Consider the following 121,896-nt stretch of genomic DNA (forward strand, 5'->3'; position numbering starts at 1 on the left):
ATGCAGGAAAGAGGAAGTTGAAAATAATATGTAGGTGGATTAAAGCACCGACAAACTAAACAAACATGCACTTGCACAGGCAAAAATAAAAGAAATATCACTATTTCCCCCCGGTGTGATATTTGGATGTATCAAAATAATTTACAGCTGTCAAAATGACATTTATTACAGCCAGACACTGCTGCAGAGGGCAGCCCTGATCGAGTGAAGTAGAGACACCGACCTGCTGTCTGCGCCGGGTTGATTCCGATGCCATCTACACAAATCATAATCACAAAGAACATCAGCAATGTGAATACATACACAAAACAATCATTCTTAAAAACAATCAATGAATCAGACAGCACCGAAATGCTGAACAATCCCAATTCAAACCATCTCATTTACAATAGCTGCCTTGCGTTGTGAGAGGTGAGTAATGGCTTCCTTCTATTTAGCATTTGTTCAATAATTACACATGACACCGCATTAAGGAGTCTTCAACTACAGCTATACAAGTACACACAATGGTTCATTTTGAATCTGCTCTGAGTTTTAGTGAAGAATTCACCAGCCTTTTTGTCTGATTCATTAAAGACATGACGTGAAGGCCAAGTATGGTAACCTATACTCAGAATTTGTCCTCTGCATTTAACCTATCCAAGTTAGTGCACACACATTAGGAGTAATGAACACACACACACACACACACACACTGTAAACCACGGGGACACACAACCAGAGCAGTGAACAGCCATTCAGTTGCTCAAGGGCACCCGAGTCATTTCCTGCTGGTATTGAGAATCAAAACCGTGATCTGCAGGTTACCAGTCTGACTCTCTAACCATTAGGCCATAACTGCCTAAAGTAAATAATTTTGAACCTAAAATGATTTTGGTTCTTATGAACCTAAAAATAACTAGTTCATAAGAGTCAGTTGTTTGTAAATTAGGCTACTGTAGTCGTGTAGCCTTGGTGTCAAAAAGGTTGAGAAGGTTTGATAAAATATGAGCATTATGATAGTGACAATAATAATATCAACAACTTACCGTTTGTAATGATGGCACTGGTGGCTGCTGGCACTTTAAACTTTAAATCAAAGAGAAAAAAAAATAGTTTTATGTTCATGCATCAACAACTTGCTGATGCAGATTGCTGATAGTCTGACACAACAGTACAGTACAGTCCCACTGCCAGACAGGGACAACAAAAAATTCAACTCGAGTGTGTGTTTGCAATGCATCAGGTGATTTAAAGAGTCTGCTAGAAAACAGAAGCCTTCAAAACTTGTGTGGAAAGAGCTCTCTGGGCTGATCTTTGAAGAAACTGTCACTGTCACAAAGAACCACGAAAGTTTAAGTTCAAATCATTCTGAAGGAGCTATGAACAATTTTCTGGGTGTCCTCAAATTATTTCTACAATAATTGCAATGTGCCGGGCTGTAATGCATATTCAATTATTTGAATACAGATTTTTGTGGGGGTTTATTCAGTTTCTCCTTTGCCTTCTTTTTGTCTGTTGGTTTTGTCAGGAGGAAAAGAGACAATAAAAACAATGATCCCATAACCATCACTTTACCATCACCTGAGGCAGGAGTACAAAAATAATTAGTGAGAGGGTGAAAAAAACCCCTGAAAATAAGCCTGTGCGTTTTTTAGAAGGCACTTTATCATTCTTTCTGGCTTCCACTTGATGCATTACATCTTCCTATTATGAGGTTGTCAGATTTGGTATTTCATTATGTCAAAAAAGGAGAAACGACCTAAGCTAATCTGCAGCGTTGTTCTGTCATGCCGTAGGTTTGCGTGCTCTGAATGCAGTCGTGAAACAGACCACACATCCAACAGGATTCCCACAAATTTGTACCGAATTTCAAAGGATTTATGGCTAATCATGAAGGATGCATATCAGAGAACATATTGGTATCAGCCATACTTTGTGTATTTATCTGGAAATTTCTGTTGTCAAACTAACATTGGTAATCAACTGGATTATCTAATTCTGCAATGATCGTGTTCAGATTTTAACGAAGCTGTGACAGAGAAAAGCAGTGTGTCTCAAAAAAGATAAATCAGACTAAAAAAAGACAGTATTAAAGCTATAGGATATAATTGAGCTAAAGTTCACATGATCCATGCTATGGGATAGAGACCATTTTAGTCAACGATTTCCCAGAATTGAGCAGAAAGACAGTCGAAATACAACCATTGTTGGAGATCAATATCAATATCAATATCATGCAGACTATTTTACATCATGTTTTAAATAAAATATGAAACTAATGTCAGCACCTAAGCGTTATGGCAAAGACATAGTTCTACACCTCAGAAGATCTGTCAAAAATATGGTTTTAAATGAGGTTGCAATAGAACTGTGAACAACTGCACACCAAAAAAAAAAGAAAAAAGAATTGTTGTATTTTTATTTTAACATGTGTATACAATGAATAAACTCACCTCTTCTGCAGCAAATTTCAAAACTGCAGTGAACGGTGTGCTCTCGGGTACACTTAATCTGAAATACAATTATGTAGATGAATCTTTGTGTAACAATGAAGAAAAAAAACTACCCTGTAAAGAAAGTGTTAAATAAAGAATGTGTTGTCCAGAAATGATGCACAACAGTAGCATACAGTGCTGGTCAGTATTATTTGCCCCATTGGTAAATATGATCAAAGATGGCTGTAAAAAAGAAATCTGCCTTGTTAATCCTTTTGATATTTCATTAAAAAAAAAGGAGCAAAAATCTAACCTTTTATTGAAGTTAAATAATTGAAAGTGTGTGTGGGGGGGGGGGGGGGGGGGGTTCACATTATGAAATAAATGTTTTTTCTCCAAAATACAAAATACAAGCCTACAATTATTTGCCCCCTTTTATTAAATAATTTTTGCGACCTCCTTTTTTGTTTTCATTTTGTTGTTTGTTTTTCGATCACTGTCCTGTTGGAAGATCCAAACACGGCCCATTATAAGATTTCTAGCACAGGCTGTCAGGTTTTGGTTTTTTATCTGTTGGCATTTGATCAAATCCATGATGCCATGTATCTGAACAAGATGTCCAGGACCTCTGGCAGAAAAGTAGGCCCACAGCATTAAAGATACAGCAGAGTATTTCATTTTACACATGGGGTACTTTATTATCCCTGTATGAACCAAACCCATATTAAGTGTTTGCTGCCAAAAAGCTCTTTTTTTTGTTTTGGCAACATGGATCTAGGAATCTGAAGGATCTGGAGAGATTCTGTATGGAGGAATGGTCTCTGATCTCTTGTCAGGTGTTCTCCAAACTCATCAGGCATTATAAGAGAAGACTCAGAGCTGTTATCTTGGAAAAAGGAGGTTGCAAAAAGTATTTAATAGAAGGGGGCAAATAATTGTTCCCAATGTGTTTTGGAGAAAAACATTTATTTCATAATTTCAAAACATTACATGTAAAAAATCATCCAAACTGGCCGGTGCATCAGCATCGCAGCTGGTAAATCAGTCTGTCTGAAATTGAATGGCACTAAACAGACCACTCTCACAAGTGTCAGTGTGTCTGCCAACCAATCAGACATAGTGTGCGACATTTATAGATTACCACCAAAGCACTATTACATTGACTGCAATCAATATGGCAAAAAGAACTAAGAACAGCTTGTCATAAGGCAAGACACTGATCAATTTTGGAGGATTTGGGCTACTTTGCTTCCATAACATGTCTTCTTACAGACTAGCGGAAAGAAAATCCAAAACACACATTTAAGACTTTATTTTAGACTTGAATTACAATAAAAGTAATTCAAGATATCTACACTTTATTACCATTTACAGTCACCCAATATATTTCTATCTAGGCTATATTCTGGCATTTTTACAAAGGGGTTTATATACATATATTCTTCACTTGATTTTTTTTTTTTAATCCTAAAAATATGGTCATATTGTTCTGATTTACAGAGTGGGAATACTATCTAAATTCCCTTCTGAAAACCCTTTAAATTTAATATATCAACAAAATGAAATACTTTTGAACCTGGTTGTATACAATGTTTTGATTTATGTTCTGAAAAAGCATGCAAATCAGTGTCTCATATGCGCATTTAATTATAACATTTCAGAAAACTTGTAATACATAACAACTTAATGTACTGATGAATCAGAAAAAAACTATGATTAATTAACGGGTTATACCTATTATATTTTGCCTTAAAGGAATGTCTGACATTCCTCAGTTGACAGTTGTGCTAAAACTAAATAGTAATTTAATAATATAACAATTTTCTCAAATATATAAAGAGTCCAGCTAGGCCATTATTTTATGAATTTCTTATTTAACGAAGAAATTAATGAATGAATAAATTAATATTTTGTAGAATTAAGCAATCAAGACAATAAAAACCTCAAACAGCAGAGCTGCGTGACAAAATAATATACGCTCCCATTAGAATCAATAAAATCAAGCAAATCAGGGCTAATGAAACAATTAAAAAAAGGAATATTAATGTGGATGGTGCGTGTCATGTGTTGAATGATGTGTAACTCACACTTTATATGGTAACCGAGGGTCCGACGTCAGCGTGATTTTAAACGTTACTTTCGACCTAATGCAGACACAGACACATATTCACGGAGTTGATTTAAAGATGAAATAATCAGTATAAATAAAACAAAGTGTTGTTATTTGATATTATGGCTTTACTACTTACATTTTACTGATTTGTATGAGAACACCGCACACTGTTTACACCGACCCGGAAGATGCAAGGACCCGCTGTAACACGTCATCTGTTCGATGGCCCTCTCCTTTCCGTCTCTCTCAATCTGCCCTTTTTCAATCGACTAGAGTTACATTTAATCGAATTGGATTATATTCAGGTAATTTAGAGAAATGGAAAAGAAAAAAGAGAGAGAAAAAACAAGAGCAGATAAAACGGTTGCAGCTTGTGTATTTCAGTCAGGCAAGTTTCAAGCTGACTCGAAGTGGGTTTTACCGTAAAGTGTGTTGTTGATGCACCTACACATTTAATACGTATATAAAGGGCAATAGTGATGAATTGCATATGTAGCGTCCCCGAAAAGTATTAAATCATACGTAAAATGTGTAAATATTTATTTAATTCCATTGAAACAGGAGTGGAATCTGCACACAAGATTTGCTGAACAATTTTATCGATAGTAACTTTTCTCAAAAATACCTTCAACCAGCTGGTGTAAATATTAAGTAGCTTAATGGATATGAAACCGTTTTATAATTTTAAACCTAACAACATATTTTTGAGAAATGTTTTGTGTTAAAAATTGTGCCTGTGTTATAGGTTATTTAGCTATAGAGATGATATTGCAAGATCATGGCATGTTTACATTTAATTTTTCAATTGTCTAGATTTAGTTCAGGGTTTTTAAAATAATATTTTGCAGCATGTTTTGTTAAAATCTCAATTCTGAATATTGATGTGTTTAAAACTGCTCCTCATTCTAATTTATTTTGAGTAGACATGGGTCTCATGGCAAAACCCCTGGAAGTTAAACCTCTAACTTACGCTTTAAAGTTGTTGAATATTTTTTGGAGCCAAAATTAAAATGAATTAGCTATATAAGGCCTATATATCATTATTATTGTGCCTTGCCGTTTAAAGACTTTGACTTAACAACATGTATAAAAAGAGTTACTGTAAAAAAAAGTGTTACTGTAAATAACTAGGAAGTCTTGTATTTACTTTTTTTTAAATACAAAAAACGTCTCGGTTACGTATGTAACCCTCGTTCCCTGAGTAGGGAACGGAGACGTTACGTCGGATGACGACGAATGGGGGTTTCGCTTAGAACACCTATCGACTTCGAGTATTACAAAACGAGCCAATGGCGATGAAATGCCATGGGTCTGCGGAATTTGCATAGCGTATCTCCGCTCCACCGCGTGGGTATAAAGGAGGACGCCGGCAACATGCAGGTATGTCTTCGCTGAGGAGCCGAGACTGAGACGAACTCAGGCGTCTGCCCAGCAGTACAGCAGAAGTGGCAGGGAGACGTAACGTCTCCGTTCCCTACTCAGGGAACGAGGGTTACATACGTAACCGAGACGTTCCCTTTCGTAGTCACTCCGAGTTACGTCGGATGACGACGAATGGGGGTCCCCGTGAAATCACGCCACCTTCACAGCTGTCTTCCAGTGCCCTGCGAAAGTCTGATCCCCCTGTCGTGATACTGGCACGGACGAAGGAGTCCTACTTAACGCAGGAATACCAAAGTACACTGGGAAGCATATCTCAGAGGAGATATGCCGCAGCATGCCTACCCGTAGGGAGGACTTAAGAAACACATATGGCCGGAGGGCTTCATATGGAGGAACGTTGGAGTGACCAGCCCGAGGGGTGGCAACTTTCAACTCCAGGAGTGGCAAGGTGGCTTGCCAAGGGAAAGACACATGCTCAAGGAGGCTTACAGTGGAAATACACATGTGGGGGTTACTCAGGGAGGAACCATGCACACGGAGGCACCTAGCAGACGCACAGGCAATAGACACTGGCGCCAGCGTCAACAGTGCTGGAGGAACTCAGGGCTTCAGAGAGGAAGGCTCACCTGTGGAATAACCGCACGTATCCAGTCCGTGGAGTGGAATGGCGAGCAAGCGAAGACACCTGAGCGGGTCCAGTACTAGCTGACTGAAGCGAGTACACGAGAGGACACAGGCTCCACTCGGAGATTATAAAGTCTGGCGAATGTATTGGGTGTCGCCCAGCCTGCAGCTCTACAGATGTCTGCCAGCGAGGCGCCATGCGCTAGAGCCCAAGAGGAAGCCACAGTCCGGGTGGAGTGGGCTGTCACACCAAGGGGGCACGGTCGGCCTTGCTGTTGGTAAGCCAAAGCAATGGCGTCCACTATCCAGTGGGACAACCTCTGCTTTGAGAGAGCCTTTCCCTTCAGTTTCCCACCATAACAGACAAAGAGCTGGTCTGAGGTCCTGAAACACTGCGTCCAGTCTACGTAGGCACGGAGAGCGCGTACTGGACAGAGCAGTGCCAAGACTGGGTCTGCCTCCTCCCGGGGCAGCGCTTGCAGGTTCACCACCTGGTCCCGGAAGGGAGTGGTGGGAACCTTGGGTACATATCCAGGCCGGGGTCTCAGGATCACGTGAGAGTGACCGGGCCCGAATTCCAGGCACGCTTCGTCAACGGAGAATGCGTGCAGGTCCCCTACCCTCTTGATGGAGGCCAATGCAACCAGGAGCGCTGTCTAGACAGGAATTTAAGCTCAACTGATTGCAGAGGCTCAAAGGGAGGCCTCTGTAAGGCATTTAACACCACAGAGAGGTCCCAAGAGGGAAAGAGAGGAGGGCGAGGAGGATTCAGTCTCCTAACTCCTCTCAGGAACCTGACGATCAGGTCGTGCTTCCCCCAGAGACTTACCTTCAACTGCTTCGTGATAAGCGGCGATAGCGGCCACATACACGTTCAGGGTGGAAGGAGACAGCCTTCGCTCCAGCCCATCTTGCAGGAAGGAAAGCACGACACTGATCGAGCATCTCCTGGGGTCTTCTCGGCGAGAAGAGCACCAGTTGACGAAGAGGTACTACTTCAACGCATAGACATGTCTCGTGGACGATGCTCTAGCGGAAGTGAAGGTAGCCACGCTGGTGGCAGGGTACTCAAACCTGCCTCGTCCCGTCCAAGAGCCACACGTGGAGCCTCCAAAGATCGGGACGAGGGTGCCAAGGGGTGCCCCGTCTCTGAGAAAGGAGATCCTTCCTCAGAGGGATTGGCCAAGGAGGTGCTGTCGCGAGGAGTATCAGTTCGGAGAACCAGGTCCGGGTGGGCCAGTACGGCGCAGCCAGAATGACCTGCTCCTCGTCCTCCTTGATCTTGCACAAGGTCCGTGCGAGAAGGCTCACTGGGGGAAACGCATATTTGCGAAGGCCCCGCGGCCAGCTGTGCGCCAGTGCATCCGTGCCAAGGGTGCCCTCGGACAGAGAGTAATACAGGGCGCAATGGGATGAGTCGTGGGAGGCAAACAGATCTATCAGTGCGTCCCCGAACTGGTCCCAACCAGCTGAACCGCTGGGGATGGAGTCGCCAATCTCCAGGGAGGGCTGGAACCGTGAAAGCTCGTCGGCTGCACAGTTCAAGACTCCGGGAATAAAATGGCTCGAAGCGACCTCAGATGCTTCTGACTCCATAAGAGGAGGTGGCGGGCGAGTTGCGACATACGGCACGAGCGTAGACCACCTTAACGGTTGATGTACGCTACTGGCGGTATTGTCAGATCGGACTAGTACGTGTTGACCCCTGAGCAACGCTCGGAGCGGTGCAGGGCAAGGCGTACTGCCAGCAACTCGAAGCAATAGACATGGCAAACTGCTCAACACTACATGCGAGAATCACTGAGCTTCAGGAGCAACCTTGCTCAACACCTAAGTGTGAAGAAATTCACTGAACTTCAGGAGCATTTCGCTCAACATGAGAGTTTGACAGCATGTCCATTGCGGATGGCGCCCCAGCCCGTGAAGGCATCTGTTTAGACAACAACATGCCGGGAGGCTCGTTCCAGGGGCACTCAGGCCCGTAGAAAACTGAGGTTCGACCACGGGGTGAGTACTGACGGCAGGTCGGAGTAACTGGTACTCGGAGGGTGCCGGTTGCCATGCCCACCTCGGGACTCGGTCGCGAAGCCAAAGCTGAAGCGGTGCCATATGAAGCAATCTAAGCGGCGATACTAGCCCGAATGGGAGAACAGCGTACTGATATGCGCGCGCCCTGACAGCAGAACGTAGGTACGATCTGAGTCGAAGGAGAACGGAGACATAAGAGTAGGCGTCCTTCAGGTCGATCGCTGCAAACCAATCCTGTGGCCGCACACATCCAGAAATGCGTTTGGCCAGGAGCATCTTGAACGGCAGCCTGTGAAGGGAGCGGTTCAGATGCGTAGGTCCAGGATTGGCCGTAACCCACCAGACTTCTCCGGGACAATGAGGTAGGGGCTGTAAACCCGGACCTCATCTCGGCTGGAGGGACAGTCTCAATCGCACCCTTCGCCAGTAGGGAGCAACCTCCGCTCTCATGATAGGGGCATAGCCACCGACCCAAGTGGAGCGGACTCCCGTGAAGCAGGGAGGAGACCGTGCGAACTGAATCGCATAGCCGAGCCGATGGTTCGCACTCCCAGCGGAACAGAGGGAAGCTCTAGTGCAGGCTCCCAACTGTGCCAGCGGAGTGAAGAACCACAGACGTCCCCCCGGTGGTGCAGCGAAGCGAAATGACCAGCCCAGACAAGGACGGCATAGCGGCCCGGTGTGGGGGCAAGGTCATAACCGCACCCTGACAGGGGAGGCCAGGGAAGGACCAGCGTTCCAAGGGGGCCTGCTCTGTCAGGGGTCTGGCGACAGAGGGGGACAGGGGCGAAACGGTCCGTGGACGGCACGCCGTGTCAACCACCTCTGGGGCAGAGGGGGACGAGGAGAGCACGGCTTGTGGGCGGCGCTCTGTGTCGTCCGAGAACTCTGTATGCTCAGAGAGGAGAGAGTCAGTTCTTTCTGAATAAGGATTCTTCCCCAGCCCTCCACCGGGGAAAGGAGTGGCCCTGCTACCAACTCCTGGAAAGAACTGAGTCTCATCTCTGAGCAGCCCATCTCAAAGGTGCCGCTTAACCCGGCGTTTAGCGGGGTGCGGGGCTGGAGAGGGCTGTGGCATCCCCCTACGGTCTTCTATAGCCAGGCCCGGGTGAACGGGCGTGGTTGGAACCGTGGGAGGGAGCCTTCGGCGGTGGGCAGACTGAGGGATCTGAGCGGACGGCGGGGCCGTCGGGCAGAATAACCTCAATCTGCTCACGGGCGGTTGAGAACTGTTGGGCAGAAGCACTCAACCGCACCGCCGAAGAGGCCGACCTGGGAGATGGGGGTGTCGAGCAGACGGGTCCGCCCGACATCGTGCACATCAGACCGGTCAGCCCCAAACTGGTGAACATCACCTGACTCCGAGAGCGTACGGCCACTTTCGTCGCTCGGAGAGCAAGGTCAGTGGTGGCACGCAGCTCACTGAAGAGCCTTGGGTCAGTCCCGCCCTCCTGCATGTCCATGTGCGTCTGGGTCAGGTAGACCAGCAGAACGGTCATGGGATGCAGTGAGGCAGCTGCCTGTCCTGTGGCACTATAGGATTTCGCCACAGATTACTGTGACGAAAAGAACTACAGGCTTTGGACGGGTGCTTAGGATTGCGCCGGGAAGCACTCTGAGGACACAGTAGCATGGCAACAGAGCGTTCAACCGGCGGAACCCCAGTGTACCCATGGGCAGCGGCCCCTGAGGGGAGGAAAGGCGGATGAGACCAACGAGAGGACCCGTGATCTCATCATGCACGTCCGGGAGGAAAGATATTGGGGTGTGGACGCGTCGGCGGCCTCACCCAAAAAACAATCGTACCGGGAAAGCATGGCCGTCATCTCCGGATCAGACTCAGGCACAGCCGTATGCACACCAGAGGGTGGCAGCTGTGAAGAGTCGTCATTTCCAGAAGAATCAAGCCCACCTAGTGATGCTGCTACAGACACAGCATCATCCTCTGTAGCTTCAAATGAAAACACACGGGCCACCCGGGGGTAGACTCGTGGAATCATCAGTTCGCTAGCGGGCACCGTCATTAAAGAGGGGGGGCTGGGGCGTGGACACAGAGTCGGCGCCTTGTTCCAGACCAACACCCTCAGGTCACCCTGTCCACCAGCCGAAGATCGGGTAGTGGATGAGGGGACTCTCACTCTTGCGAGTTCACCGAGTCTCGACCTATATATTACGCGATGATCACGTTCCCAGAGAGAACATGAGTCATCCACGAGCGCTGTTCAAGCATGATCAAAGCCCAAACACACTCAAAGTCCGATACCAGTCCGCTGCAACCAGAAATGCACGGGCGAGCCGTCTTTAAAAAGACGTGCCGCGTGCGAGCTCTTTTATGAGAGGAGAAAAAAACTCCGCGATGTTGAAGCGCACAGGGAGACACACACACACTGGCAGATCACTGCACAGATCAGCAGGCACTGTGAGCTCGCTGCAGATCGCCGTCACACCAACAACGGAGAGAGAAGCTCGTCTCGTAGAGCGAAGTCAGAGATGATTGTGGAGTGAAGAAATATTCTTGGCTCCGAAGCGAAAACATACCTGCATGTTGCCGGCGTCCTCCTTTATACCCACGCGGTGGGGCGGAGATACGCTATGCAAATTCCGCAGACCCATGGCATTTCATCGCCATTGGCTCGTTTTGTAATACTCGAAGTCGATAGGTGTTCTAAGCGAAACCCCCATTCGTCGTCATCTGACGTAACTCGGAGTGACTACGAAAGGGAACCTGTATTTTTAAAGAAGTTCAGTAAGTAAATTTAGTAACACTTTATTTTACAGTGTCCTTGTTAAATATGTTACATGCAGTTTCTATAGGATATAAATGACTATACATTATGCATAATTACATGCAACTAACCCTAAACCAAACCTAATCCTAACCCTAATCCTATAAAGTAAATACATGTAGTTTATTTAATATTAAATGTAGTAATATTACTCAGTAATGTAAAGCCTAATTACACCGTAACAAGGACACCTTAAAATAAAGTCTAACCATAAATTTTTATGTTTCACCAATTGCAGATAACAACCCAGTTAACGAGGAACGTTGTCAGAACTTCCCTATTATTCTGGGAAGTTCTCTCAAACTCATATTATGCACAAGCGTTCTTTTCCAGTAATGTTAATAGAATGTTCGTTCCTTATCTGGCCTTTGATAATGCTCTCAAAGCGTTAGCATGAAAATATTTATACATTAAAGTGCCCCTATTATGGATTTTTGAAAATGACCTTTCCTGTAGTGCGTAACATAGCTCTAAGTGAATGAAAACATCCTACAAAGTTTTACTGTAAATCTGAAGGTGCACCGTATATAAAGTTACTGTCTTTCAAAAATAAGAGTCGACTCTGAGTCAATTAAATGAATCACGAGTCATAAGCCGCTTCGTTGTGACGTCAAGACGTAACATTAGCAAATTGCCCGCCCACTCATTGCGCGCGCAGACACCAGGGAAAACTTGAACGCCCTCAAACCGGCAGCTGATTCATGTGGATACTGGATAGCATCATATCGAGAAGACGCTGTGCTGTACCTACAATGTGAAGGTAAAGCCAGTTTTTCTCCACTGCCCAAGGACGAGCATGTGAAGAATCAGCGGTTAAAGTTCATATTTACCGCGATACCAAAGCAGTTTAATCCTAAACTTTTGCTGTGTTCCCTTTATTTTACTGACGACTTCTCAAATCTCGGAGTTCAATGCAGGATTCGCAAACCGCTTGCTCTTGAAAGATGGTGTTTAAAATACGTAGTTTTGAGTTCACTTTCGAAAACGGTTCATTTATATTGCGTACATATACGCTATGAGAAAAGTCCTTTTCTCGAGAATATTGAACCCTTTATTTTAAAACGCAGTGCAGCTGCACAGCAAGCACAGGCTGTCTAAGCTTGCTGATTGGCTGGGCTGCGGCAACTGCACACACTATGGCAAAGCAGCAAGGACGCGCAAACCTATCAGGGTGCTTCCCGCCTCGTGCATCAGAATGGGTGTGGCTGCTGACTATATAAGTGGCCAATTTTGCCATAGGAATCAGATTTAATCTCCTTCAGCGAACCATGCATCTCTTCGCTGACTTCTCCAGACAAGAGGTCTCTCTCGTCGTTGAACAGACCAGCAGCGGAATGCAGCGACCAACCTACAGCAGCAGCTCAGTGACCGGCAGCCTCCTGCTCACTTTCCTGAACTCGACGCCATCAACACTGTTCGCCGTTTCCCTGTGGGCATCCAGCAGAGTATCCTTTACAAAAAGCCTTTTCGCAAAAAGAGCACGGAGTGGTTTCAAATGCCGCACACGGTCTGTGTTTAATGCCCCCTGCATATCACTGCTTCCTGCCTCGGCGCTGAACACGCTGAAGCTGCACTCACTCAGGACGACTGTTCTCATTGTCCGCCCTCCCGAAGAAACGGCGGGGTCAGAGGATGAATGAGCGCTCGGGTCTTTCCCCGCGTGCCTCACTCACTCCAGAGAGCGAGTCACAGGTTCTCTTCACAAAGACGGACGAGCGCCCCTCCCTCAAAGTGGCCGCCCTTGTCTCGTTCGGCGGATTGGTGGAGGACATTGACGACAGTCAGTAAGTGGCGGCGTCTGAGGGCAAAGATTGGTCAGGCTCAACTGTCCAACCCCCGTCTCAGTCAGACAAAGGCAGCGCCAGGGCGAGCGCCAACACCGAGCTTCTCCGCCTCCTCACCCGGGCCGTCGAAGAGCCTGCTAGAAGCCGCCTCGTTGAGTGGCTCCTGCCGGGGCGCCAACAGGCCCCTCGCCAGTGGCCAGCTCCTTTTTTCCCCTAGGAAAAAAGTCGTGGTGCTTGCCCTACTCGGCACGCCTGTGTACTTCAACCTCAGTGACGCTCTCAACACTTGACGGTGCAGAGGAAAAGGGGTATGAGAAACTGCCCCCCCTGTAGGAAGCGGTGGCTGCACATCTTTGCCCTCCCACCGCTGTTGGATGGAGGTCTAAGATGGCACATCCTTCTAAGCCGTGCATTACGACTTCAGCTCTTGCCATCCAAGCCTATGCTTCCGCTGGTCAAGCTGCTTCAGCCCTGCACACTATGGTGGTCCTTCAAGTTTTCCAGGCTCCTCCGCTCCTTGGACGAGTCTGGACCGGAAAACGAGACCTTCAAGGATCTGCGCAGTGCCACCGACCTGGCACTGCATGGCACCAAGACAACCGCCCAGGCCATTGGACGGAGCATGGCCAGCCTGGTGGTGTTAGAGCGCCACCTGTGCCTTAACCTCACAGAGATTAAGGCCTGGGAAGCCATCCCCGACGTGTCAAAATGGTTATTGAGCACAATAAAATGAGGTTACTCGCTCCAATTTCGACGCGCGCTGTACACAGTAGACCAATCACAAATGACTGAGCTGTCTGGCCAATCAGAGCAGAGTAGCTTGTGGAAAGGAGGAATTTGGAGAGATTGATTAATCTGACAAATTGTTTAAGAATCATTGAAAATGTGTATATTATGAGAAAACTAAACAGTTTTTTGACCTTTGATGCATGTAAATCTGTTGTAGGAGACTACAAAACAACATTAGGAAACTTTAAAATAGCAAAATAGGGGCACTTTAAATGTTCATCTAACAATTTTGACTAGTTTCAGAACATTCAGAGAACATTCAAGAGTAACGTTCCCATAATTTTTGCCAAATGGAATGTTCCCTTAACGTTTACCAAAAAAAAAAAAAAAAAAAACATAAAAAACTGGACATTTGAATATTCAGAGAACATTCAGAAATAACTTTTTCATAACCTAATGGGGACATTAACACAATGGTCTTAGAGCATACTAGCTGGGAATGAGCTGGTTCAATTTAGGCTAGAATAACCAGGATCAGTCTAGCAGCATTGATGGAAATAGGCCTGCCTGTTAAAATCCCACATTGTTTTCATATGCAAAATCCCACTTAGGCACAATTAGGAATCGGGGTGGACTGGTGTTGGAACACTTGATTAATCATATTTTAAATACACATTTGCCATAATCCGTTTGGCCCAAAGGTCTATTGTTTGGCTGGAGTGAAGCTTATACAGCGCTGGCGGCTGCTGGATTTACAGAAGGCTGTAAGCTTACTTGAGTCTCATGAGTCATCCTAATAAAGCAAACCCTGGTTGCTGCCACCACAGGGCACACTGCCAGCAGCTTCTCAAGAGGGACATGTGGGTGTTGAAGAAAACAGACTTCTCAGTTTGACTCGAAACACAAATTCACTAGACGCTGACAGTTTTGCAGGAGTCCATTACGCTTTTGTCACAGGCTTATTGAAACCACATAGATTGGAAAAGTTGATCTGCTGAATATCAACCAGAGAATAACGTTTTGCGTCGTTATTGATACTGGATAAAGTTTTGTATCAAATGTGAGCTATTGAGACCACTACGAATTTATCATTATCTTGGCAAATCGCACCCAGAGACGGGAGCCATGACACCTTTAAAATGACAAATAGCTACAGTAGATAGCTTACTAAGCCTTGAGTAATTCATATTACAGACATGTATACAGAAAGACCTTTAAACAAAAGTCGGTTCCTTTCTTTGACAAACATCTCCTGAAGGAATTTCCTGACTCTGTCTTCTAAATTTATCCTAATCATGTTGTGTGTTGAAGCCTGTAGTGAGTCATTTGTGGCGACAAGCAGCTGTGTGGTTCCTGAGGTGATGATGGGAATGAGATACCGAAAACATCGCTCTGCTGTCAGATGAGCTTTTGTGTAGACAACCTAACTAATAATTCAGCTGTGACAAATGAAGGCGGAAGGCAGGAGTGCTGAACACTTTAAATAATGTAAATTTAGCCTATATCAGGATCATTTGCATGTCAAGAGCTGGAGACGTTCAGATCTGGTAAATGAAATGCAAACGCATACTTGTTTATTTTTATTTTTTTTGAAGAAGAAAAATGTAACATCTAAATTTGGTTTATGAGGATAATAGACCAATATTATTATTAGCCCAACTTCATCTTTAAAAACATTATCTGACATTATGACAACATTGACTGTGCAACTGTCAGACTTCAAACTCATAGTATAGGGATGTCAATCAAAACCATAACCATAATGACATATTACTTAATGAATTAATAGTCATGTGCCTCAACAAGTAAAATCTTAATTATACACTGTAAGAAACGGACTGTGAATTTCACAGTAATTAACTGGCAGCAATTGTCAAGTAACTCAAGTAACAAGAAGAAATAACTATATTTTCTCTGTTTTCATTTACAGTAGCAACCATGCTACTGTAAAGTAAGACTCACTCATTTGCAAGCACAGCTTTATTTTTTTCCTTTTTTTGCAGAACAGTGTAGCAATTGACAGGAAAGTGTGGGGTGGAGAGAGAGGAAAGGGATCAGAAAAAGACTTTGACTTTTTTAGTTTTTTAGTATTTATAATGAGTTACTGTGATTTTCAACAGGACATGCATGGTTACTGTGACTCTCACAGTACTTTCCATTACTGCACTTTATGACTAAATCTACAGCATTCTACTCTGAACTTGTATACAGTAACTTCCTGTGCTCAAACACAGTAAATGACTGTAGATTGCACTTGTTTTTTACAGTGTAATGTTATCTTTGCCGATCATTTGCTAATGATTATAAACCAGACAACTGGAAGTTGAAATACATATCGCCAGTCCATTGAGGTAACTAACACATTAATTTACACTATTAGTTAATAACTGTTGTTAAGGAATTAATACATGATGACACATTTGATTGATACATTAATTATTCATCAGATATAATCTTCATTAGTTGCTGATGCAGTAATCATTAATGAATAGTTTATTCATGAGTCATACATTAACTTGTCACGTAATACAGACTCAGGAGAACGGGGAGTACAATGACAAAACAACTTATTAACCAACAGGGTGAAATGAGGTGGCAAATGTAGCAAATCACAACAACCAGAGTGGATGAGGAAAGAAACGGTCCAAACAGGTAAGTGATTTAACTTAATGATCGCTGAAGATGATGATAATAATGTCTCTTATCTTTGTAGGAGCTGAACAGATGATAAGATGGTAGAGGAAGGTAAAATAAATGAGGTCAGTGTTGATTGTTTAAGAATTCCTGTCTTATACATTCAGGCTCCAAAGGAAATCCATGTCTTTTGTGTGTAAATTTTTTTTTTTGCTTTAATGTGTGAAATGGTAACACCTTCCCCTGAAGCTTGACAGAGGATCAGAACTAGCTTATTTATAATGAGAGGATGTATTTTGGAGAATTGAAACAGTCACGGTTTCAAAGGCTCACTGTGTCTCTGTCCATGGTCCTGAAACCTGACCTGTACAAAAAGCTGTCTAAAGTAGAAGACCTGAAGCAACCTATATCGATATTACAAGAGCAATGCAACCTCACAGTACAAATATAGAGAAGTCACTGTGACCGTTCAGGTTTTTTGTATCTTTAAACAAATGTAAAGCTTTTTTTGCTAGTGATTCGATTGATTTATACAAGTGAACAAAATGTGATCGATCCAAACAGTGAAATTTGCAATTTCTGATTTAAAAAAATGAGTCATATTTTTGGAGGATGATGAATCTTTGTTTGCTTCGTTTCTAAAAATAAAACCTTTCACACCTACATGTTAGGTCCTTCTGTACTGTGATTTCATATAGATATTGTCTTTGCATTCACTGTAAGATTTTCATAGGCAACCATGAGACTTTATAAAAGCCACTTCCCCTTTCATTGTCTTCTTGAGTGAGACACCTCACCTGTGCTATAAATTACACACAGAGTCAGTTTGTGGTTTCTTGGGGCTTGACAGCAGAATCTGGAGGTTATTTTAGGCAGAATTGTGCTGTTTTTCTGGGGGAGGAGAGGATTTGGACAGGTTTAGAACATCTGCCAGCTCTTGATAAGGGCAGAGGAGTGTGGCATCCTCAGTGCAGTGGAACAGACGAGCATTAAGGAAGCCCAGCACTGCCTTCAGGGATATGAGCTCCTAAATATCTCTACTTGCTCTTGTGCACAAAGTTTCTTGTCTGTCCAACGAAATACAGTGCATGTCTGCAGTGTTATTGCATTCAATTTCAATTGTAAAGCTTAAATAACAGTACATTAAAACTGAAAATTGAATGATAGAAAATGGTGACCAGGTCAAAACCAACATTTTGTCTTTTCCTGACTGTGCAATTCTTAGTTCATTCAGGTTCTGTCGAGAAGTCAGATGTATTTTGGCTGTGTTTGAGGTGAATTAGTTATTTCAAAAGGTTACATTTTTCAGTTGATTCCAAAGGAGAGGTAATTAATTGCAAATTACGTACTTTTGTACAGAAAAAAAGGATCCATTTGAACATTTTAGAAAAGTTCATACTTTTTCAGTGTCTCTTTCTGCAGGTTACATATTATGCAGTAGGTGTAAGTGATTATTTTACGTGAATGAGTCATCGACTGATTCAGCCAACCGATTAGTTCAGAAACTAAACAAATTAACATAAATGAATCAGTGAATCATTCACTTAGTCAATTAGGGAATAACCCGTGTTTATGGATCAGCTTGATTAAATCATCTTTGACTGAACAAAAATAAACAAATAAGCAATCTTGTGTCTAATAGTGTCACAGTTATGTTCAGTTTTGAGTTTTCTGTCATTTCTGTTTTCCTTTCTGCCTGAGTTCGTTATTATTCACTATGGTTACTCATTTGAGGAGGCATTCTGTTCAGCTTTTGCCTTATTAGTTCCCTTTGATTGTTCCCTGAGTATAAGTTCCCTTATTTCATTAGTGAGTTGTCCGGTCTCGTCAATCTATGTTCTTGTCATTTCCTGCCTTCATCTTTGTTTACCTTGTGTATTATATATTAAAGACTTTATTGGTGATTCATATTCTTCATCATGTGCGTATATACAACCTGATTGTGACAAATATGTGTCTTTTTGAAGTAAACGTCACGTGTTGGCATCTCGAAAATATGGTAATTACGACATGGCATGAACGCAGTATTTGACAAGTAATAAGGCCGCTGAGTCTGTTTGTTCTTTAATAGAATTGTGTTCTACTCTAAGCTGTTCAAATCCTCGGAATGGGAATTATGCGTTTCTAAGGCAACACTAATGACAGTTGCACGCTTTTTACAAGTTGGCATCTCGTAATTACAGTAGCCTAATTACTATTTTCGAAGTTCAATGAAAAATGCACCACAATGTTTCTGGTAAAAACTATTAGGTGCGTTCACACCATGTTGTAATTACCGTAATTCTGTTATGGCAGTCTATCTCTCGGACTGTTGGTAATGGATATGACAATGTTGATATGTTGGTCTTGGTTGAATAGATCTGCTATATACTGCTGATGTTATTGCTGCTGCTGCTGAGAAAGTACGGTACTTGCTACTGCCAATACATATATGGCATGTTAGCAAGACGACATGCTGCTGCTGTACAATATAGCATACATGAATTATCCGTGGCAGATCTATACAGGTGGAGCTGGGGAAGGTGGAGGGTTTCTGAAAGCGCGCTGCAACTGCTACAGTACATGCTGACTAAGTATTTGAAGGTTGAGCAGCGAGCTCATTGGCTACTGATCAGCCGTGCCTTATAGAGAATGATGTGATTGCAAGCAAATTGAGTTTAGGACCTATCAGCCTGTGTCATCTAGAGTTTCATGACAGAAACTTTGTTTTTCCAAGATTTCAACTTGTAGAAAGTGTTCACATCCTCGTAGAGTCCGTAGTTACAGCTTGTAAGATGAGAATTTTTAGAGAGCTCCTACTTGTGTCACCTGACCGCTGTAGAATAATTTAGGTATTGATAGTGTTGCCATAGAAATGCATAATTCCCATTCTGTGGACTTGAACAGCTCCGAATATAATGTCATGTGTTGTCATCTCAAGACTATGGTAATTACGAGATTGTATGAATGTAGCAATAGTGCCAGTCATGTGGAAAAATGGGTCTCTTTTGTGGACTGAAAATTCTCTCCATGTACGGTGTTTAGAAGTTTAAATAACTGCCACATCCCCGTTGAAAAGAATAGAACTGTGTGTCATTAGCCGTAAACACCTGTCAGGCCTCAATTGAAGTGCACACATCAAAAGAAATAAATAATAAAATGCAGAAAAGGTCAGCATTATGCTTCAATTCCATATATTCTAAAACAAAGAGCATATGCAATCATTTCACAAGGTTTAATGGCCTGCTATTATTAGTCTTCTATTGTATTTGTTCTGCCACATATTTTAAGTGCCATTTAAAGTACGTTCTCTGCTTTAGACCCCAGTCAAAATTAATTACAACTGTTGAAAATTAGCCTATACTTAAAGGGATAGTTCACCCAAAAATGAATATTCTCCCATAATTTAATCATCTTCAAGTTGTTACAAACCTGTATGAGTAGAAGAAGATATTCATACAGGTTTGGAACAACTTGAGGTTAAGTAAATGGTCAGACTTTTCATTTTTGGGGAACTATTCCATTAAATCAGTCAATTTAAAAATGATTTAATTGGAAGTTCAGTGTAACTGTTCCTTATTAAGGTATTCATGTGTTGTACTTTTGCTCCAATTAATTTGGCATTGTGCTGAACACCTACACGCTCTTCACTAAAGGTGCATGTAAGTTACCCATGTGTTCACAGAACAGCACATTTTGGTACCATTATGAAAGGCTGAGCTACAAAAGGGACCCAATGCTAATCAAATTTACTTGGTCATTGTGACATTTTGCTTTGCTGCAGATGTCGTCAAGGGTCATAGACTGGGTTACCTGATAAAGCTCTGAAAAAAAAGTTGTGTAACAAGTGAGAGTGGGGTAAGAAGTGTTTGATGCTACTTTAATCTAGTAAACTGTGCTAAGTTTTTGCTATGTGACAACATGTTTAATATTTCATATTTAATAAATATGTACATAATCTGTTTTTATGCTAAAACATTTTTAAATATATCAAAGTAAATTAATTTTATATTAAAGTAAACATGCATGTATTTGTTTCATTTAAATTTGTAATTTTATTACATATTTTTTAATGTAATGTAATAATTTTTGATTGATTGATTGAGTGTGAGTGTGAGTGTGAGTGTGAGTGTGTGTGTGCGCGCACAAGTGCCTGACATATATACATTATATAACTAACGGGGGTAATCAAAGATGGGGATCCAAGTTTATGGGAGTTTAATGAAAGACACAAACAAACAATTAAGCTGGTACAAAATAACACCAGGAAACAAGGACCATGATGAAAAGTAAACATCTACATCTAACAACTGACAGAGAACAAGTGAAACACAAAGGCTATTTATACACAGGGGCAAACAAGCTTAACAAGTTGGCAAGCAGCCATATCACCCTGTAGCCAAAGACTAGTTTCCCACCGAAGCTAAGCCAGGTTGAGTCTGGTCAGTATCTGGATGGGAGACATCCTGGGAAAACCAGGTTGCTGCTGGAAGAGGTGTATAGTGAGGCCAGCAGGGGGTGCTCACCCTGTGGTCTGTGTGGGAAATAAACGCCCCAGTATAGTGATGGGGACACTATACTGTCAAAAAAGCACCATCCTTTGGATGAGATGTTAAACCAATGTCCTGACTCTCTGTGGTTATATAAAAAAAATTATATATAACTATTGCAGGATGTCCTAAAAAGAGTAGGGCCTTAACCCTGGCATCCTGGTCAAATTTGCTCCTTGGCCTCTGTCCATCATGGCCTCATAATCATCCCCATACACTGATTGGATTCATCACTCTGTCTCCTCTCCACTGATAAGCTGGTGTGTGGTGGGCGTTCTGGCGCAATATGGCTGCCGTCGCATCATCCAGGTGGATGCTGCACATTGGTGGTGGTTGACAGGCCAGATGACAGTCTTGCCTGGGCCCGGGACAAGATAATCAAGATGCCTACCATACAGTATAGTCTACTTTTACCTAAACTGAATAATAAAACCATGTTTAAATGGGTACATTTTCTATAAATGTCTTCATTTTCTTTTCTTACATAGCCTACTGCAGTTCTTGTTAAAACACACTAGACATGCAAAATCTGTGCATTTTGGGCACTTTTTGTGTGAAATCATATTTATTTTTTGTCCATCAAAAGTGTGCTCTCACTTTTAATAAGCATGAGCAGCGCAGCAAAAATAGACTCGGATCTAGCCCATTATCTGTTCACCGATGCCGACAGTGATTTCCGCCGGCTTTTTATTTCTCATCTCCATAAATATATCTAGTAGTAAAGCTAATGCAAGGGCTAGAAATCAATTAATTATTTGCTAATACTTCCTCATCATCATGGAGAGTGCAGTTCGCACCGCTTTCTCCTTTCCACAAGCGCGTGCTCTCCCGTGGCGTCTGTCGTTGCTATGCAACAATGAACTTGCGCGCCTGTAAAAACGAGTGCGCCGCGTCGCTATTATGAGCTAATATCCAAAATATTTCCATGTGTGGCTCTTTCCTCCTTTCTTATCAACAAGTGGATTTACAGCCACCACATCAGCAGCACCACCGGTCGCAATGTCTCAGCACTTTTATAAAGAAGACGCAACTGCACGCCCAATACCGGGTTTGAGAAAACCTGGTACCGTGGCGTGTCGTTTAAAAAAAAAAATAGTACCGACTTGGTACCGATGTACCAAGCACCGGGTCTTTGACAACACTCATAAACGTTGGCTGCGCTGTTTCTTACCTTGCTCTACGTTGACTTAAAGTTACTAATGTTAGTTCCAGCTTCACCCTCACCACCTTTTTAAAAATATTTGTTTAGGACATCTTGACTCAAAGGCCTTCTTCTCTTTTTGGAGGGGGGGGGGGGGGGGGGGGGGTTATTGACCACTATTAAAGGACAATTAGGAAGGAAACAAACAAAAAGCTTTTATGTAACTCAAATATTAGATATTTTTTCCACAAATATTCCTATTTTATTTATTTTTTAACAATTAATCCATAATTTAATGAGGGCCCAGTTCCCCGTTGTGGCTCGTTTTTTAAAAACATCGATATATGCATGGTTAATTAGTGTCACAAACTACTCCGAGACACGAAGGTTGAGGATCCAAATGCAGTTTTATTGAAAAGGTAATCCACATTCGTAGTCGAAAATAGTGATGGCAATTTCAAAACACTGCTTCATGAAGCTTCGAAGCCTTTACGAATCTTTTGTTCCGAATCAATGGTTCGGAGCGTGTATCAAACTGCCAGAGTCACGTGATTTCAGTAAACAAAGCTTCATTACGTCATAACTGTTTCGAAACACTTCGAAATGTCAATGGTTCACCACTGGGCCTGGAGGTGATGATCTCTGTCAACCCATGAATCAATGAGTCACTGAGAACCAATAAACAAGCGTCTGTGGGTTTTACCTGATCTCAGATCAGTTTTATAAATTTGTAGACATTTTAATTAGACATTAGTTTAATTAAAATGAGGTAGTTAATAGTCTTACTGGCCTGTTTAGCTGAGCCATTCATAGGACAAACAAAACAAACCCTAACAATTGATAAAAGAACACGTTTACACATGATAATCTTATTAGATGATTTGATAGGCTAATTGCATTTGAAAGATTTTACTTTCAGTAAAAAAAAATTGCAATATATTGTAAAATGTGTTTTTACCATGTTTGGCCTGGGTTTTTGTTGCATTCACACTGTTCTGACCACTAGGGTAGTGATGTGTCCTCCCGTATCAAGGCTTCGAAGTGTGTGTCGAGTAATCCGGGTTGATTTCTGTGAAGCGCGTACCGAGGCTTGTGTCGGTGACGTATGTGGTGACGTTTGAAGCCTCGCGAGCCGCCTGTACCACGTGACTGCTTCAGGAAGTGGTTCGCGGTTTGGCAGTCTATTTGAAATATAAGGGCCAGCAAAATGCAATGGATTCCCCCTCACATTTTGTGGACTTCCGACTTTGCGAGTTTGTTAGCGATCTATTCAAGCTTCTTTTTTTTACGATGGAACCATGCGATGTCATTATAATCACACTGCGCGTTTCACATTTATTGTCCACTTGAAGCACCATGAAGCTTCGGTACATGAGTGAACCAATTGGATGGAACGCTTCAATGCTTTATGAAGCTTCATCTCGCCATCTCTATAGGGGTCACCCTGGAGACAGGTGTCGGGTTGTTTCGAAGCCTCGGCAGAATATGACACATTTGATTCAACTGTTTCAGTGAAACCTCACCACTAGTCGAAAACAGGCAAAGGTCATGAACACCAGGTAATCCGTCCAAACAATAACAAACAAGAAGGCAGGGAACACAGACAAAAATAATAATCCACGGAACAGACAAGAAATCCAAAAACCAGGAACACAGGAACAACCGAGAGAATGCTCGGAATTACAATGTAACATTAAACAAAACTTTGCCAATACTGAATGAGAAAACATCGTCTAAATAGGCTGAAACTAACAAGGTAATGAGACACAGGTGGATGCAATCAGTGATGATGAGTCCGGGTAGTGAGTTATGGGAAATGTAGTTTGTAAGGGAATAACAATAGTCTGATGTGGAGTGCCCTCTGGTGGCTCTCAAGGACACTCCAGCTGATGACCGTTACAATTAGATTAAACAATCATACTGTTTGTTCTTTCTAATAATAATTACACAGCTACAGCAAAAATACAAATAAAAGTGACAATGGCGTTTTCTACGCATTTTATTTCACATCTGCATGTCTGTTGGTGGCAGTCAAGGTTGTTTCAAGTCATGCAGTAGTGCACAAGAGAGGAAAGGTGTACAGGTGAACAAACACCATTTTATCTGATTTACTCTGTTCAGGTCCACCAATTCCGTTCAATAACATGGGACACAATTCAACCTTATCTGGACAAACAGAGGCTGTAGGATTGTATTTTGGACTGGATTACACAATCATTTGTGTCTACTTGATTGGTTCTATGGGCTGCACTGACCTGAAACAAGATGGAACAAATAAGCCATTTGGCTCAGCAAATACAACAATGGTCAAAACCAATTATCTGTCTTTCCTAGACTTTAACTGTGTAGAGCTACAACTGATTTCTTAACTGTGCTAATTTAGGAGTGAGACACACAGTTGCTCATCTGGGCTTCCACCCAAAGCTACAGCCTATTTGTCTTTGAGAGAAATCCACACACATTCGTTTGACGTATCATGACATTTTCCGTGTTTGCAGATAAAAAGGGACAGTTTGCTGAAAATGAAAATTCTGTCATCATTTACTCACCCTCATGCACTTAAAAATGTGTGCATTCATGTTGAACGATGGCTCAGAGCAAATCAGCTGCGCCAAATAGCTTGATCAATACGCCAAGCTGCTAAATTATTATAAAGAGGAGCTTCTCCGGTGCCAAAATGTAAAATACAGAGTCTTGCTGGTGATCAAATTGTGTCAGTGTAGTCCGGTTTAATTGATTTCAGTATGTTATATCAACTAGTGCTTTAAGTGGGCCGGTACGTGCCGGTACTCAATACTCCAAATATAGCTCATGAGCGTACTCTCCGTGCGCCCAGAACGTGCTTTTAGCGTACCGGTACGCTCATTTGCACATTTGTTTTAATCATTTGGCTGCGCTGCCGCTTTTCAGAGCGCCCTTCACTATGCACGCTTCCTAATTCGTCCCACCGAGAGCAGAGACTACATTAGGCTACCCATACACCCAGGGGCGTCATGCAAGCCAAAATTCTGGGGGGGGCACAATCCGAGGCAATTCTTTTCTGACGGTTAGACTAGGCTAGCTATCGATAACGTTACACTGACACAACTTAAGTTAATGCTCTGAATTCGCAGCTAATATCAAATCCATAACTATTTGATCAAGTTAAAATTTCCAGGTCAACCACAAATAATCCCACTACCTTTTAATATCATCCGATAACTAATTCAATGCCGATTTGTTGCTTTGCCCACTTACCACTTCAAGACCATCTGTAAAACATTGCCAGCTCAACGTGCGAGACGAGTGAGTTGCTTGAACATACACAGCAAAGATTCTAGAGCGCTGATTTGATATACACAGACACCATATTAGGAAAAAGGGGCGGGCTGATGCTGACCGATTTATTACACATCCAGAAGAATCAGGCATGTGATTGGCTAAGGACAAAAAAGCAGGAAAATATACAGATTTCTTGTTTTATTAACATTAAATAGATAGTTCTCCCAAAAAAATGTAATTGTCATCATTTACTCTCTCAAGTTGTTTTAAACCTGAATAAGTTTTTTTCTTCTGTTGAAGTTATTTGGAAGAATGTGGGTAACCAAACAGTTGATGTACCCCAGTGATTTCCATGGTATATTTTTCACAATGGAAGTCAATGGGGACCAGCAACTGTCTGGTTACCCACATTCTTCAAAATATCTTCTTTTGTGTTCAGCACAATAAATAAATTAATATCGGTTTGGAACAGCATTACAGTGAATAAATAATGACAGAATTTTTATTTTTGGGTGAACTATCCCTTTAAGGACAAGCGGCTGCATGTTTATTATTAGGGCTACTGTCTCTTTAAGACCAGTACGCAACTCGTCTAATTTGACAAGCAGATTTCTCTCAATTTTCTCGGTTTGCTTTCAGTTTAGACATAACAGACTTTCCTTATGTATTTGTGTGTAACCTTGTGTGTATTTGAGAGTATTAGCGAAATAAGACTCGAAAGATAACTTAGTCCAGTAACCAGGCGCTGTAGACAGGCTTTTAGTGCATGTGCGCGTCGGGTGTTCGCGCTCAGTAAAGCGCATGTTAGAACAGCGCATCTGCAGTGAATGACATGTTTAACCGGCAAGGCTTTAAAGCACATGCAAATAATTAACTTTTGTGAACTCACTGAACTGATGTGTCCCGTTCCTCTGCGCTAACATTTGATATGAGTATTTGTCGCATTGTAGCCTACACTAATGCTGTTGAGAAGGAGGCGCCAGAACTGCAACTGATAGAATGCACGATATGTATTTCTACAAAAGCAGTCAGCAGCTTGTTTGGAGCAAGGATCATAGCGCAAATTTGAACTATATCGATATGGTCTAATTCCATATCACATTTAAAAATATATAGATATATTTTTTATATCGATATCGGCCAGTCCTACTGGTGGCCTAACGGCGATGTTTTTGTCAACTGACAACGATACCACTGTAGCGCGAGAGCGACTGAGGTACGAGATTGAGCAGTTGAACAAGCTGAACGCAAATACGTCCTTGTTGATACTTGGAAAGGAAGGAAAAATCTGTACTCACGTCAGCCTGTTATGTCCTCATATCTCCTCTCCTTTTCACTCCGGCAAATCGGAAAATCCGGAAAAATCACATTCCTGAGAATAGGCTACATTTGAGTCGTTATAGGCACTGGTAATTATGGAGCATAATAGGAATCAAAAAAATTATCAGGGAGGAAAAGTATGAGGGGGCACGTGCCCCCTCACTTTGAATGGGCATGACGCCACTGCATACACCCTTGAGTTTTACAAGTGAAAAGAGCATGCGTCGCTTTTGCCGCTGTCAGTAGCTACGTTTACATGGACACAATCGGAATGAAATCAATACGATTGATGAATCTGAACAAGGTGTTTACATGAATGATAAAGTAATCAGGTTGATGTGCGCGTTTATATGTCACAAGTTTCAAATCGGATCTGATTTTTTGACATGCACAAACTGCACGAATATACAGAGTTTCCCGCTGTTCGCGCATAAATATTCTCCTCTATTGGTTCTTTATTTGTTTTAAACAGCAGACGTAATATTAATTCGTCTCTGGTCATAATGTAGACTAGAGCATATTAACCGTTTTGCCGTGCTGATCACGCAGTAAAAATGCCCCTCCCCACAAAACCAGGCGTCTGTGGATGAAAAATCCACAACAAGGACTGGTGGGACGTTGTCCTGCTTCACTTCACATACGCGCGAGTAAAATGAGAATTTTAGAATGACGGGAAAACTTATTAATATGACACTTTATTCAACAGGAAAAACAGCTCGTTCCGCGCGTTATACTCATTACGTTTATTTAACGTCCTTGCACATGTGCAGTCCTTTCAGTTTCGGTTTCCAATCAAGTGTTTACATGTTCTCTCGATCGGATTACATAAGGGATAAACCACCCCTTTCAATCCGATCGATATGTCATTCGGATCGAGCTCAATCGGATCGATTAAGGTGTTTACATGAGGGGTTTTTAGTCCGATCGAGCCTCAATCCGATTATAAGTGTCCATGTGTCAATCATGGTGTCAACTCAACGTGGTCCGGAGAGGGTGTGTGAAACGGGTCAAGAAAGGAATGAACCATAGCAAGACTCATGTTTATGTTCTACTGTTCTATGGTTATTATGTTATTATGTTTTATAATTTATTTTATGTACATTTTGTTCAAAAATTTTTCAATACCCTTGTGCACATTTTATTTATGTTCAGTAGCTCTTTAGCTCAAGCAAATCCACAATTAAATTATTTTGTATAAGGTCGTCTGTTGACCGCTGTATATAAAAGCCCTTCAAGACTAAAAAATAATTTAATAATAGACTACCGGCACCTCTTTTGGGCCACTTAAAGCACTGATATCAACCATCTGCACATCTTCTTGCTTCTGACAGGTCCCTGCTATCTGTAATCTCCATGCCAAACACAATCAGAGATCTCATGATGCCATGGCAGCAAAACCTTCTCTATACAGGAAAATTAAATCTCTATTAGGCTATTACTTGATTGATGTTTCCTCAAGAAATTTATATTAGAAACTGATTTTGGAAAGCATAATGTTGATTGGTTCCATTGTGTTAAGATATGCAAATTCTGGAGAGACATTTCTCATTTTACTCTTATTTTTATTTATTTTTATTTTTTTCGATATGTATGCAAATCAGTATTCATAATCAGCCAAGGATGGCAAATAAATGTCTGTTCACCTGAAAGCTGACATGCAGTGAGTCATTATGATTAAAATGCAATTCAGTGATCACAAGATCAAAACAAAACCACATACGCCCCATTTTAGTGATTATAAGAAATGACAGTTGATAAACATTATTAGCAATGAGAAGCATTTCCATCCTGTATTGTGTGGCTGAGAAGAGTTTGCTTTGGATTCATGTTAAACCTCACTAAAAGAGCTTTTTATAAGGGAAGGTGGGATTTCTATCTCTCTAATAATAATATAAATCAGCTTATAATATATAACAACGTAACCTTTTAAGCTGATCAGGCTGTTTAAGCGTCTGAATAAACATCTGCGGGTCAAAGATCAGAAAGCACCACCTCGGGTGTTACAGTTTATATTCATACGTGCAGTTTGATTTTCAGGCTTGCCTTTAAGGCCTTTTCATTTTATAAGCAGAGAGTCATGGTGTGATTTTCTTTTTCCAGTTCTCCCTTTATACCGCTATATTTTTAGCTTTCATGATCAGGCTCTGATGACAAGGAGTCAGAGGCTTGAACCGCAATCACAGATTTGCTAATTAGCGCCTTGAGCTTCATTTAGTGCGTGGGCAGCTGAGACTCGCTCTGAAATAACATACAGCTACATTTAAATGATCAATACTCTCACAGTTATTATGGCACCATAATTGACTGTCCAGCTGTTTCTGTACTCGTTATAAAGTTCAGTGTGCAACTTAAGTAATGTTCCATTACAAAATATTAAGTGATATGGACACACGCAGATTAATCAAACTTTTTCAGTATTCCAAAGATAATTAATTTTTTTTTACAAATATATGTAAACAATCATTTGTATTTTGTTTAATATGATATATTATTATATGAAATGTATAATATTATTATATTAGTATATGTGTATTATATTTTATTATAGGAAATGTTATATATTATAAGTATATTATTATTTATTGAAAATAATATTTTTAAATATATTATAAAACAGCAATAATTTGTATGAATAAAAAAAATCTGCATTTTTCTCCCCAAAATCTGTTTAAACAGCTATAAAAAAATGTGAATATATTTTTTTTAATATTTATATGACATATAATCAAAACTTTTGATTATGATATTTAAGCATTTGTTCTTACAAAAAGTATATTGCTCCATCGATATTCAGTAAAAAGAAATATATTTATTGATTGTCTGAGTGATCTTGAGGTCAGAAAAAAACTTTCCATGTGTGATTTTTCCTGTTTCTGCAAAACATTACAAATACACCCACTCCCTTCCTCACATTTTCAGGCATCACCCAGTATCCCCTTTAATGAAACATGTGCAGCTGGAGTCATGCACCAAGCTTTGCGTCATCTAATATTGTTGCCATCTTCTCTGATCCTCCTCTCTTCACTCCTCGTTTATTGTTACCGTTCACAATGTGTGTGACATTGGCGCCTGCCCAATTAACAGATGTCATAGACAAAGACATATCACACACTGCAAGCTTAACCTTTATAGAACTTTCCTCCCCCCCCATCCCCGTTGCTTCCACCAGAACACAGATTGAAATACATTTATCATGTCTTGCAGTGATAATGAAGGTACCCGTGCAATTTATGTCAAGAGCAGAAAGCCTCATTACAGCTGCACATCTCCCCACTTTTACTTGAATTTGTACTTCATCCTGACACAGACATGGACATATTCAGAATATATACAAGATATTTTATGCAAGACTTTGAATGACTCCTGTTTATAGTTTTATGAAGGTAGATCAGTGGTTGTCTACTCGTTTTGCTTTACATGCAGGATGGACTTGATAATGGCAATCAAGTGGCAGCCCATTGTAATTCCAAAATTTAAAAATATTATATTAACTGATATATCAAATGATTGTCAGCTATTTTACAATGTTAAAATGTTACAGTGAATAAAACTGTTTACTGTTTGCCAGGATTTGCCAGGTTTCATTTATTTATTTATTTTTTATTAATTTTTAATAGAACTTCATAATGATGTTTCTTTTAATGATTATAAAAATTCAGTTTTTTTCTTGCTCCAAAAATATATTTTTATATATTAGGCTGCATCTTATTCATACTTCTCTATAGGCGAAAAACAGTATGTGACTAAAAAAAGCTGCAAGATAAAGACAGAAAGAGTTGTCTGGTATTGGGGCAATTGTCAAGTTGCAAGTGTGGGGCGCTCCCCCTACAGGAGGGATTGCATTATAATATAATATAATATAATATAATATAATATAATATAATATAATATAATATAATATAATATAATATAATATAATATAATATAATATAATATAATATAATATAATATAATATAATATAATATAATATAATAATAATCTGACATAATAAACAAGGAGGACTGTGTGCAGTTTCTTTTCTGTTGTGTCTCCTTACTAGTGTAACAAACATGGGTTGTATCCGTAATCACATACTTCCTTACTATATATAGTAGGCGAAAAACATTATGTGACAAGAGTAGTATGTCCGAATGCACACTTTAGAATCTTGCTGAAAGAAATAGGTCATTCGAGAACTTTTTGCCTACACATTTTAAATGTCTTAAATGTGTCTCGAATGACCTATTTCTTTCAGCAAGATTCTAAAGTGTGCATACTATCCAATGAAGCAACAAGAGAGTCCTTTGTATTTGTGAATAGCAGAGTAAATTTTTTAGCAAAGTATTTAAAAATACTGTTATTATAATCTTTAGAGAGTTCCTTGCACCACATAATATATTCAAATAGATTAAAATAAGGAGGGTCAGGGTTTTGAGTGAATAACCACTTAAATTTCAGTCAGTTTTTCCATGCATACAAAGTAATTGACTGCGTGTTTACATAGAAAAACTAAAGTAGAGTAATACATGACTGTTGGTTTAACGGTTATGAAAAATGGTTTGAAGTCGGCATGAATAAATGGAAGGTGAGATATTTTTTTCTTCACTATTGTTAAGTATCTGAGTGGCTTTTCCAACAAGAAAAAATGTTGTGTGAGACTTGATTTTGTCCATGGGAAATTGATTGGATGGTTGTGGTTTGCTATTGCTGTGAAGTCAGGAAGTGAATTGTTGTCGCCCCCTCATGCCAGTAATTGTGCCATCAGAGAAGAAAAGAGATGTCGCCCCAAGAGGGAGGGGAAGTTATTGGTCAAAGATAACAAGGGCACATTAAATAAAAAAAAATAAAAAAATGATGATGTGTGAATACAGTTATATCCCATAAAAATTAAGAATTGTCTGCAAAAAGTGTTCAGTTCAGTTCAATTACTTAATTGTTTTTAGTAAACCTCTTGCCTTAAAATTATTAAGCAAATAAACTTAATGCTTAATTGAAAAATTAAGTTACGGGAACTTGACAATTCCCAATTACTTATTCTTTTGCGATTAAGCATGACTTTTATTTACTTAATAATTTTAAGTCAATGGGTTTCCTCAATTTTTTTAATGTTAAGTCAACTGATCACTTTTTGCAGTGTACTTTCATCATGTTTTCATGATGCATGCATAATCAGAATATGACCAAATTACATGTAACACCAAAATATTCTTGTGTGTGCATGTAAATGTGGACATTTCTGCTACCATGTCAGAACAGTTGAGAACCACTGAATGATATACTGGAGAAAGGAAAAGTGTCTTATGCAGGAAACCACCAGCCCTCAAGGAGGAGAGATATGAGAAAGATATAAGGGAGAAATCACGGTGGTATTGGGCATTAAGCTTTCAAGCTGCATTGATGTGCACAAAACCTTGTCTTTTCCCTCACTTCTTGAGCTCAATGTTGGCTAGAAACAGGACCTGTTCCAAATCATTGATCTCTTCGTTGGCAACACCTGTAGACTCCATTGACGTAGGTTGAGAACAGTGATAACACACTGCTTTCTTGATGATTTTGGACCTGTTCCAACTAGGAATTTTAACAGTTTATATCAATGTGATTAATGGTGTATTATATAATAATAATAATGATTAAAGCTGCAAGATTGCATGTGTATCTGTCTCCGTGTGACATACAGAATGTCAAATTCAGAAGAGAAAAGATGGAGACAGAGAGAGAGAGAGCAAAGGTAGTGAGACAGAGAGGTGCTAAAATTAGAACACCCCCATGTTGAGTGGCAGTTGAATTTCCACTTCACAGAAGGAAAAGTGAATCATCTGGATATTTTTGTACCACTGCAGAGGGAAATCATTTCACAGCATTTATTGATTGACAATCAAGCACACCTGGAAACCCTGGATTCTGAATCCACATTGAGCTGGTATTGCTCTGCATTGGTCTGAAGGTGGTCAGTTGCTACACATTGCTAGATTTAACTGATTTTCTCCCTTGAGCTGAAGTGTGTCTTTTTTTGTTCTTGTTTTCTGCTTTGCTTAGAATTCTTTTTCAATTGTTTATTTTTTTGTGGCTGCATTCATTTTACGACAGGAACTTGTTAATGGCCACTGTAGTATGCTAAGAGATGCATTTTTCCACTTAACACACACACACACACACACACACACACACACACACACACACACACACACACACACACACACACACACACACACACACACACACACACACACACACACACACACACACACACACACACACACACACACACACACACACACACACATATATATATATTATAATTTATAGGAGCTGTTTTTACACAGGCACTTTTTGTGAAATTATGTTTTCTGTGACTTGAATTCCATGTGAAACAGATTTTGCATTTCTTGCGTTTGACTAACATTTTATGTAAGTATTTCTGTTTTTGATCCATTTACCAATTAATGAGGCCCATTTGCAGTCACTTTATATATATTTGATTATACTGTTGCCAGCAGAAACATTTGCCACCTGCTTCTATGTACATTACTGCTAATCAAAAAATCAATTATCCACGTGATTCATGATTTGTGTCTATTCTCAAGGACTTAGAGAATCTCAACATTTGAGTTTACATCCTAAATTATGCTTGTGTTGCAGCAGCTGCTGTTCCAAAGTGGGAACTGTATTACTTTATGCCTGTCGACAGACAATGGATCTAGGAACAACAACAATAACATGCTAACAACCAAACCATAACGGTTCAATGTGGGAAAAATTGCAGGCTTACCAAAGGTTCAGTCATACACCAGTAACAGGGTCGTTTATGTAATTATTACGCATGGTACAGCTGCAAACCAATCCCTTAAAATTACAGTGCGAGTCTCACAAAACCTGCTCTGTGATCTTAATCATTAGTTCCGTAATTCATGCATTTTTTCAAGGAATCATGTAGGCGTATTGGACGTAAGTGTCACTAATAATGAATTTTAGTTCAAAGAAAGAATGTCTGTGGATAGTTTTAACTGGGTTTAGACACTCTTCACACAACCTTATAGAAATCTGAGAAATGTCAGTATGTTGGATAGTAATTTAAAGGGCCGATGATGACCACCTGGGGAATATAATCAAGCCTACACTATACTTTGATCGTCTGTTCCATAAGTGGCTCCAGTAGCAAAGCTTGTATGGCATTCCCTGAGGCTTTCTGAGATCATAAATACTATATCATTAAGAGAGACTTGCAGATGCTGCTATCATGGTCGTATTATGATTTTATGTTCAGATCAGTTTTTATATCAGATATTTAACATACACTTTTAGTTTTATATACTGTAGTATGTGTAGTACGTGCCTGCAGAGTCATATACATGAAATAATATCAGTTAAGTGAGCTAAATGCACCTCCCACCATTAAAAGGACACAAAACCCCCATTACTGGTAGTTTTCGTCATGCCCTGATGTGTATTGATTACGGGAAACCACATGTTGTTGTACAGCATGTAGATCATATTGCTCAGAGATGACTTTCAAACATATCTGTGCTTAATTGTTCATGAGGAAAATGGAACATTTTGTCTTTGTGGTTTGGGATGGCCTAATGTCTAAATAGCTTTGTTTGCATTTGCATCCAACCAAAAAAAAAAGTATGCGTGTCTCTCTTTTCCCCCGGCACAATCAACATGGTAAACAGGAAACCAACAGCAATAAAAAAAACAGCTAAAGTGGGTCTAATGTGTTCAGGGAGAAGAACGGGAAGCAATTTCCTTGCCATTTGATGTTTCTAGTCAAAAAGTCCAAACATATGACTACTATAAAACTATCACAAAGAGAGAGAGAAATTATGAATTGTAATTTAAAATGGGCATTTCCTTAGTTTACTCTGCACTTTACTTTTTATTTTACTTTATTTTATTAATTTTTTATTTGGCACTACTGATGTTTAATTAATTTTAGTAGGTGGTGGCACTGACAGAGTCATTGAATCATTCATTCAGCTGGTTTGTTCGAAACACGTATTTGTAATCGAAACATTATTTTTCTTAAAGGCAATATTGTCTAAAGTACAAGATACTTAATATTAAGTAATGATTCGATGTATTAAAACAATATTACACAGTCACACAGTCATGCAGCCAGCCTTGATCTAGCATTAAAATTGCTTATTTCACAGTACACAATTTGTCATTGTACCCATCCAAGTTGCAAATGTACATATTTTGTCAGGACAATTCAAATGATCTAAAATCAAAATAGAGACAACACATTTAGCATGCTATTTATTTATTTAGTGGACAGCATTTTCCTTGTCTCACATATTTGTATTTTCTTTCTGTTTCTTGCATCTTCAATACTTATCTGATATTCTAGTTTTGAGACAGCCTAACTGTATATCTAATAAATGTAGTGATCATTTCTTGAAAATTATGCACTCTACATTTTTTTAATCAAGCAGCTCTTATTCACATTTATACTGAAAAGCTCAGAGTGGCTTGGTTGATTAAATCTCAGAGCGATGTCTTATCTTAATTGCTGTACCTCTCGAAAACATCCCTCAACACTCTGATTTAAGTCCTTGCTAGTCAATTACACAGTAGGGCTGTTTTGACTAGGTTGCAGAAGAACAGACTCCAGTGCAATTTAAAAAACTATGAGTCGACAGAATGAACAGCTGAAAGCACCTGCTATTTTCAGGTAATTCCTTTAGGTGAAATCTCATTCTGTGGCATCATGTCACACTATTCTGGTGCAGCCTTTGAGAAGATCTTTGATCCATGCAGAGACACAACTCATTTTCTTAGATTTAAATGTACTTTTTCTTTTTAGCACCAGTTCTGTGATTCATTAGACTAAATCAGACCCAGCAGCTGATTATTTTCTTAGTGAGCATAACTTCACTAGTTCCTCAAATCATTAGATTGCATTCAAAAACAAAGAAACCCCATTTAAAATGTAATTTTCGAAGATCATTAACACATTTCTATTTCCTGTAGCTTATGAAGCTTATGTTTGTTCAATTATACTGATCAGTCATTTTTTGGTTCTTTGTGCTTCCCCTTTATTTCACACACACACACACACCTAAAGCATTTGATAACCCTTGCTTGTCCCGCTGTCAGCAGTCCAATATAACCTGGTAGGTTCTCCTTCATTTGGTTTTGAGTGGTTTTTCAGCCTGAGCGGGCAGATGGGGCGGCAGCAGAGGCTACAGTCATTACCTCACTCTCAGAAAAACACTCACCCGCCCTCTGGGCTCCATTAGGTTTTCCTTTCCTCACTTACCAGCACAACACACACTTCATTGTTAGGCTGTTTGACAAGAGTGAATTATTGGCTTTCATTGGAGCCACTTCCCCCAGCGCTACTCGATTATGATTCTATTCACCGTAAAGAAGTCAGAGATGGTCTACCTTCCTCTTTCATTTGTTACCACATAATCGCATAATAAATTTATACTCTGGGTCATTCTTTTATTCGGAGGAATACGTTCTAATGGGTTAATTTTCAATCTGACCAATGTGAAACATTTGCTATTGATTTAGTTTATATGAAATATGACATTTTTTCCAAAAAATGTTTTTATATAAATGTGCTGTTATTTACTCACCCTCATGTCATTCCAAACCCATTTACTGTATTTTTTCTTTGAAAAACAAAACTAGACATCATTACACTGGTCTTGCCATATAATGACAGTTCACAATGACCAAGGTCTGACAAAAAGCACCATAAAGTCAGGAAAAAATATCATAAAAGTCATGTGCTGTATTCCAGGTCTTCTGAAGTTGTATTTATGTTGCCAAAGTGATGAGAGAACTTAAATAATAAATACAATTAAAACAATTCTCTTCAACTGTACATAAATGCAACCCAGTAATTGGTGTTATTTTATATTAAATTAAAAAGTAAACAAACAAAAAATGTTGAAACACATTTCATTCTTTTTTATAATAATGACAAAAATATTTAAATATACGTTGTCAAATGAACAACAAGTCAGCGAACTGGAACGTGAAACGAACCAAACGTCATTGGATTCCACTATTTTTTTTTAACTAACCAAATTAATAAGAAATGTGTGATTAACAGCCCTAATCAATAAATATGTAAATTGCTGTATATACATCACACAAAACTATCAAAAGGCTTCAGTAACAGACTATGGCATTTTTATCTGTTGGTGAACTGCTGTTTATGGAAAGACCAAATCTACTTTTTTGTGTTCTAGAAAGATTTAACAGCATACAGGTTTTGAATTACATGAGTGTGAGTGAATAATGACAAAATCCTCGTTGGGGGAACTATTCCCTTAACAACAAATCAACAACGCTTAATAACCAGAGTACTTTCTGTTTTAAATGTTCACACTGTTAGGTTTCCTCAGCTCGATTGTGTTCTGTAATAACAGGCTTTTCCTTGTATTTTGAGTGCACATTCACTTGCCAAGAACTGAGAGACAACCTTGAGCTCTAAAAAGTCACTACTATTTTACCCTGTTTCTTCGACTGAAATAACACAAGAGGAAATGAGGTTGATACATTTAAATAGTGATAACATTCTGCCTTTCAGCCCTATTCCAATTCCATCTGCTCATGGTGCGGAGTAATTATCTGGACCTTTGTAATGGAACAAATCCAACTGTTTTGTTGACTTAACCTTCGACTTTCCCACTTGTCAATCAAGTGAATTGAATCCCAGAAATAGATGAACCATTCGGAAACCTACAGGATTCTCCTCTCTTATCTGTCACCAGCAAATTGACCCCTTATTTGTTAAAACGTAAGTAAATCCATTATTTTCTGTTTTCTCCCTCATTATTTTTTTTAAATGTGTCGCAAAATGGCTATCTCCTCTTAAGCTGTTGTGACTTTAAATTATGAATTTTAAAATACCATCAAGCTTTTGTGTGTTTGGAGTGAACATTCTGGAGATGCATTTAATTCAGAATTGTCTCAGTAGCTGGTCGCTCTCCTGGCTGTGCTTGAAATAAATGTTATTAGCTGCTCACTCGTGTCTCATATTGTGCTCCAGACAGTGGGAAATATGTTTCATCTTCTGTCTCCACCCACTCGCTCCCGAGAATCCAAACATTGGAAATAAAACCACCTCCAGAATACAGATAACTCATATGACCCTGGCTCATGACAAAAGCTTATCTTGCCATCACACCTGAATTTGCCATCCATTTAATGGGGAAGAGTATCAAAGGATTCATTCCGGGAATGGGGTTTCTTTTATACTTCAAATTAAGTGCTTGCAGATAGTAGTATTTAAAAACCCTTCTGTGCCGTTCACAGAAATGTTAGCATTATTTTGTGTGATCTTTAACTTATTTGATGCACCTTCCTCTGATCATCAGACTAACATGTCTCTGCTAATTTCAGGAACCATTTAACCCTTTTAAGCCATCTTTGATCACATCTCTTAAATTACTTAATGTCTTACTCTTATTCTTTCTCTGTAAACTATGGATTTACATTTCCAGTTGGGCATGTCATTAGAAATGAATTTGAAGCCACTCTTCAGACTTTGTCAGTGATGGATCAATCTTTAATTAAGTAAAATCCCCTCAGAGACTCCTGCTGAGACGGGGTGTTCATACTTGTAAAGTGAGTGAGTGACACTAATAGCATTAATGTTTTTGTCTTGAGGCATCTGATTAACTTTATCTGAAATTAGAGCCTAAAACATCTGTAGTTTGCTATTATTTAGAAGGGTATCTGAGTCAGTCACCTGGTTCTCCACTTAGCACTGCAGAGACCCACTGTAGCAAAATTGTAGCAGCTGTTTTGAACATTTTGTTCTTTACTAAATGTTAAAAGCACTTCCCATAATTCCATATATTTTAGTAGTAACAATTGGTTACAATTCGAATCTGCAATATCCAATTTGTATCATATCTGAATATTTTTGAAAGAAGTCTCACTAAGGCTGCTTTATTTGGTCAAAAAATAAAGTTAAAACAGTAATTGCCATAGATATTTTAAGTTTTATTGTGTTTTAGTTTAGTTCTGTTCTGTTCCTATTTGCCGGTGTTCCCTTTGCTTGTTTGTTAATTTGCATGGTATCTGATTATTTACACACACTTCTGTTCAAACGTATATATATATATATTCAGCACGCTGAAGCAGCTTTTGTGGATACTTCATCCACAGAAAATGAATATTGCGTTGTTGAGATCGAGACTCGTCTTCCACATTATTGGAGTGGAGTCCCCATTACCACGCCCCGCTACGGCGCTGTGTGGGATGCGTGATCAGAGGATCGTAATGAGGCTTCCCCGCCTGGTAACCAATCCCTGTGGGCCCCTCACTCCTCTATCACACCGCAGCCGATAGAGCCCCCGTTGAGCACGCTGGTCCCTCTGTAATGGACAGACCAGCCGTTTTATTCGGGATTACCCCATGGACAGGATGCCGATTGCAGCATTGGAGGGTGAGCTGACCTCTGGAAATGATGACTCGGCTGCGTTATCTCTCCCTGGGAGTGTAACGTTGCCCGAGCCAGATCCAGAAATGTCAGCAATGCCAAAACGGGCCGCTGAGGCTGTCGGGCTTGAGTGGAATCCTCCACCGTGTACCGAACAGTCTCGGTTGGATGATTGGTATCTTGAAGCGGGCCGCGCTGGTTCTCAGCTCGCCGCCCCAGTGGCTTTCTTTCCCAAAGTGCATGGAGAACTTACGTGGACGCCACTTTTTCCTGCCAGAAATGGCCTGAGTAGCTCCTCCCCACCTCACTAACCTTGACGGAGGAGCGGTGGTGGTTTTACGAGGCTATCCCTCCACTGGAGCAGTCTGTCGTGACACAGGTGCACCTGTGTCTGGCGGTCGCTGCCTTTTGGACGGAGGATCCTCTTCTCCCCCCTATGGCCTGTGAGTTCTCTCCCGTTCCGCCGGGCAGAGCTTACAAAGCATGTGGGTAAACTGCCTCCTCTTTGCATGCCATGGCGTTGCTACAGGTCTATCAGGCCAGGGCCCTCATGGACATGCACAAGGGTAGCCCAGACCGTGTGCTCGTAGGTGAGCTCTGCACTGCAGCCGACCTCACCCTCCGGGGCACGAGTGTTGAGGTCATGAGGTCTCATGCGTGATCTGTCTGGCGATGTCCACTTTAGTGGTCCAGGAGTGCCATCGTTGGCTCAGCCTGGTTGATTTGAAGGATGCGGACAAGGTTCTGTTCCTGGACTCCCCAATTTCCCAGGTTGGGCTATTCGGAGACACAGTGGAGAACTGTGCCCAACAGTTCTCTGCCGCCCAAGCACAGACGGAGGCCATCTGGCACATCCTTCCCCGGCGACCCGCTGCTGCCTCCACCCCACCGCTGGTGGCAGATCCTACGCCTGCTCATCGCCGAGGGAGTCCCCCTGCCGCTGCTCCTGCTGGGCCTCCACAGCAACCTCCATCCAGGCCTAAGCGCGGAGCCAGCCGCAGGCAGGCCGTCCAGCCTGTGTCAGGGCCTTATGCTTGGCACCTGGATTGGCAGCGCCTGACACAGGCTGGACGGCCTGTCTGCGGCTGGCTCCACGCTTAGGCCTGGATGGAGGCTGCTGTGGAGGCCCAGCAGGGCACCCAGGGATGCGCTGCACACTCAGACCCTGCTTCGGGCCGCCCTCGGGCCTCTCGTGTTGGGTCCGTGTCCTCCACCTCGCTGCCCCATCTCAGGTACGTCTGTGGTTCCCTGGCCCGCTTCGTGGAAGCCTAAAATGTTTCCCAACCGGTCCAGCTGGCCCCAAATTGTACAAACAGACTCAGCTTGCTATTCATTTTCGCTCGGCATCCGTCCAAGCTCAGTGATTTTCATCATACCTAGGTGTTGAACAGTGCTGCTGTCTTGGGTGCACACATCACAGTCCTACTGGTGTAGAACGTGACGTAGCTGACCCCTCCAGTCGTTATGAAGACCGGCTTCTATTAGCCCATACTTCATTGTACCATAGAGAGGTGGGTCACAACCATCTTTGTCCTGTGTTAATTGAGACGGGCCCTTTTTTCCATTCAATTTGTTACACAAAGATGCATTTCCAAATGATCCCGTCCCCAAGATCGGTCTGCAGCGTTCAACCTGAGAGACATGTACTTCAGATCTATGTCCTTCCGCACCACAGCATCCTGTGTTCGTGTGTTCGAAAGGTGTGAAGTATCAGTACAAAGTCCTACCCTTCAAGTGCTCATAGCCAGTTTGGTCCTCAGGTTAACTGGGAAAGAGTAAACTCGTCTACGAGCAGAGGATCTCTTTTCTAGTTTGGAGATGGATTCGGTCCTAGCCATCTCTGAAAAGAGTATTTGGATGGTTAGTGCTGTATAGAAGTGAGAAAGGGTCCCACTGAAACTCTTCAGAGGCTACTGGGGCATATGGTAGATGCAGCCGCTTGGGTTCCTCCATTTGAAGACCGCTTCAGACCAGCATATGAAGACCAGCAGAAGGGAAGGCTGTTTCCAAGCAGAGGTTGGCCCACTACATGTGGTTGCCTTCATCTTGGTGATTTCCCAAGATCCACGTGCCCACCTGGGTGGTGAGTTCCTCCTAAGTGAGAGTATTGCTCCCTCCCCTAAGAAGGCTTTTGTCTAGGCACTGGAAGGTGGCAGCACTAGTGGTGTTTTAATTGGGATCCCAATCAGTCGACACATCGACTACGCTGAATGTGAGCTACTGAAAGGGAACGTATTGGTTACGTATGTAAACCTCGTTCCCTGTAGGAGGGAACAGACATGTAGGGCCTGTCCCAATACCTCCCCTTACCCTAGATTTCTGCCCTAACCCTTGTTTTTGCGCGTTCTCGTGTATTGGTGTCCCAATTTACATTTATTAATTGAGCTGACGATACTCCCAATACTCCAAAGAGCAAGGGGGAGTGTTATTCTCACCTTAAAATCAACCCTCAAAACATATTGCGGTCCGATGCAGGCTTAAAACGAAGTGGAAGATGAAATTACCCAGGATACCTTGCGGACTAAGCAAGCCAAATGTTTTTAAACAAGATGGCGGACACCACTGGAAAGGAACAATTGAAGTATATTTTCGCAAATAAGCATGTTAAAATTTCTAAATACGTTGGAATATGTTAGTTTGATGCACATCCCATGGACTGTTAAGTTTTGAACACTAATGTTAGAAAATATTTCACAAAGCTATATCAGGGCTCTCAAGTCTCACGCATTGGGCGTGAGACACACGCATTTCAACCCGCTCACACGCCACACCTTGTATTTCTCACGCTGAGGAGTAAGGGAACTTGTCCCGCTATACAATTAATGGACGAGGCGCAGGCAAACGGAGGGAAGTTCTCTGCCGAGTTCATAGCATCTGTCTCGAGTTATACAGAGTTAAATGCTAGCTACCAGCCAATCAGAAATTAGAATTAGTTGTTTCCGGGTAAATTATGTGTTCCCGCTGCAAGCTCGTTCGTTACTAGGAAACACGCGCACACACGGAGTGGAAGTTGAAAGAGCACGATCTGATGAATGCGGTTTGCGGACATCTTCATTTTTTTTTTTTAGCATTTTGATTTTACGATTCCTGGACGATATCTCTTGCCTGTGATCAAAGACAGTGAGAGCTGATGTTGAGGAGTATAGCCAAATTCGTGCTAAATTATTTTTGATGCATTCAAAAACTCTCCAACTGCTTTTAAAGGGGTCATCGGATGCAAAATACACTTTTATATGGTATTTGCAAATAAATGTGTCTTTGCAGTGTGTGGACACAATCACCATGCAATGAAAAAAATCCATTCACTTTTTTTTAATCCTCAAAAAGCCAAAAAGTTGTTGCTCATTATCATTTAAAGAGACATGCACCGAAACGGGTCACTGTGAACAGAGCTGTTTTTGAAGAGGTAAAAAGGGTGTTGTTTTACACAACCATTGAGAAATTTTAACCAAAGTATGTTACAAACTTTACATGAAGACCCAAAAGAATCATACCAACTTGTGGAAAATGGGCATCCGATGACCCCTGTAAAGGTGACCGGTTTGGGTCTTGACATACATGCTCAGGGCAAGTTGTTATGACACAATGTTATGTACATTGAGCACTGATGTTCAGTTGGCTTGTTTGGGGTCAAATTTATTTTTATTTTTCAATAAATTTGTATTTTTTAAATATAACTATTTATTTTATTTGGATGAATTTGTCTTTTTATCAGATTTAACAATTGTTATAATTTCCATTTGTGCTGGTCAATTATGAACAATAGGCAAAATTAAACTGCTAGCAAAAATTTAAGCGAATTTGGTTGGGTCGAGGGACCGCTGCTGCAAATATTTGGGTGGCTCCTCCCCTAAATCTCACTCTAAACTTTTGATAAAACTTGAGAGCCCTGGCTATATGACCATGTTCATGATATCTGCCGAGTGCTTCGAGAGAGTCTGCCCATCAAATCAGATCTGGGGCCTCATTTATAACCGTTGCGTACGCACAAAACAGGCCCTGAAAGAGGCATACGCCACTTGCACAAATTGTGATTTATAACAACAAACTTGACGGGAAAATTTGCGCACCTGCACGCAAACTCTGACCCATGTGTACGAACATTTTGGAGATGGAGCAGTTTGGCGACAACGATAGTGAGCTGGAGTTACATGTCTTTTTGGTCACTTTTAGACAGAAAATCTAAAAAAAAAGTATACATTTACAGAAAGATAATACAAGTATAATTTCACTCAAGGGGCCTATGAAGCAAACATCCATCCCTTCTTAAATGTCCATGCCAGCGAGCGCGTTGGGCCGTTTAGTGAAACTGACGCATATCTAACGCATCTAAAACCGTAAATCTTCATTATAAGCCCTAATCATAAATACAGTTCATGTTTACAATAACAGTTTAAATAAATAAAATAATGATTTAAACTTTGTTTTACTTCTGTTGTAAAGATTTAGATTAAATATGACATTCTGATGAATGGAGTTAAACACTTAAATTACATGAAATCATTACTGAGAAGTTACAACATTTTTTATATTCAATAAATAGAAATATTTGTTGTGGATGCAATGCTTTTGAACACTTTACTACAGAGATAATTGCTTATCATGATAATAGCAGATTGTCTGAGAAAATAGTTTTGTGCTAATAATTCAAAACAAGGTCTATCTGTTTCCATTAAAAACATAAATCAATTAAAAATACTCTTTGGCCAGTGGAAAAGATTGAGAAAAATTTTCTCCGAAATGTATTTACACTATTTGATTTATTTATTCAAAAACAAGGCAAGGATAGGGTACTAAATGCTTTTTATTAATGTAAATAATGTGACAGCACATCCGCATTTAATATTTTCCTTGTACCTAAACATGTAATCACGTGGATGAATAATCATATGCAAATGATAGGCAGATGAGTATATGCATAGTAAAACTAGGCGTTGTAAGCTCCATATATGGATGTTTCGGGGAGGAGACGCATGTGCGCATTTATAAAGTGAATTCTGTGCAGGTTCTGGCGTACGCACGGTTTTATAAATCTGAATATTTTTTTGTGCACGCCATTTTTGTCTTTCTGCCGCACGTACACTTTTAGTAAGGATCCTACGCACAGTTTTATAAATGAGGCCCCTGATCTGGTTCATTTAATTTTATTTTCGATTTTGGCTTCCAAGGATTATAAAAAGAAGATGTCAGGTAAAACTATTAAAATCTAGCCGTGTTCGTCTAACGTTAGTGCTTCATCTTTTTCTTCACAGCGCACTGTCACTTCTCCCTAAGGGTAAACCCAAACTGCACTGAGCAAAATCAGTGATTGTTGTAATTGCGGGAGGTGTTTGATTGTAAAAAGTGCTATTATAAACACAATGATTTGCGCAAGACACGTTGACCCTGTTCCCATGGCAGCGCACGCTCGGAAACGGACCTCAACTAGACAAGAAAACTATATTTTGGGTTTCATGTGAGCGTCTAAACGATTAAATACAGACAAAAATATGGCGAATGCGTCTTCTCTATTCCACATGTCTTCTCTGTTGATTTATCAGACGTAGATAAACGAACACAGGCCACACAACAGGCAACACAAGAGCTGGAACCGGCATTTTCTGAATGAAAATAGTAGTAGTAGTAGTAGAAGACACGTTGACGCTGCGCGTGACGTAGTGAGGTTTGCTGCGCGTGACGTAGTGAGGTTTGCTGCGCTAATTTGCATATAGTGGTGTCCCATTTCATAGGGAAAGATCTTCAACTCCATTTCCCTCGTTGAGGGGACTTTACTTTCGAGGGCACTCAAAACCAAGTGGAAGTTTTAAGGGGGGAGAAATGGGCCAGGGCCGTAGTCCTGTCGCCACTATTGCTGGACCACCGCTGACTCCGAGTTACTCTCGGCTCCTCAGCGAAAAACAACTAGTGCGTGCATCCACTTCCGTATTTATACCCGTGCCGCGGGGGCGGAGTGTGTGATGCATTTCACGCACGCCAATGTGCATTGGCTCGTTTTCACAGTACTCGAAGATGACAGGCTCCCCATACGATATCCCAATCAGTCAACACGTCGACTACGTCTCCGTTCCCTCCTTCAGGGAACGAGGGTTACATAAGTAACCCTGTTTTCTTACAGCCACTTTCTATTTTGTAATGCTCAACAATCTTTTGATGCACATCAGAACTATATTCTTTGGGTTTACTCATTGTGATGGATGATTAAGGGTTATTTGGCCTTTGTGTTTCCTCATATTTAAACTCCTATGAAACAAGTCATAGTTAGACAATTTCATGATCCTAATCTCCCTGTGTGAGGGATGGCAGATAACAGTAGATGTTTGGCCCAAGTTCATGACAGAGAACTCTGGGGCCATAGTGGGTTCAGAAGAAACAGAAATGACTTTTGCAGGAGCCTCAAGGGCGACTATATCAGGGCAATGTACTATGAAACTAGTGCAACATAAAGATACATTTATTATACTTTTAAATATTTTGTTTTTTTTTACAATTTTAATATACATTTTCTTACACAATGTCTTAAAAAATTCTCATATATATATATATATATATATATATATATATATCATGGGGTTGAAGGCGAGAACCCAGACGCAGAGGGCCCTGGGACAGCGCTTGCAGTGGAGGGCCCTGGGACAGCGCTTGCAGCGGAGGGCCCTGGGACAGCGCTTGCAGCGGAGGGCCCTGGGACAGCGCTTGCAGCGGAGGGCCCTGGGACAGCGCTTGCAGCGGAGGGCCCTGGGACAGCGCTTGCAGCGGAGGGCCCTGGGACAGCACTTGCAGCGGAGGGCCCTGGGACAGCGCTAGCCCTGGGACAGCGCTTGCAGCGGAGGGCCCTGGGACAGCGCTTGCAGCGGAGGGCCCTGGGACAGCGCTTGCAGCGGAGGGCCCTGGGACAGCGCTTGCAGTGGAGGGCCCTGGGACAGCGCCTGCAGTGGCGGGCTCTGGGACAGGCAGAGACGAAGAATGAGAAGATCTCCTCCTTCTCTTTCTCCTAGATCGTAGGGAAGAAGTCATAGCTGGACTAGTGTCCGGTTGGAGAAACTTCGCGGGAACTGCAACTGGTGCTGGAAGGGTAGTCTCAGGCAGCGTTGACTCCGTCGAGGATGATTCCGATGGAGAACCCCATGAAATCTGTCTCCCTCATTTGCCACGGAGATCAGCAGGTAAGGAAGAAACCTCAGGAGAAGGAACGGAGGAAGCCTGATCCCCTTGAGTGACAACAACTAGGATTCGACCCTCAGGGACCACTGGAAGTGAAGGAGATGAAAACCTTGTGGGACCCATTGGCTCTCTCCGAGATAAGCAGTCCACCATAGCTCGAAATGGGCGAAGAGTAAGCTCCTCCCGTTCAGACAGTGGAGGTGGAGAGTTGAGACCAGCGATGAAGTAACGAGAAACCAGGACCTCGGGCAGGAATAATCTCTCTTCTACGACTTGTGCATACCTCTTCAGGGACAACTCACCCTGGTGAGGGAATGGAAGTCTTGCAGCTTTACTATCGGCGATGGCCGACTGCCACCATAGTTCTTGGTCAGTCGGTTGTGGTTTAGCGGGGGAAGACATACAGTCTGCTGGGTTCTTCTTTGGTCGGTACATTCTGTCATGAGGCTGAAGGCGAGAACCCAAACGCAGACGATATGCAGCAACAGGGATTTATTGAGGCACAAAATAGTAAACCAATAACCCACGAGGGGGCAAAACAGAACTGAAGGGCAGTACACCAAGACTAAGACAAGAGAATAAACTAGGACAAGACACTGGCTTGAAGACTAGAACTAAAGAAACAAACAGCTACACAAACTCACAATACTTATCATGAGATTCAGACAAAGTACTCACATAGAGTAACACACATTAGTTGACAACGTACCGACACTGGACAACAAACACAAGGGTGATTAAATAGGGCGAAACTAATGAGGGGAACGGGTGACACAGACTAGGTAATGACAAGACGAGGATAACAAGGGGGCGGTGTATCTAACGAGACAACACAAGCACATGGCCCAAACAACAGGCCATGCGCTTGTACACAAAACATATTAAGATATATATTATGTCATTTAATAATGTCACATATACATATATACAGTACATATATATACTATACAAATAACTATAATTTACAGATCCCAAAACAAGCAATGCTTACAGATGCAAAGACATCTGAATATTAGCTTATACTTTTTTTACATCTGCTGTCTTTGGTGACAGACCAGGACTGGTCCAGATATTTTGCATAGATCATGAACAGGTTGTCGGTTGTAGGATAACCTCTGCACACCATTATGAACAGGAGGATCCCTAGTGATCATTCTGTCATCGATTTTGCGTGGTACCTGCTATTGTATTCGGCCTCTGGTCAATAGTAACCTTCTTTGCCTGGAGGAAAGAGATGTTGACTGTGTTTAATAGTCCTTCTTTGGACTATTAAGTGTAATCAGCAAGGGAAAATCTCAGAGTAAAACTGGGAGTTGTGAAAAATATGATACACCGCTGTTTTGCCAGATGAGAAGTTTATGTATCATCTTTTTACTCTTTTAATTTCTTTTTAAGTGTTTTAATTTCCTTGCTTTTATTTTGTGATTATTTTAATTCATTTCTGTAAAGCACCTTGAATTGCCATAGTGTATAAAAAGTGCTATATAAATAAACTTGCCTTGTCTTGCCTTGCCTAATACATTTCAATAGCATGTTGACTGTATATAGGTTGAGTTTCTAGAGAGCTAATTAACAAAGCAGTTCACATACCACTGAAGACTTTGAAGGCTGATTTCTTCATGAGCGCACCACAGCCGAAGTCGATCAAATTAAGCTTAATAGTGTCCTGCATGGTTGACCAGCAGGTTCTCCAGTTTGATGTCCCAATGGAAGACACGACACTCACAGCAAACTTTAGCGCCGTGAATGACCTGCCACATAACATGTTGTGCTGTCCTCTCATTGAGGTTTCCTCTGTGGAGCTCCATGAAACTAAACATGTCCATGACCACGATGCATTGGTCTGTGTCGTCCAGCCAGTCCAGAATTGTAATTATTTGAGGAACGCTGGAGTGAATGTCCAATTACAAACAAACACAACACACCGATCTGTGATTGACAGCGTATCTAAATGTTTCTCCAAGTTGTGCCGCTTCATTTGACTTCCTGTGGCAGTGAGGTAACAATCTGAGCACATATGTGGAATGATAACCATTGCTAATGGGAACGCTGAATTCTGATCCGTTTATAGACGAATTTCTATGTCTATTTAAGCCTAAAACAATCATTTGAGTCCAAAATGTGAGGTCATTGATGGGAAACAACTGAAATGCCCAACCAATCCACATGCTAATGACATATTTATTCACAGGGCTGCAATGTGACGGGCGCTTATCACACCATCTCCTGAGACCCGTAGCCTAGGTAACAGGAGGTGTTTTCCCCCTCCCCCATCCACCTATTTTCTTAATTTATTTTGTCCTGGACATTTCGGATTTAAGTCCCCTTTGTTGAAGTGGCAGTCTGCCTTCAACCTCTCTCACATTTGTTCATTCAAAATAAGCAAGCCGGTGCCCTGAGCAATGACAGTTCAGATCTCCAAGAGAGTTTTTCCACTGTTGTGGCTTCTGTGTGACAGATCAAGCTCGGCAGTGTGAAGTCAGCACGGAGAAAAGCCAGGCTTACAATCCATTCAAACTGAAAGCCAGACAGATTCATGCTACCACAAAGAGGAACATATTCTGCTGCCATACAGGGACATGTTGCATGTATTAACCATACGCTAATGAAAAAAGGCTGCAAATGGCAGGCAACTTTATGAATTAAGGTTGGTGAGATTCTGCCAAAATGAAATGCCACTCTTTGGATAATGAAATCACAGGGAAACTAGCATTTGTTTGTTTGGTAAGCACATTTTGTGCAAGCAAGAATAGAGAAATGAGGAATTATGCAAGACCATCTATCATTTGTTCGTAAACTGGACTGCACTTGTTGAGGTATGGTTTTGTTTCCAGTTTTTTTAGTTTCTCAGTCGCTTTGGTGCATTTCTCAGATCACAACTGAAATTCTCAAAATTAACCTCCACATAATCTCACTTATGCACATCATACAATCAGTTTATCATTCTTTCATACAAATTGCAAACTGTTACACACATTCATGCAATTGACAATATATTTACAATTGTCTGCTGCTTCCTACGTTATCAATTGCGTCACGTTGATCAAAATATAGTTTTGTTCCTTGCATGAGTCATTAAATGCAAAATGGTTAAACTAGTTGTCACAAACTGTCAAGCATATTTTCTATACATTTCTATTACAGTTTTTTATAAATGTGCCCAGAATTGATAAATTGCAGAGTTGAATTTTGATTTTTACTAATGAATGGGAATGTAGAGCATTAGATCAACCAATGATCAACCAGTTCTCTAAAATAGCTTGTGCATCTCATGAAGCTTCATTTGGCAAGCATATATAGACAGAGCACAACACAGTCTTACACACTCTGACAATGAAAGAACAACAAGGAAAAAAACAGGGTCAACAGCCGGTAAGAAGAGGAGTAAGGATGAGTGGTGGAAAGGTAAGGAGGCAAAACAGAGGAAGAGGTAGAAGAGGCCAAGATTGTAGAGTTTCTGATGAAATAAGAACCACTATTGAGGACCATGTTCTCAAACATGATCGTATGGCCGAGGCGGGTCGAAAGGTACCTCTACATTCCCATTCATTAGTGAAAATCAAAATTCAAATTCAATATGACTAAGCATTTTGAATGTTGGGAAAACAACCGTGTCCTCAGTCATTCAAACGTTTGTAGAAAGAAGAGGTATGTAATTAGTCAATGTTCACTATACTGTAATACTAAATACTTACTGTAATGCTATATTACAGTAGTCCACTTGCATTTTACATTATACAGTAAATATACTTTATAGAGACATAATGTAACACGCACACATACATACATAGAGTATGTGTGTGTGTGAGAGTGTGTGTGTGTGTGTGTGTGTATATATATATATATATATATATATCTTTTTCTTTATATCGCAGTGACATTGTACTGTAAAAGTGTAACTGTGAATCCTGTCCAGTCTCTTGCAATCAATATCACATATAGTCTAGAGTAATGTGTAAATTTGTACTGTTCAAAGTAATGTACTGTTACAGATACAGTAAAGTCTTGTGCATTTTTAATCATTGTCATCAAAATTGTATCCATACATCTGAAAATGCTGACATAGCACACTATTATATTGACAATATGACTAAGCATTTTGACTATCTTGTATGTGAACAATGACACAAGTACTTGAAATTTTGATGGCACTGATATGATCATTGAAATAAATACTTACTTTTGAGAGATGAACTAAGGATTTTGAGCAAGTTACAGGGTTTTGCAGGTAATCCACTGTGTGGTGCTGTTTGTATGAATTGTTTTGAAAAATGCGCTCACTAATTTGCAAATCTTAAACAGATAGTTCACCCAAAAATTGAAATGTTGTCATAATGTGCTCACCCTCAAGTTGCTCCAAACCGGTATGAGTTTCTTTCTTCTGCTGAACACAAAGGAAGATATTTTGAAGAATGTTGGTAACCAGATAGTTGACGAAAGAACAAAGAAACGCATACAGGTTTGTAACAACTTGAGGGTGAGTAAATGGGGATAGAAATGACATTTTTGGGTGAACTGTCCCTTTAAGGATGATTCGAGAAATGTATCAAAGCGACTGAAAGAAGGTCACTAGTCGTTTGTGCGTGAACTCAACTATGCTGGTTGTGCAATGTTTTTGATTCACTAAAAGCAATTGTTTGTGAATTGGATAACAATTAGTCATGCTGTATTTGTTTGTGTTTGCATGCAGCCTGCAACGACAAATTAATAGAAATACCATTTTCTTCACATTATTTTGCATGCATGTATCTCTTAACATTAAATTTTGATCGCAAGCACACAACTTGCAATTAAGTGATTTATTGTAACGTAATTATGATTTTTTTTTTGCCATGGCCCCTAGTTTCAAGCAGTACAAAAAAGAAAACAGTAAATACCAATGCATATGCACAATAAACATAATCTATCTTTCTAACTGCATTATTAGTGGCAGTTTTATCTCATGTCCCTATACAAATACTAGGGTCCAAGAATGCTAATCACTACAACATGCAAGGTCTGTCCATGGCCTCATTAAGAGCAAAATCCAATCAATTTTAATTATCTGGGTGGCTAACAGAAATACGGTTTAAAAACAGCGGCCATGAATGCAGAGGCCTGATAAATCATTTCCTTTGTACAAGTAGGCAATAGACAAACTCTCATATATGCATTAATGAAGAACAGGATACATTTCATTTATTGTGTCTGGCCCAGCAAATCAATACTGCTATACTGTAAGATTATCTAATTTTGTAATAATTTGGAGTATCTGCTCTCATGCTTTAATGATCCAAATCAAGAACTTAAGGTGAGAATACACTAAAGATCTTGGTATTTGTTTGAAAAGATTAAAACCAAGAAGTTGGTATTAGATTTGGTCACTGTTCTCATTTTGATTTCCCTCCTCTTGTTCTCATTTTTTACATCTCTAGGTATAAGCTCATGAGAATTTTTATTGAGATGTGTGAATACCAAGATATTTATGTTGCCTGGAGGTAGCAGTATACCCAGCATCCACAAAGTGGCTCATATAGAAACATCAAAAAGCTAATTCAACTGTTTGTTTCCCCATCACCCATACCTCGCACTGCTGTATTTTTCCAGAGCAAGGCATCTACATAGCACAGTACAGACATTATATGATGTATTCACCCTGTCTTATTCTAAACAATTATAGCCAGAGGACATTTTGAAATAGGATAGAGAGTTTCCAGCAGCACTGGAAGGAAAACAATTAACTATTTCTGAACTGAGAAAACATAGGTTTGTTCTTTGGCTTGGCTCCATTGGCTGTAATGTAATAAATACTAAAAACATTTGATTTGTTTCACTTATTTGGTGCACGTTTTTAATGTAATAAATTATTTAGGATTTGTTTGCTGCTGTTTTCGCTTATATGTGCCCCTGTAATGGAGGCCAGCTAAAGAGCTGTGCTCACCCTCCAAGCCTCAAGAGGCGCACTTGCAACTGACTGTGGCCTATAGCTTCCTTGCAGTGTTGCCTAACTATTTTTGATAGAAAGTAATAACAATAAAGCTGTTCTAATTTACATATTTTCTGTCAGATGACGAGAAGAATATGATATAGTGACTGACTACATGTTAACTAGTAGTTCAAAAAGTGACTAGTTAATTTCACTAGCTAATCGCTAGTCAATTAAAAAAAAAAAAAAAGTTGTATGAAAACGTGAAAAGTCGCTTATCTAGCGACAAAGTCGTTTCATTAGCAACACTGCATCCTTGTTAGCACACCCACCTCCCATGCCGGTGACGCTGGTTCGAAGGGAGCGGTGCAAGTTAGACCAGTTAGAGCCCACAGAAACTGACTTAATTGAACCGATTGATTTAAATAGTTTGTTGCTAGTATGTTGCTAAGCTAGTTTTGACAGTCTAACAAGTAAAGAAAAATATTAGGCCTATTTAAAACAATTCTATTTTTTAATTTTATTTTTTAATTATTTATCTGTGAAACAGAAATATTAAAAAGGAAAAAGGACAAACAGAAACAGATTTTCAGTTTGGGCTGAAGAGAAGACCTGCATTTTTTTTTTTTCAGAGGAGTTTAAACATAACAGGTGGTGAACATTTTGCATAGCTGTTGAGAAATTATGTGAAATTTGCTTTATGGCTCCAGATCTTTGATTTGTATTTCCTTCAGATCCCCGATATGACATAAAATGCTCACAGAGAGATGTCTTTGGCTGCTACTAGTCTTGCTCTGTGATGTTTGAATCTGTTAATCTGACAAATTGTGGGAAGGATTTTAGAATTGTCTTCTTCACATCTAATGCTTCAAACCCAGATCAACGACTCAGCTTCACTGGTTGATCAAGAGCAGTATGGCTCAGAAGAGACAAAAATCATCTCAGTGTCTGGACACATTTCATTTGTACTATTTTGATGGTAAAGTGTACGTATGAATAAATGGCACAAATGTACCGTTTACAGACTTCACTGTCCAAAATGGTCATCTGTTCTAACAGACAACTTGGCATTGTGATAAATCACTGATGATAGATCTCAGAATGTCTGGTTGCTGTTGAGCCAAAACAAATTTTATTCAGAAGGACAGTGTCTCGACTTATTCTTAAATATTTTCATCTCAATGTAAAATTATATTTTTATAGGCTATTTCAAACATTGCCTGAAATAAATAACGATTAATTTTGAGCTAATTTTTGAAAATGTTATGATAAAACCATCACAGGCATTGGAATATTTCATTAATATTCATTAAATAATTTAATTAGACGTATATGTAATTATACAAAATAAGAGTAATGGTTAACGATCTGAATAATTTCAAGCTGGCTTATTTGCCCCAAATTGTTTTGGATTACACTGACAGATACTGATATGGATGCATGAAGTTTGCTTACAATCTGAATGAATCAAAATGATTGAAAAATGATCAAAATGATTTACATTTAAAATTCTGTAAATTGTAATGTTGTACAGCTTAAATTTACTGGTAGCTTTTAAATGATTGATTTTGTTGCTTTGACTCAGGATTTGTTGTTATTTTTTGGGGTATATTGTGTCATTACACAAAGGTGACACAGCAGCTGCATCATGACATTTATGTTTACTTGTAGACTGTTTAATGCTGTTCAAAGGTGGCATACATGTATCTACACAACAACTGCTTAATGTAGATAGTCTACATTAATTATATTTAATTATCAAATAAAAAACAGGAACTCATTAAAGGGTAGGGATGCAGTGTAATGACAAAAAAAACATTGTTGTCGATTATTGCTCTTGATATTGTAATAATGATTAACATATTTTATTATTATTTTTTTTTTTAGGCGGGGGGGGACTTATTATTATTTAATAATAATAATAATTTGAATACACTTTATTTTGATAGTCCACTTTATACATTCTAAGTAACTTTTCAACTACATGTCAACTAACTAACATGTCAACACAAACACACATAGATTGTAATGATAATCAATTAAATAAAATACTCAGTGCACCTTGAAAGACTGTGACTGACTAGACGTCGAGTGGTGAACCGTAACACATGTACAAGCATTCTCACAGGGGGGAGAGAGAGAGAGAGAGAGAGAGAGAGAGAGAGAGGGGACATCTGGGAGCTCTTTGCGCTCCAAGTCTTTTCAATCAGCAAAATAACTCTTACCGATAGATGAGAACGCGTCACAGCAAAGTGCGATGAAACGTATGGGAAAGAGAATATGCAAGATGACAATGATCAGAGATCTCACACATGCACTTTCTGGAGATAACAAAAATGTTTTGCTTTGGGAAACTCTGCAGATTATCTCCATCTTGAATGCGAAATGAGAGGATCATTGAGCCTTGCTGCATGTACAAATGGATATTATTTTACCGCTTTCTGTTTCTACCGATGCGCATTTTCGCGCTTTTCCTCAATGGAGGCGGTTGCAGTGTGACGGGTTTTCTTCACGCTGGGCACCTGTTGTATGTTAGTTAGACGAATCAGTCACGAGTCAGTGCAACATCCAAAAACCAACAGGTGAGGTGATATTCTGTTATTTAATAAAAGGGTAGTTCACTTAAAAATGCAAATTCTGTTCTTTGCTTACACTCATGTTGTTCGAAACCTGAATTTCTTTCTTTAAAAACAAAAGGGGGGTGTTTTTTCCCCCCATACAATGATAGTGAACATCTGATTTTGTGTAACACAGAAAAATAACTCACACATGTTTAGAACAACACGAGGGTGTGTAGATGACAACATAATTCACATTTTAGGTGTACGATTCCTAAAGTTATTTTATAAACGCGCTCCACGCAGTTAATAGATTATTGTGGTATTTAAAAATACATAACGCATTAAATCTCAAGTAATTTAATGTTAACATAAACTACAGCACCGCTGAAATGTAGCCCGTTTTCACAATAATAGCTACCATCTACCTGTTTGGGGCATCATATGCGCGTGCATCACATTTGGGCATTAGGTGCGCGTGTAGTATTTTTTGGACATTTTGTTAACTCGAAACGTGGCAAAAACAAGCATCTATGGCCAGAAATGCTGCTGAGGTAGGCAGCTCACTATATTTTGAGACAACAATAATGAGTGGCGACTAAAGAGCGCACTGCGCACTGATCTGTCTGTGTTCATCAACCACTTCTGCGCACAGTCTGAAAATGCCCTCATAATATAGTAAAGTCTCTTCACTAGGTAAAAAGGTTCATAAATGGATAAAAAATTGGACTTACTGTGATTGTAACAATTGAAGCCTATGGAAGATCCTCATATATTGTACAAGTGTGTACAAGACATACTGAGAAGCCGAGAAGTGTGTTGGGGACCATAATGTTTTATCAGTATTACTATTTTTCAAACCACACTTACAGGTTATGGTTATTTATATCTTGTCAATCAGCCACATTCAGCTTTTATCCAGATGACACATATGCAGATTATCAGATACAAATAATGACTTGGATGACCCATGTTTTCTCTTCATTAATCCAAATGACAGTTTACAAGAGAGCATATTTATACTTTTACTGTGGTAAAAGAGATTAATTGTATTTGGCCCTAATCACACACTCAGAACTGAAAACACATTATAAACATTAAACATATATGTTGTTAATTATCTAAAAAAATAGACGTCTCTAGGAGATAGTCACAAGTATAAGTGTTTATTTAACTTAATGTACTGAATATTTGGACAATTAAAACACCATGAGGTCATTGAATAGTAACTGTTAAGTCTGTCGAGAACCAAATGTTTTGACAGCATGTTCCTGTAAAGCGCACAAGAGAAAGCACTTGCCATAAAACATCAGCATCATCTGCAGACCCCTGATGCCATACCTATTATGACAAATATCCAGCTCATATCCAAAGAACACGTATATGCAGATTTCAGCGGCTACAAATATTTGACTCATGTTGTCTATAGAGTACTGCAGCGACGACATATCTAGGCCAACTCGGAAGTGAGCATCATCTTGGTTCCCTCAACACAAATCCAACATGATTTTTTTATTGGATTTTGGATTATTTGCATTAGTAAGCTCTGTGACCAACAACAGTTTGATTGTTTTATGCTTTGTTCATCAGGATAATCTTCACAAATGAACACCACTTTCGTATGACTTCAACATCATTATCACTAAACTTCTGACAACTATTTCAGTCTTCATTTAAGAAAAGTTTTTTTGCAGAATAGTTAGAATAGTTTGCAAGAGCATGATTATAAACTCAGTGAGGCTGTTAAAGTAAGTAGATAAGTTTAGACTGCCTTTATCAAGACAAGTGAAGCTAAAAAAATCACAAGGGGGTATTACTGATGTATTGTATTTTATGTTGTAGAATAAAACATGAGAATATACTGAGCTTGAGTTAACCACCCTCTATTGTGATCCGCTTACAAGAGGGCATTTCCAGAGATCATTTGTGTGTTGAGGGAAAGCGAAACTGATTCCAACATTTAAATATTAGATGCCTGATATACAGTTTGGATAATGTTAATGGGTTGAATTCCCAGCAGATATTTTATTGATAACATTAATGATGCATTTTGAAGGTACTTATAATGTTTATAAGGAGTTGCTTATAAACATCAGTCCATGGTATTCATTTATGGCATAATTTATAGCAAGTGTTCTCTTAACTCCATTAAGAGCTTGTACCATTAGAAGTATCTGAGGTTTTCACTGTGGCCTTCAACAAAACACCTAAATCTAATAACCTCAGAGTCAACAGAAAACCAAGCAAATGAGGGCTGAGTGTCATGCTAATGTGATGTTGGGTGTGGAGATGATGGTTTACAATGCTTAAAGCCATTTCCTGTGTAATGCATGATTTCTACCCTCATTTACCAGCATCTCTTCATTGTCTGCACTGGCTCTCTCTGTTTTCATCTCTCTCCATGCCCAGTCATCTCACATGAAGGCATTGCAGCAATGTCACAGCTCTACTTACGCAGAACGGACAACTCCGGGTACAGAGACCGGATCCCGCTGCAGATAGTTCGAGCCGAGTCGGAGCTGTCACCGCTGGAGAAGGCCTACCTGTGTGCTGTGGAAAAAGGTGACTACGCCAGCGTTAAACAATCGCTGATAGAAGCTGAGATCTACTTCAAAATCAACATCAACTGCATCGACCCTCTGGGGCGGACGGCTCTGTTAATTGCCATTGAGAATGAGAATCTGGAAATCGTCGAGTTGCTGCTCAGCTTTGGCGTGTACGTGGGGGATGCGCTCTTACACGCCATACGAAAGGAGGTGGTGGGGGCTGTGGAGTTGCTTTTGAATCATAAAAAGTCTAGCGGGGGCATGCAGGTAAGACGGCAATCACTGACAAATTTACTTTAGAGTTTCCAAACTGAAACGATTTGATGTCTGTTCTATTGCAGCATCTCTTGGGTCGTCCTTTCAATCCAATTTAAAAATGCAGGAATTCCCGGTTGCCTAGGTATTACTTTCTTTTGTGAAGGGACTGTAAATGTACAGAATCAGATTACGTCCAAACTGTTTCAGACGTTTCAAACAGTTTTCCAGACCATGTCGCTGTGATACCTAGAACCTGATGATGCACTAATCCTCTATGAAAGGGACATTTTTTCCCTGTAGACATGGCCGTTTAATTAAAAGCTTTGAAAGTAGTGTTCTTTTTAATAATATTAGTAGTTCTTTTCTTGTTTTTGCATGAAGATGGCTTGCATTATCTTTCTCAATGTCTTGCAGCTGAAGAATTTTCACTTTGTTTGAAGCGCTATGACCCTTGCTAATGACTTTATCGCCACACCGTGCGGCAAATTGATCATCATGCGCCATGTCACTGAAAGATAAGTTGAATTTGTCATTTTAGCTGGTTAGGTTTTTTGTGGGATAGCACAGAATAATTGAATCATGGAACATTTTCGGCGACACGAGGGACAGTGACAGTTGGCAACTGGATGGGTCACTGACGAGTCCAGCAACGCGACAAAGTTGAGATATGTTCAATTTTATGCAAATCAAGAGTGACTTTTAGGAGCGACAACCAATAGGAGTGAAGGCAGTGGACGCACGTGATCTGTCGCTCTTCAGTGCCTAGTCCGACCAAGGCAAGATGAATGAGAAGTTCATTTTAGCAGTCAGTAGCTGTCCTATTAATTTATGATATGTTTCCGTGTTCATACGGTGGTACTCGATCTGCTGACTCCGAGCCCGAATGCTTTCGTGAACTCAGATAGACCGGCATTTGCCTGTTTTTGCTGCAGTTAAATAGCCGCGATGGCAAAGAGCACTCGCTGTTTCTCGTTCATCTTTAATATTGGTAACTTTTCCTTCCAAAATATTTGTTTGTAATGACAAGAAAACTGATTGGTTCTACAACATGGAGTAACATTCGCCACTGGCACTGACAAAGTCGCTTGTAGAGTGAACGCACCTTTAGTCTGCGCAACAATTTCACACGGACAGGTATTTGTTATTATGGTGTCGTGGGTATAAAGTTCCCACAACGTCTCGACGCAGCTCGAGTTCCCTTGAAAGGGAATGTCTCAGGTTACGTATGTAACCCTGGTTTAGAAACTTGCGCAGTTTGATTTTGGGTATGCTTTATAGTTTCCTGGTCTTCAGGGAACCAGGGTTACCAGACGTTCCCACTCAAATTTCTTGTAGTCTAAACTGAAAAACTAACCTGATCCGGATCACATTTGTAGGAGGTTTGGAACCCATTTAAAATTGGATTTGGATTGGATTGGACTGATAATTTATTTCAGTCTAAACAGCTTGTATTTAAAATCTTAGCATTTTTCATGGCACAAAGTAATGTCATACGCAATAGTGTCCAAATTCACAAATTTTCCCTCAATTTTACCCTAAATGTGGCTAACTGTGTTGTACGAAAGTCATCTTGTGAGTATGAGTAAACAGTAATATAATTATAGAACTAGAAATGGAATTCATTAATGATAACAGGTATTTTTCCACAAATTTCATGTGTTATCATATACGTAGAGCTACACTGCCATTCAAATGTTTGGGGGTTCAGTACGGCATTTTGAAATTGATCAAAAGTGACATTAAATTCATTTTAAAATGTTACAAAAGACTTAAATTTCAAATAAATACTTTTCTTTTGAACTTTCGATTAATTTCTATTCAAATGCATCATGGTTTTCATAAAAATATTTAGCAGCACAAATGTTTTCAACATTTATAATAATAAGAAATGTTTTTTGAGCATCAAATCAGCATTTTAAAATGATTTCTAAAGGATCATGTGACACTTAAGACTTGGAGTAATGATGCTGAAAATTCAGCATTGCCATCACATGATTAAATTACATTTCAAAATAGAATACAGTTATTTTACATTGTAATAATATTTCAAAATATTTCAGATTAAACAAATGCAGCCCAATTGGTGACCATTAGAGACTTCAAAAACATAAAAATGTTTACTGACCCCAAACGTCTGAATGCTAGTGTATACATATAGCACTTTCATTAATAGCAAATTAAATCACAGACATTATAAGGGAGAGGAACACGAACACTTGTAGAGACAAATCATAACATTCAATATGGCAGCAAAGCTATTTGATTGAGGGCCTGCTTCCTCATTATTTATTTTTTTGCAGTAGACTTTCTGTTTACCAGCCCTGGTTTCTTCTTTTTTTCTAGGTGCCCCCTATCCTGTTGGATAAACAGTTCTCCGATTTTACCCCTGACATAACGCCCATTATTTTGGCCGCACACACCAACAACTATGAGATCATCAAGATGCTGGTTCAGAAGGGGGTGTCCGTGCCCCAGCCCCACCAGGTGCGTTGCAACTGCATGGAATGTGTGTCCGGCTCAGACGTGGACAGCCTGCGACATTCCAGATCCCGTCTCAACATCTACCGGGCCCTGGCCAGTCCTTCGCTCGTTGCCCTATCCAGCGAGGACCCCTTCCTGACGGCCTTTCAGCTTAGCTGGGAGCTCCAGGAGCTCAGCAAGGTGGAGAATGAATTCAAGTCAGAGTACGAAGAGCTTTCCCAGCAATGCAAGCAGTTTGCCAAAGATATGCTCGACCAGACGCGCAGCTCCAGAGAGCTCGAGTTGATCCTGAACTACAAGGATGATATGAATTTCCTGGAGGAGGAAGGGAGTAATGATCTCGCAAGGCTGAAACTGGCTATCAAGTACCATCAGAAAGAGGTGAGAAATTTGCTCTCCAAATGTCAGCAATGGTTCTGTGACAACAAGAACTTTGAAAGCAATCCTCTAATGGTGCTAGATCATTAGCAGAAGCGCAAAACAATCACTCCAGATAGGAACAGCACTCAATATGCGTTAGCATATTGCAAAGGTTCACAGGTGTTCAGATGTTTGTTTCAGTAGTCTGGGATTATATTTGGATGGCTGCCCTGTTGATTTAGCAATGTGGTGTATTGTACACATTGTGGATAATTTCAGGTGGTGGTGTGCTGAAATCTAATTGGCAAATTTGGGTCTTTAAAGCTGAGCAGGAAATGTTCACCTCAAGATAATAGGCTGAGTTTTTATGAGCAACTCTGGCTCTCAAGATCTACTTCCCTGTAGAATTTGTTTGCAACCCTGATCAAACAGACTCACCTGCTTGTAGCTTTCTAGTTATCCTGAAGTTGCACAGTGATAACGAGTGTACAGCCGATGTACACTCAACAGCTGTCTGATTTCGCTCACTCATTTTCATTCACTTCTACAAGTGAACTGTGTTGGTGGACTAACGTAGAGAATAGTGACTGAGGGTTTAGGGGGCGATTTCTGATTCAGGCTCTGCTGGAAAGTGGATCTCAAGGGCCAGAGAGCTGCCCACCCCAGAGGGATTTTGCAGGGTAGCTGCAACATTATGTGGATCTATGTTGCCCTCCTCTGTCCAGATGAAACATCACAAGCAATTACAAGTTTAAAAGGTTGAAGGACATTTTTTTTCTTATGCAGGAAAGGTTTCTATGTGATGATATATATCATCTTGCAAGCTACTTTGTCATGCATATGTACAGTACTGTATGTGTGTGCTTGCTTAAACATGACTGAAAATGGAGAAGTGATGCTTACAAGCTGTGGAAGATGTTGCCCTTTATTCACATGTAGCATCTGTATGTAATTTAATAGAGGCACAGTAGAATATTACTTTTCTACTGCTGTATCGTTGAAATACCTCAGAAAGATCTTCTACATCACAAACAGTTGACAACAAGCTAGGCTTAACCATTCTGTTTCATTATTTGTCTTTCATGAATTATAGTCAGAACCAAAAAAAGAGATATTAGATATATACTACACTGTTTATTTATTTAACTATTGACAACATATAAATAAAGTTATAAAAAATCAGCTTTTTTGTATATTAAAAAAATAATAAAAATATTAAAATATAAATAATCATGTTTTTAATGTAATTATTAAATACATAACTAATATTTACATTTTTTTTTACCACATATTCTGCAACTTTGGGAAAAAGTAAGAGTTCAGTATCATTGACATCACAAAATGAAAATCACATATATCTATGTTTAATTCACACATGAGTCAGTGTTTGGCTTGTGGCTTTTCATGTGTGGCCCAGATGGTTTTCAGAAAAGGTGCAGAAAAGATATAGGGATTTAAACCAGATATGATGAGAACCAGAGAGAGCAGCCTGAGAAAGAAAAAAACCCAGTGTGTTACTGTAAGCCTTTTTGTGCCTTTTGTGTTTGCTCTTTTTCAAATGCACTTGTTTCTCATTAGGACATGGCTCCATTATTTGTGTTCTCCCGCAGAGAGCTTTTCTTTTGCAACTGTAAAAAAATAAAATGATGACAGTCTCCATGCATGAGAGAAGTCAGAAAATGATTTTTGTTTCACTGCACATTATAGAAAATGCAAGCAAATCGTTAAATTACAGTTCAGGAAAAATCTCAGCAACTCAATACATTACTGTATGTACTGTACTCCTTCATTTATTTGTGATTAACAGTGAATTTACTCCTTTAAGAAAGTTTATTTATTTAATTAGTCAATTTCAATTTCTCTTTTCATTACTCTGTGGTTAGTTTGTAGCACAGCCAAACTGTCAGCAGCTGCTCGCATCTCGCTGGTACGATGAGTTCCCAGGCTGGAGACGCCGCCACTGGGCCCGCAAGTCTGTCACCTGTATGTTCATCGGATTCCTCTTCCCCTTCTTTTCGCTGTTCTACTTGATCGCCCCCAAGAGCCACTACGGCCTCTTCATCCGAAAACCCTTCATCAAGTTTATATGCCACACTGCTTCTTATCTGACCTTCCTCTTTCTCCTGCTATTGGCCTCCCAACATGTGGATCACAACAGGAATACCACTATGAGTGACACTACGAATCCTGCTAACCAGGCCTCAAAGCCCACCGTTACCTCTGTGGAATGGATGATTTTACCCTGGGTTTTAGGTAATGTGTTTTTAGGGCTTTTTTTCTGATTCGACCAGTCGGATTTTGATCAGTTGTAGATTCATTTTCTTTCATATCTTTTCTTTACAGGCTTTGTATGGGCTGAGATCAAACAAATGTGGGACGGTGGCTTTCAGGATTACATTCATGACTGGTGGAACCTCATGGACTTTGTCATGAATTCTCTGTATCTGGCCACTATCTCATTGAAGATTGTCGCTCATGTTAGGGTAACAAATTTCAATTATGTTCAAATGTTCGAAAATTGTATTCCTATATAAAATAAGCCCTATTGGGGGAGGTTTCCTGGACAGAGATTAAGCTTAGTCCTATAGACTAAATGGCCTTTTAAAACAGATTAACAGAAATCTGCTTTCTCTGTCATGGTTTTAAATAGCCCTAGAAGAGTAGAGCTACTCCAGGACTAAATTGAGGCCTAAATAGAACCTTCCAGGAGGCAGGTTTAACACACACACACAGAGTTTCTCGGGGGAATGCAAAACATTTGCGAGAGAACGCAAAAGTATTGACAACTAATTTTTTCTGCCATCTCATATTTTTTTTCAATCATGCTACTGGAGGGCCACTGTCCTGCAGAGTTTACCTCCAACCCTAATCAAACACACATGAAGCAGTTAATCAAGCTCTTCAGGATTGCCTGATAATCACAAGCTGAGACAGGTTGGATATAAACTGTGCAGGGCACTGGCCCTCCAGGAGCAGGGTTGACCTATGCTTTAGGCGCTTAGGCAGATTCCACTGCTGATGTGTTTGCATTTGTTCTTTGCTATTTGCTTTTAAAGAGTTATCTTTAGTTCAGTAAAGTTTTTTGATTGCAGTCTTTTTTTCTGCTGTTTTCTTTGCTTCTCAGTTCCATGCAATTTTAAGCATTTCTTGATTCATTCCATGTTTTATGGGCAACCTCTGTCATGCTATTTCAGATTAGCACTGTTTGTTTTAAATTAATCTGGTTTATTTTAGTTCATGACTCCATAGTCCAGGTGTTAGTAATCTGTACTTAATCTGTGTTTCAGAAAAAAAAAATTTAATCCACGATTAACTATTCTAGATTCCTGTCTTAATTTAAACCCTGTCCAGGAAACTGCCCTATTAAGTATATTTGCTGAATAAATAATAGAAATACAAAAATTCAATATCAGAGAAAATCAAAATCATGGTCCACATAACTGTATATTAAACCTAAATTTGTTTTTGATTTGCATTCAAAGCATTTCGCCTTTCATTGTGGATTACTTAAAACACAAGTAAACATTAAAACATTTTGGGTTATGCATGGTTAGGAAAATATGTTAGTCTATTCTTATTTGGAAGGAAGAACAGAATATGACGAGAGGTTAAATACGACGACATACTGTAATTTACAACATTTATCTTTCTGCAGGACTCTGGCAACCAGCCCCGGCAAGATTGGGTGATGTGGCACCCTACCTTGGTGGGCGAGGCCTTGTTCGCCATTGCTAATATATTTAGCTCCCTACGACTGATTTCACTCTTCACAGCCAACTCCCACCTGGGCCCTCTTCAGATCTCCCTTGGCCGAATGCTTCTGGACATCCTCAAATTTCTCTTCATTTACTGCCTGGTGCTGCTCGCCTTTGCAAATGGACTCAATCAACTGTATTTCTATTATGATTATATTCCAGAAAACGGCACATGCAAGGGTATCCGCTGTGAAATTCAGAACAATGCATTCACCACGTGAGGAACTGTAGTTTTCTCAGATCTATAGATTTAACCTTCATTTTACTTGCTTTGCAATGAATAGTGATATCATGTTTTTTTATTTTTTTACAGTATGTTTGAGACACTGCAGTCATTGTTCTGGTCCATATTTGGTCTTGTTCAACTGCATGTGACCAATGTTCCCCCCGAACACAAGTTCACAGAGTTTGTTGGAGCCACAATGTTTGGGACCTACAACATAATCTCTTTGGTGGTGCTTCTTAATATGCTTATTGCTATGATGAATAATTCCTACCAACATATTGCTGTAAGTATTATAAATGATTAGTTGCTTTTGGGTAAATGAAAATGTATATATTTAACGTTTATTTATAGTATATTTTGTTATCACTTTTTTGCTTTCATTCATTTTATGACCCTTTTGGTGTGAAAATACATTTTTTAAAGTACAAATATTCTTCTATACCTTTCAGTTTACTGTTTGATTGTCTTTGGTTGGTCCACAGGACCATGCTGATATTGAGTGGAAGTTTGCCAGAACTAAACTTTGGATGAGCTACTTCGAAGAGGGCGGAACGCTGCCTCCTCCCTTCAACATCATCCCAAGTCCAAAATCAACGTGGTACCTCATCAGATGGATCAAGAGCAACTGCTTCAAAGTTAATCACAAAAAAAGAACAGAGACGCTTGGATCACTTGGGGTAATGAGCTATTTGCTCTCTTTTTCTATTATTAATTAATATGAAACATGGGTTAGTCAAGATGTCTCTGATGTTGTGGTCCAAAAATGTTTTTTCCTCCATTGAACAAATTAGAAGGTTCAAGCTGCTCTATACCAGACAAAAAGTAGTTGGTGATTTAAATTGACCAAAAAGCACCATTAAACTAGTCTATAGAACTAGCACAAGTAGTCTTAAGTCATACGATAGCAATGTATTAGGAATAAACAAATAATCAATATTACGAATCTAATATATTGAAGAAACAAAATGATTCTGTGAACAAAATGATTGGAGCTACTGAGATTTTCACCAACTTGTAGTATAGCAAAGAATATGTGTCATGAAAAATCAATAGAATTGATTTATTCTCCTTTTTTTTCCAGATTCGAGCTGCTGAAAATGTTCGCACAAACCGCCAGTACCAGGTAATGGTGTCTCTTTCAAAGCAACGGATCATTAAATGCACTAGATGAAAGGTTACAGCCTGCCACCATTTCATTTTATTTCACCCGATGTCAATCAACTTCTGAATTGAGAGATTAATCTCCCTTTCAAATACACTTTGACTCCTCTGAAAGACTTTAAGGGCTGCTTGTATGGCCTAATCTTTTCTATAGGTTCATAACTGAAATAATCTCATTTTTTAGGAGGTACTTAGAAACCTGGTTAAGCGGTATGTGGCAGCAATGATCAGGGATGCCAAAAAAGAAGAGGGACTAACAGAGGAGAACTTTAAGGTAAATTGTGTATGTTTTTTTTTAATGTTGTAATAAGTAAAGAACAATGATCAGCCAACCAATATCACAAAACAAACCTTGATCAGGTTGTGCAACTGTACAATATTCCACTTCTTACCTGTATTGTTTTAGTAGTACTATTATAGTACTTGATAATATTTTTTTAATTCAATTTTATTTTTACATTTTATTTTTCGTTTAAGTTTTACTAATTTTCTTTTGTGCTTTTGTCATTTTTATTATTATTTTTAATTAAAATATTTCTATTAAACTAATTAATTGGGTTTTAATTTTAGTCATTTTAGTTTTTTAACTGAAACTTCTTTTATTTCAATTGTTACCATGTCTAATTGTTTAATTAAAATAATTTTTTAAGCTGAAGTTTTTCATCTAATATTTTTAATTTTATCAGTTTATTATTTCAGCTTTTAATAGTTTAGTTGATCAATAACAACACTGTTTATTACACAGCTACTGAGTAAATAAAAAGTAAATACATAAGTAAAATTTATTTATACGGATATTTACTTATATTAAATATAATTGATAAAAAAAAATATAAAAAATAATTTCATTATATGAGATCAAAAAAGAGACTATAGAGTGCTTTAATATGAGACTCGTAAATCTTGGCAGTGTAGGAACTATTCCAAAATTATACTACAAAAGTATTTGACCACAGAATGCCATAACTGGCCAATCTCAATCACAATTTCAAACAATTTAGCGTTTAAAAAACAGGTCAGATTAATTCAGTCATATTAAATAATATATACTTTTTTTTGCATTTATTAGATCTTATTAAATGTGATATAACTGTACACCATGTTTTACTGAGCAATGTGTGAATAATATCATTAATAGGAACTTAAACAGGACATCTCAAGCTTCCGCTATGAGGTGATGGGAATGATGAAGGGCACTAAGATTGGCACGTCGACCTCAAAAGGGAGCGAAGAAGCCTCAAACCTAGTGCATCCTGAAAACCCTTTGAAGTGCAATTCTGCTTCAGCTGGAAGTCAACTGAAGGGCAAAATGAGATTGAAGAGTGTCACCACCTCTATGATCCAGGAGGGCGCACCCAAAGCCAATGCCTGGAAGCCTGGCGGCTTTAGTGGTCTAACGGATGGTTCTGTCCCAAACAAGACTGGTAGCCATCAAATGAAATGCAAAGGGCCAAACAACGTGGGAGACATTTACTCCGTGTCAGAGGAAGCTGGTGAATCCGAAGAACAGGACGATGGCGAAGAGGGAGGAAACCTCAATTTCAAGGCAGCAAAGAAGCAAAACAAAAAAACAGAGAGAGACCGAGTAAATGAGACTGAGGAAGAGGAAATGGAATACATGCGTAAAATGTGTGAGGAAATGAATTAGGAAAGCGGATATAAAGGAAGCAAATTATAACGGCATTCAAAAGTGACGATCACATGCCGAATGCTGGAAATCAAAGAGAAAGATGCTGTTCTCCTCTCAGGAGCAGCTGTGGTGACGGTCCAGTGCAGGGCGTTGCATATGTAAGATCTGAACATCAAGTGTCATTCTGGGTCTCAGGGATGATTGTCTCTTTTAGGAGAATACGGGCTCCTACGTTGTCAGTGATTTACACTCTGTCAAGTGTGTAAATGCTCCTGTAGTTTATCGCTGCTCTGCTCTCCTCTCTGCTGAGGAGGGGAATCATATATGAAGGAGCAATTACTGACCCTTTGCTATTCAGACCTTTCATTCTGCCTTACTCCGTTAGATTTAGCATTTTATGCTATCTGTGGTTCCACCGTAAGAGATGTCATTACCGTCATGCAACCTAATATCTTTAATAAAGTTTACTATGCAAATATTTACATCTTTTAAAACTTTTTAGTCACGTTTTGCATTGCGCATGTATGAGAGAAGGAACAGGTTGAGCGGTGTCTTTTAATAAAAGTGGATGAATTTGGTCATACCAACACTTGACAAGTCCAAAGTAAACACTGCATATCATAAATGTACTGTAAAGTCTTGTCACAGTAATTATGTATGTTTCATCCTAATCTCAGTTGTATTCATAATGAAGAATGAAAAGGAGAACAAGGTAGTATTACAGTTTGCACAGCATCATTCTTTTTTAAGCATCTGAACATCTTATTCCATCTATCCTCACTGTTTACTTAACAGGTTACTGCCTCGTATTACAGACCATGAATTAATGCAAAAGTATAAATAAATAAACATATGCTGTACTATGACTTTTGAATTATTGTGATCTTGGTTCCCATCCAAGTTTATTTCAGAAATAAGAGATTGATTACGTAATTTGACCATTGCAAAGCTGCATGACTAACATGTGTAAAGGTGAGTGTTTAGAAATTGGGAAATTAGTATAGTGTAATGTTTAATGTGGGCACAGATTGAGCACTAATACATTTGTGGACAAAATCTGTTGGGTGAAACTGTACTAAGTGTATATACAGTATGTGAGTGTAATATGTCGAGCCATAGGTTACCATACCAACTTAAAACAAGGGCTTATATGCAGTTTGGAGACTGCAGACCATTTGATATTCTGCACTTAACAATTTATTCATTGTAAGTATTTGCATAAATTTTGGCATGGAAGAATATTTTTCCACATGTCTCAGGTGATCGCAACAAAGATAACCATTTAAATATGTAAACTAAAGATTTGGCGATCCGCTGTCAACTGCAAATCTATGCAGAACAAGCTGAATAAAAAACTGAGATGAGTTGTTTAACAGAAAGCATATTAGTGTTGACATCATTATTCTATGGAAAATATTAGCAATTGGTCATTCTCCTTGTTCTATTTCTGGTAACACTTTACAATACGGGTGCACTAAAAAGCATTAATTCATGTTTAACTAATACACAGATAATCATGAGTTAATGTATGACTCATGAAGAACTAAACCATTAATTAATTATTACTGCATCAGCAACTAATAAAGAGTCTATATGATTAATAAATTAAGTAATAAATGATTTGCTATTAATTAAACGTGTCATCATGTATTAATTCCTCAATAACATATTTTATTAACTAATAGTGTAAATGAACGTGTTAATTACCACAATTAGTCAACGATATGCACTTCAACTTCCAGTTGTCTGCTTTAATTAATCATTAGCTAATGATTTGCAAATCTATCATTATGTTATGACTTTACTTGTTGAGGCACATGACTATTAACTAATTGTTAAGTAATATGTCATTATGGTTATGGGTTTTGACAATTGCACATGCAGTGAGTGTAATGTCAGAGAGTGTTTGAAGGATGGGTAAGTTGGGCCGCACACAAATATCAGCACACCAGAATCTGAAATACAGACGCTGTTACACCGTGTTTCAACTGGACGAGACCATTACAGCTGTCTACACTGGACATGACAGACCATTGCAAGTCCATTTGTTCTTCATGACAGAAGTAGCGTAAGAGCGCGGAGTACGTCAGAAATAGAGTGGCATGAGTTTACAGTCGGGGTTTTGTTGTGTCATGTAGCATTGTGTCGCATCCAGTGTTGTATCACTGATTATAATGGGTTCTAGTTTCTTTGTCCGGTCTAGACACAGTGCTATGAAATAGCAGAGCCCGGCAACATATTCTCAGTGTTCTGCCTTTAAATCCTCGAGCTCAAGCTTAACCTGACACTCTCCTGTGCCATGAACTGTTGGATACGGCAGTTCATCTGGCACAGTGAATCCCGGTTGTAAAAGGCAGGAAATTGAAGTCTGGATGTCAAAACAAAAATTACATATTACTTAACAATTAGTTAATAGTAATGTGCCTCAACAAGTAAAGTCATAACATAATGATAGATTTGCAAATCATTAGCTAATGATTAATTAAAGCAGACAACTGGAAGTTGAAGTGCATATCGTTGACTAATTGTGGTAATTAACACATTAATTTACACTATTAGTTAATAAAATATGTTATTAAGGAATTAATACATGATGACATGTTTAATTAATAGCAATTCATGTATTACTAGATATATTAATCATATAGACTCTTTATTAGTTGCTGATGCAGTAATAATTAATTAATGGTTTAGTTCTTCATGAGTCATACATTAACTCATGATTATCTGTGGATTAGTTAAGTATGAATTAATGCTTATTAGTGCACCCATATTGTAAAGTTGTTCTTTCTAAATCAAGAAAATGTATCTTAAATAAAGAAGACCATGGATTGCATATTGCAATTTATGTGTATAATAAACTATTTCCAGCACCTGAAGAAGAAAAATCTCACACTACATTGCAGTTATATTAGATTTACTATAAAGAAATTAATTTAATTTTGACCCAGTATGCCATATTTAAACCAGTAACAGGTTATCTACTGTCCTGATATAAATGGAGGATCTGTAATGGTTTTAAATAGACTCCGTCACCGTGAGATTGGGTGTGGCATTAAACACTGGGCAGGTTTTACTATCTAATTCATTTCACGTCCTCCATCCATCCTCACCAGGGTACAAAGGCCTATCTATAATTTATTTGAATTAGCACCCTTAGAGAGTCCAGTGTGCAGCCCAAGGGCACTTGAATGAAGTTTAAAAGAGCAGCGAGTCCTTTGCACCTCAGCAAGGGGAAATGCTGTGACATGCTCTGCTTTCTGCATGCTAAAATCCAGAACTGTGGAGTGGACCTCACAGGGATGGAAGAGGTATAGCAAAATGCTTAGAATTTGACATTTGCACGTTCCAGACAGGCTGTCAGTCTGTGCATTAGTAGTGAGGATTATTTTCAGTAACACTTTCTGAAAGTTACACTCGTAGATGGCAATGTGACTTATGAGTGATTCATTGAATCATTCATTCAACCGATTCATTCAAAGACATTGACTGCATATAAAATTGCATACTGTCAGGGTAGTTACTTCTTTTGAATAAGTAATTACATTGCGACCGTTAAAAAAGTATGTTCTATATAGTATGAATGTGTGTAGTATGAATATAATCCTGACGCACTACATCTGTCAATACATCCGTAATTTTCACCCACTGTTTTATGAATTCAGACGTACTAGCCTACTCTTTTCACATAGGCCTACTTTTTTCAGCTACTATATATAAGGTGTATTTCAGATGCAGACATCGAGTTATTTAGAACCTAAACAACCTTCTGTGAGTCACAGAATCATTCACTCAGTTGATTCATTCAAAAACACGGATTCATTCAGGAACCATGACACGTAACATCTGATACTATTTGACGTCCTTCGGAACTATTTTCGTTGGCGGAACAAAAATAGATGTTATTTAAATATATCCAATCTGGGCCTGAGTGCTCTGTACATATAGGGGAGACCGGGGCTAGTTGCCACACGGGTTATATTTCAGTAAAAGTACTATTAAACAAATATGAATTTTCTCTAAGTTGGTTGCAAACAACCGACAGTAATTATTAATCAGAAATGTTATACCATGTAGTCATTGCCATTGAATAGAACATTGTGATGGGAAAAAAGTATGAGATGAGAGGAAAAATTATATTTCAATGCATTTGCAAGAACTCGCAATACCTTTGCATTCTCTTGGAAAAGTTTCACACTCTTCATGCGAAAGTAAAACTGATTATGGAAATATTATGAGATGGGAAGAAAAAATAAAGTTTATTGATTTTTGCGATTGAAAGCAAAGTTTGCAAAAGTTTTACGAGTGAACAAAAAATCATTTAAATATTATTTTATCCTCCCATCTCATATTTTTGAGATTATCCTCTATGTCCCTTAGAGGCAGAAAAATTGAATGTTTTGCATGTCATATATCATGTTATCTGATGCATGTTTTAACATTATCTGACCCAAATTTGGCAATGATCCAAAGAATCTTCTTTATTAAATTCCAATAGCCCTATGTGCTGCAACTCATCAAACACTCAAAAAAATGATTCAAGCCCTTCTTAGAGGTGACACATTTAAATCTAATTAGCTTTACTTAAATATATCTATTTAAGATCATATGTGTATCTTTAAATGGTTTAACTAAAAATGTATTAATAGCTCCACTCAAAAAAATTATTCATTGGATGAACTCAATTAAGTTGTGGGCAGGATTTCCATCCAATAAATATATGTAGCCCCAACTCAAACTGAGTACATCCATTCAACAGAATGTAAATCAGTTAGCCCAACTCATTTGTATCAAATAGATGCAAAAGAATATAAACGAGTGAGGCTAGCTTATTTTAATCAAATACTTATTACTAACCAGACTGACTTTATTTCTGTCAGACGTCTACAAAAGTTTTATTGAGAATTAACAGGGGTTCAACTCTATGTTTTCCATTTGAAGTCACAGTGATCAATGTGTCCATTAGATGGGCTCTTAAATCTTATTATATCTATTGTCTTTTTTGGCTGCTGTGACAGTGTTAAACACATTTGGAGCAGCAAAGAAAGCTAAAGTGAAATGAGATCAGCTGATGATGGTTGATGGTTTTATAATCATCATGAAACAGACTGATTCACTGAGGTATTTTAATCTAACAATTATGTTTTTTTTCACAACAAACCTTGTTTTACTGCAGCATGAGATCAAGCATTATTATTAGGGGTGGGAGAAAAAATCGATCCATCGATGCATCGCGATTCTCTCTCCAACGATTCTGGATCGATTCTGAGAATTCCAGAATCGATTCTGAGCTTAGTTTTTAACCAGATGTGCGATGACGTTGAGTTTGCTTTAGAAACACCCGTATTCTGCTTGCTTCCAATTCCTCACACACATACACCACTCGAACCTTCCGTAAAATAATCTTTCATAAATTTCGGAAAGGTTGAAGCGAATTACAAGGACATTCACAGGCTTCATTGCACAGGATACGCTGTGAGAGACGCGCGCTTTCTTTGATGTTACACTTGAAGTGTGCTGTCTCGCCCGTCGGTATTTTCCTTACAAATGCTCTACGAAGTCATCATTTATGTGGTTTGGAATGCAGTGGACTTATATATTTAAAATATGAACCTCACTAACTGAAGGCTGCTTTCAATTTCAAATGCTGACGCGCGCTTTGTTTGTGAGACTGCTCGCGCATGCGGCTGTGCGACTCCGTGTAGTGGTTTAATGTAGCCTACTTGTGCAAAATTAACGTAAACACAGCCAGTTATGTCTTAAGGGATTAAACGGACAGGACTCACCGCATTACTTCTTTTATTTCAAAAGAGATACGTGCGTGAATGCAGCTTAATTGATCTCCCGCAGTCTGATGTCATAGTAAAAAACAACAGTAAAGATGAAGAAAAATCACTCACAGTTCTTGAATTGAAAACGTTCAGATAATCTATAGGCTACTGAAAGCACTTTTTGTTTGTTGTTATATTTTTCTATGCTCCTCTTTATTATTTTTTATATTAGTTTAAAAATCTTAACATACAACTGTTTTAATAAAAAATAATAATTTGTAATTATTTTTTAAAAAGTACTTAATTACTTATGTAAACTAACAATAGTATCCAGCTGCAGACCCACAGCACCACCAGTTTCAGAACCCCAGCGCCAGAACCGGAAGTAAGGGGCGGAGCTTACGTTCTAACACCAGCGCCAGGACCGGAAGTGATGGGTGGAGCTTACGTTCTAAACCGAGTAACGCCACCTGACGTTTTGGAGCGTAATTTGCTTAGACACGAAACGTCATTATTACACACGAAATGTCATACTTTATACTTATTATAATGATACATTAAGGTATAGTACAATAAGCATTTAAAACATTGATTTTGTGTAATATAATTCTATATAGTTATCCGTTTTATTGTATTATGAGAGTTACTTCCTAATCGTGAAAATAATGCTTGAAACTTATGGTCATTTTATATAAAATATACTTTATTTCACAAGAACATGTGCAGCATGCATTTTTCTTTATGTAAAATAATGTCAAAAATCTAAAAAGAGAGAGAAAATCCGGCATTGTTTTAAAATAAACCATAAAAATGTACCGTACTTCAAATAATTGCCGAGTCCCAAATAGACGATTGTCTCTTTACACGCCTGGTGTGGCTGCAGGTCTGGGTAAATATAAGTCCGGTCTCAAATAGAGGTCGGGTCTGTTTTTTAGTTTCAGGTTGTATTAAATCTTCTAAAACCCGTCAGATCGTCCGCTTTTTGGCGGAATAGAATGACTGCTGCGCATGACAGGGCGCTTAACGAGCAGAGAGAGAGCCCCGGCCGCGCGCGCGCACTCTCACGTCTTCAAACAACACGAGCACTGTCTTGCTCTTTATTTGTCACATACCAGTTATAGTTCATACAACGAGCAGTGACTCACTGTGTAATAAAAACATACCCTAAATATTATTTAAAAGGTGCAACAATTTTTAATATTTTTAAATACTTGCAAAAATAACCATGCTTGTGTCATTGTAAATAATTCCGCCCCTCCCTCACTTCCGGTTCTGGCGCTGGGGTTCTGGCACTGGGGTTCTGAAACTGGTGGTGCTGCGGGTCTGCAGCTGGATATATCTCTAAACTAATGAATTAATAACGGGGAGAAAGGTAGATAAAGAATCGTTCTGGAATCGGATCGTGACTCCCAGAATCGGAATCGGACCGGATCGTGAGGTGACCAAAGATTCCCACCCCTAATTATTATAACAATAAAATTGAAAACTTTAACGAACATGAGCACAAAAAAGTCAGTTTATGATGACACACACAGACATCAACAATCAGCGTATGAATCTCAACAATGGTGACAATCACAAATATTTAGATAAACAGATTGATTCAGAACATCACTGAAAAGCTACTAATTCACAACAAATACAACAGCAAAATATAAAAGCAAATATTTAGAATCAAACTAAATTATAGGACAGTTCAGCTGCATAATTTATTCATGTTGCAATGCATGCCGGGAGTTTTGTACTATGGTAGTACCCAGCATGCATTGCAGCAAAGTACTTTTGATTGTCATCATTGTTGAGATTTATACGCTGATTGTTGGTGTCTGTGTGTGTCATCATAAACAGACTTTTTGTGCTCATGTTCGTTAAAGTCTTCTAACTTATTGTTATAATATTGCTTGATCTCATGCTGCAGTAACACAAGGTATGTGTTGTGAAAAAACGTGACAACATAATGGTTAGATTTTAAAAACCTCAGTAAATCATTCCGTTTCATAATGATTATAAAACCATCAACATGTAACCATCATCAGCTGATCTCATGTCATTTCACTTTAGCTTACTTTGCTGCTCCAAATGTGTTTAACAAACACTGTCAAAAAAGACAAGTCATGATGCATTCTGTTTGTTTGTTTGTTTGTTTGTGTGGGTGTTGCACATTTTAAATTGCTATTCTGGTAAAGCAATTTTAACATAGACTAATTGTGACTGTAATAAATTTAAAACATAATCTAAATTACTCTATATAAAGCAAGACCTTTGTCCTTTGCCAGCCAACTATCTGGCAAAATTATCTTTATTATCAGTGCATTTCTCAGAAATGTCGAACAATTGAAAGTTGGCAAACCACTAGTGACCCCAGTGGACTTTTTATGGGACTTTGTTAATGTGCAGCAAAATACAGGCACTCACGTATTATAAACACACCGGTTTGGCACATCTCTTAAACACTAAACCAGGAAACTAGTGTGGTAAGTGTTGTTGAACTGTCTTTCTCCGTCTAAATGTACTGAAATGGCAGAAGCTAATATTTCTGTGAGCCGGGAACAGTTCGTCTGTCCAGTCTGTCTAGATCTACTGAACGATCCGGTGACCATCCCCTGTGGACACAGTTATTGTATGAACTGTATTGGACGCTATTGGGATGAAAATGCTCATTTGAGAGTTTACAACTGTCCTCAGTGCAGACAGACCTTCACTCCGAGACCAGTTTTAGCGAAGAATGTGGTGGTTGCTGAAATGGTGGAGAAACTGAGGAGGACAGGACCCCAGGCTGCTCCCCAGACTGCTCCCCAGACTGCTCATGTTCCTCACTGTGACGCTAGACCTGGAGATGTGGAGTGCAATGTTTGTACTGGCAGAAAACACAAAGCCATCAAATCCTGTTTGGTGTGTCTGAACTCTTTCTGTCCAATTCACTTTCAAAAACATGAGAATCTCTTCAAAGGTGAGAGACACTGTTTGATAGATGCTACTGAACAACTCCAGGAGATGATCTGTCCAATACACAATGAGCTTTTGGAGATTTTTTGTCATACTGACCAGACGAGTATTTGTATGCGGTGTACAATGGATTTCCACAAAAACCATGACGTGTCACCAGGAGCAGAGAGAATGAATCAGGTATGAATTAGACCAGAAACATATTTCATAATGCAAGTCTGACAGCTTGGCCAGCGCAACACCTAAGAATCATTTTTGGTTCCCCAAAGAACCCTTCAGTGAACAGTTCTTAAAAGAACCATTTTTTTCTGAGTGTGAAAGACATTTTAAGGCTTTATATCTTTTTACACTATAAAGACACCCTTTGTGATGTTATAGGTTTCTCATGAAATTATAGATGCCAATAAAGACCATTTATTTTTAAGAATGTAGTTCCTAATAACTGAATGCAAACCCTCAGGCCAGGCAAGTATATTTATGGATTGCAGACAGTAGGCTATTTTACACATTTTTGAGTAACACTTTACAATAAGGTATTTTTTGTTAACATTAGTAGTTAATGAATTACAGTTATAACACAAACTAACATATACGCTGCCCGGCCACCAAAAAACTCGCTGTTTGTATTTAAATGGGCAAAAGTCTACAATTGGATAATTATTGCAGTGATTATTATGTTTCTAGCATATGTTTGGCAACAATTCTTCTAACCATAATTGATGGAGCATGTATACCTTCTCATTTCTTAAACAACCATTAGGAAGACACATCATGGGCATATTCCAGGATCTTGACCAAAAAATATGCACCAATTGATGGAAATAAGTGTTCTGAGGTTATCATGTTAAATTGTTACATTAAATGTTATCCATTTTTGGTCAATATTTTGTATTGACAATGCAAGAGTCAAGCACTCTGTAAAGTCTACTCCAGCACACCCCAAAGACTTTTAATGAATTTAAGGTCTGGACTCAGAGGTGTAAAAATGATTCTTCCCAACCATTCTTTCATAATTTGAGCCTGATGAATCATGGCATTGTCACCCTCTATTATGTCCATGATGTGTCTTCCTACATGGTTGTTTAAGAAATTAAAACATTCCATCAATTATGGTAAGAAAAACTGTTGCCAAACATACAGTATAACATTCTAGAAACATAATAATCACTGCAATAATGATCCAACCATTGACTCTTGAGCATTTGCCCATTTACAGTTTTTTACAGTCGCTAGGACACATTTCTCAATACTTAGGTCACTTTTTCAAAACTCTTCACACAGTTCTCCAAACCAACTTTCAGCTCGGCACAGCAGTTCATTTCACTTTCAATGTGCACTAAAACTACCAAATCACTACATACATGTCTCAAATCAACATATTCTTCCATCACACTAGCAAAGGTTGACAGACAACAAACACACTTTGTCACCCACAAAACAATGACCTAAAAAACACTAACAACAGGTAGCATTATACAATGTTTTCTTCTGTAAAACAAGCACACCTCTCTACTGTTTAGAATTCACTGCAATATATTTTACTGGAATGAATCAGACATGATGCAGTATGCTTCAGTATATTTTATGTCTTTTTTTTATGTCTTTTTTTGTAATGTTTTTTGCACAGACTAATTACAAAATACAATAATTTGTACACACCATTCACCGATACAGATAAAATAGGAATCAGCTGTGGTTGGTCCAAATGTCCAATTGTTTTTATAGCATTTCATTTTTAGATTCAAAATATATTTAATTACAATATTACTGTGGAAATGTAGCAAATTGCTGTCATATTCAGTTTTGTATTATGTTATTGTTTTGAACATAAGTTTAACAGTTTTGAAAACAGTATGTAAGCATGTGCAAATTGGCCTGTAAGTAGGCTACACAGAGTTTTGGTGGTTGTTGTGTCGAAGTGAGAAAATAATTAATGTAATTTGAAAGATGTACTCATTGAGTGCATTTTGTGCCAAACCAATGATGAATGATCCACAGTTTAGCCCACATATACTTCTGTTGTGTTCACTGTGTGAAGAGTTTTGAAAAAGTGACCTAACTGTACGTTCACACCGCCGCCGGCGAGAGCGGCAAAATTCGCTTTCGACGCCCTGCCAGCGACGCCGTGGAAAGATTCGTGGACGCTCTGATGCTCTGACGTAGATCGAACGCGTGGTCTTTTTTACAACTGTATTTAAAGGGGCCACAAAGCAAACAAGCATGTCGATCGTTATTTTTGCAGAAATTTGATCGATGGAAAAAACTTAACAATTATAGTGACATGTTTGCTAATGAAATAAACAAATTAAGAGCCATTTGTGTGGTGTGGCTTTTGTGTTCATGGTTAAGTGCTATTATAATTTGCATTCCCGCTGAAAAACAAGCGTTCTAGCGCGAAAATAGTGCCTATAAATACTAGTGTTGCGCGCCTTATCAAATTCAAATGATCAACCTCCTCAATTTTGCATGGGAACTAATGTGGTCGGAACCAAAGTTTACAGGACTGCGTTCTCTGGACTCCTCTCAAACGGAGCACCTCTATATTCCGATTGGTTGCCGCCGAACAACTGTGCGTTCACACCGCCGCCGGCGAGAGCGTCAAAGTGGCCGGAAGTTATTCATTGTCAATGAGAGCCGGCGGCGAGCTCCGGCGAGAGCGGCGCGGCGCGTCTTGGACGGTGAGAGCGGCGAGGAGAGTTGAAGTCAGGTCAACTTTATGGTAATAAGCAATGACGCGTTTTGGCGGCAACCAATCGGAATATAGAGGTGCTCCGTTTGAGAGGAGTCCAGCGAACGCAGTCCTGTAAACTTTGGTTCCGACCACATTAGTTACCAAGCAAAATTGAGGAGGTTGATCATTTGAATTTGATAAGGCGCGCAACACTAGTATTTATAGGCAATATTTTTGCGCTAGAACGCTTGTTTTTCAGCGGGAATGCAAATTATAATAGCACTTAACCATGAACACAAAAGCCACACCACACAAATGGCTTTTAATTTGTATATTTCATTAGCAAACATGTCACTATAATTGTGTAACCTTTACATTTGCTAGTTCGTTATTTTATTTTATTTCACTAGTGGATTATTTAATTTGGGGAAAAAGAAACAGATGTCAAACAATAATAATTTAAGAAAATGTTTTATACATTTTTATTTGTCTTATACAAAGTTTTATATATATTGGTGTAGAGGTTATTTTGTGCTCCTGCCTCTTTAAGGCAGAGCGCGCTGGGGAAAAAAAAAAAAAAAGGAGAGAGGGGAAGTGAGTTGTATGCGAGACGAGTTAGGCAGCTGTTCATGCTGTTATGCCGATGCTTCTGAGTAAAGAAGAAACGTGAATTATCACCATTGTAACCCGTGTTTTATTTATGTTACCCACGATGAAGAGACTGGAGTAATCGCCGATGCGGAATCAAGAAATAAGGGTTACAGACTGGTGGCAGCGGTTTCAAGTTCAAGAGTTTCTGGAAGTTTCACGGCAGTAGCATTTAACTACGACGGCGCATTTGTAATGCACCGCGAAGCGTAGTGGTGAGTGAACCTTGAAGTGACATTTGGTCTGTTTAAGGGACTATTTGATCACTCGCTCCGTTCGAAGTTAACAGTACCTAATCGACGGAAAAATGTCTATTGATTCTCGCGCGCTTCCCGCACGCGCCTCGTCTCTCAACGGGAGCGATGATGACGAATTGGACAGTACGACTCACCGTCCGTCTAATCATACAACAAAGGTGCTGCACTTCAAAGTCGATCTTCCACCATGTTTCCATGGGGACGGTAAGGATAAAGACAGTTTTTCCTTATGGAAAGCCCGATTAGAGCTTGCTGTCAAGGCTTGTGCTGATGCACAGACACAGGATTTGGCCGCCATTTTGCCTACGCGGTTGAGTGGAGATGCTTTAGCTTACTGGCTCTCCCTGTCTCCTGAGATACAACAAGACTATGAACAGTGTGTTGCTGCATTAAATGACGTTTTTGGACGGAAGTAATTTTTGCTGCATTTTCAGACTTTTGTGAATGCCAGACCACGTATGCCCAAAGAGCCTTTGGAAGTATTTGCAGCTGAGATTACAAGACTGGTTTTGGAAGCATTTCCAAATTATGGTGAGTCCGCCATTACTATGGAAAGATTTAGACGGTTCATAGCCGGTCTTGACCCTCTTCTCCAGGCAAAATGTCATGAGCATGGCGCTACTAGCCTAGAAGAAGCGTTAGCTATTGCTTGTAAGTGGGAACGAGCACAGGAAGTTCTCAGGCTAGCACCCCTTTCCCATCTCAGTCAAATGACCAGCCTGACGCTAAATTCATCATCAACTTCACCTAGTGGTGAATCGCTTTCTGCTATGGTATCCACAAAGACAGCATAATCTGACATTTCATCAGAAATCATGACTGCCGTAAAGCAACTAACTGCTGATGTTAAGACTCTCAGGATGGAAGTCGGTCAATTAAAAAGACAGCAGGAGCCCAGTTTTCAACATGCTTCCTCCAGACAGAGAGGCTACTCACCTGAACGTGGTAGAGATAAACATCGTTACTCTCCGCTCTTATCTCCAAGAAGATACCAATCGTCACCTGCATCATCTCCATATCGTCAAGAGGAGCCTTATTCCTCCATCCACCGAGACGGTGACAGACATCGAGGCTATAGAGACCGTCACGTCAGTCCATCTCCACATTATCGAGAACATCACATTAGCCCGTCGCCACATTATAGAGAACGCCACGTCAGTCCGTCGCCACATCACCATGATCGTTATGTCAGCCCATCGCCACATCATCGGGAACGCCATGTCAGTCCGTCTCCACATCACCGTGATCGTTACGTCAGCTCATCGCCACATCATCGGGAACGCCACGTCAGCCCATCGCCACATCATCGAGATCGTCACGCCAGCCTGCCTCCACATTATGGTGCTCAACATGCCAGCCCTAATTCTCATCGTCATAGCCAACATGTCGGCCCGACTCTACATCATCGTGATTATTTCAGCCCGACATCTGATGATCGCTTGCATCACGCCTCTCATCATCAGGATCGTCATGTGACAGAATTGCCCTCCAACAAGTTGTCTGGTGAGAGATATGGCCCACGATCTTCTGGTGACCATCTACCCTCGTCTGGTGATCATCATGTCAGTTTCGGCGATGAGGATGTTGAACAGCAGGGAAACGTCTGGTAGCAGGTACTATGGGCCAAATATCTGCTGAGTCTATGAGTGGGCCCAAACAAACTGAACTGGTAACTTCTGTCACTCCCACACCTTATGTTTTTGCTATCATTGAGAATATTGCTGTACAAGCATTTGTAGACACAGGCTTCAAAAATATCTTTGATCAGTGAAACACTGAGAATGTCGATACCCTCTCTCATGAAAAAGCCTATTCAGAAATCCTTTCTGCTGGCAAAATCAGTGACGGGTGACTATCTTGACACTCTTGGTATGTTGCCTATTACTATTAGGCTGGGTGAGGAAGTATTCTCCCATAATGTCCAGGTGGTTAGAAATGCTACACAGCCTGTTATCCTTGGTTGGGATTTTCTTAGCAAACATCACGCTGAAATTGACCTCAGGGAGAATCATTTAAAATTGTGGAACTGGACTGCTCCTTTCTTGTGTTCACAGCATATAGTCCCTCTTAGGAGTAGTGCTGTGACTTTAGAGCCCATTTTGATCTCAGCCAGGTCACAGATGAACGTTTTGGCAAAAATTCAGCCCAATATTGGGGAAAAAGAGTTCACATGCAATTATGTTGGAATTTTAGACCCCGAAATTCAGACAGTACCTGTCTTTTTGTAGCACGTACCGTAACCTCTGTAAGAGCAGGCGTGACTTGTGTTCGAGCTATGAATCCGACTAGTGAGGATTTTCATGTTCCCTGTGGCACGAGGCTAGGTGATTTCCATTCTTTAGTCTCTCAACCAGGTGAAGAATACACAATGTTGGATCCCACAGTAGCTCAAATACAGACTCAAATTGAGCCGTGCCCAAAACCCAAGGTAGACCTCGGTCAATCTGCATTGGACAGAGAACAACAGACTCAGCTAGAGACCATGATTTTCAAATATGCAGATATCTTCAGTGCGAATGATTATGACTATGGTCGTACAGATTTGGTCAAGCATACCATCCGTACTGGGGATGCGCGGCCCGTCAAGCAGAGGGCTTATAGAACATCGCCACACATGCGAGCTGAGATAGATAGGCAAGTTCAGCAGCTCCTTTCTCATGATGTAATCGAAGAAAGTTGTAGTCCTTGGGCTTCCCCTGTCGTCTTAGTAAAAAAGAAAGATGGCAGTTACAGGTTCTGCATTGATTTCAGGAAGCTTAATTCAGTCACTGTAAAAGACTCGTACCCCTTACCCCGACCATCAGACGCTCTAGACAGCTTGTCAGGTGCATGTTGGTTTAGTACGATGGATCTGTCAAGTGGATACTGGCAAGTTGAGCTAGACTCTGTTGATAGGGAGAAAACCGCGTTCAATACAGGCAGTGCTTTATATCAATTCAAGGTTATGCCGATGGGTCTTACGAATGCCCCTCCGACTTTCCAACGACTGATGGAGCTGGTGCTTCGTGGACTTAATTGGAAAGTTTGTCTTGTGTACCTTGATGATGTATTGGTGTTCAGTCGGACTTTCAGTGAACATCTTAACAGTCTTGAGGAGGTTTTCAGTCGATTTCGTTCGGCAGGTCTAAAATTGAAGGGTAGTAAATGTCATTTTGCTCGCAGTGAAGTGTCTTACTTAGGTCATGTTGTATCTAGTCGAGGTCTCCAGCCAGATGAAAAGAACCTGGACAAGGTCCGGTCATGGCCTACCCCCAGGACTGTCACGGAGGTGAGAGCGTTTGTTGGCCTGTGCTCATATTATAGGAGGTTTGTCAGGAATTTTTCTATAATAGCTACACCCCTTCATGCTCTAACTCAAAAAGGTGCTGTCTTTAAGTGGTCGAGTGAATGTGAGGATGCTTTTAGATCACTGAAACATACCCTCACTAATCCTCCCATTGTAGCTCACCCTATATTCACACAGCCTTTTCTCCTATACACTGATGCTTCTAATGATTGTGTAGGTTCGGTGCTCGCTCAGATGCAGGATGGGAAGGAACGAGTAATTGCGTATGCCAGTCACACTCTGACTCCTTCTGAAAAGAAATGGTCAACTTATGACCGTGAGCTTTGGGCTGTGGTGTGGTCTGTCCGACATTTCAGACATTTCTTGTCAGGGGCCCCATTCAAAATTATTACCGACCACAAACCCTTGTTGTATCTGAAAAAGGCAGCAGTTGATAATGATCCGACAGGTAGAAGAGCACGTTGGATACTTGAAATGGACGTGTATGACTTTACCATTCTACACAGAGAAGGAAAGCAGCATAGTAACGCTGATTCCTTGTCGCGGCGTCCTAGCTCGCCTGTGACAGAAACAAAAGCAGTGCAGTGTGTCATTCTAGGCCATACCACTGCTGAAAGAGTCTCCTCTTCTGCTGAAGAGCCAAATGTTTGTGGAGTTCTTCCTGACATGAGTCAGACATTGTCAGTTGATTTGGCTGAATTACGAGCTCAGCAAAAAGCTGACATTTGTCTTAGTGCTGTCATCGACTGGAAAGAGAATGATAATCAAAGGCCCCCATTAGGCAGACTCAAACGATCCCCTGCCACACTGAGGAAACTCTGGCATGAATTCCCCAAATTATCAGTCCAGGAGAGTATATTGTGTCGCAGAGTAAAATCATCTCCTCATAGCCCTCCTGCTTACCAAGTAGTCTTGCCTGAGGTACTCATTCAAACAGCTCTTAAGTGTTTTCATGGAGAGAAGTTTAGCGGACATTTGAGTGCTGAGCGTACTTTGTTGAGAGCCAGGAAAATATGCTATTGGCCGTACATATCTCGTGATATCCATAAATTCTGTGCTGAATGTTTATCTTGTCAGTCCTGTGCTTCTACCACCCCTCATGAAAGGGCCCCGTTACAGTCGATCAATGCGGAAAGACCATTCCAAAGAATTGCTGCTGACATCACTGAGCTACCTGTTACTTCACTTGGGAATAGGTATGTTTTAGTTGTAATGGACTATTTTACCCGCTTTGTCAATCTGTACCCCCTAAAAGACCAGCGTGCTACAACTGTAGCACAGTGCATCTTTGAGGATTACATTAAACAGCATGGGGTACCTGAGATATTCCATACAGACCAAGGTAGACAGTTTGAGTCCGATTTGGTTAAACATTTGTGCAGTCAACTTGGCATTGAGAAAACCCGTACCTCTCCCTACCACGCCCAATGCGATGGCATGGTCGAAAGACTGAATCGAACATTGAAAGACCAACTCGCAAAATACATTTGTGAAAGTGGGGGTGAGTGGGATGTGTATTTGCCGCAAGTGGAACTGGCTTATAACTATGATAAGCCATAACTGGTATAACACAATGAACCAGTGTTCATTCCAGCACCGGGTTCTCTCCTTTCTTTCTTGCACATGGCAGAGAACCACGACTACCTGCCGATATCCTTTTGAACTGTAGTCCTACTGTCACTTCCTGTACACCAGGTACCCCTGCGGACTATGCCCGAGATGTGACCACACGTTTGTCCTATGCTTTCCGAGATGCTACTGCGCAGTCCACTGCAGCTAAGCTTAATCAGAAATGGCAGTATGACAAAAAGAAATTTTTCCACCCACATAAGCCAGGGGACTTCGTGTTTTTGGATGACCCAGCTCAGAAGCAGAATAAGCTGGCTCCAAAATGGAAGGGGCCGTATAAAATTCTGAGGAGAATGGACAAGGATGACAGCCCTGGGGTAACTTATGAGATTACAGATCCAAGAAATCCCCAGTCAAGACGGTGGGTGGTACATCACAATCGCCTAAAGCCTTACAGAGGTTCCATAGGGAATTTGCCTGCCAGTTCCTTTCCAGTATCTGTGCCTCATGTGGTGGATAGTGCTGTGGCCCCTCACTCAGTTCCACTCACTGCATTGTCAGGAGCTTTGCCTTTCCGACCCCCTACCCCACCTTATGTGCCTCATCCACCTTAAAAGCAGATTGCACTTGGAGCAAGGACTGAATGTTCAGCTCAAACTGTTTCTTTGTCTCAGCCAGAATCTGTGCCACAGCCTAGTGTTTGCCCTACAGCCTCTCAGGCCTCGGGGAGGGTCCTATTGCCATCAGTGGACCCACCTCAACTGACTCGAAGTGGCCGCATGGTTAAGAAACCTGAGAAATTTAAAGATTTTGTTTGTTGATGTGTTATGCACAAATTAGTTGTATGTGCACTGTACTGTTACTTTACTGTATAACACATAATTTGTATAACACACCTGTATTTTTCATACAGGATAAGAAATTTGTATTATTCTAGGTGTGTTGGTAATATACATTTTGATGCACTATTGCATATGCACTGTTGGTGTTGTCATGTTAATAAGCTGTTGCGATGTTGTAGAGAGAAACGAGGACGTTTCTTTGATAAGTAGGGGAAGCCTGTAACCTTTACATTTGCTAGTTCGTTATTTTATTTTATTTCACTAGTGGATTATTTAATTTGGGGAAAAAGAAACAGATGTCAAACAATAATAATTTAAGAAAATGTTTTATACATTTTTATTTGTCTTATACAAAGTTTTATATATATTGGTGTAGAGGTTATTTTGTGCTCCTGCCTCTTTAAGGCAGAGCGCGCTGGGGGAAAAAAAAAAGGAGAGAGGGGAAGTGAGTTGTATGCGAGACGAGTTAGGCAGCTGTTCATGCTGTTATGCCGATGCTTCTGAGTAAAGAAGAAACGTGAATTATCACCATTGTAACCCGTGTTTTATTTATGTTACCCACGATGAAGAGACTGGAGTAATCGCCGATGCGGAATCAAGAAATAAGGGTTACAATTGTTAAGTTTTTTCCATCGATCAAATTTCTGCAAAAATAACGATCGACATGCTTGTTTGCTTTGTGGCCCTTTTAAATACAGTTGTAAAAAAGACCACGCGTTCGATCTACGTCAGAGCATCAGAGCGTCCACGAATCTTTCCACGGCGTCGCTGCCAGGGCGTCGAGAGCGAATTTTGCCGCTCTCGCCGGCGGCGGTGTGAACGTACAGTAAGTATTTAGAAATGTGTCCTAGCGACTGTAAAAAACTGTAAATACAAACAGCGATTTCTTTTCTTCTTTTTTTCTGGGCAGTTTTAACAGCATTTTTTAAACCTTTGTTAATGTTAGTTAATAAAATGTACATATTCATGTTAGTTTACAGTAGATTAACTAATACATATTTTAAAAATGTATTAGTAAATGTTAACAAACTTTTAAGATGAATAAATACTTAAGTATTGTTAATTTACATGTTAACTCATGTAGTTTATGTTATCAAATAAAACCTTGTTGTAAAGTGTTACCATGTTTACCTTGTTAATTAATTTAAAAATGCATATTAATACACAATTTACACAGGTAAGGCACAATTAATGTGCTTTTTCCCTACAAGGATAAACTGTTTTTGATTTAATTTTGTTGTCAATTTAAAGAAACTAACAAACATGATTTTTTAGGCAAATTCTGTGCATCATACCAAGTTCAGTGATTGAAATACCGCACAACACCGTCAATGTGCTATTAGGTGGCTAAAGACAATATATTGTCATATGTTTAGTAAACAATCACAGTAAAATCGAATTATTGTTCAGCTAAGTGTGGAAGTGATGAGGATGTTCATTATTATTTATATTTTTTTCTTATAGAGTTCTTCGTCTCTCTCTGTTTCTCATGAACCTACTGACCTTTTCAGCTTTGATGTCAGTTCACATCCTTCTAATTATCTGAGAAAATCTTTCTCTAAAAAACTAAAGAAAAAAGTGGAAAATTTCCTAAATTCAGAGGTAGCGGTTGTGTCTGGTTTGGGTAAGTATCATTAATTCAGGAACGAATCATTTAAATAAAAACAGTGTGAATATCAAAACAAAGGTGTGACCTTACGTGCATAAATATATGTTGTTGTTTTTTTTTTTCTTAGTAGTGCACTACAAAAGTCCAACAGATGCACCCAGGAACAGAAATGAGATCCTACAATGTATGTCTCACACACACACACACGCACGCACGCACGCACGCGCACACACACACACACACGCACACACACACACCTTTTCATTGACTTCTACTGTTTTTATAGTGATCTTAAACTGCTTTATTTCCATCAGATTCACAAAAGCTCTCAATGGATTCAAACACAATGAATGAAATACTCCTACTGTCTGGGGGGAACAGAGTGGCTACTAACACTGGCAAAGTCCAGCGATATCCCAATCATCCAGAGAGATTTGATTGTTGGCCTCAGGTGTTGTGTAGAGAGAGTGTGTGTGGACGTGCCTACTGGGAAGTTGAGTGGAGTGGGAATGCTGGCATGGGTATTTCGTTGTCGTATAGGAGCATCTGCAGGAAGGGAAGGGGTGATGAGTGTAAATTTGGAAGCAATGATCAGTCTACGAATTTATACTGCTCTCCTTCCAAATACACATTCTGGGACAGTAACAAAAAGACTAAACTCCATATAAACACTTCTAAATTAAAGTCTTCTAGATTAGGAGTGTATGTGGATTACAGTGCTGGAATTGTGAACTACTTCAGCATCTCTGACACAATGAAACTAATCTACATAGTCCAGGGCAAATTCACGCAGCCAATCTATCCTGGGTTTACGGTTTATTTTGGATCAGCAGTGAAACTGTGTGATCCATTAATGAACTGTAGATGATTTAGAGATGTGAGATTCAATGAGATGTTATTTCTTATTTTTATGTCAATAAATGCATACTCACTTCAGTACCATTAAAAAAAGCAAGAAAGCAAGGTTATATGCATTACGTCGCTGTGACATATCCCGATCTTCAAGAACAAGGAGTTGGCTGGAAATTGTTGAATGATATCAATCTACAATCTGACTTGTGAGTCCTAAATAACACCATGCTCCTTCATTTGGCCAGAGGAGAAATATCCCCCTGACTGAGCCTGGTCTCTCCATAAAAATAAAAAAAACTCAATTTCTGTCACCTGATGGAGTTTGGGTTCCTTGTCATTGTCGCCTTTGGCTAGTTGGGCTTTAAAAGACACTTAATAGTTAGTAATATTATTGATTTAACTGCACTTACACTATTGGATAAGAACTAAAGAACTGAATTGAGGTGGACTCTCAAAAGCATTGTGAGCTAAGTTGATCGTAGTCACTATATTGGTGGCAATGTTTCTACGATCTACTTAGGCTTACAATGCTTTTGGGAAACGCAGCCCTGGACAATGACACCAGCGTTTTCTGCAGAGCTGCTTTAGCTGATTGGACTTCATTTTATATTTGACGAATTTTGCAACATAAACACTTTACTGAATGAAATCAACATTTGAACTGACTCGAGCTGAATAACCACACTAATTGTCTTCTGTATAGCTGCTGTAAGCTGATTTGAACTCATTTCATAATTGATGAACTTTACAATTATTGAACTGACTTGAGCACTCATTTCATAATTAATGAACTTTACAGTTATTGAACTGACTTGAGCCGTATAATCTGAATTGGTCTCATAGGCCTATGTGATGTTTGCATTATTCATTGTTATTTTCCTGTTTATTACTGTGAAGCTGCTTTGAAACAATCTGTGTTGTATAAAGCACTACGTAAATAAAGGCCACATGTATGATTGGCAGCTATAGTATTTTCCAAATCAGTAATAATGTTCCATTTCATTATTATGCTAATTACAGCCTATCTGAACACCCAGGGCTGGACTGGGGCAAAATATGATAAAGTTTAATGTATCTCAAAAAAGGAATAATTTGCATTACATTAAAGAGTAATAAAACAAGTTCTGGTCATACCATTGTTCCTTTTGTTTGTGTGTCTTTCTCATTTTAAATCTATCTGACCTAGAATAGCATGTAGCCTATAGAAAATACTGTGGTACAAAATAGGTGTAAACAGTTAAGATAATACTATCATACTACCATAATACTATGTATAGGTTGTATAGTATTCACAGTCATTAAGTTCCTGTGTATATTGCGTGGATGACGGGTGGTTGGGCAGATATTGTGTTTTGTGGTAGGTGGTATGCCATACGGAACCGTTGCCACTGAAACTGCATATTAACGCACCAGTGGGGCTCGACAGCCTTAGTCAAACGGGTTGGCGCGTATGGTTGGGTTGCGGAGAGATTGTGAGATTGTGGTTAGGTCTCAGCAGCAAGAGGGAAGTAGAGGTCAGTAAGGTGGGCTGAGTTGAGTGGGGGACGGAGGGGGGTGACTCTGGGACGCCAGAGTCACTGTCGAGCCCTCTTGAGGTGTCGTGGGCTAGTCGACGAAACACTGAGGACGGAAGGTGCCCACTTGAAGACCCTAGAGATGTTCCCTACTCCGCTCAATCCAGAGGGTTGTTATGGGGGGACCGCACTGTGGTTGCAGCCGTTGTGTGTGCTGACGCGCAATACACTGTATTAACACCAGACAGAAAATTCACGTCACCAGATGGAAAGAATGGATGGAGAAGCATAGGTTACTGTAAAGCTACGTCTTAGTTGGTGATTATCTTGGCGAAAGCCGAGTACAAATCAGCATGAAGTTTTAACATCTACTCTCGTGTAATGGAAATCAGTGTGCAAATAACCAAAGATACTCACCCCGAAATTCTTTTTTTGTTTTCGAAGTGACTAAGCTGGTCCTTATGAGTCACTGAATCATGAACCGATTATTTTAGAAAAGATGATCCAGTAACGAAATATTAGGCTACTGTATGTGTTGCAACAGTTAATCCTGCTGTGGCGTCGTCGTTTGGTCATTTCCTTGGCCTAGATAGTTTCATGCTACGTGCAAAAATAAAATCCTTAAAGTAACACTAGTTTTTCAACCTTCATTATTTCCAAGACCCTTGTGATGGTACATCGACTTACAATAGGTTGAATGACACGTCTGCCATAGCCTGACAGTGTCTGTATCGCTTTTACTGGCACTATGTAACTTCGGGTTTCGGGTAGGAACCCGAGCACAAGAAAAACTACAAAATTCGACTGCTTTACGGTATACGTCACTTCCCCCACTTCCTCAGATTCTGACGTGAGAGCCCAACTAGCGTTTGATACCCGTCTGTACGTTGTTGTCATGACCGAAGCAACAACTAAGAGGAAGAATGCAAAGGTTTTGTCTGAGGTGACTAAAAGAAAAAAAAGGGAGAATGACAAATTAAAAGACCGGACGAGAGGATCCCTATTTGGAGGGAGAGCAAGACAGTTTGAAGACGGTGAGAGTGTGCGCGCGCGCGACCGGCTCTCTCTCTCTCTCTGCTCGTTCTTTCAGTAACATGCACCCTGTCGCAGCAGTCAGTCATCTGTAAAGTGTTTATACATTTATAAATAAATCGGGAGTCAGGGAGCTGACTATCGCGCGAATGTAAAAGGCTGAATAACATGGCCTGGCCATGTTACGGAATCTATCTGGTCCTCCATTTATCTTCATGAATCAAGTAGGCTAATGCTATAGAGTAGCGAATTATCAATCTGGTAGCTACACTAACATGCTAGTTTACGATGGTTATAATAAATAATCTTTCAGGATAACTATCCTAATGTCTATGGAAGCTTATGTGTAGCAATATTCAATTTGAAATGTAATATGCAAAATGATAATGCAATATGTAAAATGACAATGCAATATGTAAAATGGCAATGCATTTCTGTATTTAAATTTACATTTTCCCATTACATTTGTGCAACGTTTGGTGCAAAATTAAAATAATTCAATTATATAATTTACATTTGCCATTTCATACATATGTTTTAATTTGTAAATTTTACACATATTTTAACGCTTTATAAGTTGCAAAATTAAAATGAAAATGTATTAAAGAAATTATTAGATCTGTTTAAAATGTTCAAGCAAAAACTGTAGCAAAATGATAATTTAAATGTTATTTTTCTTAATTGCATTTACACTCACAGTTAAGACACTTGCGATTGCATTTTCATTAAATGTCCCGCAAGACTGAAAATTTGTTTCTGGTTGTATTTGGCCATTATATAATTAGAAATTTCAAAATACTACTGTTATTGTGTCACGAAATGTAGTTTTAATAGTTTTTCAGTCGACAATGTAGTTGTCTAAAGCTCAAATCTATGGTTTATTCGTAAAGATAGAGCCTATCTAAAATTTTTATCTGACGTTTTCGGAGTGAGAGATCCGGGCGCTCAGCGCTCATGTACCCCACCTGGAACAGCCTTACCTCGGCTAGTGCTTCTGACGTTTGCCGCTGGCTCTGATGTCTAGTGGTTAAACATGATATATAATTCGACTTGTGTATATCTAACAGGTGATCTTTGGTCTCATTAATCTATAATTTGTTCCTTGGCAAATCGTTTTGGCTGATGGCAAAGTAAAGTTTCATAACTTATTTAGGCTATTTTAACGTTGTATCCTGCTGTCGATGTCTATGGTTTTTATGATGTTGTGTTTCCAAGCAATACCATGGATCAAATGTGTGAAATCAGAACGGTATATTTATTAAAGATTACAACGAAATGACAGGACATCGTATGACAAAAGATGGTTACATAAAATAAAAACAGTGAGAATGCATAACGTTACCTCTACATTCACATTTTGTGTCAAACTGAATATGTAGCATAAGTGGGCAAAATAAGTTAACAAGTTCAATCTTTCCTGGGCTAAAATCACATCTCGAAAAGATGTGCACAGAGTCAGACAGCAACTTCATATCAGCGCGCCCGTGTGTTGACAAACGCGTCACCAACACCGACACTTTCCCACGCACGCTATTGGATGAAGGCAACAAAATACGCCACGCATGTCGGATCCCACACGTAGCCGCCTGCTCTATTCACCGGGAATAACCTGGAGAAAGTTACCGATATTATTATAATGTGCAAAGTATGTTAGTGGCAACACATTTTATTTGCTTTGTTGAAAAGTGTAGTGGTTATATATAAAAAACTTGGTTATCCATCCCCAGAGATCGTCTGAAAACACGAAATCCCCCCTCGGCCCACCGTCTACAATGAATGTTTCGGTATGAATTTGACCCGTCAGATTCCGTGACACTGTAGCTAGTATATTTATCGATATATCTAATCAATATGCTTAAAAAAATATAAATGGGAGATGGTCATACATCACATGAGTCACTTTATTGAACATTACAGTCAGTGAAGAAATGAAGAGCGGTCAAATTTTTTGGTAGCTAATTTGACACATCATATTCTGTGATCTCAGAGTATTAAGCCAATGCATTTGTAAAGAAAACCTGTAGGATCTCCAACATTATTGGGTAATTATAGTTAATAGTAATAAGAATAAAGTTAAGCATATGTGTATCAGAAAATGAGAATATTTAATACAAAACGAAACTATCATTAAAGTTGCAGTAGGGAGTTTTGAGAAAATGTTGACTTAGCCTGAAAATTTGAACAAGCACAACTTACAGGTCCAACCCGCTTGCTCTCTGCTGCGCTACAGCCCTCCCTCCACAGCTCCTCCCCCACAGCGGAGCCTGCCGTGAACGCGCAGGCTAGTAAGCAGGACCACCGATGACGGCGGATTATAAACAGTTATGGAACATTCACTAATAGGGACGAAACATCAACAATATGCTTTACATTGACTGTGGCCTGCCCATACTTTGACTACAAACTTGGTCCTCAAATCATTATGTATTTTGCAATACATGTAACTTTATAACGTTGCACTCTTTCTATAAGTTATAAATAGCTAGTAAGATAACGTTAAAGGATTAGTTCACTTTAAAAAAAACTTTTGTTGATAATTTACTCACCTCCATGTCAATCCAAGATGTCCATGTCTTTCTTTCTTCAGTCGAAAAGAAATGAAGGTTTTTGATGAAAACATTCCAGGCTTTTTCTCCATATAATGGACTTCAATAGGACACAAACGTTTCAAGGACCAAATGACAGTTTCAGTGCAGCTTCAAAGTGCTTTAAACGATACTAGACGATGAATAAGGGTGTTATCTAGCGAAACGATCGGTCACTTCAAAAATAAATACAAAACTTTAAGTTTTATAAGCACAAATGCTCGCCTTGCTCTGTTCTGTGATGCACGTTCGTAATCCTGTTCGAACTCGTTCATCAAAATGAACAAATCTTTTTTCGAGTCATTTCGTTCGTTGAATGAACGAAATGACTCCGAAAAAGAGTCGTTCAAAATGAACAAATCTTTTTTCGAGTCATTTCGTTCATTCAACGAACGAAATGACTCGAAAAAAGATTTGTTCATTTGGATGAACGAGTTTGAACAGGAGAGTCACGAACGACGGTACGTGCTCGCGCTGTGCAAGAGAGGGGTGATCCGCGCGTACACGAGCGTGATTGACACTGCTAAGACATTCCTCCTGGCTCTGATTGGTTGTTTCTGACCGGGAGCGGTGTATTTCTGCAAATGGCAGTAGGACCACAGGGAGGAGCCAGAGGAGCTTGATTTTTTCACAGATTATCTGTCTCATATTCTACTGTCAGGACATAATGACAGTTTTAACAAATATTTGTTTACAAAAGTGACCTACTGGAGCTTTAACAGAGTCCTAACATTACATCAGACAATAACAGTGCAGCATGTTGACATCAAACGGGAGATAAGGCAGAACAATCTCCCAGACGGTCCAACAACGCACTGGTTCTATCACCTGCAGACGCGTAATAATCTTCGGAAACACTGCAATTTCTCTGTTAACAATCCCCTTCATCTGCCAGTAAATTTACGCTCGTATCAGCTCTGCCGCCGCCATGTTTCCTTCCAACACCTCAAAATGTTGCCGAGCCCCGGCTTTATGCAGTGATTGACAAGAGGGAGGGGGCAGGGCAGGGGCGTGATCGGCTCGGAATGTATTTTCAATTTGCACATTGAATTTTTCTACATTCATTGCGGGACATTTAATGAAAATGCAATCGCACGTGTCTTAACTGTGAATGTAAATGCAATTAAGAAAAATAACATTTAAATGATCATTTTGCTGCAGTTTTTGCTTGAACATTTTAAACAGATCTAATAATTTCTTTAATACATTTTAATTTTAATTTTGCAACTTATAAAGCATTAAAATATGTATTCAATTTACATATTAAAACATATGTATGAAATGGCAAATGTATAAAATATAATTGAGTTATCATTTTCATTTTGCACCAAACGTTGCACAAATGTAATGGGAAAATGCCAATTTAAATACAGAAATGCATTGCCATTTTACATATTGCATTGTCATTTTACATATTGCATTATCATTTTGCATATTACATTTCAAATTGAATATTGCTACACATAAGCTTCCATAATAGTCTGCAGGCTGATATGTTTGTGTATTTATTTTTCTGGTGAAAGTGTCTTGCCTCTGGCTATAATGCAAATCGATTTTCAAATTTGCAGATTCATCTATGGTAGCTTGATATTATAATATTGACGATATATGGCTATTACCACACAAACATTGAATTGAATTGGCATTTCCGTTATGTAAAACAGTAGACAATAGGCTACTATAATGACACTGTCTTGTAAACGTGAGCTACGCGATCTTTTGACGTTAGAAAAAAATAAAACCCATGAAATTATATTCATATGACATGCTGAAATATATGCCAATGTACCTGGGATGAAGACATTTCGCACGCAACGCTGGCAGTCTGCCCGCGAGAACTCAAGACACAAAGACAATATCGGCTTGTCAACAAATGAACATGTGTATCGCCTGGTGTAACCATGACAGATTTTACGACAGTAGTAGAAGACAATACTGTTTCCCAACTGTAGGGGGACCCCGAGAGCAAAAACCGCAAAAATGACATAGTGTTGCTTTAACAGTGCGCCTGTGTGTTGAATTTCAATAGTTGACACTTACATACAATTAGAGGGAGTAAGTTTAATGCATATTTGGCGTGCTGTCCGGGGGGAGGGCTTCGAGCTCGGAATTTGGCCCGAACCCTGAGTACTCCCCCACTGTATGTAAATGGTTAGGATAGGAAGTGTGGAGAAGGGGTGGTGGAGGGATGCTGCTAAACTGTCAATGAATTGAGGTGAGACTGCTGAGTATAGGCTATATACCTCTTATCGTTGATTGCTGAGTGCTCTCCACTCGTGTTAATTATCTGCGCGTGCTCCTCTCGAACTTTGTTAATAAAACATAATTTAACCATTAAGCTGTGGCATTTAATGCCAGTATGAATATCAATAAAGTAATAGAAGAATAATGTACACTTATATGAATTGCATATAGCAAATATTTTATTTTCCTGAAATAATTTGTATTCTTCATATTACTTGTATGACTGGGTATTTAAAAATGTCATTGAATAAGTCTGAATGAATACTTAAGCTGTGTCCGAAATCGAATACTTCCCTACTATAGTATACGCAACGCAGCTTTATCTTGGAGTTCGAACATTCCATCGCGCACGTGATAGGACAGAAAGTGAGGCTTCTTTTGTCATTGGTCACATGATTTCTACGTTAACAACACAAGCCTGGCCACGCCCATTTATACTCGACACGAGCTCCAACGCCTCGGTTCAAATGTCACATCACTATCAACAAGCAATATACATTTCTATAAATGTAATACGCAACATTAAACTTCTTGTTTGTTAAACTGTCCGGTAAAAGCCTGTGGATGTGTGGCTACGGTCAAATCACAGCCGTGTTGATAATATGAACAACACCGTCTTGATTGTGTGATATTACATAGGCCTACATTTAGCTCGTGACAGCGGTATAATTCTGGCCAGTTGATAATAGCTAGAATATCTAAATCGACTGCTGGCGGTAGATCCTTTTCCTCTTTAGTTCCAAAACTTTGGAATAATCTTCCTAACATTGTCCGGGAAGCAGACACAGTCTGTCAGTTCAAATCTAGACTAAAAACACATCTCTTTGGCTTAGCATACACATAACACATTATAGACTTCTACAATTCAATGTTAGGCTGCATAGATCAGCTGGAACCGGGAACACTTCCTATAAATCCTGATGTACTTTGTACATCATAAGAAGGATGGCGTCCACGCTAATATTAGTCTCTCTGTTTATCCCGAGGTTTACCGCAAACCGCCGGATCCAGGCCATATCCAGATATAATGAAGGACCATCGCATGGACACGACGACAACGTATCCCTGTAGTGCCAGCCTCATCAACACTGTGAAGGCCTCATCGACACCTCAACAAACTCATCTCCATACCGGCGTGATGACTCCGACCCCTAACAAGATGAACTGGATAAATATTGTGAAAGATCTGATCCCATATGACTTCTGACCTATAATACTGCCTGAATCTTAAATTTTACAACATGGAAATGTGTAGCCGCCACGCTGGACTCCGGCTTCTTGAGCTGCAGAACTGTAGGAGGCTGGTATGCACAGCCTTTTTCAGCATGTTCCCGATAACAACGTCTGACGTTTACATTTTATGTGCCGTGAGAAAGGCCCATACCACGCGAAATCTGACCAGAGCATTTAGATTGAAGCGGATTTCCTATGCAATTTGAATAGGATTTGAAACCACATATGGATGTAGCTTGAAACGGATTTCATGTGCTTTTTTGGACTGACAATCTGAACGTAGCCTATGTCGGGATAAGAAATAGAAGGAAGAATAGCAGTAAGGGCTAGAGAAGCTAGCTCGTTCAGATCTTTACCACATATTAACTTTAGTTCGTCAATATTCTGCGCTCTTTCCTGCTTACTAAGTCCTTCTCTATATGATTTCGCAGCTTCCATGTGTTTTTTCCCGGGGTTTAGACATCATAAATTAGTGTAACAATGTGTTCAGTAGTACATAAACAGTGCAATCCATGCTGTTGTTTACATCCGAGTATCTACAATATGGCCGCGCATCCGGGTAACTGACCAAATCGTGACGTAGGTGCAAACCCTCTATAGAAATCTGTTCTTGGCTATCTACGTTTCTCAGCCTATCCTTCATAGGCAAGGCAAGTTTATTTATATAACTACCTTAGCACATTTTATACACTATAGCCATTCAAAGTGCTTTACAGAAATTGTGTAAAATAATCACAAAATAAAAGCAAGGAAAATTAAAACAGTTATAAAAGAAATGAAAAGAGATATTGTACAGTTATAAAATGAATTAAAAGAGTAAAAAGATGATACAGTTATAAAATGAATTAAAAGAGTAAAAAGATGATACATAGATAAACTTCTCATCTGGCAAAACACTGGTGTATCATAAATTTCACAACTCCCAGTTTTACTCTGATATTTTCCCATGGTGATTACACTGTGTCTGTGGTGTTTATTACAGTACGCTGATCTGTAGCAAAATGGCAATTTATTATTGTAATTCGTGTACTGCTATGACTCCACCACTAGAGGTAGATGCACACACAGGGTTAAAACATAATAGGACATAAATTAATGACCATAGCTCTTAAACCTGCGTTTTCTGATACTTGTTCAAACCCCTTCCCACTATTATTCCCACACTCGGTTCACTTTCCCCCCCCCCATTCACCTTTCCATGCCAGACAGCATGAGATAAATGCAGATGAGATTCTTGGGAGCTTTAAAAAAAGTTCCCATCTGGCTTTGACTTGTCCAAAGGGCCGCCTGAGGCCTGAACCAATGGACAAATTCCAGATATGGACTGTATCCCGATGATGAAGAAACTGGCAGGAGATTGAACAGTTACATATGATTAGACATTATCCTTTCATCTGATTCCCTCAGTAGCATTCTGCAGTAATGAACATCCTGTTTATAAGGACAAACCTGCAGAGCACCTGAGTAAGTGATGGTGTAAATGAATGATACAGCTTTTTCTGTCTCTTATAAGATTAATATTAAGCTGTAGTGATAAAAAAGGTGTAATGCTTGCAGCATTTGTGTTTTTAAAAGGAACAAAGCATGTCTAAAACATTTAGAATATAATGTAGATGTTTTATATGTAATGCACCTAAACATTTCCAGATGGTCATACCATTGTAAGACTCTCTTCTTTCTGTCTCTGTAAATATGGAAGGTCCTTCTTAGGCGTGCAGGGTTCTCATGGAGGGGGCCGATCCATAGGAAGCAGGTTGATTCTCTCTGTGTTAATCTCTGTCATTGTGTGTGTTTGAGACAGAAAGAGAAGGGGAGGGGGGATATAAAGGCTGGTTCCCTGTTGCTCGCTGCCATTCCTTCTGGTTTTTTTTTTTAGTGAGTTTGCTCTGTATGGAATTCTCCAGTATGATGTTCTTGTTTACGGCCACCTTGACCATCCTGGCTCTCAGTTCCCTGGACCAGGTGGATTCTTCAGCCTATGACAAGATAGTCACACACAGTCGCATCAGGGCTAAGAACGAAGGGTAAGATTGTTTTAAAAGTTCACCTTTGCTGACTGGGAAAGAGGTGGTTAATTTTGTTAATGTTGTTAATGTCTTCAAACATAGAAATTACATATAAGTCCACTTTAAAAATGCTGGGACTCAAATTTCTATTTAAACCTTTAAAAAAACTAAAACAGTACCAACCAATGATATGTATGATACATATACGTAAAATGATTTTGTACTGTTTCTTATTACCACGTTATATACCTACCAAAAAACAATCTTTTTTGTTAGCTTTTCTCTCAAATTATGCTGACAAAATATTTGTTATGGGACAAACATGTATTGAATTATAGGGAAAATACAAAATAAGCATTTTATCTAGCAGTCTCAGACCCCCAGTGTATTTTTTGTTATTTTTTGTTATAAAGTATGAACCTAAAATCATTAAAAAAAATCTTATGTACATGTAATTAAAACAAATATTGTGAGATCTGAAGGATTACTCGTTACATTGATATGATATACATAAAAATTAAAAATGTATATACATTTTTATAAATGTAAATATTTTTATGATATAATATTTCTGTTAAAACTTTTTTTTGCTAAACTTTACAACTACAGAAATCTGTGTATCATCAACATGTCATTTAAAAATTGAGAACATTTTAATCTATTTTTATTCATTAACCATAAATGTATTTCTAAAACATAAATAGACCAAAAAGCCATTTTTGATTTGTTCAGTCAGCTCTTTAAAGCATTTTGTCAGGACTTAATTGCCTAACAGCCTAATTGAACACCCCTTTGGCATTTAGGTCTGTCATGTCTGCAGTTATCAACCATTCCAAAAGACACACATGCTCCCTCCGCTCTTTTTTTCCAGGCCCAATGTGTGTGCTTTACAGCAGGTCATGGGGACGAAGAAAAAGTACTTCAGCACATGCAGGAACTGGTACAAGAAATCCATCTGTGGCAAGAAGGCGTAAGTCATCCATCGCTTTTCACGCTGACACTCTCTGCTTTAGCCAGGTTTCTGCCCGTGATCTCGTTAGAGGTCGCCGTGAAACAGCGCCTGTGGTTCTCAGGGTAAAGGTGGGTCACAAAGGTGATGGATTACCGGTACATTGATTAGGCTTGTTCTGTGCTGTAGGGCGGGTTCAAGGATAGTGAATGAAACTCATACAGATCAGTTTTGTTGTTTTGTTTGTTTTGTATTACAGTTTTTTACAATCGCTATGACAATTTTTTCAATACTTTGAACAAATTTCCTAAACTCTTAACACAGTTAGCACTACATCCGTCTGTGTATGCTATACTATATTAACACATTTATTGTTGCTTTAACACAAAATGCATACAATCAACACAAATTTAAAATGCTTGAACTTCTTTTACACACAAGCTCAAACAAGACCAAAACAATGTATTTTTACTGGCAAATTTACCATTGCTTTAACACTGTATGTCAGAACAGATAACACCATGTTCTGAACCTAACCTTACAGGCTAAAATCAAGGTAAACAGCTGTTTATATTGTGAATTGAAACACAAATATATCCTCTGTATTTTATTCTATTGTTACTTAGAAACAACTGATTGAATTATGCAAATATATACATTTATTTTTATTTATTTTCTTTATTGCAGCAATTCTGTCTCTGTCTTCGTTTTTTCATTACAGTAACCGTACTGTACATTCTATAAGGCACTCTGAGATGGGTCTTTTTTCATTGAATTTCTGCAGCAAAAGACCTAAACCCAACAAAACAAAAATGTAGAGAGGCTTCAAAAGAAACTGCAGTGCAAAACACAATCTATGATCAATACAATATACTGTCTGTTGTATAAGGGCAGACCTGACACGTATAAAATAATGCAGTTTCTGTAATTCCATCTGATGTTAGTGTTTTTCTGACATTGTGCTATGATTGACTAAATCTTCCTGTTTAGTCAATCGAGAATATTTGTTAGTGTTTTGAAAAATTATTTGATTTTGAGACATGTTTGCAGTGTTTTGGTAGACATAGTGTATTGTTGATAGTGTATTATTGTATTTTGAAAATTAGTGTTGGAGTTTAGGTTACAATGTGTGATTTTGAGCATGAAATTAACTGTTTTGCCAATTGTGTGTTGTAGGTGTGTTGGTGCTTTAAGAGTTTAGGAAATTTGTTAAAAGTATTGAAAAAATTTGTCATAGCGATTATAAAAAACTGTAGTAGGGATTCAAGACAGTTGGATTTTTGCAAAAACAAGTTGGCCCAAATAATTCCTAGAGTGAGATGATTTATTATTCAAAAACATATTACACTTTGGAGACTCTGTCTCAGCTCTCAGTCGAGTGCATCTGACTGTACTTGTTTATGGCAGATAAACCGCATGCGCTGACTCTGACTTGACATATTTATTGTTGCTCCAGTGGCTTCTCTCTCTGTTTTCTCCTCAAATGCCACACTAATTTACTGCATCTTCACTGAGAGGATGAGGTAAGCATGTTTCTGGGCTCTGTAAGACTGCGATGGAAGCCTTAGGGACTGGTGACTAGTAATTGGCTAAACTTTTCAAGCTCAGCTCAGCCTTTCCACTGGCAGAGATCTGCAATATGTGAAAGAAGAGAGGAAAAACATTTGGCCTCAGGAAATGTCTGTGTTTGATTGTACTTTTTTTTCTGTCATTTCTGTTTTTTTATTTGTCTTTTTATATTATGTATCTGCATATATCATTGTTGATGGTCCTTTGTGTTCATTGTTCACGTTATATGCTTTTAAATGGCCATTTATGTATAATTGATTATATATATATATAGGCTATATATATATATATAAAAATTATATGTAATCAAATATAAATATGTAATCAAATATATATATGTAATCAAATTTATATATTTAATCAAATATATATATATGTGTGTGTGTGTGTGTGTGTGTGTGTGTGTGTGTGTGTGTGTGTGTGTGTGTGTGTGTGTGTGTGTGTGTGTGTGTGTGTGTGTGTGTGTGTGTGTGTGTGTGTGTGTATTTGGCCTGGTAAACCCGACCTCATGGGGACAAAATGTCCCCATAAGGATGGCAATATCTGAAATCCTTGTTCGTGTGGGGACATTTTTTGGTCCCCATGAGGAAAACAGCTTATAAATCATACTAAATGATGTTTTTTGAAAATGTAAAAATGCAGAAAGTTTTCTGTGATGGGTAGGCTTAGTGTAAGGGAATAGAATATACAGTTTGTACAGTATAAAAATCATTATGTCTATGGAAAGTCCCCATAAAACATGGAAACACTACGTGTGTGTGTGTGTGTGTGTGTGTGTGTGTGTGTGTGTGTGGCCTGGTAGACTCTACATTATAATGACAAAATGTCCCCACAAAGATGGCAATATCTGAAATCCTTGTCCTTGTGGGGACATTTTTGGTCCCCATGAGGAAGACAGCTTATAAATCAAACGAAGTGATGTCAAATGAACGTTTAGTAATAGGGTTACTGTAAGGGGATAGCATATACAGTTAGTACAGTACAAAATCATGTGTGTGTGTGTGTGTGTGTGTGTGTGTGTGTGTGTGTGTGTGTGTGTGTGTGTGTGTGTGTGTGTGTGTGTGTGTGTGTGTGTGTGTGTGTGTGTGTGTGTGTGTGTTCATTCATTCGTTCGTTCGTTCGTGTTCGGCTGTGTTCAATCATGCAGCAGCATGTCTAGGAACCTAAATGAGTGATTCTTTTTCATGCCTGTAGTCATCAGACATACATTGATTTTAGTAGAGAGAAAGCAAATACAATGTTCTCAGCTCCATTTTTAAGCTTTGAATGAAATAACCGTTGCCCCCAGTTCAACCTTCTCAAGAGAGACTCAGAGAGAATTATAAAGAAAGAGTCAGAAAGAGTTAATTAATGATACAGCTCAATTGTCATCCTTTTTCTCACCTGCAGTGTTGTTTTACTCTTGGATTTACAGTATGGCTGCAGCCTCTCTGGTCACAGTAGAAAACATATGAAAGCAATTTTAAACGTCTACTGGGAGGTAAATAATAAAAGCAGAAAATAATCACCCCTGGTTGGCATCTGCCCCAGTTCCCCCTGACTAAATCTGGGCAGCAGAAGGTCCAGAGCTGCCCAGCTTGCTGTCTCTCCTCTGGGCGCCTAGGGGAAAGTTTGAGTCAGGCCTCTCTCAGGGGTCCCGCTGGCTTCCTTTTTCCTTCCTTTATCGACACTGGGAACATTGTTCAGTGTCAGTGGATGAACTCCACCACAGCTGCAACGTCTGTGCCTCTAGACACTATCATGATGATAACAAAAGAGAAAAAAGCTATTTAATCTGTGCAGTGTCAGGTGTGTGTTTACCACCATATCTGACAAACAGCAGGGCTGCATGGCACGATAATTCTCAAAAACATATCTCTCGCTAAGAACTGCGAGTAACGTCATTAGTCATGGGAGAATTATATGCACGCCATCTGCAGACAGCTGTTGGAAAGCCTCTTCGCCTCTTTTTTTAATACAAGGTTAGAACTTTTAGCTTTTAGGCAAGTGGCCAAGATTCAAATTATTGTTTACTCTTAAAAGGATATTTCACCCCAAAATGAAAATTCGGTCATCATTTACTCACCCTCAAGTTGTTCCAAACATGTATAAATTTCTTGATGAACAAAACAAAATAATATGTTTTGAAGAATATGGGTAACCAAACAGTTGATTGACCCCATTGACTTCCATATCATTAAGAAATATATATAAATATATATTTTATTTTATTTTTATTTTTTATGAGGAAAAGGCTTTAAATATACCAAATGTGTCTCCTCTTGAATTTCAGAAGAGATCTCGTTCTCAGATTTGCCAAAATAAAAAGTTTTGCATTAAAAGATTTAAATTTGAAAAGATTTGTACATTTGTAAAAGAGTTTTCATTATCTGGTCTATCACATACATCCCAGCTAACAGGGAACGGTCTCAGAATATTTTTAAATGTTACTACTTGTTTCAGAACATTCAGAGAACTTTCAAAAGGAATGTTTGCAAAATGATACAGTTGAATGTTTTTTTGCATAACCAAAAAAAGGAATGGTTTTAACGTTCACAAATAATGTTTTTATAACGGGAATATAATAAATACCACATATGTTTAATGGGAACATTAGCAAAACATCCCATAATTGTATATGTCGGCTACTGTCTAAATTTGCATCAAGTTTTAAATTCCCTTAGGAATTTAATGAAAAGTATCTAAAACGTAACTGAGACCTAAGCCCCCCCGGATCAACAGATCAACCTGTACGCTCTTGAGTTCAAGAAACCACTGGAGCGCTTCACATTTTCCCCACTGCATGCCAGATATACTATAGAGATACGGGTTGAAGTTACTTGTTTAAAATAAACATCAATCATTATTCTGTCAGAACAGCCCAGAGGCAAGTGACCTCACACGTTTCAGACAATATACTTTCTCTGTCAGGCCTGGCTCAGATTTGGGTCGTTGCCCTCTTATGTTGTCAAATATTTGAGGATTTGCGGATGAGGTAATACTGTGGAACCTACTGTCATAGAACATATATTCTGAGGAGAAGTTATATAGCTATCTGTAATACATTGATTTCTTTTCTTTGAATAGAAAGGGTATTTTAGTGTCTTTTCATTGGTGTTTTCTAAGTCTTGATATAATTATAGTGGATGATGTAAATGTTCATCTTATTTGTAACCATGACAATTAAGTCAAGCAGTTTGTGACACATTTTGATTTTTAAAAACTGCACACATGTAGAGAAAAAGGCCATGATAAATTCAAAACAAATCCAGATAAAACTCCAGATGGTCGAACAAACATGTTTTATATGAAAAAGACACATCTGGACAGTGAGTTTTCTGGACAGAATATGAACAAAATGTCAATTCTTCCATTTTATAACAAAGGAACAAATTAGGTAGAGAATAAAAAAAAATATGATGTATGCTATACCAAAAACATATATAAATTTGACTCTTATTTCCCTCTTTATCTCATGCAGGATGATATTATATGAGTGCTGCCCAGGTTATATGAAGTTAGATGGCAAGCGTGGTTGCCCTGCAGGTCTGTATTCATTCATTCCATCAAAAGGAATATTACATAGTGTTTCATTTTTTATTATGAGTTTGCTATGAGTGGTTGTTAGCAAGTTGCTATATAATTGTTAAGCCCAAGAAGCACAATTTGAGGTGTCAATGATGTCTTTAGCGCAAATAACTTAACATTCACATGTCAAAAGTTAATACATAGGTTATTTAATTGGTATATTGTATTGCGCCAACAATTATAATACATTTAACTTCAGTTTAAGGTCATGTTAGATTTAACGTCAGGTTATTCATTGGCTGTGAGTTCAGTGGCGGAGAACATTAGTTTTTGTTCTCTAAACAAACCCCAGACCCAGCTGGCTGTACTTATACATGAGGTTAATGAGTCATGGCTTGTCTTGAACGTGGACTCGAGGTTCACATCTCCTGACTTTGTATTACATGCTGTATTGTAACTCAATGCTGAATCTATTTATTTGATAGAAACTGTGCATGCAACTCTTTGTGCTTATTTCCTGTAAATTTCACTCCACACCCAGTGGCCCCTATCGACACTGTTTATGGCACCCTGGATCTGGTGAAAGCCAAGATCACCCAGCGATACGCTGACCAATCCAAACTGAGGGAAGAAATCGAGGGAGCAGGATCTTACACAATGTTTGCGCCCAGTGACGATGCCTGGGAAGAGTTTGATCCTGTGAGTCGCATTCCAGGCCATGTTCTGCTTCATTCGAGAAGCAGAACAAAAATTGAGGATTATGTCATCATGCTGTCATTTTCTTCTAACTTTTTTCCCCCCAGAGCAAAGTTATTACATTTTAATGTCATTTCTTTATATTTGCAGGCATTGAAAGCTACCATGGTCAGCAGTGGAAACACTGAGCTTTACAATGCACTTCACTATCACATGGTCAACAAACGGCTTCTCACTAAGGACCTGAAGAATGATATGACCCTGAAGTCCATGTATAACAAACAAGGCCTCAATATCAATCACTACTCGAACGGAGTATGTTTCTCTTTTCTTCAAATTTTCTGTGTGTGTGAAACTGTGTACAGTATATGCTTTTTTAGTATTATTTATATACTATTATTAATATTTTGAATTAACTTTCATTTTGATATTTTCAGTTTTCATTTTAATTTTAGTATAACTTTTAGTAACTTTGTTTTGTGCTTTTGTCATTATTATACGTTTCTATTTAGCTTTTGCTAATTTGTTTCCGTTTTAGTTTTTATGTAGTTTTATTTAATTTTTTTTAGTTTTTCTTGTAATATTTTATTTCTGCTTTATTTCAGTTAACAAAAAATATTTTTAAATTGTTTTTAGTTTTTGTTAAAGGGATAGTTCACCCAAAAATTTGAATTCTGTCATCATTTACTCACCCTCAAGTTGTTCCAAACCTGTATGGATTTCTTTCTTTTGCTAATCACAAAAGAAGATATTTTGAAGAATGTCTGTGACAATCAGTTGATGGTCCCCATTGACTTCCATAGTATTTTTTTCCTACAATGGAAGTCATGGCTACCGTCAACTGTTTGGTTACCAACATTCTTTCAAATATCTTCTTTTGTGTTCAACAAAAGAAAGAAACTATTACAGGTTTTGGAACAACTTGAGGGTGAGTAAGTAATGACAACATTTAATTTTTGGGTGAATTCCTTTAACAATTGCCAAACTGTTATGAAATGCTCTTTGAAGATCCTGCCATCATATAGTCACCCTCATGTCGTTCAAACCTGTATAACTTTCTTTCTTCTGTGAAACAAAAGAAGATATTTTAAAGAAGGCTTCAACAATTTGTGTGCATACAATGCAAGTCAGTGGGGTCCAAAACAACATTGATTGGACCCCATTGACTTTCATGATAAAAAAAAAAAAAAAAATTTTTTTTGTGTGTTCCAAAGAAGAAATAAAGTTGTAGAGGTTTGGAACGACATGAGGAACTGTAAATTCTGACATAATTTTCATTTTTGGTTGAACTATCCCTTTCACTTCAGTGTAAAGTCACTAAACGGATCTGTTTCAATGTTTTACAGGTTGTCACTGTGAATTGTGCCCGGATTATACACGGCAACCAGGTGGCCACTAATGGAGTTGTGCATGTCATTGATCGGGTCATTGGCGTCATAAGCCAAACGATAAAGGATGTGATCGAAACGAATGATGAGCTGACTACACTGAACGTATGTGTTATTATGACTGTGCTATTGTAAATTAATATGACTAAAAATCCTTGGAGACTTTCTGAACCTTTGATAGGAACCATTACAGATGAAAAATTATTCCTCAGCAGGGGCATATGATTTCTGAGAGTCAGGTTTATACAAACATCTTGTCTGACGTCTTTTATAGACAGTTGCTGTGAATTCGGGTCTCCAGAACCAACTGGGAGAGCCCGGACACTACACACTTTTTGCTCCAACCAACGAGGCCTTTGATAAACTAGACAGCGACGTCCTGGAGAGACTTATGAGTGACCCAACTGTTCTTCAAGGTAAACATATTACTTACTGTATATTGTAGTAGACCAGAACCACAGAACATTATTTATGTATGTTTCAAGTGTTTTCAGGGGGTTGCAGTCTTGATGCACTACAAAGCTAGAGGTAATACTGCTACTGTGGTTTTAAAGTCTTTATCACATAGTCCATTTCTTTTTAAAAGTTTGTGGTTAGTAAGTTTAATTATTTTATTCAGCAAGGATGCCCTATATTGATCAAAAGTCACAGTAAACACATTTACAAATATTAAATGCTGTTTTCTAACTTTCTATTAATCAAAGAATCCTAATATTTTATTTTTATCACGGTTTCCACAATAATTCCACAAATCAGCATAATTGAATGATTTCTGACTGGAGTAATGATGCTGAAAATTCAACTTTGCCATCCCAAGAATAAATTAAATTTTAAAATACATTAAAATATAAAACACTTATTTTAAATTGTAATAATATTTCACAGTATTAGTGTTTTTACTGTATTTTGTGACACAGGAATAAATTGCATTTTAAAACATTTTTACAATATTTCAGTTTTTTACTATATTTGATCAAATAAATGCAGCCTTGGGAAGCAGAGAAGACTTCTTTCAAAAACATTTAAACCGACCCCCAACTTTTGAACGGCAGTGTATGTGCACACAAAACATGCACAGGATGAAATAATCACCCTCAAAGATTTGAAAGACTAGCAGCCTCTTGTTTTAAGTAAACTCCACAAATGCAGTCCAATCCAATTCAAGCAGTGCCACATTCTCAGACGGAGGGCAAACAGCATATCTGACGGCAGGGATCCAAAATCAAGTTCGGTCAAGACGTCTAACAGGATGGGAAATGCTTAGTTGTTGAATAATACTTCTTCAGATTTTGGTGAAAAAGATTAGGTATTTTGTGGTCAGACCATTATATAAGTGTTGTAACAGACAAAAGTATATCTTTTGCCCATGACACAGTTTCACAGAGAAAAGGCCACAAATATTGGTTATGAAAAGGGTCTATTTACAGCTAATCTAATCTGTGTGACCTTTTAGAGTAGATTATCATTATAGGAAAAGTGTTAAAAGAAAATAACATAGAGACCTTTATTCAAAGCAAAGTCTAGCTTTGATGTTAACATGAATTTCTTCTGAGGCTAGTTCTCTCAAGAATCTGATATTTTACTGATGAATTACTGATGCAAATGCAGTGTGCAAAAGCACAAATCATTAAAGCAGATCAGGGTTCTGGCCAATAGCATATAGGAAAAAATCCTAAAGCACTGGTTCTCTAACTTTTCAAAAAAAATCCTGAAATTTCAAGTATTGAGCGTAATTCAGGGTTAATACATTTTATGATCAGTAAATTTACATTATTTTTCCAGTTGTTCATGATTATGGGATTGTTATTATTATTATTATTATTATTATTATTTACTCACAAATAGCAAATTCTATGCAATAAACATTTTATAGCTTGAAGTAACTAGAAAACTATATATTCATTCAAGAAGTCCCAATAGCTTTTTAAGATTTTTATTAATTTCCTTGACCTTTTAGTTATAGAAATCACGCTTTTAAGAAATCCCACATATGGTTCCTAATAAAAATGACAGTTGTTGAGGAAGTTATTAGTTAAAATATAATTAAAATATAATATAATGTACAATAAAATATAATAAAATAATGCCAGATAAGATCTTTATTTTAGCTATTTTAGCTTATTTTAAAGTTTACTTTTTCTTTTGAAAAGTAATTTGAATCATCATCTTGCCGCACCTTGAAAGTGTGCTGCGGCTGTCAAGTGGAATTGTAAACCACTGCTCTAAAGTTTCCCGTTTGACCCCACAGCAGACTGTTATCCAGTAGCCAATGGTACAAAGTGTAGATTCAGAGAAGGCCATTTTGAATAGGGCTTAAGTGTCTTATGAAGGTGGTTTTGATTTGGATTTTGGTTTGGCGGAGCACTTAAACTTGTCAAAATGCACATGCACATGTAGTGCTCAAACAGATGCAGGAAATAAGCTCAGCTGCTGGGAAAGTCTTATCACAGATCACAGTTGATGTAAGAGTCTCAACTCTCCACCAGATTGCCCCCGCAAAGGAAGAACTAGGCGGATGTCCCAGTGGTCAACATGAGCTTCTGTGTTTTTAATTGTTTTTGGAGGTCTATAGACCAAAGCTTTCTGGACTATGAAGATGAAGACATTTCAACAGTTTAGGTCACCACACTGTTTATCTTTCAATCCTTTCTTTTTGGTTATTTTTCCAAGCCCTTTTGCAGTACCACCTCCTGAACTCAGCACAGTGCTCTGAGGCCATTATGGCAGGCTCCATCTACGGGACTCTTGAGGGCAGTAATATTGAGATTGGATGTGATGGTGAGAGCCTTACGGTCAATGGTATCAAGATGGTGCTGAAGAAGGACATTGTCACCAGCAATGGGGTCATACATTTGATCGACCAGGTGCTCATGCCTGACTCGGGTGAGAATCTGTGCATGCCCACTGTGTTCAGCCTGACATTATTTGATTTTAAAGGGTTTACGCTCCCAAAACATCACACCCACATGTCATACATTAACAGATATTAAAATATACAATTTTATTGATGATAATATAATATCCAAATCTCAATCAGAAGTTTAGTGTGTATTTTTTATATGTCTTGCAGCCAAGCAGGTGATTGAGCTTGTGAGCAAATCTCAGAGCATCTTTGGTGACTTGGTGTCCGAGCTCGGCCTCTCTGCAGCCATGCAGCCTGAGACTGAGTATACTCTTCTCGCCCCACTGAATGGAGCCTTCTCCGGTGAGTTGGCCTCATGAATCTATGAGCAAAATACAGGATGTTTCCATACAGGATTAGATAGGAGTCTGTTTTTCCTTTCTTTTTCTTATAGAAAAGACCTGAATAAACATTATTAATGTAAAATATGTAGAATGTGTCTATGGTCTACACACACACACACACACACACACACACACACACACACACACACACACACACACACACACACACACACACACACACACACACACACACACACACACATGTAGTGTTTCCATGTTTTATGGGGACTTTCCATAGACATAATGATTTTTATACTGTACAAACTGTATATTATATTCCCTTACACTAACCCTATCCCTAAACCTACCAATCACAGCATTTTTACATTTTCAAAAAACTTAGTAATCACTTAGTATGATTTATACGCTGTTTTCCTCATGGGGACCAAAAAATGTCCCCACACGAACAAGGATTTCAGTGATTGCCATCCTTATGGGGACATTTTGTCCCCATAATGTAGGGTTTACCAGGCCACACACACACACACACACACACACACACACACACACACACACACACACACACACACACACACACACACACACACACACACACACACACACACACACACACACACTGTGTATGTATATATATATATATATATATATATATATATATATATATATACATACATAGCCTATATAATATTTTTTTTAATATATATATATATATATATATATATGATCTTTAGTTTGGGTTTAATATAGTTACACTTCTGAATTCCACTCAGTCCTGGTTAAAATGTCAAAATAACTTCAAATGTCTCCTCATCAACTGTCATGCAGATGAGGTAATGTCCATGGATCAGCGTCTCCTGAAGATTATTCTGGAAAACCACATCCTGAGATTCAAGGTCTCTCTGAATGAACTCTACAACGGCCAGCTGCTCGAGACCCTTGGAGGAAAACTGCTCCGAGTCTTTATTTATCGCACGGTGAGAGACAAGGACTCATAATGTTTTTGTCGAAGAGAAAGAGACTTAGAGAAAGATTGAGGACCTGCAAACAATTACTGTGTAAACAACCACGTTTTGTATGCTTTATTGCTCTGGTCTTTGGCAGTTAAGTTTATACACTTGTATATTTGCTTCAGGTAAGTTTATAGACACTGAAATTCCTCCTTGTCTGACTATATTGTTTCTCAATGCTCTGTAAAATGTCCAAAGCACAACTATCATTTCATCCTCCTCCTTGTGTGTTTTTTAGGCTGTGTGTATTGAGAATGCATGTATGGTCAGAGGCAGCAAAGAAGGCAGTAATGGAGCTCTTCATCTCATGAGATCCCTGATCAAGCCACCCCAGATGACCATCTATGAGCTGCTCTTGAACGATGGACGATTCAAGTGAGATTATCATTGTGATGTGAAATGATTACTAATTTAATAATCTATACACATTTTTTATAGTATAGAATTCTATTAAAAATGTTGCTTAAGTCCATATGATTTATCACCTGGCTGATCTGTTCCAGAATTTTCCTGTCTCTGATGGAGAGTGCTGGACTGACAGACTTGCTGAAGCAGGAGGGATCATACACACTCTTTGCTCCTATCGATGCCTCCTTTGGCCCCCTGACAGAGGAAGACATCACTCTTTTAAAAAGTAAACAATTTTTCCCTCTAACATGTCCAACATTAGCTTGGTCTGCTACTTCACAGGTGACCAGTGCCTATTCTCTTATCCAGGTGACATCAATGCGCTCAGGGCAATCCTGCTCTACCATTTTAGCAATGGCGTCTTTATTAATGGAGGACTGGAGGGTGGAGTTACTAATCTTCTCAAGACCATACAGGGCAACAACCTTCAAGTGCAGTCTGTAAGTACATTGATAGGATCTCGATCAGTCGTGGTTTTGAACGACTAACAAGCCAAATCTATCTGATTAAACTCCGTAATCAGTGAAAACACAGATTTCCTCAAATGTCAGCTTTTTCCCCAAAAGTGATCATGAGAATTTTTTTTCTATAATTAGCTTTTCCAGTTATATGATTAATGTTTAAAGGGGACCTATTATGCCCCTTTTCACAAGATGTAAAATAAGTCTCTGATGTCCCCAGAGTGTGTATGTGAGGTTTTAGCTCAAAATACCCAACAGATAATTTTCTACAGCATTTCTAAATTGTCACTTTTTGAGGCTCAGAAAAACGCACCGTTTAGTGTGTATCCCTTTAAATGCAAATGAGGAGCTGCTGCTGGCCCAGAGTAGTGATGGGATTTATGGCTCTTTGAGGGGATCCGGATCTTGGCGATCCGTTCCTTACAAAGAGCCGTTCAAAAGAACGGCTCTTTTGGCTCTTTTTAAATATTTAATCAGTTTTAAGAAGCCAGCTTGAGGGCATCTCAGTTTATCCTGGAAATAATCACTGGGAGGAATGATGAGGTGAGATTTGTAGTCAAATAATTTAAACTCAGATATCACACACCAATATCTGAGTTTGAATTTTTCTGAAATATAGATTATTACCTCATTTGTCATGTGTGGACTATATACCATAGGGTTGCACAACATCCCTCTGTTTAGAAAGTGACATCACTATTTTGGATTCACCTTTAGTACAAAGTGTGTGTATGTGTAAAGCTATGTTGACTTATGTTATTCATACAATACCTACTCACAAATAAACATAAAAAACAAAGCCGGCTGCAATGAATTTCTGTGCAAATCAGCTTTTACTACAAACAGTAACACTTCCACACAAGAACATTGTTATCACACAAGAACATTAGATTAAAAAAAAACGCCTCTTTTGGCTCTTTTTAAATATTTAGTCAGTTTTAAGAAGCCAGCTTGACGGCAGCGCGCACAACTCCGCTCCTACCCAATGACAAAGGCACGTAGGTTTTTTTTTCCATTGGAGTACTCACGTAAAGGATGGGCGCGCATGCACAACTACTATCATCATGCTGTTAGGCAGTAGTACCCCTGCGCTGGGTGCGCCCCTTCCCCTATAACTGAGGAGCTAATTTGTGTGCATCTGTGTGAAACACGCATAGGAAAAAAAGAACGACAGAAAGAACGGCTCCCCTCCAGCCGCGACTCGGCTCCCATCGTTCATGTTTATGAGCCGTTCAAAAGAATCGGTTCGTTCACGAACGTCACAACTCTAGCCCAGAGGGCGGAGCCTCACGAGCTCGCAGGACGTGTGTCAGGACAATCTCATCTCAGATAATATCAAAACATAAACTCTCAATAGCCGTGTTCATTTCGACCCGGAGTCGGACAATAATGCCCACAGAGCCAGATAATATATGCTGTATGGAGACTGAACAGGTATAGTCTAGTTTAATTACGGTTATAACTTGTTTTTCCATCTTTCTTTTATCCACTATTAGTACAAGCCTGTTGTAGCGGACCGCGTCCGAATGTTGTAAACATATACTGATGAGTTCAATGAAGTTTATTGTACATCACACAAAAGATGAAGCGTCAATTTCACTCTAGAAAATCACTGTAAGAGCTGAATAAACACTGTAACGTTATAAGAAGTCCGCATTAAAGTATGATCCATAAACTCTCTCCCTCTCCCTTTCATTATTATCAACATACACAGCGAAGTACAAAAAACACTCGTTACAACTAACAGTAAACAAATATTATACACACCTAAAACAACTCCTATGAACTGTAACGTTAATAAAGTGCGCGTTCTCACTTTCATTACTGCCATGATCAATAATGTTAGGCCTATCGCTCCAGTAAATAAGCAGAGCTATGTGGATTAATACATCCAGCTACACAACACCGACAAAGCTTGGGAGACATTCTCGTCAGTGTTGCAATGGCGGATGTGTACAACTCTCAACTCGCTGTGAACTCGAGGGCGGTTCTATGTTAGAACGGCAGTGTCTGACAACACTCGTGGGCGGGGCCTGTGGCTTTAGTGACGTCACTAAAGCCACAATCTGAAAACAGGTCGTTGGGAGACACTGCTTATGATTTATGGGGATTTAAAAAAAAGGAGTGGGTGGATTTTTATCACTGCTCAGTGGTTGTGTACACACACTGCCATCACACATTTATGTCCAAACACCATGCAAAAGTGAATTTTGCATAATAGGTCTCCTTTAAAGGCATTTGCACACCCAATAATAACACTGTTAGACTCGGAAAGAGTGGCTTTTAAATTTAAGCCAATACTAATGTTTTTGTAGCGCAAGAGAGGAAGAACCTGACGTGCGATTATCGTCAGACAATGCAATTAGACGCAGGACACATTTCCTGTGTCTGTTCTCAGAAATTCCATGAACCAAATCCTGAACATTCACTAAAATCCTTTAAAGGAAACCATACCAGCATATTAACATTGAGTATAAAACTGACTTGATTATAAAAAAAAAACGTACATCTCATCCTAATTAGGACTGAACTTTTTTATTTGTATATTTATGTATAGCCGAGGGTCTATGGCATTGGGCCCTTTGTGTGTGGATTTAGAGCATTGCTAAGTGATAAGGTCATAACTTCCAGAGAGTTTGTTGCCATCAATCAAAATCAACATAGCTCAAATCTCATCGTCCAATGCCTCCATCCTTACTCCCTCTAAAAGGTGGGTCAATAGGTCTCCTAATGTCCAGACACTTCCTTTGCTGAAAACAGATATCAGCACTGTAAATGTCCAGCTGTTGGATTTTTCTAAATGTGCTGCAGTGTTTCAAAGGGTTTTGTAAGACTATCCCATTCAGGCTCACATTATTATTATTTTTTTTTTTTAATTAATATTATTTTATGCATGATATATATATATATATATATATATATATATATATATATATATATATATATGTGTGTGTGTGTGTGTGTGTGTGTGTATAATATTTTTATGAAATATTAATTGTATATATTTTTCCTCTTGTCTCATCAATTTCTAATTTAAAAAAAGTAATTTAATGATTAACACCACCTTATACTCAGGTTAACAACTCCATCCATGTAAATTCAGTGGAGGTTCCAGATTTTGATCTTATGGCATCTAATGGAGTGGTCCATGTAGTGAGGACTATATTGTATCCACAAGGTAAAGTATTAAAAACAATGAATGTACATTTATATGCAAATATTTTTAAGATTTGATATTTTTTGCTGAGACTTTTACATGCATTAAGTCAAATGACTCAATTAACCTGTTTTCTCAACTCTTATATAACTGTACAATTCCTGAAACATAAGACACAGTCCCTAGAGCTTAATAGAAGATTTTACTGCATTTCACAGATCTGCCAGTTGGCAGTGAAGACATATTGATTCTGCTGAAGAGACTCATCAAATACATGCAGCTGAAGGTACAGCAGAACACACATCATATCTGAACACTGACTCACATTATATAACAGATCCATCACAGTCCAGTACATTGCCGTACAATCACACATCCTGTTTTATCATTTGCTTTTATTTTATTTATTTATTTATTTTTGGTTTGGTTTTTGTATAGTATGAATCTGGATTCACCTACCGTGAGATTCCACTTACATTCATCAGTAAGTTCAGTTTCATCCCTCTCAGTTTCATTTCTCTTTAATTTCCACATAACAGCATCATCAAGGATATGGGTTATATTTGACATGCTTGTTATTAATGAATATTGTGCTTCTCATTGCAGGGAAGACTATAACTACACATGTCATTGAGAAAGGTAAAACATTATTTCATCACTTTTGTATTTTGTTTTATTTCACTTCAGGCTGGCCCTTCTCTGCCAGCCTATTATTCCCAGAAGCTCTTTTAGATATTTGTACAATTATGTATTTACTCAATCATTATTCAATACAACAACAAGCCTGAACTTCGCCTTAACTGCAACTCCAAGTAAACCGATTGATCATAGAGCCTCAGAGGAGAGCGAGAACATGTTGTTTTGTTGGCTTGCACCAGCACTGGCATGTCCTCTGGCAGTCGCTGGACAAATTCAGCAGATAAAGAGCCATTTTTAAAGAGCCACAGAGAGAGATGGGATTTCGCCTCAGACCATGGCAGGAGACCTACCTGTTGAGTATGAGTGAATGTCGGAGCTCAGAAAATTTTAAATGGAATTTTTGGGAATTGAAGCTATTGGAAACTTGGCTTAAAATGTGTATTTGTAAAGGTAAAAATGGATTAAAGCTTAGGTACTGGCAGTGGTTGCGAGAGTTACGACCTAGAGCAGAGCTACCTTTCTTCTTAAAAAAAAAAAATAGTCCCACAATTTTGCAAACCTAATGTGTGTCAAAACAGCCAAACATTGGCTGAACCAATATGCTCTGTATACACACTGACAGCATCTAAAATTCTAAAAACCTTTTATGTATGTTACTTTACAATTACAAGTCTTGATGAATCCCCCAAGGGCTGGTCAGATCTAGAATCTCCGGAACCTTTGCGAGGGTACCGCTGTAAGAAACCCAATCCCATAGTGGGACTCTTTCTTATTAGTAAATGACAAACTTTTTCCATGAAAGATCTTTTAATGACAAAGTTATAAATGAAATACAGATGGGACTGGAGAAAGTCAAGTCATTTGGAGTCTTTGTACGGCTTAGTTTAATAAGTCGATGTTACAGTGAAACATGCATGTGTCATTAATTTATCGAATTGTGCATCTGTGATGGTTCCAATCAGTCTTTAAAACCACAGAGAGTATAATGAAACCTTTATAATGACAAGGTAAATGGTTTAATCGATGGATTAAATGTTGAGTGTGAGCTGTAAACCATAATAGTAAGATTTTATTAAGCAGGGGCACAATTAATTGATCATGATCATTATTATAATAATGTTACAAAAGATTTCAATTTAAAATAAATGCTTTTTTACTTTGTTTATCAAAAGTCCTAAAAAAGTGTATCATATTATTCCCCACAAAAATATTAAGCAGCATAACTGTTTTTAACATTGATAAAAAAACAATAATAATAAGATATGTTTCTTGAGCACTAAATCAGTATATCAGAATGATTTCTGAAGGATTATGTGACACTGAAGACTGTAATTATGCTGAAAATTCAGCATTGCATCACAGGAATACACTCCACAATAATTCACAACAAAATATACTAAAAAAGAAAATCAGTCAAGACTTCTTGATTACTGAAACATGAAACCGACCCTAAACTGTACTCTCTCTGTGTGTGTGTGTGTGTGTGTGTGTGTGTGTGTGTGTGTGTGTGTGTGTGTGTGTGTGTGTGTGTGTGTGTGTGTGTGTGTGTGTGTGTGTGTGTGTGGTATTGTAGTATTTTATTTTTTTACAGTTTCTTATATACAGTCAGTGCACACTGTGTTTGAGTTCCACCATAAATCACAAAGAACCAGGCACATGTGCAAAATGTCTTATCTCATCTTTGGCAGAATATACTGATTTTTGTGTAATGAATCCAGCAGTAGCACGAAACGTAACCCCTGTTGCAGTTTCTTGAGAGAAAGGCCGACCTGGTGTTCATTAACAGCTCTGAAAGCTCCAGTGACTATTAATGTCTGGCTCTGACTCCCATTCTCATCTTTGATTATTTACTTGTGATTTATTTCACTTTGGCACAATGCACGAATTGATTTCAGAACAAGTTTACTGCAATTGGAAGCAAACCTGATTGTAGCAAGGTTGGTAATTCAGGGAAGGAGGAGGCCAGAACAGACAAACGAGCAACATACTTTAATATCAAAATAAACAAACACAAAATGAAAGTAAAGCAGCAGCCCCTCACGAACGCCTTCCGCACCTACATAAACAAAACACAACTTAAAGTCCAGGCTTGGTCCTCTCTCGTCCTTCACTGTCTTCACTCCTCCTTTTATGCATCCGGAGATTCTCCGTGAGTCACCCAAGGACCCGTTCTCACGGCTCTTGGGCCCTCCCTGCTTGCCACACTAACTTTAACGTAAAAGTATCTAAAAAGACAGTCATACTTTATTCCAAGAAAGGAAAATATCTCTGAATAATTTGTTTTTCACAACTACTGAGAAAATTGTTGAAAATATCATGACCACTATGATCTGACATGACACCTGACATGATCTGTACCTTTCCCACAGGTCCCGAGATCAAGGTCACCAGGTTCATTGAGCATGAGCCCACCAAAGTCACAAGAGTGGTTGAAGGAGAACCAAGCATCACCAAAGTTACAAGAGTGGTTGAAGGAGAACCAAGCATCACCAAAGTTACAAGATTGGTTGAAGGAGAACCAAGCATCACCAAAGTTACAAGAGTGGTTGAAGGAGAACCAAGCATGACCAAAGTTACAAGAGTGGTTGAAGGAGAACCAAGCATCACCAAAGTTACAAGAGTGGTTGGAGAGCCAAGCATCACAAAAGTTACCAGAGTAGTTGAAGGAAAACCAAGCATATCAAAAGTTACAAGAGTGGTTCAAGGAAAGCCATCTGTTTCAAAGGTCACAAGGCTCATTGAAAGTATGTCCAAACTTCAAATTAAGTTCCAAGGTTAATTTTATAAAAAAATACACTGTTTTCTTGTAACATTGATTTTGCATTCATTCTTTTTGCTTAGCTCACAGTGCCTCATCTGATGGTGAAGTTGATGCTGAGGGAGACATCAAGAGAATCCTGGGTGAAGGTCATTAATTTGAACAGCTTTATTTGGTTGTATAGTTCAACATTCCTATTTGGCCAAGTTGTTAAGAGTTAAAATGTCCAGTTTGTTTTATAAAACATTTGAGGAAGGATTCTAGTGTAGTAAGAACTGGATTAGAAAGAGATATTAAGCATGTTCAAGTCTGTTCTCAAAACAAGTTACTCGTACTTTAACAATTCAGTTTGGTTCAGAATGGCTGTAAACAAAATTGTTTGTCCTATGTCTGATACAACATTGAAAGGATTCTTGTGGCACAGCCATGTCAAATATTATCACTTTATATGTTGTAGATATGACCAAGCTTCAGAAGTTTCAGAGTGGTGACGTACACATGCTCCAGGAGGAAGACATCAGACAAATCACTGACGCAATCACTCTGGGAGGTTGGTCTAAGAGAGTTTTAATTTTGTTATGGATTATATAAAAATAAAAGCCCATATCCTGGCCGCAATGTTGCTGAATGGTAAAAGCAACCCTTTATCTGATATTAACTGCATTATAGACTCCTTTTTCATAAACATGACATCATCATAGTGTTATATTCATATTATTTATGTGCTATTAAAGTATTTTTAAATAGCTTTTATTTTTATATTTTCAGTTTTCATTTCAATTTTAGTTTTAGTAATTTATTTTAGATACTGTAGTTGCCAAGTCAACATTTACATTTTTTTTAATCTAATATTAATAGTTTATTTTATTTCATTTTTATATCAATTAATGCTAATTATTTTTAATAGTTTTAATTTTAGTAAACAATAACACTGACCTTGGTACTTGTATTTAAAGGTTAATTTATTTTGAACAAATCAAACTTATATCAGAGAGCCATTTACACTTGAACCAAGTGACCGTTCTTGAATCTTCCCCTTTATCACAATTTTTTTAGAGATATATTTCTCTGCTGCCAAACACTTTTACCATAATCCTTGGCAAATGTAATGATCATGTTCTGTCCCATATTGTTGTTGTTTTTTTGTAGGCCATTGATCCAAACATTAATTTGATTTATGATTTTGAAAGGCTTGGGATCTGTAAGACTCTTTTGTAGCTTCCTAAAGAGCTTGACATTTTTATTGAGAGCAGCTGTGAACTCGGTGATTCACTCTTGTTTAGTAATGTTTAATGTTTGATTGTCTGTCTAATTTTATGCCCATGGATTACAATCCCTAGTTACGTTATATAATAAAGCCCCGTTGATTTTCCCATGGCTCACACATATGGCTCTACTCCAGATGCTTTTGATTTAAGTGCATACCCTTTGGTTTTCATTCATTTTTGGCAAGATCAAGCTTGTGATAAAGCTAAAAGAAAGAATGGTTTTACTCCAGAATCTTTAAGCAGTACAGTTAAAGTAAGATTAAGGCTTTCCTTATTGACTATTACTCACTGATTTGGCTCAGGGTTAGTTTCACTTTTGCCCAGAAGTTTATTCATCCATTGTTCTCATGTCTCCTTGTTCTCAAAGGTGGACCAGGCATCACCACTATAACTAGAGTAATCAAACCAGAGCCCCAGGTTGTTGAAAGTAAGACCTAATAAAGTAAATGATGATATGATATAGGTTTTGCCCAGATGTTTGTGTCATAGACTTCTCTTTTTGCTTGAAGGCGAACCAGAGATCACCACCTTTACCAGAGTAATCAAGAAAGAGTCTCAGATCACTGAAGGTGAGACGTAATACATCAATACATAGACATAGTATGTGGTTTTAAAATTTGAACCAAATCAAATGTTCATCTTTTTGTGCTCTAAGGTGCACCAGGGGAAACCACTATTACCAGAGTAATTAAACCAGAACCGCAGATCATTGAAGGTAAGATATGATATTTACACTTTTGATTTTTTTGTTGTTGTTTTTTTAATTAAATGGACAGTTGATATTCGATATGTAATTATTTGCATATTTGCATACTAATTTCACCTACTTTTACAATCTTTAAAAAAATAATTAATTAACACTGTGATATCTTTATTAACTCTCAAAATGTCATTTTAATGCTCTACATTTTAATGTTTTGATGCCTAAATTCAGCTGTGATTTTTAAAGAATTTGATTATTATAACATGACAATTATTGGCTTATCACAATCAGCCAGAATTTAAATATCAGTTTCAATAACTTTACACGGTTAGAAAAAAGGTTTCAATTAGGTTTAATATAGAACCTTACAGTTCTTCACTCAATTTAAAGAATACTTTCTGCCAAAAAGGTTATGTGTAAGGAGAAAAGTCATGACATAATACTTTTTTATGTTTAATGGGTTATTTAAATTTTTCTGTTAAAGTATGTTTATGAGCTGTTTAAATCATAAAATGTAATTAAAATAAAAAAAATGAACCAAAACTGAATCTATAATATGATCCCATATTGGTAAGGTTCTATATAAGTGCCTGACAGAACCCTTAGATAATGATTCCGTGTAATAATATCACATATTTGAATATTTACTGAATTTAATTTTATGCCTCTTTTAGTACCAGCTTTCTCAAAGATTGTATCTTTGAAGGACAATCCAGATCTCTTTGAATCAGAAACTGAGAGAATCACCAGAATCATCAAGGGTTAGTGGCTTCATAGCTCGGTGCGAATGATATGAAGAAGGATCTGATACCGGAAGTTTAATTGATTTTTTTTTTCCTTCAGAGGGGCGTTTTAAAAAACGAGCCGCCATCAGACAACCACAAGGTATGCATTTCAGTTCATTAACGTCATTGTGTTGCTCTTTTTATACCGATTAAGATGTGGAAAATGAACCATAGATGTGTAGATTAACTTTTTTTGTGTGTGTGTGTGTGTGTGTGTGTGTGTGTGTGTGTGTGTGTGTGTGTGTGTGTGTGTGTGTGTGTGTGTGCGTGTGCGTGTGTGTGTGTGTGTGTGTGTGGTGTGTGTGTGTGTGTGTGTGTGTGTGTGTGTGGACTAAAACACAGGATCAAGACGAAGAGTGAGACTGGTCAGGCATCACTCCAAACCAAGACAATGAGATGAATGGACGCTCACTGTACCTGAGATCCAGCTTAAGTGAAAGACAGTGTTGTAGAACAGTGTGTTTGTCCTGAAAATACACTTTTGCTACAAACCGCATTGAATGTTTACACATTATCTCTGTGGCAAACACCCCACTTCAACTCAGATAAGGGGTACTTGAAATGGTGGTGGTTACAAAGAGAGACTTTGCTCCTTTTTTCCAGCTGTTTATATTGTTTCTTTGAATATATACTGTATGAGCCTTGTCATTGAGCTTGTCGTGCATATTATGATATTTTATGGTGCTTGCATTCCGACACATGAATGCGTTTTTATCTGATCAGGATCAGCAAAGCTTTGGCTTTTGTGTTTACTTTAAATTATGCAGCTTTTAACTGTCCATCATTCAGCTGAAGTTAACTTTTTCTGAATTTACTTTTCATGAAAACGTTTTTTTTTAATAGACAAGACTTTTCATTTGTACAAATAAAAATCATCACATTGAAATAAGCCTCAATGTAGCCAAAATAAATAAATAAAACAATTTCATTTTAAAAGTAAACTCTACTTGTGCTTTTATTGTTCACCTCCAAAACTAGCTTGTCTGTATTTTTTTTTTAACTATTGTTTTTTAATTCAAATCATATTAAATATTGACCAGCAGTGTGACCTGTCCTGGGACATTGTGCTCTGACAATGACGGTTAATGATGAGCCTAATGATAATAGGCATCACCAATCATTTGTACAGAATGACTTTTGAAAATGACTT

At 39.0% G+C, this 121,896-nt stretch overlaps 4 protein-coding genes and 1 long non-coding RNA gene across 6 annotated transcripts in view; 3 read left to right on the top strand and 2 right to left on the bottom strand.

The window, feature by feature from the left end:
* The window catches only part of ufm1 (ubiquitin-fold modifier 1), a 6,941-nt gene extending 1,999 nt beyond the window's left edge, over positions 1-4,942 (bottom strand). Inside the window, exons 1-5 of the mRNA XM_077242660.1 lie at positions 4,667-4,942; positions 4,505-4,561; positions 2,436-2,493; positions 1,029-1,068; positions 224-256 (exon numbers count right to left, since the gene is read on the bottom strand). Of these exons, the coding sequence (XP_077098775.1) occupies positions 224-256; positions 1,029-1,068; positions 2,436-2,493; positions 4,505-4,561; positions 4,667-4,668 (190 nt within the window). The 5' untranslated portion in view covers positions 4,669-4,942. The remainder of the gene's footprint in view (positions 1-223; positions 257-1,028; positions 1,069-2,435; positions 2,494-4,504; positions 4,562-4,666) is intronic.
* A 49,344-nt stretch (positions 4,943-54,286) lies between these two features.
* Positions 54,287-68,045, top strand: trpc4a (transient receptor potential cation channel, subfamily C, member 4a). The gene is made up of 11 exons (XM_077242695.1): positions 54,287-54,786; positions 57,172-57,575; positions 59,910-60,428; positions 62,291-62,660; positions 62,751-62,890; positions 64,063-64,379; positions 64,476-64,671; positions 64,871-65,065; positions 65,470-65,511; positions 65,734-65,823; positions 66,688-68,045. Exons 2-11 carry the CDS (start codon positions 57,198-57,200, stop codon positions 67,195-67,197), a joined length of 2,757 nt encoding a protein of 918 aa, XP_077098810.1. The 5' UTR covers positions 54,287-54,786; positions 57,172-57,197; the 3' UTR covers positions 67,198-68,045.
* A 7,422-nt stretch (positions 68,046-75,467) lies between these two features.
* On the top strand, positions 75,468-88,766 carry ftr54 (finTRIM family, member 54). The gene is made up of 4 exons (XM_077242711.1): positions 75,468-76,076; positions 86,634-86,793; positions 86,906-86,962; positions 87,093-88,766. Exons 1-4 carry the CDS (start codon positions 75,468-75,470, stop codon positions 87,644-87,646), a joined length of 1,380 nt encoding a protein of 459 aa, XP_077098826.1. The 3' UTR covers positions 87,647-88,766.
* On the bottom strand, positions 87,056-97,547 carry LOC143749968 (uncharacterized). Its single transcript, XR_013207096.1, has 2 exons — positions 97,431-97,547; positions 87,056-87,324 (listed from the first exon to the last, which is right to left on the bottom strand). It is a non-coding gene; the product is annotated as an uncharacterized LOC143749968 (long non-coding RNA).
* Positions 95,467-121,687, top strand: postna (periostin, osteoblast specific factor a). 2 transcript variants are annotated; one of them, XM_077242692.1, is made up of 28 exons: positions 95,467-95,514; positions 97,938-97,991; positions 98,115-98,262; positions 99,116-99,214; positions 104,223-104,287; positions 104,811-104,968; positions 105,116-105,280; positions 106,312-106,458; positions 106,628-106,769; positions 109,024-109,236; positions 109,424-109,558; positions 110,386-110,534; positions 110,806-110,942; positions 111,071-111,201; positions 111,285-111,415; positions 114,512-114,614; positions 114,812-114,879; positions 115,032-115,077; positions 115,200-115,232; positions 117,602-117,976; positions 118,074-118,139; positions 118,448-118,540; positions 119,626-119,685; positions 119,768-119,827; positions 119,914-119,973; positions 120,636-120,722; positions 120,805-120,846; positions 121,089-121,687. In XM_077242692.1, the coding sequence occupies exons 3-28, from the start codon at positions 98,129-98,131 to the stop codon at positions 121,139-121,141; spliced, it is 2,952 nt and encodes a 983-aa protein (XP_077098807.1). In that variant the 5' UTR covers positions 95,467-95,514; positions 97,938-97,991; positions 98,115-98,128; the 3' UTR covers positions 121,142-121,687. The 2 variants fall into 2 exon arrangements, with proteins under 2 accessions (XP_077098807.1, XP_077098808.1); XM_077242693.1 differs by lacking the exon at positions 95,467-95,514 and having other exon boundaries at positions 118,074-118,133.
* The last annotated feature ends 209 nt before the right edge of the window (positions 121,688-121,896 follow it).

This window comes from Siphateles boraxobius, unplaced genomic scaffold, assembly GCF_051911475.1.
Source record: "Siphateles boraxobius isolate OS27281-9 unplaced genomic scaffold, OSU_SipBor_1 25, whole genome shotgun sequence".
NCBI lineage: Eukaryota > Metazoa > Chordata > Actinopteri > Cypriniformes > Leuciscidae > Siphateles > Siphateles boraxobius.

What these genes read in the sequence shown, in the direction of transcription:
- postna (XM_077242692.1), top strand. Translation starts at nt 98,129, where the DNA reads ATGGAATTCTCCAGTATGATGTTCTTGTTTACGGCCACCTTGACCATC. An exon ending in TTGAACGATGGACGATTCAA is followed by an intron (nt 110,943 to 111,070) that starts GTGAGATTATCA and finishes GATCTGTTCCAG; the next exon opens with AATTTTCCTGTCTCTGATGG. An exon ending in AGAGTCTCAGATCACTGAAG is followed by an intron (nt 119,828 to 119,913) that starts GTGAGACGTAAT and finishes TTGTGCTCTAAG; the next exon opens with GTGCACCAGGGGAAACCACT.
- trpc4a (XM_077242695.1), top strand. Translation starts at nt 57,198, where the DNA reads ATGTCACAGCTCTACTTACGCAGAACGGACAACTCCGGGTACAGAGAC. An exon ending in AGATTGTCGCTCATGTTAGG is followed by an intron (nt 62,891 to 64,062) that starts GTAACAAATTTC and finishes ATCTTTCTGCAG; the next exon opens with GACTCTGGCAACCAGCCCCG. An exon ending in AGACGCTTGGATCACTTGGG is followed by an intron (nt 65,066 to 65,469) that starts GTAATGAGCTAT and finishes TTTTTTTTCCAG; the next exon opens with ATTCGAGCTGCTGAAAATGT.
- ftr54 (XM_077242711.1), top strand. Translation starts at nt 75,468, where the DNA reads ATGGCAGAAGCTAATATTTCTGTGAGCCGGGAACAGTTCGTCTGTCCA. An exon ending in GAGCAGAGAGAATGAATCAG is followed by an intron (nt 76,077 to 86,633) that starts GTATGAATTAGA and finishes TTTTTCTTATAG; the next exon opens with AGTTCTTCGTCTCTCTCTGT. An exon ending in CAGAAATGAGATCCTACAAT is followed by an intron (nt 86,963 to 87,092) that starts GTATGTCTCACA and finishes TATTTCCATCAG; the next exon opens with ATTCACAAAAGCTCTCAATG.